Source organism: Schistocerca cancellata, chromosome 2 (assembly GCF_023864275.1).
Source record: "Schistocerca cancellata isolate TAMUIC-IGC-003103 chromosome 2, iqSchCanc2.1, whole genome shotgun sequence".
In the NCBI taxonomy this organism is placed as follows: Eukaryota; Metazoa; Arthropoda; class Insecta; order Orthoptera; family Acrididae; genus Schistocerca; species Schistocerca cancellata.
This window is the reverse complement of record NC_064627.1, coordinates 158,310,132-158,454,310: the sequence shown is the minus strand read 5'-3', so window position 1 is coordinate 158,454,310 and position 144,179 is coordinate 158,310,132. Positions and strand designations below refer to the sequence as shown.

Here is a 144,179-nt window from a genome sequence, read left to right as displayed (position 1 = left end):
AATTCTCCCAATAAATGGAAGTCGATCATTCGCCTTTCCTACTACAATCCCTGATGCTCGTTCCATTTCATATCGCATCGCAACGTTACGCCCAGATATTTAAACGACGTGACTGTGTCAAGCAGGACACTACTAACTCTGTATCCGAAGATGATGGGTTTGTTTTTCCTACTCATCAGCATTAACTTACATTTTTCCACATCAATAGCCAGCTGCCTAATGGCAACTGGAAATTTTGTCTAGGTCATATTGCACCAATTTGCAGTCGCTTATCTTCGACATCTTCTTGTACATCACAGCATCATCAGCGTGTAACCGCAGATTGTTGCCCTCCCCATCTGCCAGATCATTTATGTATACAAAAAATAGCAACGGTCCTATCACACTTCTCTGGGACACTCCTCACATTACCCCTGCCTCCAACAAACACCTGCCCTCGAAGACAACATACTGGGTTCTATTCCTTAAGAATTCTTTAAGCCAGTTACATATCTGAGAGCCTATTTCCGTATGCCGGTACCTTCATTAAGTCTTCAGTAGGGTAATGTGTCGAATGCTTTTCGGAAATCTAGAAATATATATCTTTGTATAACGTTAGCACACGTTCTGAGTGCAAATAAAATGAGGTATCTTGAACAAAACGAACTCTTCCATACCAACCTAAATGAATTCTGAAAACATCGATCATGTAAAAATCAAATCGCGCTTTTTACAAATAATATCTTGAAAGCAATTGATCAAGGTAATCAGGTAGATGCAATATTATCTGTCTTCTGAAAAGCATTTTACTACACTTCCACTTATTATCGGAAGCACGATTGTTTGGAATATCGTGCGAAATTTGTGGCTTTATTGAGACTTTCTTGGTTCAAAGAATCTGGTATCGGCCAACACGGAAGTTGTATGCCCGCCGGAAAAAGTCTCAATAACCGTTGCAGGTCAGTGTCGCTGCAGCACTGCACCCGCGTAGTGAGTGCGCCATCGTCTTGCCACTGAATGTACTGACCAATAATTTCCCTCGCGGTGGGCACAAATACCGCCACATCTCGACGGCTCAGTTGGCCCAGTGCTCTGTCCTCTCCCCTCTTCTCTACCTCCTGTACATGGCAGATATGACCCAACCCCCTCCCCCCAGTACACCTCATGCAGTACGCCGATGAAACCGCATTCCTTGCTCTCGCTCCTACCTTCGAACAGTCCAACGCCTTCTCCAGAATCACCTCACCTTTTTGCCGCATGGTGTAACCAGTGACTCCCGAAAATCAATCCTTCCAAGACCCCGGCAATCATCGTAGATCATACCACTCGCTCCTTCCAACTCCTTGATTTCTCCCTTACCATCTGTGCCCGTCCTGGCCGTCTCTCGCCCACTCTCACCTACCTTGGCCTCACCATTGATCGTCACCTCACCTGGATCCCTCATCTCTGCTCTATCCAATCCAAAGCCCACAACCTCCTCTGACTCCTCAAACTCCTCTCTGCCCGGACATGGGGGTTGAACCCCTCTACCATCCTCCACACCTACAAATCCTTAATCCATCCCATCCTCTGTTATGTCAGTCCCACCTGGATATCTACCCCCCCCCCCAAATTCTATAAGTCCCTCCAGATCCTCGCTTTCTGTATATGCCTCCCACCTCCCACATGGATCCTCTGCGACCTGATTCCTTTCCCCCATCTGCTCCTATTCCTCGAACATGTCTGCATACTATACCCCTCCCGCCGCCTTTATCCCCCTCATCCCCTCGTTGCTCCTCTCATCTCCAACCCCTGCCCTCTGCCGTGCCCTCACTGTTGTGTCCCCTCTACCCTCCATCTCTACACCCTTCACCTCCTTTCCCAAGGTGGCTTCCGTCAACTCCCCCTCCCGGATGTTGGCCTTTCTCCCACCACTTATCCCTCCTATCAACTCTGATCATCACCTCCTCCTCCCTTCCTCTGTCCTTTTCCTGGGCTCCCTCTCCCCCCTTCCATCCTGTTTCTTCCCCACCTACCCTCTCTCTGCATCCCTTCTCTCCCCTGATTCCTTTTGCGTTTCCCTTCTCTGCCTTTCCCCATTTCCTCTTGCATCTACCATGCCCACCTTATGAGTCCTCTCCCTCCATTGGTCCCCCCCCCTTTCGGTTTTCCTCTCCTCCCCCTTTCTTCCCCCTCATCTGTCCAGGTCCTCCCCCCTCCATCTGCCCTTGGCTGTGGTGTGTCATCTTTGTGCCGACTTTTTAGTGCAGTGTTTAGAGTGATTGTTAAGTGTTGTGCGTCTTTTCCAAAGTGTTGCGAACTGACATAATGCTGTCGCTGGGGGTGATTTTTATATCTCTTGCGAACAGAAACCAGACTGTCGCCATGTTTTTAATTGTCTGTCTACTATTTTACCTGTGTGCTTCCTGTGTATTTTATTAGCATCGCCCACCCTTTGTTTTATGTTTTAACTTCCACAATTTTCCGCAGTTTTACAATTTACGTCACCGTTTTATCGCCTGCTTTTATTGTTTCTGATCCTCTTATGTTTTAAAAATTCTGTGGGCTGAAGAGCAGCGTACTAAGCTGCTTCCAGCACGCCCCCTTCGGGGGGAATCGAAATTCAATAAAGGAAAAAAAAAAGAAAGGACGGCTCAGTCAGTCGTGTACTTCGTCTGATGGCGTTCGTTTCTCATCTCTACCATAGTACTAACTACTCGCGGACGACTTCGCTTTGATATTGGTTTTCCTCTCTAGTCTCGATTTGGATTGTGGTTGTACTTGTTCTGTTGACAGAGTCATTTCAATACTTCGTCACACTTTGTTGTAGCCTAGATTGCGTTGCTCTTGTTATGTCAGGTCCGCCGTTGGTCTGCCCTGCCACTCGACTCCGGCGTAGGTTTGAGTTCCGACAGCAGACGACGTTCCCACCTTGCGTCGTCAATGTTGTCGCCTGTTCGCTGACGTGTGCACTGGTATCTGGCGACTCTCGGATATAGCAAAGGACACAAAATGTTTTGCATTGAGAATGTAAAGTTGGGGACTGATGACCATAGATGTTAAGTCCTATAGTGCTCAGAGCCAATGTAAAGTTGAAAACTTTACAAGACGTAAATACATAGTATCATATGACTACAGTATCTATGAGTCAAAACTGGAAACATGAAATCGAAGGTACATAGTCTCAGTCACAGATAAAAGTAAGTGGAAGACTTCACATCATTAGCAGAATACTGGGAAAATGCAATCAATCTACAAAAAGGATTGCTTACAAATCACTGATGTGACTCATCCTAGAATGTTGCTCAAGTGTGTAGGACCGATAACAAAAAGGACCAATTGGAGATATTGAACACAATGAGGTGACAAAAAAGTCATGGGAGAGCGATATGCACATATACAGATGGTGGTGGTATCGCGTACACAAAGTATAAAAGGCCAATGCATTGGTGATTTTGTCATTTATAATCAGGTGATTCATGCGAAAAGGATTTCGATGTGATTATGGCTGCACAATGGGAACTACCAGACGTTGTACGCGGAATGGTAATTGGAGCTAGAGGCATGCGACATAGCATTTCGGAAATCGTTAGGGAATTCAATATTCTGAGATCTAAAGTGTCAAGAGTGTGCTAAGAATACCAAATTACAGGCATTACTACTCAACACGGACATTGCAATGGCCGACGGCCTTCGCTTAACGACCAAAAGCAGTGGCATATGCACAGAGTTGTCAGCGCTAACAGACAACCAACACTGCGTGAAATAACCGCTGAAATCAATGTGAAATGTATGACAGACTAATCCGTTAGGACAATGCGATGAAATTTTGCGTTAATGAGCTATGGCAGCAGACGAACAACGCAAGTGCCTCTGCTAACAGCATGACATCAACTGCAACACCTCTCCTGTGCTCATGAGCATATCAGTTGGTCTCTAGACGACTGGAAAACCGTTGGCTGGTCAAATGAGTCCCAGTTTCAGTTGGTAAGAGTTGATGGTTGGGTTCGAGTGTCGCGCAGACCCCACCAAGCCAAGGACCCAGGTTGTCAACTAGGCACTGTACGAGCGGTGTTTACATGGGATGGACTAGTCCTCTGGTTCAACTGAACTTATCAGTGACTGGAAATGGTCACGGTAGAGTACTTGAAGACCATTTGCAGCCATTCATGAATTTCATGTGCCCAAGCAACGATGGAACTTTCATGGATGACAATGAATCATGTCACCGGCCCACAGTTGATAACGATAGATTTGAAGAACATTCTTAACAATTCGAGCCAATGATTTAGACACACTGATCATCGAACATGAATCACATTGAATACTTATGGGACATAATCGAGATGACAGTTCATGTATAAAATCCTGCACTAGCAACACTTACTCAATAATGGAAGGCTATAGAAGCAGCATGGTTCAATATTTCTGCAGAGGACTTCCAACAAGTTGTTGAGTCCCTGCCAAGTCTAATTGATGCACTATGCTGGACAAAAGGAGACACAGTATTAGGAGGTATCCCATTACTTGTCACTTCTGTCGTTTGTTCAAAGAAGGGCAGGCACAACGATCACAGGTTTCTCAGGAAAGGACAGCATGGAGATGCCAAACTGATGGACACAAACTATCTGTTAAAGCCCACTTACAATACTTCAGAACCAGCTTTAAGCTATGAATCCAGGAAATACTACAGCCTCTAACGCATCACTCCCACAGAAGTTGCAAGACGACATTAGACAATTGCAACATGTACTGAGGCACTGAAGTAGTCATTCGTCCCACTCTCCATACTTGAACGGTAACCTTTCTTTTACTACTTGGTTCTGAGTTAACAAGTAAGTGGAGTGAAGTGAAGTCATTCTGTACAAAGTAATCAGGCTGTTAATTTATGGTAATGTCTCTTTCTATCATATTCCATTGTCATATAGTGTGAATTAGCCTTTATTGGTGTTTACTATCACTTTTTATGTGCTATCTAAAGTAATTTACTTATATAATAAATCACTCATTCTTTCAAGAACTATGGTAATTATCTACATTTAATTTTAGGAATCAGTTGTTGTATAGTTTAAGTAAACTTAATGAGAAATATAATTAATGAAGTCCTCATTAGCAGCTGCATATAGCTACTTTCATTTTATCATCATCTTACATTATTTCAACCAGTGCAGGGTAAAGGCCAATTCGCACTGGATGTATTCTGAATGGAAGGCGAGATCACGGACACCTGGTATTGTCTTTAGATCAGGCTTTTATAGCTTGAGCGCCTGTCTGCAAATAACTGGGCACCTATGGGCGCAAGTTGTCAGGGTTGAACAGACAACTGATGTGTGAACAGTCAAGCAGGTGGGCCATACCTTACACAATCATATTGAACTGGAAGGGCGTATGCCAGCATAGATGTCTACACAACTCTGGCAACAAAATGTCACTTCATTTAGCCTAGTGCTGGGCGATGAAATTGAGGTTATGGGATATTATCTGTGGTACAAAAAGTCAGAATATAGTCTGAGAATTAAGACACTAGCAATGATAGAATTTACTAGTGTAGTGAATACTGAGAAGTGAAACTACAGAAAGAGTCTTGTTCAAATATTTCAAAATACCGATACATATTTGCCATATAAATACAAATGCATCAAACAATATTTATAAGGCAATTTATAGTTTGTTCACCTTATCCTTCTTTTGTCTTTCTTTAACAACCAAATAACGCTAGAAGACCTATATTTTCTCTTTCAAAAGAGCGGACTTCTTCAATATTAAAAAAAAAGTTATTTAATGAAAATTGCTTTATAAATTGTCTTCTTATTCAAACACAGTGCAGGCTTTTTCCCTATCTGTTTATTGTAAAACGTAAAACATTTTTCGCTTTTAGATATTTGGCCTCTCTTGAGGACGACCACACAGTGGAAGTATCATATAAATCGTCATGGAATGTTTACATAGTATTACAAAAACAGCGAAGGATAATAAAATAAAGATTAACATCAAGAAAACACAGAAAATACACTACTATAACATGAGTGAGTACGAAACAAGTTGCTAACTATCTATGTTACCATGTGACAACAATTTTCCCACATTAATGTTAACGTCAAAACTTTCTTCCTTTTCAATCTTGAGCTGGACATCCCATTCTGTCCTGTCGTGCACCATTTCCTTCATGGACTATGTAATGCTGCAGTTTCAAATGCATTGTAGAGTGTTTCATGTTCTGTTCTGTCTCATTTCATTCTGTCAAATGTGGATTGACCATCAAGCATTTTCCTGCTGTATATCAGTATTCCATAATTAGTCAGGCACTGCAGAAGGTTATTATATCATAATTGCAGCTTGTGTATTGACACATCTCTGTTATCAGCTCAAATGAATTTTTTTAAATACTTTACTTAATGAGAAGTATCATCATCTGCTAAAATAGGAACCTATTTTCATTGCAGTCACTCTATTTTGGATAATAGTGAACAGATACTTTTGCATCTCCTTAGTCACAGGTTTGTTATTTTGCGTTGTAATGCAAATGTTCAATGATGATTTTGATATTTTTATCCATTCAGTGTTTTTCCACAAAAGAGGCTAGATATCTGAAAGTGAAAAATGGTTTATAATTTAGATTACCTCAGAAGAAAAAAGCGTACATTGCGCAAAAATAAGAAAATAAATTGATGAAACCACATTCATTAAATAATTTTCAGTTTGATAGTAAAAATTCAGCTCTATTAAAGCAGAAAAATACAGTCCTTTGGTAGTGAGCAAAAATTACTAAGGTAAGTAGGTTGTATGTATTGCCTTTTAAATTGTTTGAGCTCTTTGTATGTGCATAATCTCGCTAGCAAATAAATCTGTTTTATGAACTTACTTATTCATTCATTAATCCATCTGTAGGAAATTTCCATTGTATAGATATAGTCAAGATACACACAATTTCAGCTGAAGTGTCTGCACTACACTTCTCCTGCTGTTCCACTTCTCGCTCGTTGTCGAATGTCATCCAATTGAGACCGCGAACATAATATTTAATTGTAAGTATAGCAATCAAATATGTATGTGGCTGATTTCCTAGGACGATTCTGTCTAGGGTGCTTGGCATGCGGTGGTGGTGGCTTGTGGTGGGAATGATTCAGGTTTCCCAGTAACAGCAGGAACCGTCCGCATGGAAATGCCTGTAGCTGACTTAACCGTGTCGCCCTCTAGGAGGCTGAATAGCGAACTAATACTTTGTATGTGTTGGACAGTCTTCGTGATGGTGTGGAAATTTAAGATGATTCAATAGGGACGTGTTTTTGCACTAGACCATTATTCCCTCCCATGCAAATTGTCAGGTTGACTGCTTCTGCAAATTTCCTGCCTTTATTTGGTCAAGAGAACATCGACTATGGTGTGCGCATCTAGCAGGTGAAATGCAGGTGGAAGACATGTTTTCTTGTTCTCTAGACATGAGAAACACCTTAGTTGACTTTGTAAATTATAAGGATGATTTGGAATCCGTCATATCACCGACATCGGTATTTGCGAGTAGAAATATCAGTTTCCCCTATTTTTTTCGATGTTTCATGTAAAGGTCTTCACAGATGAGATCAGTCTCCAGTTACTCAGTTGTTTACAGCACGCTTGGAACCTTTGTAGGGAAGAGTTTTTTGTTATATTGCAGTCGAATGTCCGAAAGCGTTTTGTATGTGCAATGAGAGTTTCTGCAGTGCATTATTTTTGGTTATTTAAGCATTGTGAACGTGTTTGCAGAGCATTATACAGGCGTTATATTGACAATTTACGAGTTGTTTCCGTGTCTGCACATCAGTGTACTGCATTATTTCGGTTATTTGTAAGCAGTTTTCAGGTCTGTAGACTACTTACTGTGACCCCAAGCATGCCAGGGTGACTGTTTTGCATCAGTTTAATAAGTAAACTACAAAAAACCTATCCTAAAAATTTTTTTTCAAAATTAAAAAAGCACAGGTGGGAGTACTGTGTACTAGGTCAGTTGGGTTCTGGACCTCATGGTGAACACACTGTATAGAGCTACTGCCTTGACAACTCAGACTGTTTAAATAAACACTGCATGTAATATAAATACTTCTGTCCGTGCTGTCCTGCAGCCCAGCACGGTCCTTTTCCCACCAATTCCAAGGAAGAGATGGCGTTAGGATGACTTACGTTAGTGGAGGTAGCCCAAGTGTCCTTTCTCCCCGCCATTTTCTTAGGTTAGTGGAGATAGCCCAAGTGCCCTTCTCCCCCTGCCAAAATTTGAAGTTCCTGCCATTTTCTTGGGGAGGGGGGAAGGAGAGGGAGGAGAGGAGGGATTAGGTTAGTGGAGGTAGTCCAATTGACCTATTTTCCCACCAAAATATGAACTTCCCACCATGACGTCATTGCGACATTGCCATATCTATCGCCGCCATCTTGGATCCGCCATATTGAATAAATTTGGCAACAATGCAACATGGGGTGGTGCCCTCTTTTCCCTACTACTTTAAGTTCATGTTTAGCTCTGGCAATGGTTACTTGGAAGCAATTAATGTACTTCATTAATACCTGAGAATTGGCTATACTACCAGTGTGTGTAAAATGTGTAGCATTTATTATATGTAAATGGAGGGTGGAGGGGTAGGGAGAAAGGAAAGGAAAGGGAGTAGATTACTGATGTCAGCTGCATGGGACATCGTGCAAAATCTGTGGCGACTAGTGAAAATGTGTACTGGATCAGGATTCAACCCCATTATATCCTGCTTCCTGGGCAGGTGGGGTAATCACTGCATCATACAGGACACAGTGTTATCGCACCTGCACAGACCATCTTAGCACCCCTTACAGCCGACCCACACTCCCTCCGAGCGCCATCTATCTGCAGTCCCTGTCCATTTCCTCCTTGCTCACTGCTCTGAGATTCCTGCAGGAGCTTTGACGTACTTATGCATCCACAATGAAGAAGGTGGATCCATTTCCTATCTAGGTTAATCAGTTATATAAATGTTTGGTGTTCGAAAGTACAGACACCATGCAGAATCCACAGCTGTGATATATTATGATGCTAATCTGCAAAGTAAGGTTACAAGAAGTTTTGAAGTACAGAAAGTGAATTTAATTTAATAAAATTTATATGTGTTGTAGTATAGATCTTGCGTTATTCTTCCTCACAATCACCACTTAACTAAGTACATTTCGCCATCCATAGGACGAGGTTTTCGAGTCCTGTGTATAGACGTCTCCCGCCGCCTCTATCAGCCAGTTCTTCACTTCAGTTTTTTCCTCGTCGTCGCCGTCGGAAAGGTGTTTTCCATAAAGGTCTTCAATTTAGTGGACAGATGGTAGTCACTAGCTGTGACAAGGGGGCTGTGAAAGGGGGGAGGGCTTAAAACATCCCAACTAAACGAGGTCAACAACTCTTGTGTTCCATGAGAAGTGTGCAAATACGCTTTGTCATGTCGGAGAGAGACTCCTGTTGTCAGCATCCCCCGGCATTTGTTTTGTATGCCTCTGCGAAGTTTCTTCATGGTCTCATAATATCTTGCAGCATTTATTGTTTCCAAAAAATTAACGAGCAGAACCCCATTTCTGTCCCAAAACACTGACTATATGATTTTCCTCGCTGTTTGCTGGGTTTTGAATTTTTTGGCTGAAGGAGAGTATGACGCCACTGCATTGATTGTCGTTTGCTTTCTGGAGTGTGATGATAAGCGTAAGTTCCATCTCCTGTCACTATAGAGTTGATAAAAGCCTTGCCTTCAGTCTCAAAATGGTCAACATATTCGCGAGTGGGACTGACTGTTCATTTTGTGTGCTTCAGTAAGCATCTTGAGCACCCATCCTGCTTGCAATTTGCACTTATTTACTCGCTCAGTTACGAATTAATGAACAACAGTTTGTGAAATGTTTGAACAAACTGCTTTCACGTCGTCAATTGTCGAACGACGATCAGAGGACGATGTTCTTCAATTTTCTGCGCAACATCATCAGTCACAGCAGGCAACGTTTCGCTTCTGACTCCATCGTGAATTTCAGTCGTTCCAAAATCGAAATTCCGTACACATCTTGTCACGTGCTGCCTTGAAATCACATCCTCTCGATAAACTGAAACAATTTCGCAATGAATCGCAGCGGCGTTCCTATTTATGTAGCGAATTACAGCATACACTTCGCACTTGATGGGAGCCAGAATTAGAGCGCTCGTTTCTAACAGCCATCACAACACTAATCAACGAGCTGCTGATTGCTGGGAATGCTCGTTCCTTGCCCGGCTACCCACTACTTAGCAGTGGTACCAACTTCCCCCTGGACATTTCATGCCTTGTAACGTTAGTATCCGGATAACCCTCGTATATGTAAACTGAAAGTACATATATTGCATCACACCCCCTCCAACTCAATTTACGAAAAATGCATCACCTTTCTTTCCTTTCCTTTCTCCTCCCTCCACCTTTAGTTTATATATAGTGTATCACTGCTGCGGATTCCATGTGGCGCCTTTCTTTTGGATATGTCTGAAAGAACAGACACCACTGATTCGTATTATATAATATAGATTAAAAAATTGTACGAACGAATTTTGAAGATTTTTAATCCCTTCTGAAGAGTATTTTTCGGAATTATTGGCCTGAAGAAGAGATTCTTTCAGACCAAGTGAAGTTTTCTAAGTTGATGTGTCATTTAACACACTCTCACAAGAGCTGATAGCGAATATTAATATCTTTGAAATACTGAAGTTATGCTACTAAATTTGAGGTGATTTTATCCCACAACATTTGGGTGAAAGTGTTGTAGAAAGTATTTCTCCAGGACCAGACTAACTTTACTTTAATCTTGGAGTGAAGAAATGTGAATTTGACTGTGAGAAACAGTCGACTGACAGTTTTGAAGTAACAGTGCAGACATTAGCTTTGCAATGAAAGTGATGCTTAAGAAAGCTACAATAAACAACACTAATATTGTTGGACATTACAGATTATGACAGATGTGATATTAATGTGGAGTGTCATCATAGATAGTAGAAGATTATGATAAAATAATATCTCAAAACGAAAATCCTTTCTTATGATTGATTCTGCAGCTTTAACTGAGTTTGTATTTTGTGAGTTGGTTTGAGACAATTTTATCTGGAGATTGATGGGCCAGAGATGATGTGCAGCTTCAAGTTCACTCTAGATGAAAATCTGTTAGTTGATATATCAACGAATTAACAAGACTGAGATAAGATAATTTTCAAATGTTATTCATTACATGTACTGTTAATGATCAAAAGCTTAAGCCCTTGATGGTTGACAATCAAAATAGAACCTGCAACCTAACTGATTTTATCTTTGTAACTATAAAATGGTGTGTGATTGTTGTGCAAGTTAAGCATTATTGCAGTAACAACTCCAAAACGACAGGGAAGCATATCCTGATGCAGTGTATGAAAACTTACAGAACATCGCACGTGGCACAGACATGATGGTATGCAATCCACAGGCAGCAACAGTACAATGAGCTAAGAAAGAATAAAAAACCATTTGATTAAGGGACACAGGGTTGTAGTCTGTCCTGGTGCTGCTGTATTACATGCTGGGTGAGATGCATATGGACCTGGTCCAAATCCACTTTCGTGAGAGATGCAGTTGGCACTTGCAGTATGTCTGCTTTTCATCTCAAATGTGGTCATCATGCAGTGCGACAGCTTCGAATTTGCAAATGCAGTTGGCCCTTGCAGTACTATGGCTTCACATCAGTGGAACAGTCAGAATGGTTGGCGTCACATCACAGTACCAGCAGCAGAGGAGAGACTGAAAGCACAGCGATTGCAATTAATACTTGACAATTAAAGTAACAAATCTAATGAGTACAATCTGGTGACTATTGAATGCAAACAAGAATAAGGTTTTGGTTTATTGAAGCATTCATATAGTGAAGAGAGATTAGCAGTAAGGACAATAGTGGTGCGACCCATGTACTTTTGGCATCAACTGCTTAAGGAGAATAATGATTACAACAGTAACATGTTTGTGGTACAAGGATATCGTTAGTGTAGATAAAAATGGAAGCTTTGATCTTAAATTAGATAGGGTCTTACATCTAATGGAAACTATCAAAACCCAATTTTTTCATAAGATAGATGGTAACAAAACTCAATTTTATATCAAAATACACTCCTGGAAATTGAAATAAGAACACCGTGAATTCATTGTCCCAGGAAGGGGAAACTTTATTGACACATTCCTGGGGTCAGATACATCACATGATCACACTGACAGAACCACAGGCACATAGACACAGGCAACAGAGCATGCACAATGTCGGCACTAGTACAGTGTATATCCACCTTTCGCAGCAATGCAGGCTGCTATTCTCCAATGGAGACGATCGTAGAGATGCTGTATGTAGTCCTGTGGAACGGCTTGCCATGCCATTTCCACCTGGCGCCTCAGTTGGACCAGCGTTCGTGCTGGACATGCAGACCGCGTGAGACGACGCTTCATCCAGTCCCAAACATGCTCAATGGGGGACAGATCCGGAGATCTTGCTGGCCAGGGTAGTTGACTTACACCTTCTAGAGCACGTTGGGTGGCACGGGATACATGCGGACGTGCGTTGTCCTGTTGGAACAGCAAGTTCCCTTGCCGGTCTAGGAATGGTAGAACGATGGGTTCGATGACGGTTTGGATATACCGTGCACTATTCAGTGTCCCCTCGACGATCACCAGTGGTGTACGGCCAGTGTAGGAGATCGCTCCCCACACCATGATGCCGGGTGTTGGCCCTGTGTGCCTCGGTCGTATGCAGTCCTGATTGTGGCGCTCACCTGCACGGCGCCAAACACGCATACGACCATCATTGGCACCAAGGCAGAAGCGACTCTCATCGCCTGTCGCGACACCACTGGAGGCGGGCTGCACGATGTTGGGGCGTGAGCGGAAGACGGCCTAACGGTGTGCGGGACCGTAGCCCAGCTTCATGGAGATGGTTGCGAATGGTCCTCGCCGATACCCCAGGAGCAACAGTGTCCCTAATTTGCTGGGAAGTGGCGGTGCGGTCCCCTACGGCACTGCGTTGGATCCTACGGTCTTGGCGTGCATCCGTGCGTCGCTGCGGTCCGGTCCCAGGTCGACGGGCACGTGCACCTTCCGCCGACCACTGGCGACAACATCGATGTACTGTGGAGACCTCACGCCCCACGTGTTGAGCAATTCGGCGGTACGTCCACCCGGCCTCCCGCATGCCCACTATATGCCCTCGCTCAAAGTCCGTCAACTGCACATACGGTTCACGTCCACGCTGTCGCGGCATGCTACCAGTGTTAAAGACTGCGATGGAGCTCCGTATGCCACGGCAAACTGGCTGACACTGACGGCGGCGGTGCACAAATGCTGCGCAGCTAGCGCCATTCGACGGCCAACACCGCGGTTCCTGGTGTGTCCGCTGTGCCGTGCGTGTGATCATTGCTTGTACAGCCCTCTCGCAGTGTCCGGAGCAAGTATGGTGGGTCTGACACACCGGTGTCAATGTGTTCTTTTTTCCATTTCCAGGATTGTAGATACTAACATGACCAAATTGTCTAAAAAGATAGAGATTAATAAGGCAGAATTAAAAGTAGCAATAAAACAGATACGAGATGATCTCACTGAAAAACTGGCACAGAGTAGAGCAGGGTATGAAATAAGACAGAAAAGATAAACCAAAGGTTAAGTACTTGTACTGAAACATCAAGACAGAAAAATGTGTAAATCAAAATTCAGGTGGAAATGTTAACAAATGAACTTAGTAACTGACAGGTCAAGACAAACAACGAAATAGAAGAGAAAGTAGGGGTATTGCAAGAACAAGAAACTAATAAAATTAGTACATGCAGGGAAGAAGTCTCGGAAATTTTAAGTGAAATATAATCTAATAGTTCCAAAATGCTGGGAGGAGGGTATACAGTTTTAAAAATTATACAGTATTCTTACTGGATCAATTAGAGAATCTGAAGGAACAAAAGAATGATTACTTAAAAAACTTGGTAAATTCTTTTGATAACAATGTATAAAGTAACGAGAAATCAGATCACTGAAAAATTTAATGGGGCGATAGCACAAGGAAAAGAGATTGGAGAATTTGTGTACATAGATATATACTGTAGTAGAAAAATGTATAGCTTAAATCCATAATGGATATGGCTATTTTCGTATAAAAAGTGCTTGTTGCATTTGAAGAAGGGAGCAAGGGGCTATGTTGGTGAGGAACAAATGAGAAGTTGTTTAGTTTGATACAGAGTTAAGGACCTGAAAATTCCTTATAAATTCAAAATGTATCTGGTAACAACCAAGCGATTATGGGATTTGATCACAATGCATTTTTGGCCAATTGTTTTCAGGGAAACGTAGTTACAAGCAAGTATTGGTAGTAGTGGACAATAAGTCGAAGTATATTCACCTATATCTGCCAAAAGCTGCTACCTCGTGTGCTTAACCAGATTATTTTATAAAATGTCAAATACCATGAAGAATTTTATCTGATAAATGTAGTCAGTTTATAAGCACAGTATTTAAACAATTCCTAGAAAGCCATAACATAAAGCACATTAGAATATATCTACTTTTACATCTACATACATACTCCCCAAGCCACCTGAGCATGTGTGGCGGAGGTCACCCACAGAGGAACCCTTCAGCGAGTGTGATGAAAGAAACTGGAAGACATTGTAGAATTTACTGTGAAACAATACATCATAAATTACCATGTCTGAATACAGGACTAATACATATGGAAGTATTAGACAAGAAATTTGTAGGAGAGCTGCTGTCATCAGTATTGAAATGATTGACTACCTGTTCTGAAGGGTTGTTCCACAGATCAACTAGTTAGAGGAAAATTAACAGCTAGCCCTGAGAAAAGGTTGCATAGGAATAATACCCACACACAAGCACCACAACTGAAGGGAGGACTTTTAGTAATGGTGAGAGCACACCATGAGCACTCAAAATTAAATAAGATGATCATAATTTCAACTAAAAGAATGAGGGACTGTGGGATGTTCAGGAAATGCCTCAAAACAAGGGTGCAATATTAAGAGACCTGAATACAGAAAAAAATCAAATATTTGTAATGTGTAGACCACATGCAGCCTTATAGGACAATGCACACAAGAAAGCTAGATAAAAGTATGAAAATGTTTTGAGCATTTCACATGAAAAAGAAAAAGTGACTATAAGTATAATAGGGCAGCTTAACTTGTGTAGATATTATTAAATCAGTAAAATTTAATTCGAATCTCTAATTTAGACCTTAAATACTGATAACGCCAATGAATATACAAAGCGGAATATGAGGACAGACTTAGGTATACTCAAGCAATAGAAGGGGTGGATGCTATACATGGGGATAAAATAAATGTAGTATTTGACTGTAGTTGAATTTAAAGATGTAGTACAGGACAATTGAACTACTTACTGTAATTATAAGTTGATCTGGAGCAAAGCTATAGTGGAATGATTTGTAACAACGTAAATTGTATAGGATATGTGTGAGGTAGTGTTGTTAGCTCATGGTCAGAGATGTGATTATATGTTAAGAAGATATTAATTTAGAGAGAATAATGGGAGGGAGTCAAATATTTCATATGGTATACTCTATGATGGGGAAATAGGTCTGAATAGTGATAACATGGTTAAGAAATGGAATGTCAATTGCAAATGCAGAGTTTCATCCAATTTTGGCCAGAGAAGGCTAGGTTTTAAGGTATTGGTGAGGTTGACTCACTTCCACTAAGAATATAGCAGCAACCAATAGTCGATAATGATACTGCTGACAGTAAATACACCAATAATAAGGAAGTAAATACCACTATACAAAGTAAAGACAAGATAAATTATTAATTCAGAGTGACAGCTGATTACTCGAAGAAAGCTGTGGCTGTACAACTTTTATTTAACAGCAAGAGTTCATGTAGAGTAGATATGAAGTTCATACCTATTAATATTAGGTTAATAAGAGTAGAATTCACATCTTTGGAATTTTACAAAAGCAAGTAACTTACCAGTGTAAAATTTAAATTTAAAACTATAGCAACCCCTATTGAGCAAAATGTCTACAAAATGTAATGAACCAAGATTCCAGAATACTAGTTGGTATGGTATCTGGTTTATAATGACTTAATACATATAACACAAAACACACAGTTAAAAAATGGGAAAGATTATCTTCAGTTGTTAACATTTTAAATGACTATGTCTAGAAGATATTGGGTTGAAACATTATTTGTTCATAGGCTAAAAAAATAGTGAGGGTCTTAAGAATAAGCTGCACATTAGTATAGCCAATATTGCTAAAATAAGGGACACAAATGAATATAAGTTGGGTGTCTGCTATATTTGGTTATATCAAACAAGTGTAATGGGTGTAAAGAACCAAGGCCTAATTCTACAAAGTTCTGAAACCTCAAATGAAGGTTCAAATAAATATTTATTGTAGACTGATGAACAATTTTTGAATGAAGCAATGCATAAATGAAATGTACTGGGTAGTTGGTGGGGAAAGCAATGTATGTTGCTGTAAATGTCAATAAACTTTGATTCAAAATGTCAATTCTTGTAAGTTAGATTAATTATGTACTCACAGCTTAGACAATTTGTTCATCACATACACTAAAGTAATGAACCTTTGAAAGAGGTTACTTTGCTTTATAGTTTTAAACAGTTAACAAGAACTTCTCACAAATAAGGTATTTGCTAAAATAATGAAATATAATAGAAAATTCACAGAGCAGACTGTATGTTTAGGATTAAATAGATTAGTATGGATGCATGTCGCATGTGGCTAGTGCAAAGGGCTGAGGTGATAATGTGGTTTGCAGGATGCACGGTGAACATTTCCTCACTTTACGTTACATGAACAGAAAGTAGCTGTAAGTCTCATGATGTTAATAAAAAGGAAAGATTTCATGTACTGATAATGCTTTAAAAATGTGTATTACTTCTTATGACATTGCAGGTCTGCACTGGCTTCGAATTAACATCCATTTTCCAGAGAAGACATCTCGCCTTGTGTTAATGATGACGGCAAATGAAAAAAATTACTTTCAATTGTGAAACCTTAACTACGCATTCAGTTTATGTTCATCTTTGACCTTGATTAGTTGGAACAATTAAATAGTTCACTAATGCCTGATATGTAGCCGTAAAATCAGTGTGAGTAAAACTTTTGTAATAAAGAGCAAAAGTGAACAAATGTTGTTGAAGATTTTAAATCCTATCTGAAGAACATTTTCATGAATTAATGGTCTAGAGAAAAGCTTCTTTCAGATATAGTGCGGTTTTCTAAGTTGAAGTGTCATTTAACTTACATCTCAAAACAGCTGTTACTGGATGTTAATTACTTTGGAATACTGAAGTTATGCTACTGGATCTGTGGTGAGTTTATTTCACAACATTTGTGCAAAAGAGTTATTGGGGGTATTTTTCCAAAGTTAGAATGACTTTAGTTCAATTCTGGAAACAAATAAAGTGAATTTAACTGTGGAACAGCATTTCACTGACATTTCTGAAATAACAATACAAAGATTATCTTTGTGCCTAAAGTGAAGCTTAAGAAAGCAATAATACTAACGCTGATGGATGCTGTAGGTCATCACATATGCAATGTTAATACAGTGTATCGTCATATCTGGCAAAGAACTATGATAAAAAAAAATCTTCAAGCTAAAGGCATTTCCTATGATTGATTGTGCAGTTTCAGTTGGGTTTCAATTTCGTGACTTAGATTAAGACAATTTCAACCGAATATTGATGGGCCAGAGTTAGTTCGCTGTAAGTGAACATTTGTGAGCTGCTGTATCAGCGAATAAGGCAGCTTCAAATCGTAAACATCCAAATCTACAGTATTACAACTACTGTCAAGCTCTCAGGCTTCGATCACCAAAATAACACCTGCACTGTAATTGATTTTACCTTCAGGACTCCATACTGGTATCTGACTGTTGCCTAAGGTGAACATTATAGTAGTAACAACTTGTAAGTGACAGGGTAGCACAGCCTCATACAGTGTATGAAGATCTACAGGCAATTGTAATTAGAAAATTTGTAACAAAATTAATGAATTCAAAAAGATATTGCTGGTGGCAGCATATATTTCCAGAGAAACATGTCATAAAGGTGTTGATGCTTTGTGGGCTCCAGGCTGCGTACTGTGAAATTGTAAAAAAAAACTTTGAACTTCTTTGAATTATTCCTGTATTCTCTGCCTCAGCTGAGAAAATCTTTTCACCCGTACCTATATATGTAATTTACACAAAACAGATTGTAAACTTAGCTCAAGTAAACTGAAATTGATTTCGTACAGCAGATGGGTCTGAGTTTTACTACCTGCTGATCAATGAATTTGTCAGAAATATAATTTCGTATTTAAAAATATTTAATCACATTGCAACTGCTTACCTTAACGAAAAGTTCAGTATATTCGTCTGGATGGTAAAATGGTGAGTAAAATTGTATCATTGTCTGCTAACATCGAAGGTTAATCAATTTGTGCTGCGCCCAGTTAACGTTTAGTGGTGGAATTTGTGCTTTTGCACCAACTTAGTCTTTATTTTGTTATTCCACTTCCTTTTCGTGATACAATGCAAATGCTGCATGATGGTTTAGATTTATTCAGTCTAGTGCCCCTGCACAAGATAGCAAAAGAATCAGGAATGCTGAAGGATTAAAATACAATGTTTATTTACATTATTTGGTATTTAAAAGAGAAAATTCAGAAGATGAAGGAAAGAGGTCTATGTACAACGTCATGAATATCATTTGATGTTATTGTATGCATATATTTTCACTAGCAAATAGCTGCTGGCGTTTACAATGTTTGGACGATACTTGCCCTTTTGTTTCACTACTCAGCAGTTTCCACACAAACTTTATTGAGAACATCTGTTATGAATATGCTTTGCAATCTCCTTAATTCAGTTACTCTATTCTGACATTTTGTATCATGATGGATATTTTTTCACGTTCATTTTTTGCTTCTGGGCTGCCTGAAGAATGCTGTGGTGACATTACATGTAGCATTAACACACCACCTTCTGAAGATGATGTCACCTGCCATCCCACTCCAGTGGATTGACATTTAATCAGAATCGACATTGAGGACGAAACTGGAGAAGCACTGCTACAGGAAATGGAGTGTGAGACTCTACAAGTGTCAGTAGATATTTGTGTCTCCAAGACCTATTCACACTTAAGGTCAATGGACCTTACATCACATAACATCGCTGTCATGTCAGTGTGTATTCACACTAGACAGCATGTCAATTCGCTTATTCCACTACGGAATGGTGAAGTGACGTTATGAGATACCTACCATAACACAAAAAGTCGCATTGCAGGTTCAGAACTGAGATACTAACAGTGATAGAGTTTATCAGTGTCCAAGGAAACTTGATAACAGATCAGTTTTGTATGGTAAATAGCTAAGGAGCCAAACAACATTTCAAAACATCGATATACATACTAAAACATCAAACAATATGTATAACACATTAAATGAAGGGGTTATTTCAATAGTGGTACAAGTCCATTACCTCCACTTTTCTGCCTATAATGTTTCTGAAATTAATGATCCAAACAAAGAGAAAGAAAGGTTCATCTCTAGCAAGAAGCCATATGCTTGAATATTTCTGGTATCTCAACTGCAGATTTTTCAGTGCTCATTTAACTTTAGGACTCTGTATCTTAAAATCAACAAAAATGGACTTGTACCTCTACTGAAATAAGCCCTTCAAATAGAGTCTATTTATCTCATAGATTATTTTTCGTACTTAACAAATAACGTCATAAACAACTGTATTTTTCCTTTCAATACACCTGACTTTTTTGCTTCATTTAATGAACACTGCTCATTCAATTTCTGTTCTCATTAACACAAAGTTTAGGCGTCAGCTCTGTTCTGTTATTCTAAAACCCAAATTATTTTCCACTTTCAGATATCTGCTATTGCTTATGAAAGACCAAACAATGGAAAAAAATCCAAGTAATCAGGAAACATTTGCAATTTCTCTCGAAAACAAAATAATAAAATAAAGTTTAAGAACACACAAACGTACAAAATCCACTGCTATACGATTGAATGAGAGCAGCGATTTCAGCTTTAGACGCTACGTGACGCTGTGTTTCGTTCTGTGACGTTGACCTCCTGAGTTAAAGCCGCCATATGAAATGACACACAGTCAACGCGGTTTTAGAGACCATCGTTCTTGTGAAACACAACCAGCTCTTAACTCACATAAAGTGCTGAATTCTATTGACAAGGGATTTCAAATTGATTCCGTATTTCTAGATTTCCAGAAGGCTTTAGACACTGTACTGTACAAGCGGCTTGTAGTGAAATTGTGTGCTTGTGGAATATCGTCTGAGGTACGCGACTGGATTCGGGTATTCCTGTAGAGAGGTCACAATTTGTAGGGATTGATGGAATGTAGTTGAGTAAATCACAGAAGTGATTTCTGCCGTTCTCCAAGGTAGTGTTATAGGCGCTTTGCTGTTCCTCACCTATACAAACGATTTAGGAGACAATCTGAGCAGCCGTCTTAGCTTGTTTGCAGATGGCACTGTCGTTTATCGACTAGTAAAGTCATCAGAAGAACAAAACGAATTGCAAAACTATTTAGAAAAGATATCTGTATGTTGAGAAATTTGGCAACCGACCCTAAATAACGAAAAATGTGACTTCACCCACATGAGTTCTAAAAGAAATATGTTAAACTTCTGTTACACGATGAATCAGTCAAATCTAAGGGCCTTAAATTCAACTAAATACCCAGGAATGACAATTACGAACAACTTGAACTGCAAGGAACACAAATAAAATGTTATAGGGAAGACTAACCAAAGACGGCATTGCATTGGCAGGAGACTTAGCAAATGTAGCAGATCTGCTGAGGAGACTACCTACACTATGCTTGTCTGCGCTCTTCTAGAGTACTGCTGGGCAGTGTGGGATCCTTAGGAGTTCAGCGAGAAACTTCATAGAAGGGCAAGACATTTTGTATTATCGCGTTGTAGAGAAAGAGCGTCACTGAAACGATGCAGGATTTGGGTTGGACATAGTTAAAACAAAGGTGTTTTTCGTTGTGGCAGAATCTTCTCATGAAATTTCAATCAGCAACTTTCTCCTCCGAATGCGAAAATATTTTGTTAACGCCGATATATATAGCGAGAAACGATCACCATAAAAAAAAGGGAAATCACAACTCATACAGAAAAAATATAGGTGTTCATTTTTTCCTTGCGCTGAACAAGGCTGGAATAATAGAGAATTATTGTGAAGGTTGTTCGATGAATCCTCTGCTAGGCACTTCAATGTGATTTGCAGAGTATCCATGTAGATGTAGATGTAGTGAGTCCTGCAAAAATAGATTAACTTCCGATGTTAGCAGACGATGACAGCGTCAAAAACTTCTTCCCAATGAACCTGAACTTGATGTGTCATGACAAAACGGTCAGTAAATAAATATATAAATAAAATTTTACTATAGTTCAACTATTAGAGCGATAGGCAACATCAAGTCACAAAAATATATCTAAAGATACAGTATATACACAAAAACATTAGTTCACAAAAGCTAAAACTACAATAAATTTCCAATAAAGTACAGTATATATTCTAAAACAATTTGTACGAAGTGTGATGTATTAACAACGTTAGAAAAATTGTGGTACGCTCTCCAAAGAATTACCACTGCAACTGAGTAAAAAGGATTAATGGATAGCCAGCTGTACAATTTGTGCTTAAGTCAAATGGAGCTTCTTCCCACTCTGGAGGCAATTTTAGAACATTTATTGTAAACACCACTTCATAATGTTCAGTGATTTAGATAGCTAACAACCCCATTATTTCTAGTGACCCAACAGTATAAATGCTCTCTAAGATGGTATTCTGATGAGTTATTATTTTTGTACAAGGTAACAGTGTAAATGTACATGTTTATTACAGCTAACACTTTAGGTCAATTAAAATTGGTCTGCAGTGAGCAAATTTTTCTGAGTTTATGATAATCCTAATATCTGTCTTTTGAAGTACCAAAATATCCTGAACTTAGGTGCTTACCCAAAACTCAAAGCCCATAGGATAAACACTGTGAAAGAAAACAAAATAGGCTGATCTTAACATAAACCAAAGCTTTCTTAGCAACTACACTACTCTAGATAACATTGCACTAACATACTTAATGCATGGATCCCAAGGTCACTTACTATCAATGACAGTACCCAAAAATGTATCACTACATAAACATTCTGTACCCTTATGTCTATCCATGTGAGCTAATCAGTCTCATAGAACTGCTATGAGGTTGGGTGAATTTGATGCATGGCTGAACATGAAGAAGCCCACGACTCAGGAGCGATATGGTCAGACTGGATAGTTGAATATTTCCAGCCAGCTAGGTACAGAGACAAAGAACACATTGCTGGAAATGGGTACGTCCCAGATGGGAATTTGATCGGCTGATGTTCGCATTGCTTGTCTGTAGAATTTGCCCCAGGAAATGACATAGTGTCAGGTAATCTTATAGATGGCCAAGTTACAGCTCTTTGAGATTCGACAATAACTCACATCAAATATTAATGTAAATCTCAATACACTTGTGATCTCAGAAAACTTAGGTACATCCTGTGACACAATCATATCTCAATACTTATAAAACTACACAAGCTAATATGTGACAGCAAATGAACAGTTTGACAGTGATCTTCTAAATTAACAATGTTATATCAGATGACAGCAATGCACTACAGCTATCATCCCTAAAAGCTACATATCTGTTTCTATTTAATTTGTTGATTTACGATGTCTTTTACATCTTTTTCAGTATGAAAATGTTCGTCAGAACGTTGTATTCTCCACATCTACCCAGCAAATGAATGCAGCATGAATATCTCACATTTTGTCAGTCTTGTGTTTTTATTTCATGAATTGTTCACTATTGCACCACTAATTTTATTTAAATGTTGATTGCATGTGCTATTAAAGATTTGTACTAATTTAAATGTGGGCAGTCTCATGTATTAGCGGACACCACAACTGAAAAGAACACTAAAAGATATCTCTGACAAGGTGACATAAATAATTGTTTAATAATATTTAGCGATAATCTGTAGTCATTTAATGTGAGCACACTGTCTCAAGAATACTTGGTTGTTTATTTAAGAACCAACTATTACTTACAATTGTAAATGATCTAAGTGTAACCGAATGCACACATTTCTTTTATTTAAATATTGCTTTGGCAGAACTCTACTGGAGTTAAGTGAAGACTAGCATTTCGAGAGAAGATCTCAAGAGAGCGATTCTGGACTCTTTGTGGCGTGTTTAGGATGAAGGAAGACAAGTCTAGAGTAATGTGTGTGATTCAGTTATATAGCTAACGCTTTCTGGAAGTCAACAGCCGCTACCTTACTTCAAATTCTATAAGGACTTTATATTTCGAGAGGTTACTGTTCTTTGTACCGTATGAGTTAATTTGTGAATCTGCATGTTGAACTCTGAACTATTTTGAGCTGGTGAATCTTCCATGTATTGTGATCATGAAATGAACTTAGTTTTTACTGGTCTTTGATGACTGTTTAGTTTGGGGATTTTGCGGCCAATCTCGTACCGCTGTCAACGTAACTTTACTGCATTTGACAAGGGTATTTTCTGTCTAAATTTTAACTAATTATCGCATGACCACATCCAGTTTATTTGAGGCACCTTTTCTTGGATAAACATCATTCAGCATAATCCTTCGACATCTTCATCAATTACAGACATTAGAATAGAACCCTTTTGATTAAATTATTCGTTTATCTTTTATTTTATGTTCATGTGTATTTTATTAACTTACAGTTCTAGCCATTTCATAGACTATTTGTGCTCAGAATCACAGTTACAGTTTATTATTTGCAGGTAATTTGATGTGGGACATGTAAGCAGACATGTGTGGCTCAACCCCACGACTACATCAAGCTATTATTTTTAGACAGAGCCATGTTTAACCCCAGTACCTAAGGTGCAAGCAGTATCAGGCAAAGTCTCAGCTGGGTTACTCATATAGCATGCTGTTCAGAAGAGCAACTAGTCAACCAGTAACTGATACTTGACGTCGTAATTCGGTTTTTCTCGTCTGGGATATGTGTTTAATCTCTTTAAATTTCAACTGTAATTCTAACACCTTACAATATTCTGCGATCCACATCCCAGTTCTATTGTATGATAGTTTGCATGGGGGGGGGGGGGGGAGGTGTGGCATAAGGTTTTACAGCAGTATGCTTGTGAATCGGTAGAAAAATAGTTGTGGGTTAGTTCGTCATGAGACTTCAAGAAATATTAAAGCTATGCCAAGGCGTGCTGAGTTTGAGTCTGCAGCAGCCAGCAGCAGTGGAGACTTCAATGGCGGCATAGCGGCAGTGGCAGTTACAGCAATGCAGGTCACTAGTGGCAACTTAGACTTCATCAGCACCAGCAGTTAGAGCAGCAGCAGTACAGCAGAAGCAGTCAGCATGACCAATAAGTTATGTCGATGCACAGACAGTGTTAATATATGTGAACACGCACAGTCAAAAGCAGTGATGGTGCTTCCAATGATTAAGCAGTCACAAGCGCTTTTGATTCAGATAATGTGAGTGGACCAGTTAGTACTAAATTTGAATGTGGTAGTATTGGTAGAGAAAATATTAGTGGGGCAGATAATCCGAAATCAGAGAAGGGATAGGTAATTGTGAATGATTCAATGGCATGGTTAACGGAAATTCTGACTAATTTGAACTCTAAAATTATGCTGTTGGGTACAGAGAGAGGTTCAATAAAAATAGATATAGGTTCAGAACAGACAAATATAGCAAAAACAGTAAAAGCTCAGATGAATAAAATTAAATTAGATATAGAAGGGATGATTGATTCAATATTAGAAGCTCTAATGATATATGTAAACTAAACTTCTGAGGAGGTAGACGACACTGTAGAAAAGGTTATGGGGACAAGTTGAAAAAGATACAGGATGAATTGGCTGGTGCAGTGAAAATCTGTGTGCAGGGGCAAAATGTACTTGAGGAAGTGACCACGAAGTCTATCAACAGTTTGTCAGGTAGAGTAGCACAATATTAAAAGTAGGGACTTAAAAATAAAGAACATTCTGAATCAAGATTAAATAAAGAAGCTGTGCAGAATGAACAGCGCTTTAAAGATGTGAGAGCAGAATTAAATACTTTAGTGGTGAATCAAGCTTCTAATGTGATATGTGTTTCATGGATTAATTCAGGAACAACGAAGTGTTTTGCAAATGATGGAAAGTACCATCCAGTTGATATTCTTGCTACGCGTAAAGATTGTTTTGTGAGAGGAATGTCGAGGGAGACAAAGATGAAGTTCACTAAAAGACCTCTTAAGGGCAATACACAATATGGGCAATGGGCAAATGCAGTGAGTGCTTCATGTAATACCTATGAAGTATTTGAGAATTGTTTCCTGAGCGAATTCTGGAGTGAAGCGAAACAAAGGCGACTTCAGAATAAGTTTCTAAATGGACCAAGTTTCAAACACAATGTAGGGATTTTAAGCTCGTGAATTGGCTAAGTGGATGTACATACAAGGGTCATTCAACAAGTAATGCCCCACATTTTCGTAAGAAGCCATGTACATACTCAGACAGACGTCCTTGTTGGCGCTTCACGTTTGATGTTTGTTTTGTGCGCCGGTGAAGTTTCTAACCGTTCTGGCAGGTGGCAGATCCGTAATACTACGTCAAAATGTCGTCAACATACGACTCACATTACAAGCAGCATGCTGTTATTGAATTCTTGTGTGCAGAAAAAGAAACCCTAGTGAACGCCCATAAACGTTGGTGTGCAGTGTATGGCGTTGCTGCAGTTCATAGGAGTACAGTTGGGTGATAGGTAAAGAAAGTTACAGTTCAGGACATGCAGAAACAGATCTCCATGATCAGTCACGCTCGGGACGTCCTGTCACATCCACTGCTCCAGACATGCTGAATCTTGCCGACCGGCGCATCACAACTCGACAATTGGCTCGACAGTTGTCAGTCAGCAATGGAAGTGCGTCTGCATTGAATGAGACACTCGGATATTGAAATAGGTAGTCACGATCGGTTCCACGATGGCGGCGATAAATGGCGGCGATAGAAGTGGCAACATCGCAGTGATGTCATGTCAACTTCAAATTTTGGCCGGAAAATAGGTCAGTTGGGCTACCTCCACTAAACTAACGCAGCCATTCATGACACAAGCACATACACAGTATACAGAAAATAGAGTAAACGCACTGCAAATGTAGAATATGTGGGTGGAGGTGACTGGATGCAATCCAATACACTGCTATCCTATGCCGCTCGACCAGAAAAATAGTGCATTTGTGCTGGGTGTTGGCAGCTGCACTACATTTACAAGCAATTTTAGAACACGGAACGTGAAGTGATGTCATGATCACATAGGTAGAAGTCACATAATATCGAGAGAATAACGAAAAATGACAGAAAATACGTAAAATTGAGGGAAAATACACCAAAATGTGGGGAAATTGAGGAAGTACTTAAGTTTCTTCTGGCTGGTGCAGAACAGTTCTTGTGCATGGGAACGAGTACACGACAGCAAGAGGAATCCGGGAAAACGTTGATATGGAAGCGATGGGAAACATCGAAACAGTATTTTTTTCTTTCCATCGAGGCAACGTCCTACTGTATGTCTGTTGAGGTAACAGTGATATGCGCGAATTTACTACTGTATTTGACACTTTCCAGGAAAATAGAGAACCATCTGCCTCTAAACTTACCCGCACATGCATTACAGGATGACAGAGAGTGGATGGAGTGATCGGTTGAGCTAGAGTTGTAACAAGGTACGATTTAGTGGTAGACTGATGATGCATTCTAGAGAGAGAGGGGGGGAGAGAGATGTTGCTGCAGGTCATTTGACCATTTTTTGCCGATGTTCTGTCAGGATGCATCAGTTGTGTCACATAGCCTGCGTTCGACTCATAATCAACTGCATGTTCTGTGTGTGATTTAGAGCAGTGTCTCAGCCAACAGAGGACTTCCATCTCATGTATGAGGAAATGTGACCATCCTGTTTTGACACATTCCTCTAAACGAACGAAGATTTATGCGATGTACTCAATTCCCCTGTCGCTTCTTGGGTACAAAATCAAGACTACAGTTTCATAACTAAAGTGATTCTAAGTTAGCGACAGATGTTTGTGAGGCACTGCGATTCCCGTACATGCATCTGCTAGACAGATGTGCTGTTTACAGAGTTAGTGGCGGCATGACGTGTAATTTCACATGTCAAATGCCGCTGCTATGCGTTTGTATGCTTCCTTGTAAGAGGTATTGTCCATTACTAAGGACCATTTTATATAGGACTGATGCGGGCATAGTATAATTTCTGAACCGTGATCGGATGTGAACAGTGGACGCTAAACATCTCTGGAAAGTTATATTGTGCATATATCACACAGAATCGATATTTTAAGGAAATAGATTTTTCATTTTACAGTTTTTACCATAGTTTATTGTAGAGAAACGTGCAAGAAGGATATATGTCATTCGCTGGAAATATATTTCTTACACTGGAATATTATCAGCACTGCATTCCACATGAATGATAGGTCAGAAACTAAAGCGACCTAACATTATAGCCTATTTTGAGTGCAGAACTGTGTAGCCTTAGGAGTGCATGTGTTTATGTTCTCTCTTACCAATACTCTATTGGTACTAATCCCAGACACTAGAGTAATACTTTAAAATTGATAGCATAGTTGATTTACTTAAAAAGCTTCGAACAACATCCTTCTGGAGCTCTATCGTGCATAAAAACTACCTGCTTATCATAAGATCCACCCACTTCTTGTTCTTCTTAACCATCTGTTATTACATCTCAACACTTTCAAATCTGCTACTATACACAGACAGGGGGTGCTAACCTCCTCGACATGTGCACATCTGGAAAAATCTTGTTCACTTGGATGGGTGCAAACTCAGAAAGCTCCATTCATTCACAGGACGTGGATAGTAGCAGTCTACTTCTGGCCAGCTGGAGATTAAATTGGTACCAGTGCTGCAGGGTGGGTTGGTCAAAGACAGTGCGAGGGGATCTTTCAGTCTCCAACTTTATCCTAAGAATGCGAGAATGCCCTGTGTCATAAATTACACACTATGCTCAAGGTGCTAGAAATATGTAGATTGCTGTCTGGTACAATTTGATGATGTATATATTCGAGAATTAACAATGAATGGACATACTGCAGTCACCTATCTACATGCACAATGGTACTCGCAAAGTAGAGGAGGGTGGTTTAGAGATGATACTGAAATTGGGAAGCATGCTGTTGCATCATTGGTCAATGTTGAAATTACTGTAAAATTGCTAGAATTGTTCGCACTATCAACTGTGATGCTTATTATTACAGTACATCAATTGTATCTTTACCATCCCATCTGTCCACTGGTTCGCTGTTGATTACCATGTAATGACTGACTGACATCGCTTGTTTGATAAGGGGAAAGAGTCTTGGTGGAGGGGCAACACCTGCTGGAGATGGCTAGCACCGAAACAGTGAATGTGTACATGTCTGCAATATGAGGAATCAATCGAAATGGAACAGAGAGCTATTAGCAATTCCATCACTGTGACACATGAGTTTAAATGTAGAGGCTGTCAATCAACTTTAGACAGCAGTTTGTAAACGCTCCACAATGCCGCAAAACTCTTCCAGTTTCCTTATGTTGTGACTGTCTTTTATTTAAAACCATCCTGTGTATGTGTGTGTGTGTAAAAAAATGTACAGTAGTGTACAAAGCGTGTTACAGCAGAAAAAAAACAATGTTTCAAACAATGACACAGAGTCACAGGGACCGTCTCTTGTGACATACAGTATAGTCTGTGGGATACAGTCATCCTCCTACAGGCGATGCTACTTTACACAGGTCTGTGCAATGGGTCAATACCTGTATATTTACTAATGCTCAGTATATGTTGGACAGCCTTCGTGATCGAGTGTGTTACTTGTGGAAATTTGTTAAGATTCAATATGGACATGTGTTTGTGCTGGATTGTTATTCCCTCACATGTAAATTGTCCAGTTGACTGCAGCACATTTCCCGCCTTTATTTGTGGTGTGTGCATCTAGCAGTGAAAGACGCGTGGAAGACACGTTTGCTGGTTCTCTAGACATGAGAAGCACCTTAGTTGACTTTGTAAATTATAGGTATGTTATATCACCGATATTGGTATTCGCGAGTGGAAATACCAGTTTCCTCCATTTTTTTCGAGTTTTCACATACAGGTCTTTGCAGATGGGATAAGTTTCTAGTTAGTGGTTTACAGCATGCTCCATCCCGCTACTAGAGAAACAATTATACTGCGCAAGCGAGACTACTATGCAAGCGATATTGCGATGTGCTTGACATCGGGAAGAATCAGGAAAATGATATGACATTCTGGCAAACCATGTGAAAATACATATGTTCTTGTAATCCCAGAGTCTGTAGATGGGTGTAGTAAGCAAGCAAGCAGGTCGGGGCCAGAAACAGCAACGCCTTTGTACCAAGGGGAACCCACCCAGTCTTTGTACAACAGTCTTCGCGGTACTTGGACTAGTGTCTGATGGTCGATAGCTATATGCAGGATGCAGAAGTGGTGATTTTGTATGGTGCAGGATACGAATTGTGTGTTTACTAAGCAGAAACGGTATGTGGTGATATATAGCCGGATTGGAGATCGGTTTCACGCAGAAATATTCAAACTTCCGTCTTCAGTGGCAGAGCGGTGTAATTGAGGAAGTATCTTACCGTATTTGACGATCTGTAGACCACTTTTTCAGGATTTAACTATCAGTGCACTATGGAGATCTGTACAAAAGTAGTTTTGCCGCTGAAAGTCTCATCTGCAGAAAAACAAGACAGACAGTGCCCTCACACGTGCACCATCAGTAATTTGGCGGCTAAATTCAGTAAGAGCCAATCAGAATGATCCATTCAGTCACAAGACATCCTTTGTGCTGGGATAAAGGAGCCTATGGGGCTATATATTGTGGTTGGATGCTGTCCCCCATCCACCATTGTGACATTAGGACATCTCCAGCGGCTGTAGGACACAGAAAATTCCAACCATTTTTCTCTTCTGTAGGACAGTGCTTCGAATTCTATTTGCGTAATTTTTCTGATTTTCGTGTCTATGCTTAGACGGTGCTCTCTTTCCAAACAAGAATACTTTTATGATTAATGGTGTTTTCACAAATGTGCACATACATGATGAAGGCTTTTCGCACTGATAAAATTTACCGTTTCTGAGACGTATGTTGAAAGCAGGACATCACGATTTCCAGGAAACGTAGCACAGGATGTCTCACTAGGACCATCAGGGAGGATGCATTTGGTGTTATTCTGGACCATTTTTGTGAACAGGTCATTTTAGGGGAAGAATTTCCATGCAGACAAGCTGAGACATCACGAAAGTTCCTACAGCAACAACAAAAGCGACCGTTAACTATTTCTGTGACACTTCACGATTTCCTAGAGGAAGACTTGGCACTTATTTATGTAGACGTGAGACGTCAGTATAACACTGACAACCTTTTAGCTGTTCTCGCGCGGATGAGTCACTAGGGAAACATCTCGCTCAGCAATTAGGCCAGCGGTGGACTCGCAAATATGCACAGTGGCTAGGTAAACACGTGCATGGCCAGAGGCATCTCGTATGTGGGTAGGGCCGTCCTGTTAGGATTGCTGGGAAAAATGCATCCTGTGTTATTCTGGGAAGCGATCCAAAAGATTCCTATAACGCATCCAGATGGAGACTTGGCTGTTATTTACATTGGCAGGAGACATCAGTATAACACTGGCAACCTTTTAGCTGCGCCTACGAGGGTGAGTCGGTAGGTAACAATCTCGCGGCTATGTGTCATTGCGCCAGCAACGGTGCCTAAGCAAACACGTGGGCACTGCCAGAGGTGTCTTGCACGTGGGACGGGTTGGACTAGCATGAGTGCGCCACACCGGCGTGAGCGCCTGGGGTCGTCTGTAGGGATCATTCCGCTGATACATTGGGGTTGAATTTCTTAACGATATTTCGAAAGCGTTTTCACCTACAATGAGTGTTTGTGCACTGCATTATTTTCGGCTGTTTAAGCGTTGTCAGCGTGTTTGCAGAGTGTTATATAAGCATCATTTTTCCTATTCTATGTGTAGTGAAAGTGTCTGTTGCATTATTTTGTGAACATGTCTATGGGCTGACCAATGCATTATTTAGACAGTTTACAATTAGTGAAATTGTTTGCATTATTTTGACAATTTACGAGTTGTTTTCGTATCTGCACATCATTGTACTGCATTATTTCAGTGATTTTCTGGTAGTTTGCAGGTCTATGGGCTATTTACTGTGACCCCAAGAACGCCAAGGCGAGCATTTTGTATCAGTGTAATAAATAAACTACCTGAAATTCGTCCCTAAAGAAATTGTTCCAACTTCGCACTGAAAAATAAATAAAAGTACACTCCTTCCTCTCTCCAGCAGCTGGACACAGACAGAGTCGTTTCCCACCATTTTTTCCCAGACCGCCATTGGACGACAGCGCCCTCTGGTTGGAATACTGTATACTAGGTCAGTTGGATTACAGACCTCATGATGAACACACTGGATGGAGCTACTACCTATGAGAACTCCAACTGTTTAAATAAACACTCCATGCAAAATAAAGATTTATGTCCATCCTATCCAGCAGCCCAACTCAGGCTGAGTCCTTTTCCTGCCAATTCCAAAGACGAGGTGGTGGTCAGATGTCTTATGTTAGTCGAGGTAGCCCAATTGACCTATTTTCCCACCAAACTTTTCCCAACGCTTTCTTAGGTTAGTGCAGGTAGCCCAAGTGACCTTTTTACTTCCAAAATTTGAATGTCCCATCATTTCCGTGGAGAGGGGGAGGGAAGGGGGAGGGGAGGGGATTAGGTTAGAGGAGGTAGCCCAATTCACCTATTTTCCCAACAAAATTTGAACTTCCAACCATGAAGTCATTGCAATGTTGCTGCTATCCTGAATAAATTTGGGAATAATGTTGAGGGGGCCATTCTCCCAGTTGTCCCACTGCTACTGATGGAATGAGTGTATGTTTATTGACATATTCTGTAATAAAAAAAAGAGAGACAGGAGTGGATCTGAATTTAGTGAAGGTAGAATGTATGACAAATTCCAACAGGTACTAGTCAGTAGTAACAGAAACAACAATGTACATTAAGGTAATGAAAATAATTTTGTATTGGAGAAATTAGTTGCAGCTATCTGTGAAGGCAGTGAAGCAGTAGTCTCATCAGCTGAAGATGAATTTTGTGGTATATCAATGGAAGAATGTGAAGCTTTTTGTGAAGGAATCATAACAATAGTCTCGTCGGCTGGCGACGAATTTCATTATGAGTGCGTGGAAGTGGATGATTTATTGTTAAAGGGATGCAAAGGTGATATTTGAGAGGGTCAAGTTGCGCAAGTTGAGGCTACTGATTTAGATACCTCAGAGGAAGGAGTCTGTGCATGTATTACTGTTGGTGGAAGTGTACCAGTGACTCTTGATGAAAGTATAAGTTATGAGTGGATGTGAAAGGACGAATGGGAAAATAATGTGTTAGGTAGTTGATCAGAACGCAAAGTGTTAGAGAAATCTGAGAGGAGAGAAAATGTTATGGATACAGAGGGAGTTCCGAGTTTGGCGCAATTCGAGTGAAATGTGAATTAATATGTGGTTTGATGTGGTAATGGCAGTTTGAGTGGTGTATCGGGGGAGGTTGACGAATTTATTGGTGATGATTTCTATAATGTATCGACAGATATAATGGATGTTTTATACAATGAATCTTATGAGTTATTGGCAGATGTTAATGGACTTAAAGTGTGATAAAGTTTCTATTGATTCAGTGAAAATAAGTGTGGATTTGTTTAAGAGTAAAGAGACTTTAAGCTGTGTGGTTAATTGAGAGATTGTTGAAGCTACTGGTATCATTAGTTCAGAGGAAGGGAACAGTATATCTGACGCTTACAAGGATGATAAGCCAAAGAATTTTGAGGATTATTTAAAGCCAGAGATGATTTAGAGGTGGATTGGGAGAATATAGAAATGGATAATGGGGGACATGTTTGTTTAGGTGGTGATGTTAGGGCTGAATGGTACAGCAAGGAATAAAATGACTACTCTATAACTGATTGGAAATTATATAGGAAAATTTTGAAGTCATTACTACCTCACTGGTGGATACAGCAGAAATATAAAGTATTAGGTATTGATAGGAGGAAAGACAAAACCAGGCAAAGGAAGTGTTTAATGAATTGTTTGATGGCGATACTGAAATTGAGGGTTCGTCTAATGTTGCAATTTGTATAAAAGATATGGAGGAGAAAGGAAAGGATATGAAAATGATATTTTGAGAGAACAATGTTCAGAGAAGGGCAACATTAAAAATGAGCAGTCTGTAAGTGAAATGACCGATGTTGATGAAGAAAGAAAATGTGCCTTTCTTGAACCAAAAATTGATGTGCCAACAATAGTCACAAAGTTTATCGGTAAACGTTAGCGTCTGTTGGTGAATGAGGGAAGAGGCTTCGCGTTCCAGCGGTCGAAAAAACGCAAAAAAGTGAGATTCAAAGGATACACAGGCAGGATAAATATAAGCAGCACCTTGTAGAAGAAGAATGTGATGTGTAAATAAGTGTATTATCATGTTTAGTTTAAGCAATTTGGGGGGGGGGGGGGGGTAAATTCTGTTTTGTGTAAGGGGTAATTTAAGATGTAAGGTGTATGGAGGCACTATTCAGTGCAAGGAGATTGTCGACATTTGGCTACACGACTCTTGGTGCGTGGAGGTAGGGATAAAATAACTAATTCCGTTATATGCGAAAGAGAGGGATAAATTCTACTGTAGATAAGATTTAGTGGGACATTCCAAAGTGTTATTTAAACGTGCTACTTGTAGTATCTTTGATGGTGCTACGTGTAGTATTTTGGATGGGTTTCTCGTGTGATATACGAGATTTGTTCAAAAAATTCTGGACCATTCGTAATTTCGCGCCAGTGATTTGATGGGGCGGAATTCGGTTGGCATCCCAGCACACGCCTCTGTTAAATGTGTAACTGCCGGAAGTTTCATTGTTGTATCTCTATTAGTTATTGTTCATTGCTATATTCAGGAGAACATTGTATCGCACAGTTTGCGAATTTCAGATGGCAGAGCTAGAGGAACAACGCGTTTGCATTAAATCTTGCATGAATCTCAAGAAAGCCTTTACAGAGACGCATCAAACAATGCAAGAATACTACAGTGATTAGTTCTTAAGCCGCACTCAGTCTTACGAATGGTTCATACAGTTTAAAAATAACCAGACCCTCGTTCAGTACCCTCTACCACGTCTACCGACGACGCTCATGTTAGGAACGTCCGCGACATTGTGTGTGTCAGTCGAAGACTGCCTGTCCGAGAGATTGCAGAAGAATGTATCTATTCCTCGGTTAGCTACCACTGGATTTAACCCGAGATTGTACAGTTAGCCCATTGTTGAATGTTTTGACATGACTTAGCGTGACGTAATGGCAAGTATGAATTTGTCTTAGTTTCGCTAGTCGTCTTGGTCGCCCTGCGTCTCTCTCAGAGTAAATTAATGTGTGAAAACTGCCTGTCTCTTGGCCATTTATATAGTTTTTACGTCCTTTTTATTTTGTTGCCTTTTTGTTAGAAACAATTCAGTCAATAGAACTGCTCAGATGGTTTCTACGTGGTGCGTATTAATGTGCAGTTGGTTTCGTGTGGATATTTCTCTTCGATTGTAGTTTATCTTTGGCTCAAATTGATGAACGCTGTCTGTCGTCACTACGCCATTTTCTCCTCTGGTGTCTTGTACGTAGTGGAAGGAGGAAGCGCCATTGCGGCATCGTCTTGTTTGGGTCTGATACTCAAATATTGCCGAGTATTAGCGTCTCTTAAGCTGGTAACTGTTTCTGTATATGGAATTGTATATTTATGTTATTGAATTTGTTCATTACTTTTTGTTAGTGTGTTGTAATTGGTAATTCGTGTAGGCAGTGTTACTCGTGGTGGAGCGGTAGGCCGCATTTTGAAGTATGATCAATATTTATAAGATTAAAGTTTGCTGTTATGTGAGTGGAAGTGCTAGAGAGTTAACTGCAGTTACATTTATGTGTATAGGTAGTAATCTTCAATTTTAAAATTTCGTTACGAGGGCATTACCCCGCAGGCGCCATTTTAATTGTTCTGGATGCTACAGGAACGCCATTGGATATACGGTGTGTGTTTTTGGAAAATTGTAAGGCAGTTCTTATTCAAAATCGGTAGATGAGTGGGTAAGTTGTGTTAAGATGAGTTGCATTATGATTATTTAGTAGCTGGTGATGTTACGTTGGCAATTGTGGCAGTAACGTTACTTCACCGGGTGGGAATTTGAATGGCGTTTACGGCACCGTGCAAGGCAAACGCAGAAGGCATAGAATAGCATGTTACGATTTTGGTTATGTATTTGCTAGTATGTTTTACATACTTTGCTCCGAGCAAAATTGGTTCCACTATTAAAACATTCTTCGGTTTCGAATTACGGTAATACAACCGGCGCTTGTATTACATGTTTTGAAACTGTTGTTACAGGTCTGGTGCCACTCAAAATGCCAGGCTTCAGTAGTGTAGGCACATTCAAGATATTCGTCGGCAACTTGGCTGACAAAACTACTGTGGATGATATTAAGCCACTTTTTGAAAAATATGGAAAAGTTGTAGAATGTGACGTGGTGAAGAATTATGGATTCGTGGTAAGTATCAGATGTATGTGGCCGAGTTAAGCACTAATGTATAGTAAAATCAGTTCATAAATTTGAGGCATTCGAACCAAGTACTGTTATAATTCAGTAGTTGTAAATAGTACTATGAAAAGTGTTTGAATTGGATGTGTTTTCTACAATCTGCAAGTTTGAGGCTTTAACTGGAACGATTTAAGGTAAGTCTGAAGTGTATATAGTTTGTAGTCATGAGGAAGAACTGAAGGTACTTGAAGTATATGCATAATCAGTTGTGTGTGTGTGTGTGTGTGTGTGTGTGTGTGAGTGAGTGAGTGAGTGAGAGAGAGAGAGAGAGAGAGAGAGAGAGAGAAAAGCAGTACTTAAATTTGAAAGCAAACTTCTTGGCTTAAGTGCATTTCATGTTGTCCAGGGTTTGTAGCCTGCTAATGTTTCCAACTATTCGTTGGTATGGCTGTTGCAGGTACTGTTTTTCTGAGTTGTGATTTACAGTACCTCAGCTTAAAATACAAAATTATAGAAAAAAGTAATTTGTCATGTTCACTTGCCCTCATTCAACACACGAACTGTTACCAACGGTGCCATGCAACAGAAGTTGCGGACAATGTAACGGTGCCTCCATTGAATATTATCTAACTTACTGTATACTCACATTCTGTGGTGTCGCACACTATTTCTGTAGGCAGCTCTAGACAGGAAGTATGATACCAGCTGGAGTCCATCCTACAATTTCACGTATGCAACTTTTAGACTTTTCTGTTACTTGCAGCTGTTGGCAATTTATTAGTCACAGCCTTTCAGCTGGCAGTACATAATAGCTAGTGAGTTGCACAAGTATTCAGCTGTTCCTTTTTTCTGAGTGTTGTGAGTTTTGAGGTGCTAGGCAGGTATCTAAGAGCATACCGTAGATTGAAGGTATTTACAGTATCATCCAATTTCATTTACAAAGCCAAGGAAATTACGAATAAGAATCTCATTGGCTCTTTAAACTTAGCTCTTGATTTGTCACAAGGTTGCGCAATTGTTGACACACTGGACTGTCATTTGGATGGACAACAGAAGATTGCATTCGGCTATCCAGACTTAGGTTTTCTGTGATTCCCTTAAAATCACCCCAGACAGATGCTGGGATAGCACCTTCCCTTCACCGTACTTCAAAAAGTCGGATGTACTCCCTCTCTTAGCCATCATTCATGTTTACCTTAGCTTTGTCAAATTAGTTCAACCCAGTGCTACTTTTTTACTTTTGCTGCAAATTGGTTATCGAATGACATCGATGAGGAGATTTTGAAGGATGTGACATTGGCGTTGCAACAAATTTATGAAATGTTTGTTACCTTCAGGAGATGGTGGTCAAGATACTGTACTCTTTATTTTTCCTAAATGCTGACTAAACTTGTCATCCATCATGGCAAATCTACTCTAAAATAATCTGTACTAAAATGTGTCAGGGTGTATAGGTGGACAAGAAAAAAATCCTGAATTGCCCCTATTAAAATACGTTTTCTGCATTGACAGTATACCTTCACCTGGAGCTGTGAAACTTACCAGTCCTTTCGTGAAAGTTTAATACACTGGTGATGTAGAATTTCCTGGCACTTCATGAAACGAAACAGTGAAAACGTGTATTTTAATGGTCTTTGGTGCACAGCAGCATGTACACTTTGTGTTCTCGTATTATGAAATTATAAATAAAAATTCCGCCAAATACATGACATTAGGTTCCTAAGTGCCCAAATAGAGATTGCAATATACTTTTGTCAATCGTCTGCCAGTAACAGTAGATATTCAGCATAGGCCATGGGTTGTAGTCAGCCAACAGAAACATCACTGTTAAATAGTGTGAAAAATGTGTAAATTAATGTACATATACAATATTTACAAGCAAAGCCAAGCTTTCACATGTAATATTGGTCCTTTTTCTGCATGATGTCCTTTAGGATATATCAGACACAAATGTACCAGTAAAATTTTAAATGGCTGGTCTTCTGGGCTTGGAATTTCTCAGTATATGGTCCTCAATGTGTTAAGTTTTCAGTACGAGTCAAATGCTCTGTGGTTTAAGAAATTAAACACACATTCTCACACACCGTAATTGACCTTGTGTCAAAAGTTTGAAAGTAGCCCTCAAACTACTATTCACAATATTTTCCCATGAATTGTTTGAAATAGGTTCATTTGAACAGTTGCCAGAGAATGCCAGAAAACAGGTGTTACTGCACATGGTGCAGCTGTGCTATAGGAAGTCCAGGCTTGGTGTTTGGCCTACTTATACTCTTTGATGCATTTCTGTTTGGAATTTCCTGGGTACTGTGTGTAGAGAGGAATGGTTAAGTGTTTAGCTTTGACCAGCATAGGAAAAGTGACATGCTGTAAACAATATGGTGAGCCTCCATGATGTTACTGGGCTGTTTTTCAAATGAGCTAAGGTACAGATCAGTGTCACAAGATTTTTTTGGCTTGCTTCCATTGGCTTCGCCAATTCACATCCATCACCTTCCAACTTAACCTAGACATCGGGCAAAGTTGCAGATCTATCTATCACTACAACTAGGTTTCTTTTACAATCGCATTCGACGGCTTTACCAATTAATAACTAAACTGTGAATATATGCACCAAAAGACGTGGTAGCAGTCATTGACATTACGTCACTGGCCAAAGCCAACGGCACACGTCAAACATTCCACTTTACTCTATTGGAGCATTACGAGACCATGTGCAGCACTGCAGCATGTTGTTTGGTGAGGACATATGGAGTTATCGTACTTAGGGCAAATGTTTTATCATATTTTATCCAGATACGGAAGCAGGCTTTTTTCCCAGTACTGTTATCTAGCATTTCCAATCAGATTTACATCCACACAGCACTGCAAAAAGGTAGTAAGAATAATTAAAAATTTCTTGCAGAAATTAAACTGCAGTTTAAATGTGCTAGAACTGAGGACAGTATATTTTTCATGGCTTCTTCAAATGGTATAAAAAATTAATAAGGTTATCTGTGAAGACAAACTTTCTATATTGTACTGCCTGAGTAAATACAAAGCATTTGGGAAGTTACAATGATAAAACACAATGTGCTGCCAGTCAGTAATTTACCAAAGAATGGCATTCTGTAAATTTAAGACATAAACACTAATTAAGAATTAATGTCAAGCCTAGATGAGGTACCAGACAAGTGCTGAAACATAAATACATAAAACATTGTCACACAAGGCGGATTTGTAAAATTTTGTTAAAGCTTCTCGATACACCTCAAACCAAAGATTTTATTCAGTATTACTGACCATATTTGCCTGCTTAGTCATAAAGTGAACATTTACGTACGTTCGTAGGAATATACCATTAAGGGGTCTTAAGTCACGTCATAAAAGAAACAGAATACACAAAGAGCATCAACATTTTGTAAACAATTAAAATGCACAAGTTACAACATATTCAAAAGAGGTGCCATGTTTACGTGTTTGCAAAGCTGAAGTACTGCACCAAAGATCTCTTAAAAATATTGGTTTCCTGTGATTTGTTATACAATGGTGCCAGGAAAGTTGACTTGGACAGCTGAAGTTAACACATCTAAGCATCAGTTTGCACATGCCTCAGCCTTGAGAATAAAAGTAAAGATCCAATTTAAACCTACTGATACCAAAATCTGTAAGCTGGTGTCTTCAAATATATCAGATTTTTTCATGGAAGTGGGGAAAATTTTTTCATGGAAGTGGGGAAAATTCAGTTTCATAGTATTTTGTAAAAAAAAAAAAAAAAAAAAAAAAAAGAGGTAAAAAAAAAAAGCTGGAGGTTTCATGTTATCACATTCACATGAAATTTTCCCATCGCTATTTATTGTTGGTCGTAGCCAGATGGGTGATGTTGCAGGATTCACTTTGGTGGGATGAAAATATTGAGTTTCTTTTCTTAATGGGGAGTGAGAGATTAACCATCACTAATTTTGAAGAGTCAACTCATTTTTTGTTTCATTGTATGTTTAAGATGGTGGTTAGGGTGGTTGCAGTAGCTCAGCTTAAATTTCTGAGAGTGAAAATAATACCAGCTAATCTCATTTACAAAGCATAGGAAATAATGAATGAGGAGTGAGATTGGCTACCCATATCCAAATAAAGATGATCATGAGCACTTCCCATCATTAATCATGCAAACTGTTAGCAGCAGCAGCATGCATTGGATAAGTCATGGGCACTTGGTTAAGTGCATCTTTTCCAGTGTGTGCAGTTCTTAATAAGGGTACAACTCCCAGGCATGAGTCACATGACACTTATAACAGTTCAGCAAAAGGGAAATTACATAATGCACAGTAGAAATTTTGATGAAAACCAAAACTTTTGGAAATGTGTGAAATGCAGATTGTTAATAGTGGTCCTATTAATTTCCTGTGTAGAGAACAGTGAAGTTCATTTTGCTTTGACCAGTGATGTCCCCATTGATACTAGTAATCATTCCGAGAGCCTGGTGTGTTGTGTAGCCTGGAGTGTAGGTTAGGTTAGCTGCTTATTGGACAGTTTCAGGTCCTCAATTATAAAACTGAGTGTTCTTCAAACTAGTGTGAATTTGATAAATTCATTTGAGCAGGTTTGACTTGTAAAACTAAAATTTAGCACCAGAACATTTATTTTAAAGTTTGTGTAAAAAGTTTTAAATAGGACATGTTCCGAGGCATCAAGGGATCACCAGTTTAGTATTGGAGGGCAGTGTGGAGGGTAAAAATTGTGGAGGGAGACCAAGGGATGAATACCCTAAGCAGATTCAGAAGGATGTAGGTTGCAGTAGGTACTGGGAGATGAAGCTTGTACAGGATAGAGTAGCATGGAGAGCTGCATCAAACCAGTCTCAGGACTGAAGACAACAACAACATTGTAATCTAGTGCTCATTGCTTGTCATATCCCCTCAACTTTATCATAATAGTGACATAAGAGAGACTTGTGGATTGGATGAAATATCTGTGAAGAGGTGGCTGGAAAATCCTGCTGCTCCCACTCCATTTCATTAAATTGCCTGAAACTGAACAATAGTGTGATACTGGTTTTGCACAGCTCAGCCAGAGGTCTGTGTTTAGTTTATAGGTTATCTGGTTCTGAGTTGACAAGATATGGTAAGACTGATAAGTAGTGTTGCCTGTGGCCGAGTTTCATTTTTGACACAGCATCTATTCTTTATAATGGGTGTCCAGGAAGTAAGGACAAATTTGAATTTTGTGCCATTTTGTCATATGATGCTTGGCAGCTGTGGTTTTTTCATGTTTTATCAGCAATGCTCTCCATTAGTAGCCTAATGGCTTGTGTGTTTGGTGTGCATTGATGTTACTTTCATCATGGAGCAGATAACTAAGCAATGTATCAAAGTGATAACATTATTAGAAAAACTGCAGAAGTCCCATGGCATCTGTTCATGAATTGCGTGTGGCACTTGGACGCAATTCTGCTCCGCCCGAATCATGAGTTGGGCAGTTGGTCCAGAAGTCTCAGGCCACAGGTCCTGTTTCAAGCATTAAGAAAACAGGATTACTGTGTTCTGTTCGAACACAAGAAAACGTTGTTGGGCGTGACAGTGTAACTGTAGGCCCAGATCATCTGTTGGCCAACAAGACCAACAACTGAATTTATCACAAAGTTCACTGCATGAAATCCTTTCAAAAGATCTTATAATGCATGCGTACAGTAATCAACTTGCACAGGAGTTGAAGCTTGCAAATCATGGAAAGAGACTGCGGTATGCTCTATGGATATTGGCTCGACAAGCGGAGAATGAGAACTTCCCAAAAGAACTTTTTTTTCTTTACCTCAGTGGCTACATCATCAGAACTGTAGAATTAGGGGTAACTGAAATCCACGAGTGATGGCGATGTGGGTTCTGGGCAGGAGTAATCGGCCTGTGCTTCGAAAATGAGGCAGCTGCTGTCACCAAACGGTGACCTTTACCGAAACATAATGAAAGTGACAATTTTGGGTTTCAACAAGATTGTGCAACATGTTACATCCTGTTAACAGATTGCTTTGCTGAACGTAAAGTTTCCACAAAAATTCTCTTTCCATGGCAACAAGGAATGGCCTGCCAGATCATGTGATCTTACACCTTGTTACTTTTTTTTGTGGGGATTTGTTAAGTCAGAAGTGTAAGTGAACAAAACACAATTGAAGGATGAAATTAAAAGGGTTATTAACAGCATACCACCAGATGTTTGTGAACGTGTCATCGAGATCTTCAATAAAAACATTGCTTGTTGCTCTGCAGTCCTGGTTGGTAATAAGGAAATACAATTTTTCATGCTGAAGTGGGAGAAGCAGCTTCATGTCTAATAAAAAATTACATTTTGAATTAGTTTCATATGTTCTGTAGAACTTAGGTGTTCATCCCTACGTTCTGGACACCCTCTGTGTATTTTTGTCATTTAGAGCTCGTTGGCTGATAGGCAGTTGGGGAGTAATTGTAGATATGTTGATAGACGTTCATGTAGGGTAATTAGAAAAAATTTTGAGAAGTCTTTACTTCAACTTGAAGGAATTATTTTGCTTAATTTAAACAGGTTATTTTTGCAATTTAAGACAAAAGAATACAAACTCTGCTGTTGGGTTAATTACCTTTGATTCCAGCTGATGACATACATTTACAGTGTTGTAGGGGTAAATGGCACTGCAATAGATTAAGAGTTTACTGGGAGGGATGGTTGTAAACCAACAGTGGAATGATATATGAACATTTTCCTGAATGATTATGGTGGTGTCTATAATTGCTCCAACATAATTCCTAAACAATGTTTAAAACTGTTTTGAATAACATTGTAACTATGGTGGTAGCCCACATGAATTGGGATAAGATTAACTAAACAGTTCTGCTAGGTAATTAATCTCCAGCTAATGTGAAGATAGATATTGAATTAAAAGTTGATCAGCAACTTGAAAGTATGTCAAGGAAACCCCGTTAACAACTAGCACTGTTAGGTGTAGTGTAATATAAAATTTCATTAAAATGTCACCTCTTTCTGTGAGACTGTATACTCCTGAATAGAAGGTAAAACTGTACTATGTATTTATGATAAAAATACATGTGATCAGTCTAACCTAAAGACGTAAGAGATAATCAGTTTTCTGGTCCTCTGTTAAGGAGGAAAGGTAGAACACATTGTTTTCCAGTGCTTCACATCTATTAGCTATATGCTGAATTTCACTTAAAATAATAAAGCCTAACCAGATTGGAAGAAAAAATCTTTAAATCAATGATAAATGTCACTCCATCCCACAGTAACTCTCATTTAACATAACCTCAAAAGTACATAGCTAAGCCTTACACACATCAATGGAATATTGAAAAATTAATTTCATTTGGAGTCCTTAGATATGGAAAGCTGTTTCTGGAAAAGGTTAAGCACCTTGAAAGGGTGAAGGAAACTGTTACAGGTTGACAGGGTATGTGATTTTATTTAAATGCTTACAAAATTGTTAAATTTACAATAAACTTGGAAATAAGAGCTCACTTAACAACTGAGTTGCACACACTCTGGCCTAAATGCGTGCATTGATTGGATTTGGAAGAGTGTCTGAAACTGTTATATCCTCCCTTGCTACAAGCTAACCCACAACTGAGGTACTGGCATTGGGATCGATTTGTCAGCTAGTATCACACATTCACTTTTGGGAGTCTCATGACCGCAGGAGTAACCTATCATGCACACAGGTCATAAACACAGGTGCCACTTGTGAACTGCTGTTGCTTTGATGAATAATCGCTCTACACTGTCTCAGAGGGATTACACTGAAGGATGTGCTGTCAGTTCACCTGATCAATCAGCCACCAACATAATGATGGTGGTAATGCTGGGTAGTGCAGAACTGTGACCCATTGCTGAATGCACAGTAGCAACAATCATGTGCAGTCTTAAGTGTTGTGGATTCTCATGGTCAGTCAACCAAGGTAATCTGCTTTGTTGTTTTAATGTCTTCATCCCATTTCTGTGGTTTCCTTGTCCCCTTTTGTCCATTTACATGTTTGTTGCCCTGCATCGTTCTTGTAATTTTCCTTTCATTCTGTTTTGAGTTCTGTCTCATTTCTTTTATTCTCACACTTATGACATTGTTTTATTCGGAACAAGGGACTGATTACCTCATAGTTTGGTCCCTTTCCCCCTCTTTTAATCCAACCAACCAATCTATGCTTCGTGTCTTGGCACCACTTCAAAACAGCCATTTGTGTTGCTGTGTTAATGGCAGTTTGTGCATGGAATAATAATTCCAAAGTTCAGTTGCTGCTAATATTTGGCAAGTGGTGGGGATGACACAAAATGTGAGGGTTCATCAGTTGTTCTCTGATGGCAGACTGGTGTTTAGGGTTACAATGAGCTTTAGGATTTGGCAGACCTCTGTTGTGGTGGTAGTCTTGGAAACCTTTGACAAGTATGCCTGTTCTCAAGGCCCTGTGCAGTCCTTCCCAGTGTCACAGGCCAATGCACCACAAATCTCGATATTGCAATATTGATCAGCCAGTCATCTGGAGACCCACTATGAGATCTCTATCTGTCGGGTGCAGATAATGTTCCCTCTCATGGGTCAGACCTCTGTTGTGGTGGTAGTCTTGGAAACCTTTGACTAGTATGCCTGTTCTCAAGGCCCTGTGCAGTCCTTCCCAGTGTCACAGGCCAATGCCCCACAAATCTCGATATTGCAATATTGATCAGCCAGTCATCTGGAGACCCACTATGAGATCACTATCTAACTGTCGGGTGCAGATAATGTTCCCTCTCATGGGTCAGCAACATCTGTGTCCTTCAGTGATCGTTCGGTATCTTAATGCTGTTTGTGCCCCTCAGTACTTTGCCAGGCCTTGTAACACAACACATGAACAAAATTAATGCACTCTGGTGGCTGTTCTGTCCTGGAAATGGGAAATTCTAGTCATTTACCTACTTGATAAGTGTTCATGTATGAAGTTATGATATCTGATCATGAAGTTACGTTGACATCTTTGTCTTTTGGGTGCTTTACTTTGTCAGTGTAGGTAAAACATTTGCCAATGTCAAATGGTCTCGTGTTATGCTTGTAATACTTTTTAATTTTGTCCACAGATTTGAGACTCACAAAATCAGTTTCTTGGTCCCTTAACGTCTTGCACCACATCTACATAGGTGTATTTGATTTTATTTTGCCAGAAAGAATTCTGAAGTGTGTTTGTGCTCCAGCTTTAATCAAAGATTGCTTCATAAATTCTTAAAGTTTAGTAAGCTTTGGCAGTGCTACTCCTCTTTAGCCATATCTCAGTTGTATTTTTCTTTCCTTGTTGATCTTATCCATCTTTCCCAGTTCTTTCTCTTCAGCTGATGTGAAACTTTCTTTTGTTAACACTTTACGTGCTGAAGATGTCAGAAATGAGGATTGGCTTCTCTTGCATCGAAAGTGGGAGTTGATTTCATGCGACTTTGTGCAGATTTGCAGAACAAATCTAAAAGACTTCCAGGAGTGAAAATGGACTTGGATGTGAAAGGTTACTTGTGAGGTGAGGCATGCAATTTTATCTTTAGATCAACGACTTACTGTCTAAGGATGAAACAATTACCTAGGTTAATAATAAGTTTATGGCCTTATTGGCTGGGAGTCTTTATTTACCGCCCCCCCCCCCCCTCCCAATGGAAGCTTTTCTACATGATTCCATTTTAGTGACCTTCTGCATCGATGGAAATACAAAATGTCACACACTTTGTTCCTGGGTGATGGAAAATTGACTCGGCCAGAAATGGGGCATGGGACCATGCAATCTGGAGGCAGTGGCGCTTACTATTAGATAAGGGAGCCAAAAGGGATATTGGTACAAGATGTATTGTTAAGAAAAGGTCTGTATTGTTGCAAGTCTGTGTAGTTGTGCAAAGCTTCTGAAAAGTTAGTCTATTGAGAGCAAAGTTGACCAAAGAGTTTTAATTACTAAACTCCAGTGTTTTACCCATTTGCTCTATACTGGAATACACGGGCTTATTTTTGACATTTGGTATTAAGAAGGCAAACACACATTTGTTAGGAATTTTTTGTCAGGTGAATGACTTTGGAGGTGCACTAAATGAATGTTACATTGTATAGCCATTTCCACTAATTGTAGATTGCCCAGCAAATATCAAAATTGCACTTCGACTTGGTAATTGGAAATAAACACATTTTTATATGTGAGGGAAATGTAGTAAACCACTAATAAAATGAGCTCCATTTGTTGAAGCAGCACAAAATGCAGGCTAGAACAGTTGTTAGTTCGCTACTTCATCCATCCTCCCTCCCCACGCAAAAGCTCAAACCAAGATGGGTCACTACAAAAACCCACTTGTCACAATTGTGGACAAAGCCTTGTTATTCATTATCTTTTCACACATTTTTACAAATTATGCAGTTCATTGTAAAAAAGATTGTGAATAGATCTCCAGTAGGTGCTCAGGTTTCTTCAAAGAAGTACTGGAGTTGCAGTTCTGAACACCTGATAGAAAGCCTTACCAGCATGATCATCTTTAGGGTTTTTCATTAATACTTTTTAACATGTTGCTGTAAAACAGCTTCAGTTGTCAGGTCATGGTTATCACATTTCTGCCTTAGTTTTCTATGACCAGTGTAGCTTAAATATATGGAGGAAGAACTCAAGGATGCCCGGGTCATAATTTGTCCAGTGGTACATCAAAACCTAAAGAAAACAAAGTTGGAATAAAATTTTATGCTAATCCTGTTTAAAGGGGCAGATTTAATTTAGGAAGCTCTGGAAAGTGTAAGTTATTTGAGTGAGTGGTGTAGGGTTGCTTTCTGAACACAGTAAGCTTATTCACTCCCATAATGTTTTACTTTATTTGTATAATATAAAGCTGGTGACACATTTATGTGTAGCTCTGATCTGTAACAATAGTGGAAACTCCTTGATGGAACAATATTTAAAATGAGGAAAATCAATCACCACCCACCTAGAGTAGACTGATGGGTAAAGCTTAGAAACAACAGAAAACAGTATTCAGACTAGCTTTCAAGCTCCTATCGTCTGTACACAAGCCCACGAAGTTTACTGCAGTCTGGACATTCTTTAATGTAGATCCTCGGCTTTGTCCTCCAGAATGAACCAGTCGTGGTTTAGTATTGTATTGCTGTCCTTACTCATATCTATACCCAAGTACCCTGCTTTATATCAGTGACAATAATCAATGTTTTGAAATTCACAATCGCAGAGAAGTCTTCACACCAAGTGGTAGCAGGAGAAAAAGCAAAGGATATGGTAATGCACAAGCTTTTGGAGCCAGTGGCTTCTTATGGCAGAAGGGTTAAAGGGAAAGAGAAAGAAATGACGGAAGACTGGCAACTTTTAGGAAATTGGTAAAGTTACAGAAGAGTTACTCAGTACCTGGGTTATGGGAGACCCATCAGATGGGATAAAGAGACATCGGTGTCTACACTGGATGAGATTTGAAAATGTGAGGGTTTAAAGGTGGAAGAGGGGGTAATAAGCAAGACAGAAATTATTGATAAAACATTGTGAAATAATTAATAATAGTGGAAAGCATTGTGTGCATTATACATGGTAGACAGGTGGGGAGGGTGAATTGACAGATTGGAAAATAAGATACAGAAAAATATAGGCATGGAAAAAGGAATGGGTGAAAGAAATGCTCAGCCCGTAGAAATTGTGAATTTAGGCCAGGTGTAATGCTGGTTTCTAACAGCTATTCCAGATGTGGGAAAACAGAATTGACCTGATCTCAAGGCATGTGACTTACGTCATAGCCTTGTTGAGATAGCCCTGCAAGAAAACAGTTTTCAAAACCTTTTACTATCAAGGAGGTAAACAAAGGTATAAAAACCCTCAAACTATGGAAAGCAGCTGCAGCTGATAATATATTTCCTCAATTTATAAAAAATCTGGGACCAATAGCAAGAACCTGGCTTAAAGACTACTTACTTCAATGACATACTAAAAACTGGAGATATCCCAAAGGAATTTAGAATGTCTTACTCTGGTTATCCTTAAACCAGGGAAATCTGGTGGAAAACCCTGCAAACTACTGCCCAATAGCATTATTGAGCATTTGCTATAAGTTGCTGGAGAGACTGATCTACAATAGGATGTACCCAACGATAGACAAAACACTTGCCTCACGAACAAGCCGGATTCAGAACTAATTGGAGTTGCTACGAACAAGTATTAGCCCTCACATCATACATAGAATCGGGATTCCAGAAAGGATTGAAAACATCAGCAGTCTTTGTCGACCTCGGTGCAGCTTATGATACGGTATGGATAGATGGTCTTATCCTGAAATTTGCGAACATGATTCCATGCTAGAAATTGACAAAACTGTTGGAAAAAATGCTGAAAGTCTGATATCTGAAAGTAAACCTGGGGTCACAAAGCAGCAAGTCAAAAAGAATAAAAAGTGGACTCCCCAAGGATCTGTATTGGCTCCACTGCTTTTAAATGTTTACATCAGTGACATGGTAGACACTGAGTCAAGTAAGTTTTGCTACACTGATGACATGGCTATAGCTACTCAAAGCAAATGACTAGAAGATAGTGAAAGAACTCTTTAACTGCTGACCTAGAAGTACTAAACCAGTACTACAAAAAATGGAGACTGTGCCCAAACCCAAATAAAACGGAGACCTGTGCCGTCCATACAGACTAGCAGACAGAGAACTAAATATTACTTTCTGCAAAAAACGAATTGAACATAACAAATTTCCCAAATATTCAGGCATAACTTGACAGGTCACTTACTTCCAAGAAACACCTGGAACTAACTAGCCAGAAATTGAAAACCCGAAATATCATCCAGAGATTAGCAGGTACCACGTGGGGAGCGGATGCAAATACACTAAGTGTTGCAGCAATATCACACACCTATTCCGTGGCAGAGTACTGTGCCCCTGTGTGGAGTAGGAGTGCCCATTTAAGAAGATTGACACCCAGATCAATGAACCCATGAGGACAATAACAGGGACACTAAAGTCAACACCTCTAGAATGGCTTCATGTCCTCTCAAACATCACTCTGCCTGAAATCTGTAGACAGCAGGCAACAATTCAGGAATGGCAAAAAATTAATCGTGCAGATAAGGCAAGAGTACTACTGATACACCAAGTACTACATGACTGCTGTCTATATCGCCTTAAATCAAGAGCGCCAATATGGGAAGACAGAACACTTGCCCAAGGAAATACCTATGACTGCCACATATCCTGGAAAATCAAGTAGAACAATAGTGACATTAACTGACACAATATAGGGGACCCCAGCCAACAACTCCCAGGAATGCAGCTTCCTCATAAAATCTGGTGCCAGCTTAACCGTGTGAGAACTGGACACGCAAGAACTAAATCCATGCTGTACAAATGGGGTGCCAAAGTTAACACAATGTGTGACTGTGAAACTGATGAACTAACATTACATCTAGTGCAAGATTGCCCACTGCAAAGATTCTGTGGTGACTGGAGAGACTTCGTGGAGGCCAGCCCTGCTGCCGTTAAATGGCTGTCACATTTGGACATAACTTTTCGACAAATTGTAGCTGTGATTATATTTCAACTTTGCTCAGATTTAATGACTGGTGTTTGTTCTGTTTATATTATTATGTATGTGTGTATATGTATATTTATATTTTTATGTTATGTCAATTTACGATGTCAATACCGCACTTGCTCTGGTAAAGCCATATGATAAATAATGACTTGGGACTCCTAAGTTGTCTTTTTGGACAGATCAGATGTGATGGCTCAGGAAACCTTTTGAATTAGGCTGATGAAACAATTATGGCCAATGAAGGCTGAGGTAAGGAAAGTGATGTGTATGAAAAAATAAATTTGCCTTGAATGACAAGGCTACATGGGAGATAATTTTGACAATGTGTAATGTGGCAGTAAATAAAGGGGGAAAAATTGAACTCTGTACCACAATGTGGAACTAACGAACTACTGCATAAAACATTAAAAGGTCAACAATTTAGATTCAGCATCAGAAAGAGGGAAAGTGATGTCTAAATAAAAGTAGGGCTGAATACAAGCTACCAACTATTACAACTAGTTTCTCTCCACCAAAATTTTGTACTTATTACCAATTAGCCCTAGTTCTGATTATTCCACCTGACACTATATTTTTATAACTAATGGGAATTTGTATTGTAGCATATGGAACATGAAGAAGGTGGACGTGATGCAATTCAGAATCTAAATGGGTACCTGGTTCATGGACAAGCAATAAAAGTGGAAGCTGCAACAAGTCGCAAAGGACCTCAGACACCAACAACAAAGATATTTGTTGGAAACCTAACTGACAACACAAAAGCACCTCAGGTGCGAGCATTGTTTGCAAAGTATGGAACAGTTCTGGAATGTGACATCGTGAGAAATTACGGTTTTGTGGTGAGTATGACTCTTGCTATAGTAATTGGATGAATTAAAACTGTTGAGTGTTTAGAGACTAGATTTTTATTTACTTTTTTCAGCATATTGAATCAAATGATAATGTGAACTTGGCCATTAAAGAGTTGAATGGGTACATAGTCGATGGGCAGCCAATGAAGGTCCAGGTGTCCACAAGTAGGGTTCGTCAGCGACCGGGAATGGGAGATCCTGAGCAGTGTTACAGGTAAATCATTTTTGAATTTCTTAATAAAGCATTGTATGATTGTGGATATGCAAATATTACCTAGCATAATGTAACACAGACAAGGACAGCCATTTCAACTGTGGTTACTTTCACATCTTTGAGCTAATTTAAATGTACATCTCAGTTAAACCGTAATGTTAAATGTTGTGTAATGCTTCTGGCGATTAACTTGCTTTTAAAACATGCTAAAGGAATCCGGATATTCCATACTGAAAATTAATTTCATTAAGCCAGATGTGTTTCTAGCATATTTTTCATGTATAACCATAAACTTTCCTGAAACCGAATTCAATTTTGAATGGATTTATGTCCAGGTCCTCACCAGCATTAATATATTAATTCAGATGTGCTTAATTGGGTCTAACTTTATATGAGAATATAATTAAAATGTCATAACTTATTTTGTGCCAATCCCAATAAGAGTTTTAATGTAATATATAGTGTAATGGACAGCTGAGCTGTATGTTGATCAAATTGGATCTCAACTGGTTATTTTCTCCTGAAACAGTGAAAATTCTAAGCATGTTTGATATTTTTTATTGACTGTCGGAATGTAGGAAATACATATCCTTTAAAAGATGCATTTCATGTGCTTACTTTCCTTAATATGAATGTAGTATCAGACCCTTCCCAAGTTGTAATTACATGTTGCTTAACCCCTCAAGCCAAGAACCTGACCATGTACTTTTGTGCCATTGGTGTCTACAGTGATAACCTGATGATGCACACTCAGGTTGCAGTTTACATGTAGAACTGTATTGCTGGATCATCTGTTGACAGAAGACAGGCTATCTATACCATAAAGATCTTTGTCAGGGAGGCAGTGAAGCAGGAGATATCAAGAACTGGGAAGAAAAAAATAGGGTAAATGTCAGTGTGTTGTCATTGTTTACCATGAGGTATGATAGAAAGAAAAAGGATGTCAGGTGCTGCTTCTATGCAGCCAGTGATTTAGACATGAAAGAGAGGATGTTAGCTGCAGTTTCTACACAGCCAATGAGAGCAGCACACAAACATGTTTTGAAACAGAGATGGAAGAATGTAGTCACAATCTCAGATCCAATATACCACTTCCACAGAAATTGTAATTTAGGAAGAAAGTCACATTTTTGACAATGGTTTAAATTTTAGCACTAGAAATGCACCGCCTCTTTCCTTGCCCCTTTAGGTATGTGAAACTATTTTCACTGTTTCAGTGCACAATGTATTTTAGTCCATTAAAAAGATTAAGGAAGAGGCAGTTTGAGATGCCTCATGGTATACAATACTGAAAGTTCATTGTGTGTTGTGTTTTTAAATGTAGTAAAGATTTTGCATTAACAAATCCTGAAAATTTAATCAACTTTCAGTAAATAAGTGCTATGCTGAAACATCCTAAGTATTAAATTGCTTTCCTGTAGCAGCTGGATGTAAAAATAATGGAGTCACGTTTGCACGGTGTAAAATTACAAATAGTACTGTAATTTTGCAGGTGTGGAAGAGGTGGTCACTGGTCTAAGGAGTGTCCTAAAGCTGGGTAAGTAGTTTGTGTTCAACTACTATGTAATGAGGCTGTTTCTCTAAGTTGATTTATGGCTACTTCTAGTTTTGGCATAAGGTACCACCTCCTTAGTTCTGAAGTGAAAATGTTTCAGATGCAGTTAATTTGTGTTTTGAGATTGCATAATCCACAATTCTGGACATAGAAATTAGTTTAAATTATTTTGCATTAGTTTCTCCTCATTAAAACACAGTATAACCCCATTTCACATTTCCGCAATCAGCGTTTTTCCCCATTTGCGAAATTTTATATCTCTCCTGTCAAATTTACTGTGTCCACATATTTATAAATTTACACTTTATGAAAAATGTTTGCGGAGAAAAGGCTGATGTAAAATGACACTAACATGATGTTGGCTGTCAAGTAGTGTTTACAAGCATAATGTGATAAAGTTCCTTGACACCAGGGTGCTCTACTGGATGGATTAAAACCAGTAAATGTGTAAAAGTTGGGACAATTCATGCCATATCTCATGTTGCTGCCAAACTGTGTGGTGGCTGATGGGAGTAACTAGGTTCGTTTGAGTAAAGATATGACCAATCAAAACCATTTCCAAACTGCCCCTACAGCGTATGCAGTTTTGTGATTGTTCTAATCGTCACACCTCTGTTGAATCACATTCATCATGTATCTTCTTTTGGCCGCTTGTATTGCTTGGTGACACCTTCATTCAGTTTGTGTTGCTGAAATGTTTTTGTTTTGAAACAGTGTGAGTTACATATATTTTCATGCTGGGCAAAAGTGTTTAAAGAATTTATTCTTGTTAAGTGTAGTATGTACATATGCATTTTTGGTATTGTTACCCGAAAAATGAGTGATAGTTTGCATGTGTGGTTTCCTACATAACTGAGAAGCACAGTACCTGATAACCTCAAAAAGATGACTACAGTTAAAGTGGTGCTGAACAACACATATGCAAACACCACACAAAATGCTTATGTAAATATTTGCACTTGACATCAAGAAAAATTCTCGAAATGTACTATGCTGAGCATGAAAAAAATACTTAACTGATGCAGTGTTTCATTATTTATACAATGGATGACAACTGCAGGTGTTCCAAATACATAGATTGACATATGAAATTGAGTCAAACGTTTCTAGTTCCCAATTATCAGTTCCTGTTATATCAGTGGTTTTTATTAGATAATAAACAAGTCCCTGACTAAAGTACGTTGATACCTATTACATGTATATAAATTAAGTGTGAAAATGCAAGTGGTATCCTGTACGTAACTTTTACAGGTACATTTTACATTTTCCCACATTTTCACCATTTTTTTTCCAAGTCCCTTGAAAAGTATTAATGTGGGGTAGCTGGTAACTTAGCCACTTTTTGTTCAATCATCATGCAATAGTCATATTTTTAACCATTTTGGAATAGAATAAGAGCAGTGCAACTTACTAGAAATCTAATACTACTATTACTTTACTGGTTTCTGTTGTCTGCAATGTACTAGAATTTTAAGAAAGTCTTACGAATGGTAAAACCACTTTTAAGTGATTATTGCTAATGACTTAAAGGTGGCTCTGACCTTTGTAGGTCAGCTTTAAGGTGAAATTGTATTTCAGTATGCCATGCCTGCTCATTTTGGACATCAGGTGATTGTAGGTATGCAACAAAAAAAGTGGTAGCTTTTTTCTGGGAGGTGGTGTTGTAATGCAAGTTGTAGGATTTTATCTCAGTGGCTTAACAAGACTGGAAACTTCACATAGGAATATCACCAGTGTAGGAAAAAAGATTGCTGCTTACTGTAAAGAGTGCAGATAGGCACAGTTGAGATATTAATTTTAATCATGAACAGCCTCAGTTGAACAATTTACCTAGGTTTCAACTGGGATAACCCAACCTTCTTCAGAATAACAGTAACTACCATTTGTCCATAGTGGACATCGTCAAGCTAAAACTACAAATCCATAAATTTGTCAGACTGTAAAAACTTACCTGAAACTGCCTGGGCTCAACTTTTGTGGCTGCTGCATCACAGTTGCGAAGTGGAGCCGAGGCAGTTTCAGATAAGTTTTTACAGTCTGGCGATGATCTGTGGATTTATAAGTTTTAGCTTGACAATGTCCACTATGGATAAACTGTAGTTAACTGTTATTCTGAAGGAGATTGGGTTGTCCCGACTGAAACTTAGGTAAACGGTGCAACTAAGGCTGTTGATAATTAAAATTAATATTTATAGAGTTACTGATAGGGCTGCAAAATGTTGAAGATACAGTTGATACACAAAGCTTTTGGCTGCAGCAGCTTTCATCAGCAGAGGAAAACAGAGAAACACACACACCATTCATACAAATAAGACTGACAGCTCAGGCCAGAAATTGTGTGTATAAATGGTGTGTTTCTCATTTTCCTCTCTCCTGGTAAAGGCTGTGGCCGAAAACTTTAATTCTGTTAACTGTACCATGTGCAATTGTCTCCCTTACGGTAGATAGCAATCTTATATTTCCTACATTGTTGGCTTAACAAAAATACAGATTTCCTATGCATGTCTTACATGTTCATTTCATTCCCTCTTTTCTTTGTGCTATAGTAAAGCAGTTATGGGTGGTCAGTTTATCTGCACACCTCTGTGCCCACCAAATGTAAGTTGCTGCCAGTGCCACTTTTAACAAGCCGTAGACACTTGCAGTTATGTGCAGTGTTTTGATAATACGCTTTCATCAGTGATTTGGATTTAAAAATCCAGAAATTTTTAAATTTAAAGCAATCAGTTAGGAAATGTCAACAAAACTTACACGATGTAAAAGTGAAGTGTGTTTTCAGTGTTTCACTTATGCTAAGACATAGTCTCCTGACTGGCTTATTGGAGCATTTCTACCTATTCTGTCAGGGTTTCTATTTATTTTTCCCTTTTGTGAATTTTTCGTTCGCCTTCGTGAACTTGATTTCATGTGGTTTGCTGTCCCTACCTGTAGGCTCCTGAAGCAAGTTAGATTTTTGTTAGAAGCTGGTACAGATAGCCTGGGAGTTTGTAGTTTAACCTGGTTCGAATGTGCTCTGTGTGGGTGGTTAGATTGCAAGCCCATGCACACATACAAAAAATGGAAAATAGCCAGTGGAATCTGGTTATAGTAGTTTTAACTTGATATCTGTTCAGGTTTTGCTCACAATCACCCAGATGAAACTTTTAAACCACTGAGATTGATGCCTTACTTTTTATTTGCATCATACCACTTTTGTTTACCTTCCAAGTCTGAATTTATTATTAATGCTGTTGTTATATTTTATAAAATGTGTTGCTAAATTACTTCATGTAAGTTAAATTAACACTTTTGGATGTTCTGTTAGCTACAACATCTAGCTGTTAGCTACAACATCTAGCACTCGACCTCAACACATCTGATAGAAAAGTGGAGATGGTAGCACTGCTAGCTTAGGGAATCGTAGATTCTTTTCTTGAAGATGAAATATGATCCAGATGTATTGTTCTGTATTTTATATTAGGTTAAAATAGGTCATAATTGAGGGTTAACAGAAGTAAATTTTTCTTTGCTATTAACAAATATTTCATCAGCTTGTATATAGTCTTCGTCTTTTTTATTTTCCAGGTTAGGACCGGACAGGAATGGTTTCAGAGGCCCTATTTTTGGCAGAGAACCATATCCTCCTCCACCACCTCCACCATTCCTGCGTGACAGAATGATGGGCAGATTTGGAATGAGGGTAAATACCACTTAATTGCTTAAAACATTATTAGAGAACATTATGATCTTGTGCTATTTCACACTCTTTGTTGTTCACAGGACCCCTTATATGACGGTTTCTATGACAGAAACAGATTTGAAGATTCACCACGCGACATGTTTGAGCGCAGGTTCCCCCCTCTTCCTCCTCGTGACTTGGGACCATCACTTCGTGGCCGAGAATTTTTACCCCCACCACCACTTCCTCCCAGGCCAAGGGATGCTCTCCCTCCACCACCTCCCATTGGGCTGCGAGGACCTGTTGGATCTGTTAGAGATTCACCAGTTTATGATCGCCCAAGTTCAGAGTATAGTATTTTCAGTCGGCGATCACCATCATCATCTGCTGTTCCACCAAGCCGATTTAGGTAAGAGAATTCTCTATAGTATATTGTGTAACACCCACTGCAGAATGTATTCGTGCAGTGAAGGTTTGAGTGGAAACTGTTGTGAATGCATGAGCAGTTTTTAGGTTTTCTAAAAACTGTAACTGAAACTATTTTCTAATGTCAGTTGTGGACCATTCATGAAAGTCCAGTGTATAGTGCACCATGTGAGTTTTTAAAACCTGAACAGTTGCTCTATTACTGTCAAGAATATATGAAAAGAATAGAAAAGGTAATAGGCACTGGGAGGAAAAAAATTGCAACAGATCTTTTTATACAAAACACTCAATTACTTGTGCCTCAAGTAATTTGTATTACTCTAGTGTGTGTGTGAACACACAAGTCTTAATCAAACCCTTAGATTTTTTAGCTCTTGTACAGTAAAAACTTTGCCTCAGCTAGATGCAACCATTTGCTTGTGAAATTTTCAGTTTGATATTTTTGGAAAAATACTCCCTAGGTTTTTTAGGCTTGATGAGAGCCATGAAATCATCACGTGTGTTTATTTAATTTGATGTTCAATAAGCTTTGTATATTGTTTGAAAATTGTGTGAAGAGTATTGTACAGTGCATGGTGTAAAGACAGTGTTTGGATACCTAAATGATACACCCTCAGACTCATTACATGTGTGTACTTAATGCATTTAACAAGACCAGTGTTTCTGTATGGAGCCTTTACATGTTTTTATATTAGTTATTATACATAACAAAGTATTTTTGTGTTTGAAGGTAAAACATAATACACCTGCATTAGAAATATCTATTGTAATAATAATTCTGCACAGGTTGGTGTACAATTTTGCTGTTGTGTGAGTACAGTGTGCTTTGTATGTGGAGTAGTAGTTTGGCTCCTAAAGACTTTGCTCTTTGAGATTATTTACTCTTCAGTGAAAAATAATTGCCAAAAGAAAAATATTCATCTTGTATTTCTTAAAATAATTTCAAAATGGACATACCTGCATAAGGGTAAATACTCTCTTTTTGTTTTACATTTCTTTGTTTAAAATCTCAGATTGGTTGCAGTGTGAGCTGAAAGCATGGCAGCATTGTTTTTGGGTAATGAGTATTCCATTTGGTTTTGTCATTAAATTTTATATGCATATATAAAATTTGAAAAATTAATATGAACTTAATGCTTTACAGTATGTTGTCCACTGTATGTAATTAATGAATGTAATTTCCACAATTTCAGTGGTAAGTCATGTCTGAAAATACTGTAGGGCTCAAAAATGCACTAGAATTGTCCAGTAGAGGTTCTCGTGACATTTTGTTTTAGAGGACTGTAATGCACTAGATATAAATGCATAAAATATTTACTGAATTTTCAATTTGTGTGATAAGCTTACTGAACAGTAATTTCTGTGCAGTTATTAAAACTGTGACAGGTTTTCAGGTTAGCATGTCACTGATGGCTTGTCAGTGATTTAAAAATATATTGATGTGCTTGAAGATTGTGCTGAACAGATGCTTATAAAATTTAGGTACTTGATGCTTTGACAACCTTCATAGAGTAGTGGGTTGTTGAGGCACTCACCAGTTGTGACCTGCAAAAATCTGAGATGGTGTTATATTAGACACCAGTAATAAAACACACACTTGACGTTGGAACCCATATCCTTAGTTCGTTTCTCTTGGAATTTTCACAACAGTCTTGATGCATGTGATAAAAATATACTTAATGTCAGTTGTGGTGGTATCAGTATTTTTAAAAGTAAAGATTTTACATTTTGCTTTCTAAGTGTACTTGTACAAATACACATGTAAACAAATAAGAAATAAAGATACCTAAATTAAAATAACCGTGTTTGTGATGCTTAAATTTGACGTACTGTCTTGGCACACACTTAACCCTGGGCGAGGAAATTAGGCTCTTTTTGAATTGCAGTATTTTCATGAAGATATTCACATGCATTTTCAGGACACTGTTGTATGAATTTCCAAGAAATAGTTTTCATTTTTACAGTCATTGCTTACAGTATACCCAGAACCTTATTAGCATGCAGAACAATGCATGTTACTCAGTAATTAGTTTTGTGAAATTGATATGCATGCAAAGTAGTGAGCATTTTCATAGATGAAGTCTTTTTTGGAGCCTACTTTCCTTGCCTCCATAGTGATCCATTTTTGAGAACTGTAGTTCCTGGATCCATTGGGAGAGTAAAGTTTCTTGAAGTGACTGCAATCTTTGAAGTTAACACAGTTGACTACTTCACAATAAATCAGTTAAATATGTTAACATACTTCTATGAATCAAAACTACTCCGTTGCACATCTGTAAGTGTGCAGCTACTATTCAGTTTATACTCCTGAAGTCACTTCTTTGAAATTAATATAAAATTTGTGTAGTTTTAACTACACTGCCATTTACTTGCTAAAGTACACATTTTAATCAAAATTTGTGGGAATGTGCTATTCAGAAAACGTAAGTTTTGTCCTGTAATCAGGAAATTCACTGGCTGGTATAGATGAAAGTTGGGCTGAAATGTGATTGTGGAGTATGGAAATATTGCAACATTTGAGAAACTAGTCATTGGTTTTTATTCATAATTTATCAACTATTTTATCCAGCCCGTTTTTACTTTTCTGTAAAGTATATGGACAACATAATTGTATTCAAAGCAGGAAAAGATGTAGTGAGAGTTCATTCTGAAAAAAAGTTCTTTTTTCTGAATTTTGTTAGATATTTGTATAGCAACATTTTCCCACTGTGATTAAAGATTGAGTGGGTTTACAATAACAGTTGTTGTTTGTACCACCCATTTCATGTTCACTTTGGCTTATGCTGTAGTGTAGAACTGTCAGAATGGCTTTGTATATTTCAGAGGTGTGATTTTGTTTATTCAGTGGAAGATGCTATCACTTAAACGAAACAGTTATTATAGTGTCTCCAAACTGCATATTATGGCTAACTGCAATAATGAAAGTGCAGACAAAGCAGCGTGGCTCAATAGTTTGGTGTTACCTATACTCACCTTATATAACCAAACACAAAGGCAAGCTTAGACTTTTAGAATACCTACTAAGTTGCTATTAAAATATACATCTGACAAATGTTTGAAAGCTTGGCTCTTCTGTGAATTAGGTAATGTTATATTGCTAATTGAATTAATGGTAAGGTGCTCTTGTTTACTTAATTTCTGAATTTTTGTCCAGTATGTTCACTGTTCAGAAGGAAGTCCCATTGCCTTATAATATACAAAGATGGGAAAAAATTGCAACACCAAGAAGTTGTGACATAAATGAAACTTGGCATTTTTCTACATCTAAAAAATGTCTATTCATATTTGATGAGTGATGTAAGAAAGGTGGTGGTAGTGTCACTTTGAGGATGCATATAGTTTGCTTTAAATATATACTGTAATGGTCATGAGTGTCAGTTACCTTTGAGATTAGACATGGTGAGTTGGTTAGTCAAGAATGCCTTTGATGGCAGACTCCATAAACAGTCTGTCTGAACGAGGTCACATAAAGAGTGCTACGAGAAGCTGGATGATCCTGCGATATTGTAGAGAGAACTGGCAGCAGCGATCACGAGAATGTATGGTTGCAAGAAGACTGGGCTGCAGACAGCCATGTGGCACCATAGGCAAGACCATTGTGTTTCGCATATGGTTCTGGTGCATCATACTGCATCTGCAATGGCAATTTCAGCAGCAGTTGGCATCACAATGACACAACGAATTGTTACAAACCAGTTACTTCAAGGACAGCTCCGAGGTAGACATCCTGTAGTGTGCATTTGACTGGATCCAAACCACTACTATTTGCGACTTAGTGATGTAAAGTGAGAAGTCATTGGAGAACAGGGTGGAGGTCTATTGTATCTTCTGACGGCAGTTGGTTCAGAATCTGGTGATATCTCCTGTTGTGCTGTCACTCATGAACAGCATTCCAGGGGGTGTTTCTGAACAGGATAATGCTCACCCCCTATCACTGTTGTAACCAAACAAGCTCGAGAGTGAGTCGACATGTTACCTTGGTGTGTTTGATCCCCAAATCTGTCTCCAGTAAGACACCCCCAGTGTCATCCACAAGCAGCATTAACCATCCCTGCATTAGCCAACTTCTTAAGTGCAACAAATGTGGCACTCCGTCTCACAAACTGACATTAGACACCTGTACAACTCTATACATGCGCATTTGCATGCTTGCATTCAACATTGCAGCTCTATACCAGTTATTAATGTACCAGCATTTCACATTTGCAATGGCCTATCTCGTGCTTTCGTTAACCTTGTGGTCTTGCAATGTTAATCACTTAAAATGTGTTACCTAGACAGAATTCCTGAAAATTTCATTATGTTGTTTTTTGTGTCAATGATGATGATTGGTTTGTGGGGCACTCAACTGTGTGGTCATCAGTGCCTGTACAAAAGACCCAATTTTTTCACAGTCCAGTCTGACCACTGTCACAAATTATGATTACGATGATGAAGACAACACACCCAGTCCCCGGGCAGAGAAAATCCCCAACCTGGCCGGGAATTGAACCTGGGACCCATTTTTGGTTGAGATTTGTCACCCACACTCAAGTCTAGTATTAAAATACCAGTCTGTATCTAGAATGCTGACAGTACAGAGAGAATCTTTGTCACACCTTCAGTGTGAAAGAGATCGTCAAAACAGGTGGAATGAGAGTTGTCTTTTATTAAAACTTGTCAAAATCACACATTACCCAATAAACATGGCTGTGAAATGCTAGATTTTCATATGCTGTCTTTCAGCTGTATAATGTTCGTGAAATCTTGCAAGTGTAAGCAGTGTATCAGTTTTCAAAACTAAATTTCTTGCTTCACCATAATTTTTATTTAATGTTCATTGGTGCAGCACACTTCTGGATATAACCCTCAATTTAAAACTAGTTTGTATTATTAAATGCTATGATGTGAGCTGTTATATTGTTCTGGCAACTTAACTTTGATGCAAACCATAGAATTCATTTGTTTCCTTCCTGGATTAGAAATTCTGGATAGTGTGATTGTAATTTACTTCCTAGTATCATTAGTGTAAGAAGCAACAGTATCACTCATGTGACATGAACTTTAATTATTTTCCAAAACCCAAAGTGCTTAAGGTAAATAGTATAATTTTTGTCTCTTACTTTGGAAAATCTTGATAAGAAAAGCATTAATTGGTATACATGTGGTGGATTCAGTAATGTGTCAATAAGTGAGGAAAGTCAAAGTTCAGATGTTAAATGCAGTTGGAATGTTAATTTGAGATAGGAAAGAAATGAAGTGGTGCTTGAGCAGTATACTAAAAATACCTTTACTAAATGCCAAAAGCTATGCACATATCCACAAGCCAGTATTTTCTTAAAATGCTTTCAGGAAATGAACTGACCATTTGGAACGAATGGAAGGCACAAAAATCACACTGGGGATTGGAGTTAAAAACCCAGTCTATTGAGTGGCTGTTCATTGGTGCAGCACACTTCTGGATATAACCCTCAATTTAAAACTAGTTTGTATTATTAAATGCTATGATGTGAGCTGTTATATTGTTCTGGCAACTTAACTTTGATGCAAACCATAGAATTCATTTGTTTCCTTCCTGGATTAGAAATTCTGGATAGCGTGATTGTAATTTACTATGAACTGACCATTTGGAACGAATGGAAGGCACAAAAATCACACTGGGGATTGGAGTTAAAAACCCAGTCTATTGAGTGGCTGGATTAAAATTTCCGACTGACATGGAAAGTGTGGAACATTGGGTCCATATTTTTATAAGGTGTATGTAGGAATGTGTCCAAATGTATACCACATAAAATTGGATCTGCTTACTATTTACCTCCATAAGAATGTAGCAGTATGACGGAGGTGATATGGAGGATGAAACGCAAACAGCATACCAATTTTCTATGTTAACACTGATTAAAATGAAATGCAGGCATTAACAGTTTAAAACTAGGTATTTTAAGAACATATCACTACCTCACATTTAAGGCAGTATTAGTGTCATGATTGCAGATGTAAAGGTGGGTGCAGAGGTAGAGAAATTAACAGGTGGCCTCAATGTCAAAGGTGATGAAATTTCTCAAGCATTTTCATCATATGAATTGCAAAAGTCACCTTTTTTGGGACTTGGGTGCAAGTTACTGCAGCAGAGAAATACAGAATGGTTGCTGACTGGAAAATCTCACCGCATGGGAGAACGGAAGCAGTGGAGAAAAATCTTTTTGCATGTTACGCACCTTTGTTGCTGCCTTGAATCCAATAGTTAAACACAGTTGAACTATTGTCCAAATGCTCACTGGTACAGCATCACCAAAAACGCTATTAGCTGTTTCACTAAAACTATGGAAATAATTTATCCTCTTGACTTTGACGCCAGATGGACAAGTCATGCGATCACTTGCGAAGAAACTAAGTTAAACTTGGTAATGAGGATCAAGATGGTGGTGGTGGTGGTGGTGGTGGTTTGCTTGTAACTGTGGGAGATTTTTTCATGGTTGCTTCTAGCCAGAAATAGTAATAACTTGTCACCAAATTATTCTGGAAGAAAGAAGCAAACTACGTATAGTATTCTGATGATGGACAGTATTTAAGTTCTTTTCCATTCCACATCATTTTCATTCTGTTGTTAGTTGAAAATGACTAATTCTTCTTAAATGGACTCTAGTTGGTGATTCCAAGAGAGCATGAAGGTGAAAACCTTTTTGCTAAAATGTTTCCATTGCATGCTGAGTTTTTGATAATTTTGTGTGTGTGTGTGTGTGTGTGTGTGTGTGTGTGTGTGTGTGTGTGTCATGACGCTGTTTTCAATTAATTTCCTAGTACCATTGAATTAAACACTACATCAGAAGTCTGCAAATTTGTCAGTTTTACTTTCTATTACTTGTAAAAGTATTTCACTGAAGTAAACTGGAATTCCACAGATTGACTGTACAGCTTAAGTACATCATACACTCTACCAGTAGAACACACAGATTTTCCTGCCCTTTCTAATGCCTGGAGGGGTGATTTTGACCCCTTCTACATAACAATGTTCCGAATTGTTTAAAAATTATATGCAATTACCATATTTCAGTGCTTTTACTTTATATATATGCTACTTAATATACAGAATTGTGAATAAAATGCAAAAGAGTACAAATAACATCAGTTATTAAAAAATCAAGTTTAACTGAAACCTGTAAAACCCAAACAAGACTATGCAAGTGAAGGGGTTTACTTAATTGTAATTGCATAGAAAAATGGAACTATTCAGGTTTACAGCAATTTTAGCTAGGTTATACACAATTGACATTTGTATTCAGTTTTCTTGTGCATTTTCCACAAGCCTTCTTCACACATACATCACACTTATAAATGGTTTTATTACACTTGCACAGTTTAAGAACTTGAAATGTATGGCATTTCTGTGCTACCTCATTTTCATTCTTTTCGGGATATTCTGAGGTCCTACGAGGTGAGCAACTGTACATGTACAGTGCGTAGTTCCTAAGTAAGTTGCTGAATAAATTTTTTTGTCCATTCATACCATAGTAACATGAACAGAAGTTAATTATTCCATTACAAAGTAAAATAACTGAAGTTTGGGAGTGTGTGAAATTACAGTATTCCAATAAAGGGATGAGTGTAACAACCCTGGGTATTACAGCTGAAACCTACAGAAAAATTATAAGTTGTGTGAAATGCAGTGGTTTTCAGAACATTGAAAATATGTAATAAATGAATAAAACTCATGACAGGAAATGTTACTCCATTGTGTGAAATGTAGTTATTATGTAAAAACTAAAAAAGGTCATTATGAAACTGAGTGTTCTAGTGTTAAAACAATCACCTAAGATGAACAAATGTTAACAACATATCGGCTTCCATTGAATATTAGGGCTGGGTGAACAGTTGTATTCCGTGTGCATTACACTTTAAATTATTGAAAAGGGACCTCAAGAGGAAGGTTATAATCACAAGGAGTCTAAATGTAAGACCCCCTTGAAGAAGGTAGGACCTGAAAACCACTCTTCAGAGCATTCTGGATACATCAGGCCACATTGTGGCACTTAAAACTTCCAAAGTGTACAAATTTGAAAAAAAGTTTTGCAGTTACAAAGTATAAAAAATTTACATTTAAATTTATTGACACCATGTGTATGATTCTTTATTCTGTACTAAACAGCAAAAACTGTTTCAAATTGAATAGTTTTTAAAGTAAATTGTGCTTGAATTTGATTGGAAATGCAAATACAATAAACTCTAAATTGTCTGCAGTAATTAGGGATTTGAAAACTGTGGATAATGGAATTCTGCAAATAACCTGCAATTTAAGTACACAGATTAATTATATAATCATAATTAAAAAATCCTTTTTAATACGTTTTACTTGAGTCATCATAGTGTGAAAATTTTGTACTTTAAACGAAAACAGTACAATCCAATTTTGCAACCCAATTTCCCATTACCTTACACTAATGCAGTCCACCTCGGGCAGTGTTCGAGCAGCACATTGTTTGGTACACTCATATTGTAACAGAGATTATCGCTTGTGTGCGACTGGTCCCAGGTTAATGGGAAGTTTTCAGCCGCAGGAAAAGTACAAAAATTTCATCTGGCAAACATCTATAACTGAGGAACTGCTAACTGCTTGAAATCTTTTCCTTCAGAATAATACCCTTCAAAATTTACATTGCGTAGGTATTTTGTTGCCAAGTAATGTGCGCAGAGCTGCAATGGGTAAATTGCTATTCGATTATAAAGCTTTTTGCACGGAAGAGTAAAGGAAAAATGTTTTGAACACAACAGGCTGTTAAGATCAGTTTAAAAAATCATAAATTCCAGTAAACTAGCTGTTCAAGTACACTGCAGTATTAACATAGTCATGTGGAATACATTTTGTAATAAATATTTACTTGCCATCGTTCCTTTGCTTTTAAAACCAGACAATATCCATGATTTGCTGTGAACACACTTCAATTCCTCTTGACTCCAGCACGTGACTAATTTTATTATTATTCCAGCCGGATTGCGATTGTCGCATGGCGTTACATTGTTAGCAGTTTGCCTCTTGATCACCCATCCTACAGACTTACAGCAAAACCAAGCAGATTGTTCCTATCTACCCTGTTGCCTTATCACTCGTGGTCATACCAGCACAATTCATTAAAACTTGGAATATTGTCTTTTTTAATGAATAATGTAAGTGGTTTTGATATAATGGTGGTGGCATGTTAATAAATCTGCAAACCAATAATTCTTACTGCACAAGAGCTTTTCATAAGTAATTACTTAAGCTTGAGTATATTTGGTCAGTGGTATCACTTGGTGTTAACAAAGGGGGAAGAAACTGAAACTGCTTTTCAAAAGAATATTTGGGTGGATTGTCCCCCCCCCCCCCCCCACACACACACACACACACACACACACACACACACACACACACACACACACACACACACACACACACACACACCGCTCAGGTAGGTGGTGATGCCAGTGTTCTGAAGGGTAAAGTTTTTGTTGTTTTTAATGGACTGAGTCATTTGACACTTCGATATTTCAGAGATTCGCTCAGTGTATCAGTCATTCTTGAGTACACTGTCTCCACTTACTGAAGATTGTTTCTTCATATCTACTCACAGCCAGAAACCTTATTGTATTAAATTTGGTTTGGAATTACTGTACAAAAATTGGAGATTTGCTTAGATTTGTTTGTAATATATGACTGGTAAACTGGAATATTTGGCAATATACTTTACTAAAAAATTTTGGAATTAGTCCCGTTCCTTACTGTTCTTAAAATCACGGACAGATAAGCCCATACTGTGGAGCTGCTACCACCAGTACTGCCAACAGAAACCAGTAAAAGTGTGTGTGCACACTTGGTGGAAAATTCCTTACCTGCTCAATGTCCCTTGCTGCTTTACATGTAATCCAGCATTCGTGCCCTACAGTTAAATTAGTGTAGACCATTTGCTAACAACAAATGGCACATAAAGGAGCCATTGTTTTGGTCACAGTAAACAGCAAAAGTACCACATTTTGTAATTGAAATTGAAAATTAATTTTCCAAGAAATTTGTTCGCACTAAGCAGAATCCCTTTCTTTTAGTTTTGTCTTCGCCAACAGTTTTTGTGTGGTTCATGGTTGTGATGAAATTTCTGTACATGTAATTAGCAGTTCCAAAAATTGTGGAATTTCTTTCTGCTTCAGTCTTTTGTCATTGATGAAATTTTGGTCTGTCAGATGCCATAGAATCAAATTCTTACTATAAATGCTTATTGAAATAGTTCAAACTATTTTCTGTTTACTTCCAAAAATATGGCTGCCAATGTGCCAGTTCCTTGTGATAAAAAGTTTCTTCGACCTTTTCAAGTGTTTTGTTCTTAAGGTACATTATTGATCTCATTTTCCAGACAAAACATTGTAATCAGCTTTGTTCCTTATATGAAAAAAAATTGCAGCCTGAACTACATTAATCTTGTTTTGCCAACAAAATGTTCAGAGTAAGTGTCTATATCTTGTTCTTGGCTGCAAAGTATTTCATTATTGTCTGAGCAAGATATTTCCAAAATTATTTAACTGTGAAGCTTCCATTTTAAGTGAATTTCACACTGTTATTAGGAAACCAAGAAGTATATTCAAATGTTAAGGTTTCTTTAATCTGTACCCTTAAAATATGATTAAAGCACGTGTAACTGATATCATATTCATATTTTGATACTGTGATCTGTGGACACTAAAAGCTTGTTGATGTCTTGCCTAAGCGGTACAAGGTACTCGTATTCTCTCTAAGGTAGGAAGTAATAGTGTTGTGCAGGGTAACTGGAATGAAGGGATGGAGGGAAACATTGCAGACAGATGAGCAAAAGCACCAAACACCCTCCCTCCAACAAATCTCTGCTCAATCTGTCATGTCCTGTCAGATGTTATTCTGTCTGGGTAACAGCATGTCAAGTGGCACTACAGACAGGGAGTTATATTTAAGTGAAGCTAACACTCTGTGGTGCACTTCTTTTGATGCTCATAAAACATAGGTTATGTAATGGGCACTTAATGCAGTGGGGTCAGGGATTTTCACCTGCCTTGAGATGACTGGGTGTTTGTTTTGTCCTCATCATTCATGCAAGGGGCAAGATAGGACTGAGAATTTGTACGGGTGCTGATAATCGCGCAGCCGAGTACCTCACTATCCGATAATCATCTGAAACATGCTAATCTCCTCCAGTAAGCAGCCCCATCACAATGTGGATTTTAGTGGCTCTCATCAGAGCATCAGATTTTAACTTTTCATGATTTATTTGCCAATAAGAAGCATGTTTTTAGGCAATAGTAAGGCACTTGTTAAAAAAAAATATTGAACTTTGTTGTGTAGCGGTACTTAAAATACAGGGTGAATCAAAAAGAATTGGCTGTCTATATTCCTCAAACTAATAAACATATACAATGAATTTTGTTTCTTCATAAATTGGAACGATCTTCCCCGTCCCCTGCGCCCCTTTTGCTACCACCACCGGGTTTAATATGCCCCCCCTTGAGATGCATGGCATATGTCAATGTGATATTAAAATTGTTCCCATAGCTTATAGCTTCCGCAGCTGCTGTTATGCAATGTCTCAGTTCATTCGTTGCAGCGGTTTTTGTTCGTAATGGAAGCACGTAAACAGTCTTTTATAAACCCCAACAAGAAATAATCACATAGTCAGGTCTGGTGACCTTGGAGGTCAGTAATCTAAGGCTGAATCATTTCGTCCAGTGCAACCTATCCATCATTCAGTAATCCTTTGATTTAAAAATCCCTGCACTTCAAGGTGCCAGTGTGGTGGTGCCCTATCCTGTTAGTAAATGAAGCCATTCCAATGAGTCTCCAGTTGTGAGAAAACAGTTCTTAAGGACATGGAGATACGTGTTTCCTGTTAGTGTTCTTGGCAAAGAAAAATGGACCATACACATTTTCCTGTGAAGCTGCACAAAGAAATTTTGGAGAGTCCCTCATGTTGTACAACTTTTATGTGGTTATTCCATGCCCCATATTTTCACATTGGCAGTTCACCTTTCCATTTAAATGGAATGTTGCCGCATCACTAAAGCCTAAGTGTGTAAGAAATCTGTCATCTTCCATCTTGCCAAGAATGAAATTAGAATCCGCAGCTGCACGGCGAACGGATTTCTGCAGACTTCTCATGAAACTATAGCGGATGCTTTCGACATCTGTGAGGCACTTAGGGGACGGCGTGGCGATTTGCCTTTACACAAACAACCTGATTCTCGGAATTGTTCATGCCATTGTCTAATGCTCTGTGCTCTAAGAGGATCTACGCAATATCTAGTATGAAAGTTCTGTTGGACGGTTATTACTGACCCGCACTGCACAAAACTTAGAATACAAAACTCTTTGTTGTCCTGACACCAGTTTTGCTAGAACTGAAGTGGGCACACACTGCTGCTACCTAGCAGGAACAACACACAATTCGAGAGTTTGCTCTTTACAACTGTAGGTTGCTCATGCCCATATCTCAAATAACATAATAGTTATGATTTTTTAAAAATCACATGATTGTTTTTTATATACCCTGTATTTAGAAGACTGATAATATTTCAGTGCACATTGCTTTTGCTTATAAGGCCATCAAAAAGGCAAATGAAGATGAATGTATAAATTTCAGCTTATATAGCATAACTGTTGGGCTTTCAGAGGGAGAGTTGTGTGTGACTGTATGATCGCTTGACAGTATTCCACAGTATGTTTATTTTAAATGTAATTAAGATATGTTAACAATTCCTGAATTTTATATATTTTTGACAACTAATTTCTGCACTACGGAAATTTAAATTTGCTCCTGTACAAGTTGGCCTCATCAAATATGGGGAGTTTCCTTTGTAATCTGTTTCTGAAAATTTGTGTTCTGAAATGGTTGAAATTTGAGCCATATATAAATATTTTACATATACCTAAGAGCTTACAAGGAATTGGTGAGTTTTGACCTGTTGCAGATATAATTAAGAAGGAAATTCTTTGCTGACTGGGGCGGCCAGATGATGTGAAATTTGTGTTCAGATCAGTCAAGTTATATGTATGTGGGTTGGAATTCTGCTTCTTGCAAAAACTTTTGCGAGAATATTTTGTATTAAGCCAAACAACTTTTACTGTGGAGGAGGACACTGTCATACTTCATTTGTGTATGTGGACTACCTTATTTGTCTTATTTTTCTCCCTACGGAATATATTGTGCTTTAGAATGTTAAGAGGAGGAGAAAGATCAAAAAGTGTTATACAAATACTGCTGGAATCTCTCCTGGGCTAAAAGATTTTTATTGCAGATCATGTAGTACGACAGAATAATTTGATCTGTGTCAGATTTCATACCAGCCCATAGCAGATATGCCCCAAGTATTAATTTACTAAAGTAACCTCGTGTTTGCATATAATTATGTAAGAATTCTTGTAGAGAGGAATAACATGAGAAAGAAAGTCTTTGAGAAACAGAGATGAAAAATTTATTTAAAATGACAGTATAAATAATGCAAGAAGTAAAATTTCAAATCATGGGAATGCAAGTTGATTGTAAACTGGAGGCAGACACTGTGTACCATATTGTTGCCACACCAATTAGTAAGAACATTTACCACTGCAACTGATTGAATCTACAGTTGAAAAAGAGTTGTTGCCTGATGTTTAAATAAAATATCCTTATTTTCTAGTGTTTTAACAATTCCGTCTGATCTGAAAAAGATCCTGCATAAGATCTCCAAAAGAGTTGTATTTTCTTTCATGTACATGTGATTAACATGCTGAAGCTCATGAAAAATGGTGGGTCACAAGGTGTGTGCCTCTGATTGTTATTGTAACGTATTGTGTCCTGTAACTGGTAGTCTTCTCTTTGCAAGTCTGCAAATTTTTGTCAATCTCTTTCCATTCAAGTGCAATTTACATAATTTACGTATGTGCCTATGTTATTTTACATCTTTGTAATTTGATTAAAAGTGGCTATTTACTTAAAATGATTAAAGAATGTTTAAGGGTGTATTATTGTGTAATCGCCATATTGTTAATTCATTCCGATTTTTATTTTAACATTTTAATTTTCTTGTTTTCAGTCGTATGTTTGAAGACTTCAGTCGCGATAGCTTTGAGGAAAGAAGGTAAGTTTTTATGAATACACAAGTTTGTCTATTAATTTCTTTTACTCCTGCATTTATTTGCTGCCCCCATGTAAAAATAGCATGAATTCAAGCCCTGCTTCACTTTTTAGTTAATGCTTAACATTTTTTTTCTTCCAGTTCAGGCTGGCTGTGAAATAATTAGGTGTAACTGAACTCCTTGTCAGTAATGCATGCCCCATCTGGTCCCCTTTTTAGAAGAAAATTTGATGAAACAGCCTTACCTGCAGTGTCCATAACATAGAGTTGTCTTTTGTGGGTAAATTACTCAGTTCACTGTTTCTGTACTATTATTTTCTGTTGTAGTTCATGAGTCATCATCTAACTTTGATTGGACTTGTATAAGCTTCATATTCCTCTCCTATTTGTTTTGTTTTACTTTTTTTATACCTTGTGTAAGTACGTGTTCTGTTTCCTTTTTATCGGTAATTCTCACCTGTTCAAGATAAGTCTACAGCTAATTGTGTATTTATTTTGTATTAGACCGGGCGCGCGTGGAACGCTCTCTCCTCGCCGCTTTGCACCGTATTAAGACGCAATCATCCGCCTGTCCGTCGCCGTTATAAGCCGGTCCGTAGCGTCGAAGTCCGGTGAAATTTTTCACGCGGGAAGCCTCGGCCGGAATGAAACGGAAGACAATCGCCTGTTGTGTTGCGGCGCGGCGTGACGGTGTAACGGGCAACTCACCTTTGTTCTCTTGTTTCTTTTTGAACATGCTAGATAGATTTCAGATATTCTGTCTTGTTTGATAGATAATTATTGTTGTAGTCTGATACATCCACACCATTACTTTTAAGCATTCTTCTCTTCGTGATTTTTGAAGGAGAATTTTTGAAATAGAATTCTTCTGTTCATTTGTTCAACAAGTAGGGTGGGCACATTCTTTGCTTCACGATCATGTGCATTACGTGCTGTTGGTGTTCAGCAAAATATTATTAACCCTGTTATGAAGTCTCATTCCATAGAAAATTAAACACGGTCCATTTTTTCACTGAAAGAGAAAGTTGCACTTAGACCATTTATCCCCTTTTGACACAGTTGTGTACTTACAACATTGAAAAGAAGTGTATAAGGAAACAGTTAGTCTGTACTTACAAAAGACGTTGAACACATCCGACTTAGAAAGGCTTCCCGCACGGCATGTCGGTCGGAAGCGTTCCGTGGAATTAGCGCGACAGATGTGAACAGGTATGCTGCCGGTTGTGTTCTAGATTCTTTGTAGAATATTTTGATTGGAACAAAACAGGAATCATGACATTGTTTCAGATTTCTTTCATTTCCCAGTATCTTAGTGTTACTTGTGAAAAAAAAAAGATAATTGATAGATTTTATAGCTGTGTAGGCTGATAAATATATCCCAGCTTGGGCAAACTGAAGTCAGTCCAGAAGAGGACACACATTGTCATTGCTTACTAAGTGTATCTAGTGTTACAGATTAGCATTCATATAGATTATACATATTTATTAGTAAGTATCCATATTACTTTGATGTGGTTTTCTTTATCGAGGAAAAATAAAACACATGTCTCGGCATTATTTGGAAATCAGCACCTTTTTTCAGCAGCTTACAATATTTGGAATCTTTGTCGATTTAATTATGTAATCTAAGGTGTGTTAGAACCATTTGTAGCTGTTTTAATGTGTGTATGTATTGTTTTACATAAATACATTTTTTCTACAAAGTGATGTCTGATTCTTTAATATTACCCTTGTGCTCTGAAAATAATTTGAGGGACCTACTGTAATTTCAGTTTTTTTCTTCTGAAAATTATTCTTGATGCTGATTAGCAACTGATGTTTATTATGTGACAAATTCAGTGGATGTGTGGTTGGCTGCAGTATGTTGCTGTCCAGTTTACAAATTGATGTCCTGCCAAATCATGGGGAACATGCTGCTTGCATGCTCATAAACTAAAGGGTTTTGTTTACACTCTCCCACCTCCTTGACATTGTTGATTTGTGAGTGAATTTATGTTTCCCTCTCACTCTTACTACTCATTTCATAGTATGGAATACAGTATATAATTTTATGTATTGGAAACGAAAGAAACACCTCCGTACGACTGAAAATTTTCAAGAGATTTAAAAAAGAAAGCAAGAAAAAGAAACCCAAACTTAGATTTTTCCCAATTTTTCTCGTTTGTTCTATAGTTCACAGAGAGTTTTGGATGATATCGAGGCTAGCACCAGTTGCTGAAGAGGATGATTATAGGTTGTTTCCCAAGGACAAGTAATAGAATGTCCACATTATAAAGTTTACGAAGTTTTGGTTATTTCATAATGAATTCTGTCTACAGCGAAATCAGTTTTGAAGAATTTTTAAAAATGTTGTTGAAAGTCATCAGTGATTTGTCCAGTTTTGGAAAAGTGTTTTCTTAATGCAGTATGTCACTGTGATTGGTTATCAAAGTGTAAGAACTCTCTCCTCGTCAGTTCATGCTGCAGCTGATATCTACTGAAGTCTACAAAACTAGTTGTATTCAGAAACACGGAGAATGTTGAAGATAACTATTTGCACAACGTCTGTTGTTTACAAGTAAAATTATTTCTTAGATGTTAGTGTTCTAATAGCCCCTTTAGTTCCACTTTAATCAATAATAATTTTTGACGTCTTGTATGTATTGCTGACTAGGACATATCCTCATAAGTGAGGTTTTTTTCTTTGGCATATTGCCGTCCACATTAGTGTCATTTTTTAAGTAAGATGATAAAAAAAAGTTACCAGGTATATTCTGACCTCATAATTCATTGGTGAGGTGAAGTGCAACTGTCAACTCATTCATTTTTCTGTTGTTGCTCCTGTAGTTTTGACTGTATAAATTTGTACTTAAGAATTTTTTTTGCAAAATATCCATATTTTTGTGCCCAATTTCACTGGTTTACTTTGGAATATGCTTTCTGCAGGGACATAAACTTTCAAATGCTGTCAGTTGTTAAAGTCTTGTTTGCTCCGGGATAGACATTTTTCCCAAATACAGTGAACTGCAACAAATTTGTTGGTATGTTGCCTTTTTTCTGTAATTGATTTATCAAATTATACAATGTGTAACCCAAAATATATTCCAGCCTTTTTCATTTGGATGTTTTACATCAGCACAAAAGAACTACAAGTTATGTTTATCATTATTAATGCTTGAAATAAAACTTAGCAATATTTAATCATTTAAGACGATTGCTGGCAAATACTTACGGTCAGAAGGCATAATGTGTATTAATGCTGACAGACGAACAGAAGTGCCACTGTCCTAGCATTTGAAACCAGTTTCTGAAAATATAATGTAACTGGATGAATAAAAAAATCTACTCAAGTGGTGGCAGGAGGTATTACAGAGTGCAAGCTTTTGGAGCCAGTGGCTTCTTCTGGCAGAAAGGTTGAAGGAGGAAAAAAGGGGTAGAGTTCGGAAAAGTCTCTTGGAACCCTGGGTCAGTGCACATTTACCGAACGGGATGAGAAGGAAAGAGTGACTGTTGGGGACTGCCTTTTAATGCCAACTGTCAGGATGTAAGTACTGTTGTTTGTGAGTAGATTTAATGTGAGATGACCTATAGTGAGGATGAGATCAACATCAAGGAAAGTGACATGGGAATCAGAATTGGACCATGTGAAATTTAATTGGGAGACTGTATTTAGGGATTCCAAGAATTTTAACAGGTCATCCTCACTGAGAGTCCATATAACAAAGATGTCATCAGTGTATCTAATCCAAACCAAGGGCTTCAGGCTCATGGATCCCAGGAAAGCACTGCCCCCCCCCTGACACACACACACACACACACACACACACACACACACCTGATGACCCATGAAATGGGTGGCATGGGAAAGAGCCATCCTGATTCCTGATTTCCATGGCTGTACCCTCTGTTTTTATGTCTGTTTCTTAAAGATGAAGTAGTGGTTCATAAGTATAAAGTTGATTAAGATGAGCAGGAAGGATGTCATATTTGTAATCAGGTGGACACTGACTGAGGAAATGTTCATCACCAGACCTACCATGTACATCAGGGATGTTGGTGTTGAGGGAGGTGGCATCAGTGGTGACAAGCAAGGTGGGTGTGTGGAGCAGAATGGACACTGATTTCAGATGATCTAGGAAATGATTGGTGTTTTTAATATAGGAGGGAAGTCTTTGTACTTTGGGTTGCAGGTGTTGATCAAGTAAGGCAGATATACATTCAGTGGATGCTTTGAAGCCAGCAACTGTGGGATGGCCAGGGTGATTGGGAGTGTGGATCGTAAGGAGGAGGTAAAAAGTTGGGTGTCCATGGTTTCGTTTGGGTAAGAAATTCTATGGATTGAGACGTTAGACCTTGAGAGGGGCCTGAGGTTTGAATCACAGGTATGGGATCGTGATGGCAGTTGTATGTAAAGGTGTTGGACAGCTGGCGTACGCCTCCACATACATACTCCTGTTGGTCAAGTACCACATTGGTAGATACTTAGTCCACTGGGAGGATAATGATTGAGCCATCAGCTTTTAGGGAACGAAGGGCATGGAGTTCTGCAGAGGACAGGTTATGATCATGTTGTAGGCACTTTAGGAAGGCTTCTTAAGCAATACTGAATGTGAGGAATTTTTGGAAGGCTTGTAAGGTATGATTTTGAGGTAGTGCTGGTGGATCAAGTTGGGATTGTGATTGTAACTGTTCAAGGCAGGGTTCAATTTCAGTTTTGCTTTTGGAAAGGTTTTGGGATTTTGGTTGCAAACTGATACTTTCATTAGTGTTAGTCTTTCACCAAAGTAGCATGATTAAATACAGATTTAGGACTGAAAGTGAGACGGTTAGGTATTTCAGGAGGGGAGAGTGCAGTAGAGGAGCGGTTGTGAGAACTGTACTGTTATGACTGGTTGAGTTGTTACTTGTCTGAGGGTCAGTGGTAAAGGCTGGGGGTTTTTAAGGATATTGCCCAAGCTCAGTTTGTAGAAGAGGAGTCGTGGTTGATGATGTGGCTGTTTAAGGAGCTGCAGGAGGACAGGAACGGAAACACCACTGTTGAGGTAATTAGGAGAAGGTTGTGGATAGCTTTTTGGCTTTAAGTCTGTCATGTTGCAGCTTGGAGTTGGCCTGGCAGATTATACTATCCAAAGAAATGTGAGGGGCAAATAATTGTAGGATTTTGTAGGAGAGAAGTTTGGTGGAGCGGAAATTGAAGGATGAGGCATGTAGGTCACAGATTAGCTGGATAATTGCAAAAGATTGCTGTATTTGAAACTTTAAAAGGGGCTGGTGTAGAGCAGGGTTACATCCTAGAGACAGGGACTTTCACTGCTAGGCCTTTGGGAGTAACTGCAAGGGACAAGCAGGTTTCAAGAAAAAGAATATGGGACCTTTGTTTTTACAGTGCAAAAGAATGGTTCAGAAAAGAATGAATGTAATATGTGAAGATATTAAAGGCAAGAAAATAGGAAAAATTTGTACGAAAATCATGCAAGGGGTTAATGAGTATGAGAGGAGTTTTATCCAGACTGGAAAGTGGGAAATACCCCAAGAATCAGTCTTCGCTTCTCATCCTGTCCGATAAATGACCTTTGACCTGGGGTTCCGGGTGAGTTTTCCAATCTCCACACCTTTTCTGAAACCTTGACAGTCCTTTTCCTTCACCTCTCTCCCTTCCCCTTCTGCTAGAAGTAGTAGCTCCGAAAGCTTGCAACCTGGAATACCTTTTGTGTGTGTTTTCTCCTGCCGCTGCTTGGTGAGCAGATTTTTTCTCTGTCCAGTTAAATTATATTGTAGCATTTGAGATTATCAGTTTGTTCCACAGTGGAGGGATAGGTCGGGTAAGGTTAAAAGGATGATGGGGGCCCACTTTTAAGTCAGGACGAGGTATATTGTCCTTATTCCTCAGTGTTGACGATGTTGGCTGCAGAAAGACATCTGTTGCACAATTGATCACAGCTGCCATTTTATTTGGTTAATTCTTGAAGGAATAGTTTTGAATATTGCTCTGTTCACTGTATGTCGTGTCGTATAGAACCCACATTAAGTCTTCACTATCAGAGGCATATAGAGCAACTTACATCTCAGTATTGGTGATTTGTTTGCCACACGCAAGTCACTTGTTGACAGTACATGCTATATTATAAGAAATTAAGTTTTTGAAACATGCACGTGTAACATGCCAGCAAATCTCACAAAAAATTCTTACGTCAGCGGATCAGGTAAAAGATTTTTTTCATGTTTAATAACGCTACATAAGTAAAAATTAATGTTTGGCACGAACTTTGTTAAACATCTGAAAAAATTTTGGGTAAAAAAGAGCTCTAGCTATTATAAACATTCAGAGAGTTTTATGAACATGTTATTTAATAAAAAGAAAAGTATATTACTTCCAGGTCATATAGACTGGAGCAAAATAGCAAGAGAAGTGTATGTCACTGAAAGGCTTAAGCAGATGTTACTTGTTAAGTGCACATTGGGGAGTTGTTTCATAATGAGTATACTCAGTTTTGGTGTCCCCTTAAAGTTGGGAGCTTGATTCCTAAATGTGTGTTTAAAGAACGTATCATAATCCACTTGCTCTGTGTGAAGTGTCTTTGCAGGGAGGGGAGAGTCGGAGCGGGGGAGGGCCAGGTAGAGTGCAGGGCAGATAGTATATGAACGATTTGTAGGTATTGTGCTTTTGGTAGAACACAGTTAAAAAAGTTGTTTGATGTAAAGTGCAAATCAGCTCTAATAGGTTCATTGTGTATTTGGGATGAAATAAAATTAATGAAATATATCCTGTTTGTGTGGAGGCAACTGTTATGAGAGACCCTTTTTAATAAAATCTGCAAAAGAAAAATGTTTTTCCAGTTCAAATCAGTTGCTCCTCTTAAAGTATGTGGCTTTGAAAGTGATTAACTACTTTGGCATGTGTTCAAACCAGTTTTGGAAATATTTTTCCACTGTGATGTAGGTACCTCAAAGAGACAGTTTTTCATGGATTCAGCACCTTCTTGAGATGACTGAAGTCAACACATTTCGTTTAACAAAAGGGAACAAAAAGACTTTAATAGGTGGTGTACTGGATGAATACAGGTAATGAAACATTAACTTCATGTTTTTCTCTGTTAAATTGAAACTGGCACTGTCATAGTGAAGAATGTTGCATTGTTTTACCTTATTCAGCATTGACTGTTCTTTGGTCCTCTAAAGCAGTGCTTGTGTTGAAATATGCAAACAAACAAGTGATCATTTTCTTGAAAGTGTTTGATGATCGTATCATATTTGTTCATTTTGGATCGTCTTGAAACATCCAGTTCTGTGCTGCTTAGTTTCCAGCTCATATGAATGTTGAAAGTTCTGTCAACTTTTGTGATATAGTATACGATATAATTTCTTCGGTCAGAATGTATGGCATTCAGTCGGGAACAGATCTTTCTCACAGCTGAATGTTCTGGCAAAATTGAATGTACTATAGTCTTCATGGTAAGTCATATCGCAATTGTCTTTCTAAGTCTGTTGCACACAGTGTAAGTGCTTTTAGGGACAACATATTTTGGTTTATGTTCGCAAAATTCGATGGTGACTGAAGCACAGCCACATCAAAATTCTGCAAAAAGTCTTAATGTGAATGTGATGACTTATCTACTCCACCATTTTGTAAGCTGCCATTGTTTTAACAGCAATAGCTTAAAAAAAACTATCTTTATATTAAGGTACTGTATGTCTTCACATTTATGCTAATTTAACATCAAATAGATTAAAACATTTTTTTAATGTTAGAATTGCGTGAATCTCACAGTGGTTACGCGGTGATCTGCTTATAGGGACACTATGGAAAAGTAGCTTAAGTAACTTTGTGTCCGAGCTTATCTTATGTAGCTTGCTTACAAGATTAAAATCTGTTACATCTACATGGATACTGCACAAATCACAGTGCAGTGAAGCCTAGCAGAGGCTTCATCAAACCATGTTCACAATAACACTATTCCAAACTCAAACAGCGCACAGGAAAAACAAACATCTCTCTCTTTCTGTGTGTGCTCTGATTTCCCTTATTTTATTATTATGATAATTTCGCCCTATGTAATCAGTGTCGACAAAATATTTTCGCATTTGGAGGAGAAAGTTGATGATCGAAGTTTCGTGAGAAGATTCTGCTGCAACAAACACCATTGTTTTAATGATGTCTACCCCAAATCCTGTATCATATCTGGTGAGAATACTACACCGCGCAGCAGTACTCCAAAAAGGGGACGGATATGCATAGCGTAGGCAGTCTCTTTAGTAGATCTATTGCATCTTATAAGTGTTCTGTCAATAAAACAGTCTTTGGCTTGCGTTCCCCACAACATTCTCCATGTGTTCTTTACAATTTAAGTTGTTCACAATTGTAATTCCTAGGTATTTAGTTGAGAATATAATGTAATTGAATAGATAAACTCTACTCATCAATTGGTGGCAGGAGAACACACACACAAGGTTTAATTTACGCAAGCTTTCAGGGCCAATGGCTCTCCTCCTATCGGTAGAGTTGGAGGGGAAGGAAGAGGAGTCAAGGAAAAGGACTGGAGAGGTTTAGGAAAAGGGGTACAGTTTCTTCCAGCCTCTTCCTTCCCCTTCAAGTCTTCAGCCAGAGGAAGGGGCCACTGGATACGAAAGTTTGCATAAGTTAAACCTTTTTGTTAGTGTGTATTCTGCCGCTGCTGGGTGAGGGTTTTTTTAGGTATCTAGTTGAATTTAGGGCCTTTAAATTGATTGATTTATTGTGTAACTGAAGCTGAACCAGATGACTTCACACTTCTAGGGCTTATTGCCAGTTTAGTTTTCACACTATACAGATATCTTTCCTAAACCATTTACAGTTTGTTTTGATTTACTGACAAATTTTATAGATGTTAAATGACAGCATCATCTGTAAACCACCTAAGACGGCTGCTAATATTGTCTGCTAAGTTTTTATGTGGATAAGGAGCTGCGGCTGGTGTATAACACTACCTTGGGGAACACCAGAAATCACTTCTGTCTTATTTGATCACTTTCTATCAATTGTTACAAACTGTTATCTAAGAGGAAATCATGAATCCAGTCACATAACAGATAGTATTCCGTAAGCATGCAATTTGACTAAAAGCTGCTTGTGATGTACAGTGTCAAAAGCCTTCTGCAAATGTAGAAATACAGAATCAATCTGAAATCCCTTGTCAGTAGTACTGAACTCATTGTGTGAGTAAAGAGCTAGCTGTGTTTGACAGGAACATTGTTTCCTAACTCGGTGTTGACTGTGTGTCAATAGACCATTCTCTTCGAGGTAATTCATGATATTCGAACACTGTATATGTTCAAAAATCCTGCTGCATATTGACATTAATGATATGAGCTTGTAATTTAGCGGATTAGTCCCACTGTTTCTTGAATATTGGTATGACCTGTGCAACTTTCCAGTCGTTGGGTACGGTTCCTTCATCGAACGAGCAGTTGTATATGGCTGTTAAATATGGAACTTTTGCATCAGCATACTCTGAAAGGAATCTACTTGGGATACAGTCTGGACCAGAAGACTTACTTTTATTAAGTAATTTCAGTTGCTTCACTACTCTGAGGATATCTACATCTAAGTTACTCATGTTGGCAGCTGTTCTTGATTTGAAGTCTGCAATATTCACATCATCATCTTTGGTGAAGGAATTTTGGAACGCTGTGTTTAGTAACTTGTCTTTAGTATTTCCATTGCTACTTTTCCAGGGATTGTATGTAATCACATATATCTCTGAAGATTGTGAATACTATTAATTAGACACTTTCTTTACTGCACCAGCAGTTGAATTGTAAGCACCGAATAGTATTTGTACCTCAGAACAGTTACGCTCAAAATGTAATTGCATAATCTGATTCAGAAATTCTTTATCCGTTGGTTGCTTTGATAGGCCAATCAAGGATCTTTGTTAACCCAAATATCAGCGAGTGCAAATATTTCTGGCTGGCATTAATAATTCTCAAGTATAGTAAATTATTATCTGTGTAATTTGTGATCACTTTAGTCACTTCCTAAATAAGAAAACTAATTACTCTGCCACATCCCTATACTTCCAAAATATTTCGGTATTCCCAGTTAATATTGATCTTGTGTAATATTTATGATTCATAGATTAACAAGTTCCTTTCTTTTGGTTTAGTAATAGATTTTAAATTTTCACACAGTAAAAATGCTTTTGAGATTTTTTTAAAAACACATCCTTTGCAAATATTTTTGAAATAAATAATTACATAAACACTTTCAGCATCTTTCCTGAAGACACAACTTTTATTACAGAACACTATGTATGTACTACCGCCATGTAAACTTTACTGACTTCTCTGTCCATGTGTTGGCGAGCATGGCTCTTTCTGAACGGAACACGTTTTATTTTTCGCATATGTCATTGCTGCAATTATTAATAACAGAAAAAGCCTTGTATCATCACATATTTGAAGTGTATGCTTACAAATACTTTGCAAAAGAGCCTGTTATTTCCTTTGAAGTACCCTTGGTTTCATTCATTGTTCTCAGAAGTGCGAAAATTCAAGCATTTTAAATATGTTCAGTGAACTAAAAGAGGTGTTTTCTTAGAGCCATGTAAACAGTCTTGAATATATCATAGTATATTTCCGTGTGATGGATGCTTGGATTTGTTCTTCAGGTGTATAATCCATTTTCAGGTGAAGGCAAACTGCTAAATAGCTACAATTTCTGTCTGAACTTTTTTCCTCAGGCACAACCAGAAACTCTGTGTAGAATGGTAATTCCAGCCCACTTTTATGTTAGCATAATTACCAATGTCCTGTTATTTACTCTTAATGAAACATTGCTGGAGGACGGAACAAGAAAAGTAAAATGGAGATAAAATGACACTGGCCAGGTGTTGGCTTTCAAGTAATGTTTACAAATATTACACAATAAACTTTATTTAGATCTGGCCTTCCTAGTTCTGAATTAGTAGAAGATTCGTCCCACTTGTACTTTGCCTCTTAATGATGCCAGCCTAACAGTAAGTATACTGCATGTAGTGTTGTTCATAATTCTCTAACAAGGTGTTGGGTTTTGCAAAAAGTTTTAAGTATAAGGGATGGAAACAAGTGCCTCGTCCGGAAAATACCGGGTGTTTCATCTATCTGATGACTGCCTGCTCGGGGTATTGCAGGCTGGCTATGGAAGCCGCGCCTGCTGGTGGAATGGGTCCCGAGGGACCGCAATATGCCCCCCCCCCCCCTCTTTTATGGGTTTTACCTTCAAGGTTGTACAGACATATGGGCCTTGTCTTCCAGTGTCATTCGAGCAGTGAAACAGCCATCATGAGTGGGAACAGTGAAGTTTTCAAATGTAACAATGGCAAGAGTGAATTGTCCAATTCCACAACGAGTGTTTATTTACAATTCATATGTGCGTACAGTGTCTGCTCGTACTGTTCAGAGATTGTTTGAAAGTTTCCAGGTGTTAGAGTTGTGATGCAGTTCACAAATTAGTGAATAAATTTCATGAAAGGGGAAGTGTTCAAGACTAGAAGTGTAAATGACTCTGTACATTGCTCACAGAAGCTCATATTGCTGCATTGCACACCGCCTGGAAAATTCCTCTAAAAATTCTCTTGCACATCTTTCGCAGCAAACACAAATATTGTGCACCTCTGTACAACGAGGGGCTGAGCTGCTATACATTATCAGTAGTACAAGAACTTCGACCTGGTGATCCTGTGCACACTATTAAGTTTTGCGAAAGGATTTTAAAACTACAGGGTGTATACGATCCGGGAAAAACCCGGGAATTTTTTCATCCAGGAGGAAACCGGGAAAAACCCAGGATTTTTTAAAAATTCTGGGAATTTTTCATTGTTTTAGTTTTCAGTTAATTTTTTGTAATTTTGACTGTAAGAACCGATAGTCTAACAAAGGATATTACTGTACCCCACTATTGCATAATAATACTTCAACAATAAAACATAAACGAGATAAAAAAACGAAAATAACTTAAATTGCAAAGGAAGTGCGCCATATACAACGATGACACACTGTGCTCATGCAAGCGTCTGCCAACAGCAAAATGTGTCAAAGGCTTTAGGAAGACTATGCAATGCTTCATAACAACAAATTGCCTCCAATGAGCGTGAAGTCACAACTGTTTACATTAGATTCGTTTTAGCAGTTACGAGCTGGCTCATGCGCATGAGCAGTTGAGTTGCGTTTTGAGTAGTAGATTCTCTCGCTTCTGGCCACAGGAATGTGACTGTTGGCTGTGCAAGCAGTCGCAGCAAGCAGCTAGATGCAACCAGGAAAAGGGGGCGCCAAATTCATATTCTTGAGAAGAAAAAACTTGTTTTGCAAAGCGCCTAGCATCCAGCACATGTTTGTCTATCGATTATTCATATTATATTTAAAAAGAAAGATGATGAGACTTACCCAACAAAAGCGCTGGCAGGTCGATAGACACACAAATAAACACAAACATACACACAAAACTCTAGCTTTCGCAACCAACGGTTGCCTCGTCAGGAAAGAGGGAAGGAGAAGGAAAGACAAAAGGATTGGGTTTTAAGGGAGAGGGTAAGGAGTCATTCCAATCCCGGGAGCGGAAAGACTTACCTTAGGGGGAAAAAAGGACAGGTTTACACTCGCACACACACACATATCCATCCACACATACACAGACACAAGCAGACATTTGAAAATGTCTGCTTGTGTCTGTGTATGTGTGGATGGATATGTGTGTGTGTGCGAGTGTAAACCTGTCCTTTTTTCCCCCTAAGGTAAGTCTTTCCGCTCCCGGGATTGGAATGACTCCTTACCCTCTCCCTTAAAACCCAATCCTTTTGTCTTTCCTTCTCCTTCCCTCTTTCCTGACGAGGCAACCGTTGGTTGCGAAAGCTAGAGTTTTGTGTGTATGTTTGTGTTTATTTGTGTGTCTATCGACCTGCCAGCGCTTTTGTTGGGTAAGTCTCATCATCTTTCTTTTTAAATATATTTTTCCCACGTGGAATGTTTCCCTCTATTATATTCAGATTATTCATATTATTTTGAAACGCTTCCCTGTTGGTTTTTGATCCCATTTTAAGTTTATTTCTGAATGAATCATAAGTTGATTTTTGAATGCATGCATAGTGTACGTGATGTCTCTGTCAGGAGAATCCTCGTCGCATCTAGAAATAAACTTTCCGCAGACAAATGGGGACGGGGCTATACGAGTTGAGCGGAGTAAAGCCGAACGGATGAATGCCAATCGCCGTCTGAGTATATGGTTGGTTGGGTTTGCGAATGATCGGCGTTGTTATAATTAGTAGCGAAATCCATAGATTCAGACTACCAGAATGGAAATAAACGACTGACAGGAATAACAGGTGAGAAAGATTACATATTATCTTCTCGCTGTATCCAAGTAAATGACATTTTGACAGAAAATTTTTGGCCAGATCGCTACACTAGTATGGACCAGTTGTACAGTCCCCAGCTAGTAGTAACGTGGGAAACGTTATAGCGCTAACCGGAAAATAATCGCGGGATAACTAAACCTGTAGTTCTGGCATGGTTAGTGAAGTTAGCGGCGAACAAATTTTGACAATGGCAGGAATAGCTACAGAACTGGTGATGTCAAGATTGATTGTTAGCACGATGAAGGAGAAGAAGCGGGGACATCACACAAATTATGGAAGAATAACACGATTCCAAATTTATATAAAAATTTCGGAATACTACTCTTCGATCTCATGCTTGAGAAACTGGTGTGTATGAATGAAATGTGAAACTTATTTTCAACCATAAAGCTTTTTGCTTGTAGTAGACCTAATAGGATTTGATATTGTTAATTTGTGAATTATATTCTGTCGTGCTATAAAAATGGCCATTTGCGCCAAAACAGACTTGTTTATTAGATGTGTGTTACAAAATTGCTGCCATACTAGAAAGGCCTATTTTGTTTCATCTTGCAGACAGTGACAAAATAGACGTAATCAGATCGAGAAACCACACCAGTCTTGGGTACTATTTGTATTAACTGCTTTTTCGGTATTATATAACGACATTTCGATTTTTCATATAGCAACACGTTTGACGAACTTTGATTAGGTAATAGATTCTTTCGCAGAAAGAAAAGCACGCCATGTAAAGCTGTAGCAAGATTAGAGAGAAAAAATGCCAGGAGCTAAGGATTGAACAAATGTGTAATTTCTTGCTTATCTCTTATCTTTATTGGTTTTATGTATCCTATATTTCATTTTATGTCACACAAAACACAAGTTATTAGCTGATAGGCATTAAAGAGTCCAAATTTTCTGAGGAGTTCTTGTTCTCCCGATTACAAATAATCCCATCTACTATTAATCGCGAGTTTTTTTTTAAAGAGTGGCAGGCTGTCAAACCGGCCGACTGGGAGCAGGAGAGACACCACAGGACATTTGTTTCCTCTGTCCTGAATATAGTTTGTGGCATCCATTACAAAACATACATTTTTCAATTCCACAGAGCAAAATACAGTGACGTGCGGTAGAAGAATGCTTTATGAAGAAGGCTGGCACTGCCTTTAGGCATACTTAAGTCCAAATAATATGTCTTACTTTTCCCTTGAACACATATGTTTCAGACTTTTCAGAAAGATGTGCGCTAAAAGATGAACATATTTTTGAAAATTGACCCGGTTCGCAAGATCCGGGGCTGATGCACAGTGCAGTCTGAGTTATAGTGGGTAGCCTCCATGTGACCCCTGTTTACATTTAGTGATTTTGGTTTCCCTTCGTTTACTCTCACGTCAAATGAAAAAAACGGATATCTGTGGCCGGGAGCTATCAAGTGAATTAAAACACATTCACATAATTATGGAAGGCTAAAATATGTCATTAGTTTCAGATTTTATTTTATTTATACCTTTCTGACAGTCAAGCATTAATCGCCTTGCGGAACAATTAAGTTATTTTTGTCTGTTTGCTAAAGAAATTTGACTTTTATTAACATTTTCCGCAGAGGCAGTCAATGTATTTAAAACAAATGTTTAATTCCACAGTACTGGCTAGTTTCAACTGTTTGCAGCATTTCAAGTGCATGTTTTCATTTTCTAGCACGTATGGCATTATGCCACAATAAAGAACCAAACATGATATAATACAGTACTGGTGCTCCAAGAAAATTTACATCCAAAAAACCACACTGAAAAGCTTAACATCAGCTCGAGGTCTACTTCATTGGGAATCTGGACATACGAATGTGCACTATGCACTTTAAATGTGCACATTTTAATATGGTTCACGAAATTCCGATGCTCTTGGAGTATCCTCTGATGTCTTGTTCCTTTTATGACTTAATGTATGATCTTTCAATCATTTACATGTACGTACATACGGGTTTCCTTCATCATGAAAGCTGCGCATGTCGCCTGTTATCTGCGCTCTCTGGCAACTGCTGAAACGAACCTATTTCTAACAGGGCGCTGGAAAATATTGCGAATAGTGGTTTGAAAAGCGATACTTTCGAAGTAAACATCTTTTTACGTAAGTTGAACTACGTGCAAGAATGTACCAAGTATCTCAGAGCATTTGACTCTCATTTACAAATCAACTCGAAGATCAGATATTTATGTCATTAGTAAAAATTGTGTGGTATATCTTAAAGTGTAACACGCGCTAAAAAGATCAACATTACATGCGAAACCTTGGCGTCTCTTGCAGCTTGAGACCAATATTATATGTGAAAGCTTTGCTTTTCTTGTAGCAACACTATGTATATTAATTTAAACTATTAACTTTCCCTGTTTTTGTGTTCGTGCTACTTAACAGTGATGTTGCTGTTCGCTGACTACATCACGTGTCGTATGCTATGAATATCCGCTGTCATCTGCTGGCGAGATCACGTGACATTGAGCTATGACTGATTAACAAAAGCGCATCTCAATCTCGAGTTCAATGATTTGGAAAGTAACATGTGGTGTTTGATGGAATTCCAATGTATATTTTCGTAACACAAAAATACGCAGCGAACAGGTTGCTGCGCATCAAAGATATTTCCAAAACGCCTAGTTTTCCCTGAGTTTCGTTTTCTAAAGTGCCGGGAAATTGTACGCCCTTGTATAAAACCATAACCATTCAAAGGATTGATAAGGGAAAATATACTGTCACTTAACACGGAAAAAAAAGTGTGTTTTCACCCGGGAGAAAGTGTATTTTTAACTGGGAAAAATCTGGGAATATTTTTTCCTTGTCCACGTGTACACCCTGAACTAGTGCATGACTGTGAAATGCATCCTTCCCTCATTCTGTTTTCAGATGAGGCTTGGTTCCATTTACATGGTTATGTTAATTACCAAAATTGTCAACATTGGGGAACAGATAGACCTATTACGCTTCATGAGGAACCCCTAATCAGAAAACAGGGTTTTGTTGTGCAGTTAGTGGTGACAATAATAGGCCCAACCTTTTTTAATGACACAGTTACAAGTGAAAATATGTGCAAAACATTTTGTGGCCATTCTTTAGTGAACTGAGTGAAAGAGAATGAAGCGTCACATTTTTTCAACTGGATCTGGCAAGGGGTCATACGGTCAATGTTTCTTTGCGCGCAATTCATGATGTGTTAGATGAAAGAGTGATTAGTAATAATGTCTTGTCCACTAGAAATCCTGATTTAACTCTGAGCGATTTTTATTTGTGGGGTGTACTAAAGGACAATTTACTTAAAATTGAGAGCAGAACAATACGTCTTTCGTTTCTTGAATTACTGGGTTTTATATCCAACAGACAGTCTCACATGATGCGTCCATTGACATTCTTGTCCATCACGAATCATCGTTGGAACAATCATGGTATCTTATAAACGATTCAAGATATTGAAATGAGGTTCTTTGCAAATGATAACATGCAATGAGGCACAAATGTTGGATGTTAAATACTTCAAACTATTTTATTCGTCATGATAATGGAAGTAACTCGTTAGCATATACATGCCCACAGCAGTGAAAGGTTTAATTTCTGTTTCTTGATTGACTTTATGCTGATATAGAGGAATTGGGTACAATATCTTGTTCAGAGTTTGAACTTTGTTTTACAACTTTACACACCACCATAAGATATACTAATTAGGTGAGAGCCTCTGCTGTGTCTGTTGGCAGCATTGTGACAATTATAGTGGTAAAGAATGTAATTCTACCATTGATTCTGCTGTCTAAGTAATCTGTCAGTATAACCCAATTCTGTATTTCAATGCTGCATGATGCACTATTATGACTTCATACAATGAATGGGTGCCACTGCTTGCTGTGGTTTGTTCTCGTCTATGACAGGACTGTAATGCAGCATATCGTAAACTTAGATGAGCACAAGTATTGATAGTGGAAATGTAAGCTTCCGAATTCATTCTGCAAATCAGTGATGCTCAGATTACCAGGTAGAAGGACTGGTGGCGCACGTAAACACATTCAGAGCTCACAGGAACAGGCACAAAGGCGTAAACATGTTCAGAGTACACAGGGACAGGTACAAAGGCACATGCATTAACACGTCCAGAGCAGTTAAAGGTTTAAAATCTGATTCTGAGGGAAGGTAATTGAAAGTTTGTTAGGAGAAAAAGGACAGCAAATAATATTAATAGTAGGCTAACTTACCAAACGGAAGCATTGGTATGTTGATAGACACACAAATAAACACAAACACACACACAAAATTCAAGCTTTCGCAACCCACGGTTGCTTCATCAGGAAGGAGAGGGAAAGACGAAAGGGTGTGGGTTTTAAGGGAGAAGGTAAGCAGACGCTTGTGTCTGTATATGTGCGGATGGATATGTGTGTGTGCGCGCGAGTGTATACCTGTCCTTTTTTCCCCCTAAGGTAAGTCTTTCTGCTCCCGGGATTGGAATGACTCCTTACCCTCTCCTTCCCTCTGTCCTGATGAAGCAACCGTGGGTTGCGAAAGCTTGAATTGTGTGTGTGTGTGTGTGTGTGTGTGTGTGTGTGTGTGTGTGTGTGTGTCAACATACCAACGCTTTTGTTCGGTAAGTTACATCATCTTTGTTTTTAGAAATATTTTGCCCACGTGGAATGTTTCACTCTATAATATAAGATGATGAGACTTACCAAACAAAAGCGCTGGCAGGTCGATAGACACACAAACATACACACAAAATTCAAGCTTTCGCAACCAACGGTTGCCTCATCAGGAAAGAGGGAAGGAGGGGGAAAGACGAAAGGATTTGGGTTTTAAGGGAGAGGGTAAGGAGTCATTCCAATCCCGGGAGCAGAAAGACTTACCTTAGGGGGAAAAAAGGACAGGTAAACACTCGCGCGCGCGCGCACACACACACACACACACACACACACACACACACACACACACATGGATGTGTGTCACAATATTTGCCTAAAGCATTTTAAGGAAATCAAGGAAATTCATACACAGACATGTGCAGATGGATATGTGTGTGTGCGTGCGAGTGTATACCTGTCCTTTTTTCCCCCTAAGGTAAGTCTTTCCGCTCCCGGGATTGGAATGACTCCTTATCCTCTCCCTTAAAACCCACATCCTTTCGTCTTTCCCTCTCCTTCCCTCTTTCCTGACGAAGCAGCCGTTGGTTGCGAAAGCTAGAATTTTGTGTGTATGTTTGTGTTTGTTTGTGTGTCTATCGACCTGCCAGTGCTTTTGTTTGGTAAGTCTCATCATCTTTCCTTTTAGATATATTTTTCCCACATGGAATGTTTCCCTCTAAGATGATGAGACTTGCCAAACAAAAGCGCTGGCAGGTCGATACACACACAAACATACACACAAAATTCTAGCTTTCGCAACCACACCGGTTGTTCAGAGCATCCTCCTACAGGCCAACCGCAAATTAGAACAGCATGCCACCCTCCACCTTAAAAAACTATCCAATCTCCTGGTTTCCCACCTCCGGAAAGGCAACTCACTCACCCTTCACAACCTTTCCAGCAAACCTCAACCTCCTCTCATTGCACACAAACCCAGTCTCTCCCATCTACTCAATCTCCCACTTCCAGCTCCACTCCCTCCAAAACCTCAAAATTCCAATCAAAACAATCTGGAACCACAACACCCCAATTCAGTAGTTAACCTTTCCTCCAAACCTCTCTCCCAATCCGAAACCTCTGTCCTATCCAAAGGCCTCACCTTCAGCCCCACTCCCAGATTTAACCAAACAGCCCTCGTCAAAGATTTACTGTCCTACACCCGTACTCTCTGCTGGAAATATCACTTTGCCACGAAGAAAAATGATCCTAATCCTACTCCTAACGATCCAACTCCCCAAGACACTATCCAAATTGAACCATGCCTGGAACAGTTCCGTCCTCCGTCACAGCGGGACCCACCTCCTCTTCCTCAAAATCACCCTCTCCTAACCTTCCAGGAATTTCTGACTTCCAGCCTTGCCTCTCAATCCTTCTTAAAAAACCTTAATCCTACTCCCAACATCACCACTGCTGAAGCCCAGGCTATCCGTGATCTGAAGGCTGACCGATCCATCGTCGTTCTTCCGGCGGACAAAGGTTCCACGACTGTGGTACTTGATCGTCGGGAGTATGTGGCTGAGGGACTGCATCAGCTTTCAGAAAACACCACTTACAAAGTTTGCCAGGGTAATCCCATTCCTGATGTCCAGGCGGAGCTTCAAGGAATCCTCAGAACCTTAGGCCCGCTACAAAACCTTTCACCTGACTCCATCAACCTTCTGACCCCACCAACACCCCGCACACCTACCTTCTACCTTCTTCCCAAAATTCACAAACCCAATCATCCCGGCCGTCCCATTGTAGGTGGTTACCAAGCCCCCACAGAACGCATCTCTGCCTACGTAGATCAACACCTTCAACCCATTACATGCAGTCTCCCATCCTTCATCAAAGACACCAACCACTTTCTCGAACGCCTGGAATCCCTACCCAGTCTGTTACCCCCGGAAACCATCCTTGTAACCATTGATGCCACTTCCTTATACACAAATATTCCGCATGTCCAGGGCCTCGCTGCGATGGAGCACTTCCTTTCACGCCGATCACCTGCCGCCCTACCTAAAACCTCTTTCCTCATTACCTTAGCCAGCTTCATCCTGACCCACAACTTCTTCACTTTTGAAGGCCAGACATACCAACAATTAAAGGGAACAGCCATGGGTACCAGGATGGCCCCCTCGTACGCCAACCTATTCATGGGTCGCTTAGAGGAAGCCTTCTTGGTTACCCAGACCTGCCAACCCAAAGTTTGGTACAGATTTATTGATGACATTTTCATGATCTGGACTCACAGTGAAGAAGAACTCCAGAATTTCCTCTCCAACCTCAACTCCTTTGGTTCCATCAGATTCACCTGGTCCTACTCTAAATCCCATGCCACTTTCCTTAACGTTGACCTCCACCTGTCCAATGGCCAGCTTCACACGTCCGTCCACATCAAACCCACCAACAAGCAACAGTACCTCCATTACGACAGCTGCCTCCCATTCCACATCAAACGGTCCCTTCCCTACAGCCTAGGTCTTCGTGGCAAACGAATCTGCTCCAGTCCGGAATCCTTGAACCATTACACCAACAACCTGGAAACAGCTTTTGCATCCCGTAACTACCCTCCCGACCTGGTACAGAAGCAAATAACCAGAGCCACTTCCTCATCTCCTCAAACCCGGAACCTTCCACAGAAGAACCCCAAAAGTGCCCCACTTGTGACAGGATACTTTCCGGGACTGGGTCAGATTCTGAATGTGGCTCTCCAGCAGGGATACGACTTCCTCAAATCCTGCCCTGAAATGAGATCCATCCTTCATGAAATCCTCCCCACTCCACCAAGAGTGTCATTCCGCCGTCCACCAACCTTCGTAACCTCTTAGTTCATTCCTATGAAATCCCCAAACCACCTTCCCTACCCTCTGGCTCCTACCCCTGTAACCGCCCCCGGTGTAAAACCTGTCCCATGCACCCTCCCACCACCACTTATTCCAGTCCTGTAACCAGGAAGGTGTACACGATCAAAGGCAGAGCCACGTGTGAAAGCACCCACGTGATTTACCAACTGACCTGCCTACACTGTGAAGCGTTCGATATGGGAATGACCAGCAACAAACTGTCCATTCGCATGAATGGACACAGGCAGACAGTGTTTGTTGGTAATGAGGATCACCCTGTGGCTAAACATGCCTTGGTGCACGGCCAGCACATCTTGGCACAGTGTTACACCGTCCGGGTTATCTGGATACTTCCCACTAACACCAACCTGTCTGAACTCCGGAGATGGGAACTTGCCCTTCAGCATATCCTCTCTTCTCGCTATCCGCCAGGCCTCAATCTCCGCTAATTTCTAATTTCAATTTGCCGCCGCTCATACCTCACCTGTCTTTCATCTTTGCCTCTGTACTTCCGCCCCGACTGACTTGCCTTTACAAATGTCTGCTTGTGTCTGTGTATATGCGGATGGATATGTGTGTGTGTGCAAGTGTATACCTGTCCTTTTTTCCCCCTAAGGTAAGTCTTTCCGCTCCCGGGATTGGAATGACTCCTTACCCTCTCCCTTAAAACCCACATCCTTTCGTCTTTCCCTCTCCTTCCCTCTTTCCTGATGAGGCAACAGTTTGTTGCGAAAGCTTGAAATTTGTGTGTATGTTTGTGTTCGTTTGTGTGTCTGTCGACCTGCCAGCACTTTCATTTGGTAAGTCACATCATCTTTGTTTATTTATATATATATATATATACATATATATATGGTTATAATAGAAGGAAACATTCCACGAAGGAAAAATATACTTAAAAACAAAGGTGATGTGACTTACCAAATGAAAGTGCTGGCAGGTCGACAGACACACAAACGAACACAAACATACACACTAAATTCAAGCTTTCGCAACAAACTGTTGCCTCATCAGGAAAGAGGGAAGGAGAGGGAAAGACGAAAGGATGTGGGTTTTAAGGGAGAGGGTAAGGAGTCATTCCAGTCCCGGGAGCGGAAAGACTTACCTTAGGGGGAAAAAAGGACGGGTATACACTCGCACACACACACATATCCATCCACACATATACAGACACAAGCAGACATCTGCTTGTGTCTGTATATGTGTGGATGGATATGTGTGTGTGTGCGAGTGTATACCTGTCCTTTTTTCCCCCTAAGGTAAGTCTTTCCGCTCCCGGGACTGGAATGACTCCTTACCCTCTCCCTTAAAACCCACATCCTTTCGTCTTTCCCTCTCCTTCCCTCTTTCCTGATGAGGCAACAGTTTGTTGCGAAAGCTTGAATTTAGTGTGTATGTTTGTGTTCGTTTGTGTGTCTGTCGACCTGCCAGCACTTTCATTTGGTAAGTCACATCATCTTTGTTTTTAAGTATATATATATATATATATATATATATATATATATAATAATCTCTGCACAATTTCATTGCAGTAATGTGTTCATTGTAAGTGTGTGTGTGTGTGTGTGTGTGTGTGTGTGTGTGTGTGTGTGTGTTTTGGTTTTACTGAGGAATTCATCAATGGAGTAGAAGGAGTTGGCCACCAATAAATCCTTTAGGCTTCTCTTAAAGTGAATTTCATTGGTTGTTAAGCTTTTTATGGCTGCTGGCAAGTTATTGAAAATGTATGTTCCTGAATAATGGACACCTTTTTGTAGAAGACTAAGTGACTAAATCCTTGTGAAGATTATTCTTATTTCTAGTATTGATTCCATGAATTGAGCTGTTGGTTTGAAAAAGTGATATATTTTTAATAACAAATTTCATTAAGGAATAAATACATTGGGAAGCAGTAGTTAGTATCGCTAGTTCCCTAAACAGGCTTCTGCAGGATGTCCTCGAGTTCACACCACATATAACTCTTACTGCACGTTTTTGTGCCCGGGAAACTTTAGCTTGGCTTGATGAATTACCCCAGAAAATAATCCCATATGACATGGAATGAAAGTAGGCATAGTATGCCAGCTTTTTCATTTTTATATCCCTTACGTCTGACAAAATTCGCATTGCAAACAGAGATTTGTTAAGACGCTTCAGCAGTTCTGAGGTGTGCTCCTCCCAGTTGAATTTATTATCTAGCTGTAATCCTAAGAATTTAACACTGTCCACTTTTTCTATCTTCCTGTCACTGTATGTTAGATGTATACTCGTGGGACACTTCTTACAAGTTCTGAATTGCATGTAGTGTGTTTTTTCAAAGTTCAGTGACAAAGAATTGGCTAGGAACCAGTGATTAATGTCCACAAATATTTTATTAGCTGATCTTTCTAAGACTACACTTGTTTTGCTATTTATTGCAATGTTTGTATCATCGGCAAACAAAACGAACTTGGCATCTGGTAATGTTACTGATGAAAGGTCATTGATATACACAAGAAAAAGTAAGGGCCCCAAAATGGAACCTTATGGGACCCCACATGTAATTCGTTCCCAGTTGGACGATGCCTGATAGCTTGATACATGTCTCTTTCCTAATAACACCCTTTGTTTCCTGCCAGAGATATAAGATATGAACCATTTTGCAGCATTTCCTGTTACACTATAATATTCTAATTTACTTAAAAGGATATTGTGATTTACACAGTCAAATGCCTTTGACAGATAACAAAGTATACCAGTTGCCTGCAATTTTTTGTCTAATGAATTAAGCACATTTTCACTGTAAGTGTAGATAGCCTTCTCAATATCAGAACCTTTTAGAAATCCAAACTGTGACTTTAACAGTATGTTATTTGAGATAAGATGGTTATAAAGCCGACTGTACATTACTTTTTCTAAAATTTTTGAGAATGCTGGCAACAGTGAAATTGAACAGAAACTTATCTTCATTAACTTTTTTACATTTAGAGCAAGCTACTATCATTATAAGGAGAAAACTCAAATGAAACTTGATGCCCCCACCATCTAATATCCAAAGAGTGACACTTAGCAAGCAAGAATGTGCACACAGCTTTCTGTTACTGGAAGAAGTCGTGTACAGATATTACAGTTTTAATTTTTGTTATGCTTACTCCATCGGGTTTCAAAAGAGGCATAATTGTTAGGGCCTATCTTGCTGAAACTTTGGTAACAAAAATAACTATCCTTGGCAGTATCAGGAGAAGCATTGTCTCTTCTGTAATTACGGCTTAGAGCAGTAATACATTCTAAGCACGACAGTGGGTGAGAGTCAAAGCTGACGGATGGACAGGATGGTGTTTGTAGCCGTTTCTGGCCAGAAGTTATAAGACAGAGAATCCTAGATAACATGAAAAGCTAATGGATGTGAACTGAATGCAGCAAACAGTTGTGTTGAGCTGTTATTTTAAAAACATTAATCCCATTGTGTAATATCTTGAAGTGATGAAATATGTGTTGCATGTTGGACCCAACACCAATTAGGAAAATGGTATCTAGCTAGACAATACATAGTTAACATTATTTCTTATTAATGGACATGTTTATTTTTGTGTAATACGAGTGGAAGCTTATCGTATTTACCAGAGCTTCTCAAACTTTTTCATTGCTGACTCCTTTCATGACCTCCACTCACAGCGATAAATGTAATTAGTAATAACTGTGTATAAAAAGAACCGAAACGCTACTTTCTATGGTTATTTTTCTGCAGGAGTGCTTCCCCAGTGAAACTTATACTGAAATAATGATTGATTAAATTCTAAAGCACAAATAGTATTTGACAATAAATACTTGATATTAGATAAATATATGGTTAATGGATTAGTACATCAACAATGGAAATGAAAAGAAAGAAGTATGTAATAAAATTTAGGAAAAAACCATAACTTACCAGATGTTATTTAAATATAACAAAACAAAAGAATCAATTAAAAACTATCAAGATGAAAATAAAGTGGCTAAACATGGCAACTAGCAAGAAATATCCAAAGCAATTGATAATGGTGCACCGAAAATATTTGGGTCAAAAAAATAAAAGGAAAACATGGTGGAATGAAATACGCAAAGAAGCCATAGCAGAGAGGACTAAAAAGTAGGAAAAATGGAAATGCTCAAAGAAAATTGAAGACTTAATCAACAATGAAAGGAAATACCGAGGTTAATCAAATACCAAACGAGCCTTTCAAAGGAGAAACTTTTGGAAATAGACAAAAATTTTGTAAAAAACAATACTCGTTAATTTATCAAACTTTTAAGAGTAAATTAAAGGGTTACCAAACTCCAAATGTCTGTTTCAAAAATGAAAATTGTATAATTGGGTTAAATAATACTGAGATTGTGAAATACTAGCAAGATATTTCACCTCCTGAACTGAACTGTCCTGAACAAAATAATGGAATTCTCAGATATTAATGAAAATTTGGATGAAGATTTACCACCAGCTATAGAAGAAATTCAAGAAGTAATTAAGACCCTCAAAAACAATAAAGCTAGTGGAGAAGATTGTATTACAGCCAAACTTTTGGAGTGGTCCTTGCCAAATATAGCAAAGGACTTAAATTTACTTTGTGAAGAAAACAGAAAAGATCCCAGAAGAATGGAAAGTTGCCCTGACATGCCCACTCCACAAAAAAGATAATAAACAGGATGTAAACAACTACAGAGGAATCTCTGTACTTTCATTAGTGTATAAAGTATTTCCTGAGATTTTATTAAGCAGAATAGAAACAACAATACCTGTAGACAGTCATTTAGGTGAATATCAAGATGGTTTTAGGAAAGGAAGGTCATCCTCAGAACAAATATTTAATCTCAAGTCAGTAATTCACCACAGATTACTAAATTTGCACATTTGTGTGTGTGTGTGTGTGTGTGTGTGGGAGACCTATTTTTGACGAAGGCCTCGCTGGCCAAAAGCTTTATTTGTGACAGTCTTTTTTGTTGTGCCTATCTGCGACTCAGCATCTCCACTATATGGTGAGTAGCAACTTTCCTTTTCATAATATTGTCACAATTCAACGGATATTGTAGTTATGTGTGTTGATTTCAAAAAGGCTTTTGATTCTGTTGACAGAGAAACACTAGATAAAATAATTCGAGAATTTGGCGTAAAGTCTAAACTGCCAAACCTAATCCTTGAAACAACAATTAAAATAAAATTGTTGGAAGAAATTTTGCAGCCTTTCAAAATAAAAACAGGTGTATGACAAGGTGATGGCCTATCCCTAAAAAAATATGGAACTAAAAACGTATTGAACTCGACATCTCACATCTAAGGTTTGAAAGTTCAAGCAAAAACAATAAAATCAACTGTATTACATTTGCAGATGATATTGTTATATGTTCCGAAAATGTGACATATAACACAAATAAATCTGGAAGAAATATCCAACAGAACTGGCTGAAGAATTTCTGCTGAAAAAACAATATTTGTAACAGTCATTAAGGATGCTCCCAAATTTCAGGAATAATCCAAGAAAATGCTTTGGAAAAATATGCAATAGAGGAAAGGCTGCATAAAATGGGGAGAGCATATGGTATCACCAAAGACCTCTATAGTAAAAAGTGCCTATCAAAAAAATGCAAAAATAAGGCATTACAACACAGTAGTAAAGCCTGCATGCAAGTGAATGCTTGGCATTAAACTATGTTGTTGTTGTTGTGGTCTTCAGTCCAGAGACTGGTTTGATGCAGCTCTCCATGCTACTCTATCCTGCTTCACCTCCCAGTACCCACTGCAATCTACATCCTTCTGGATCTGTTTAGTGTATTCATATCATGGTCTTCCTCTACGATTTTTACCCTCCACGCTGCCCTCCAATACTAAATTGGTGATCCCTTGATGCCTCAGAATGTGCGCTACCAACCAATTCCTTCTTCTAGTCAAGTCGTGCCACAAATTTCTCTTCTCTCCAATTCTATTCAATACCTACTCATTAGTTATGTGATCTGCCCATCTAATCTTCAGCATTCTTCTGTAGCACCACATTTCAAAAGCTTCCATTCTCTTCTTGTCTAAACTATTTATCATCCACGTTTGACTTCCATACGTGGCTACACTCCATACAAATACTTTCAGAAACGACTTCCTGACACTTAAATCTATACTCGATCTTAACAAATTTCTCTTCTTCAGAAACGCTTTTGTGCCATTGCCAGTCTACATTTTATATACTCTCTACTTCGACCATTATTAGTTATTTTGCTCCGCAAATAGCAAAACTCATTTACTACTTTAAGCGTCTTATTTCCTAATCTAATCCCCGCAGCATCACCCGATTTAATTCGACTACATTTCACTATCCTCATTTTGCTTTTGTTGATGTTCATCTTATATCCTCCTTTCAAGACCTGTGTCCATTCCATTCAGCTACTCTTCCAGGTCCTTTTCTGTCTCTTGACACATGTCATTACAATGTCATCAGCGAATCTCAAAGTTTTTATTTCTTTTCCATGGATTTTAATTCCTACTCTGAATTTTTCTATACTTTAGATAATTTAGATAAATTACAAGTGCTAGAAAGGAGAAATATAAGGAAAATATTAGGACCACAAAACAGCAGAAGGTTGGAAATTACGAAGTAATGTTGAAATATACCAAAATATACAAAATATTTCAAACATAATGGTGAAAAGTAGACTCATGTATTTTGGACATATGTTTCGAATGCAAGACAGTAGTTTAACTAATAAGATCTTCAAATATTTGTGGGGTAAGAAGTGCATGACAAGCAGGGTCAACAAAGTAAAAAGATATTTAGAAAGAAACTGTATAAAAATAGAAGTTATAAACAACAGAGAAGCCTTCTGGGGAAAAGTATTGAAAACAAAAGGATTCCAAGGCAAGGTAGCTAAAGAAACTGGTTCAAAATGGTCTGGGAAGAAAGAAAGAAGAAACATAGTGAATAAATGAAGGCATACTGGAAGGAAACAAAGAATTTAAATTGGAATGTGGTCCTCAGATTGCTTATTCACAGTAAAAAAAAAGAAAAGGATGTGTTGCTGAAGACTGGAAAAAAGATAAATTTACCTGTGTTGTGATGGATTTGACTGCTTATTCTGATATATTGGCTTGAACCATGGCATAATGTCCGTCACTATTGGTTGACATTTACATGTGTACTCTGCAAACAACTGTGAAGTGCACAGCAGAGATTACATCCCTTTGTACCAGTTATTAGGGTTGCTTCCCATGCCATTCATGGGAAGAATGATTGTTTAAATGCCTAAGTGTGCACTGCAGTTAATCTAATCTTGTCCTCATTATCTATGTGAATGATAAATAAGGGGTTGTCTATTTCTAGAGTCATCATTTGAAGCTGGTTCTTTAAACTTTTGTACATGGGCTTTCTCGGGATAGTTTATACCTATCTTGGGTCCCAAACACTTCAGAAGTATTACAGAATGGATTACATGAGTGATTTGTAAGCAATCTGCTGCATTTTCCCAGTATCTTACTAATAAACTGAATTCTGTCTTCTGCTTTATCCACAACTGAGTCCATGTGATCATTCCATTTCATTTCCCTACAAAGTGTTACCCTGGTATTTATAGGAGTGTGACTCATTGGTCATAGGATACTAAGTTTTTTTCGTTTTGTGGCATGCACAGTTTTAAATTTTTGCACCATTGCGCTGCACTGAATATTTATGCAGCTTCTTTCAAATAATACTTCACTACAGATAACTGCACCATCTCAAATATATTTGGCTGATAGCATAATTCAAATCGCCTGTTTGCATTTTTGAAGAAATCGACTTACTCAGAATTATTTTGAGAGTGGCACCTATCAGGTGCACAAATTTTAATCAGTTTGATAACTTAAATTGTATTCCCTAATACAGCATTTAAATCAATGGAAATGTTCTTAGCCACTAAACCCACTCAATGAGTTCTGCGGCGAGTAAAAGTAGTAGAAGCATTGTTTCCAGATTTAACTTTCAACATAAAATCTGCTGTTCTTCCTGTCATTCCTTTGCACTGTTGATACATGCTACAACACATTTGCTTTTCTCCAAGCCCATGGCATTCAAAAATTTCATTCACTTTTAAAAATCTGCAACATGCCCCATTAATAGTGCTAACATAGTAAATGTCCATACAGGTTCTCCTTTGAAAAGGCCATGGCCAATTTCCTCCCTCATCCTTTTGTAATTCAAGCTTGCGCTTGGTCTTCAATGACCTTGCTGACGACTCTACATTAAACTCTACTTTCTTTGTGACTCAGCCTGCACGGTTCATCCCCCTAAATTGTAAATTTTTAACTTAATTTATTTCTTACAAAAACCTGCTCATAGCATTCATTACTAATGTCCAAAATAGGTTTACCTTTTGTATCATTTGACACTGGAATTCTTTGAAATTCCTTTGCAAATTATTGGCCCAAAAATAATATAATTCAGTCTTATTGCCATTTCTGACATAAGATTTATGCCTACAATTATAGTGTCTTAGCCTTTCTGATTAAGTAAGATATTTCATTCGATGCTTATCAGAAAACTTTGTAATTCAGTAAACTTTTTCTTTTATTTTCCAATGTTACTGTAGCTGTTCAAAAACTGGTTTTTTTTTTTTAAGAGGAAGCTCAGTTTGTGAGTAGGTAGGTGTCTGTATAAGTTTTCAGGTTTCCTACTCCTACTTGCTAAGCATTCATTCCAAATTAATCAGTAACTGTGGAAATAATTGTAAATCTATGTTGCAGGTACATTTCACTGTATTTCCTCTCTTTTTCCATGTGAAGGCACAATGTCTGTTATTTTGTCTGACTGCACATATCTGTTATAGCTGTATGGTTCCGGTGCTGCAGGATCTACAACGCACTTCACAACATATAAACAGTGTGACTGAAACTGAGCAAGTTGCTAGATCACAAAACATAACAGATCACAAACTGTTACTAACCGTTGCCATGTTGTTGCCGTAAACTACAACATTAACTAGTACACGACCAGTATTGTTCGAATATGATGGGAGTTCCTCACACACCAACAGTTAAACATTGGCCAAAGTAAAGGCAACAGAGTGACCAAATGTCACAACAAATGATTCTGAAAATTTATCTTTAGTGATGCTGTAACTGTATGCAATAAAATATGAAAAACTAACCTGTAAACAGTAACAGAGGCAAACCTATGTTTGTAGCATTTGTTGCCTTAGAGAAAGCTTTTGACAATGTTGACTGGAATACTCTCTTTCAAATTCTGAAGGTAGCAGGGGTATAATACAGGGAACGAAAGGCTATTTACAATTTGTACAGAAACCAAATGGCAGTTATAGGAGTCTAGGGACAGGAAAGGGAGGCAGTGATTGAGAAGGGAGTGAGACTGGTTTGTAGCCTATCCCTGGTGTTATTCAATCTGTATACTGAGCGAGCAGTAAAAGAAACAAAGGAAAATTTGGAGTAGGAATTAAAATCCATGGAGAAGAAATAAAAACTTTGAGGTTTTCCAACGACATTGTAATTCTTTCAGAGACAGCAAAGGACATAGAAGACCAGTTGAGCAGAATGGATAGTGTCTTGAAAGGAGGATATAAGATGAACATCAAAATGAGGATAATGGAATGTAGTCGAATTAAAAGCAGGTGAGGTTAGGAAATGAGAGACTTAAAATAGTAGGTGAGTTTTGCTGTTTTGGGGTGCAAAATAACATGATGGTCAAAGTAGAGAGGATATAAAATATAGACAGGCTATGGCAAGGAAGGCATTTCTGAAGAAGAGAAATTTGTTAACATCGAGTATAGATTTAAGTGTCAGGAAGTCCTTCCTGATAGTATTTGTATGGAGTTTAGCTATGTATAGAAGTGAAACGTGGACGATAAATAGTTTAAACAAGAAAAGAATAGAAGGTTTTGAAACCTTGTGCTACAGAAGAATGCTGAAGATTAGATGGGTAGATCACATAACTGATGAGAAGGTACTGAAAAGATTTGGAGAGAAGAGGAATTTGTAGCACAATTAAACTGAAAGGAGGGATCGGTTGGTATAACACATTGTAAGGAATCAAGGAACCACCAGTTTAGTATTGGAGGGAAATGTGGAGGCTGAAAATCATAGAGGGAGATCAAGATGTGAATACATGAAGCAGATTCAGAAGGATGTGGGTTGCAGTAGTTACCAAGAGATGAAGAGGCTTGCACAGGATAGAGTAGCATGGAGAGCTGCATCAAACCAGTCTCTGGGCTGAAGACCACAACAACAAGCAGCAATTCATCATCATTTACTGCGCAACATACAAAAATAAAATCTTCTCAATTTACAACCCACATCACTTCGAATAAAATACTTGAGCTTTTGATAACTTATCACTGCCGTCATCATCAGGAGTTAAAATCACTGACTGCTGGGGCAGGCATTGTGTTCTGCTTATATAGATGCAGTGGCAGAACACCATGCTTGCTCCAGTAGTCAGTGATTTTAATTCCTGATTGCAATGCTGGAGACAGCTATCGAAAGCTTGAGTATTTTATTCGAAGTGACACGTCTTGTAAACCGAGAAGGTTGTATTGAAGTATGCGACTGCTAAAGATTTCTAAGACACACAACATACAATATTAACATTATTGTTGAAACTAAAGACAGGATTAAAAAGCATGTAAAACAATTTTTGTGCAGATCATTACATGACCCCACTTAGAGAAGCTCTGAAGCAGACACTCCCCTAGAGTCGAGCATGATGGTGATTCAATAATGCCGTAGTGCTTGATGATATATGTTGGTCTTGGACCAGTTGACCATTATGAGCAAGTTAAGGCAGAATATTAATATGCTGGTCAACTATCTTCACACATTGCTGCAAAGTGTATCCCCTTGTTTACAACATGTGTGCCAAATGCCCTCATTCACAGTTCTGAAATTGAGACTATTTTAATGAACATGGTGATCAAGACACTACCTCATTTTCTTATCTGAATGCAATCAACCTTTGTGAATATCTACAGAACAGACTGCACAGTTGATTTCCTCCACCAAGGAGTGACCTTCTTTTTCACAGGCGTGGGTGCATATCCCTCTGACTGGCATCACTAGTATTTGTTACATTGGGACCAAGCTGTTCATAAAAAAGTTTTTGTCTCTTTTTCTCAGGTGGTTAGGTTTTTTTGTTCATTGTGGCTGTGACATTTGTTACATGCTGACCAAAAGCAAATGAGAAAACAAATACCCAATTGAGAAATGATCTTAACTGTTATGGAATGGAACATTAACCAACGTAGATTGACCTAAAGAGTGCAGTCATTCACTGCAGAGAGGTTTTCAACCAGATGTCAAATCGCAGCTGTATGTTGTGGAAGCAGGTTGTCTGCACCTCCTCCAGTTCTTAACTGCTAGGTTTGTTAATAAGCCAGGAGATGATATCAAAAAATAACAAATACAGCTCATCCATAAGGAACTACATCAGCTTCAGGGACATTTAATAAGACCAGCATGGAAACTGAACATTTTTATTGCCTTCAGGCTTAGTGCATCATAAACACTGCTGTTCAAATCACTCTCAGTTATTAGTTGTCATTATCATGCACACATATTTCTGTTTATTAGATACTTATTACTTGGCATTGCAAAGTGAATACCCAGCCATTGTGAGAACCAACTTGATCACATGATAAGGTACAGCCACATTACAGTTCAAAGTAGTGTGCATCATTTCCACAAGAGTGAGCATGAAAAGTGATAGTGGAAAATGTCCTCACATGAAACTGCAACAACTTGCTGTTAACATCTTTAATTTTACTGACAGTGAGAATGGGGAAGGTGTCATAGTGCTGACAGAGAAGGATACAACCAAAGTTGACAATCAAAAGTTAAAGAATGAGATTTTCACTCTGCAGCGGAGTGTGCGCTGATATGAAACTTCCTGGCAGATTAAAACTGTGTGCCGGACTGAGACTCGAACTTGGGACCTTTGCCTTTCGCGGGCAAGTGCTCTACCAACTGAGCTACCCAAACACGACTCATGCCCCGTCCTCACAGCTTTACTTCTGCGAGTACCTCGTCTCCTACCTTCCAAACTTTACAGAAGCTCTCCTGCGAACCTTGCAGAACTGGCACTCCTGGGTCTCGGTCCGGCACACAGTTTTAATCTGCCAGGAAGTTTCATATCAGTGCACACTCTGCTGCAGAGCGAAAATCTCATTCTGGAAACATCCCCAAGGATGTGGCCAAGCCATGTCTCCGCAATATCCACTCTTTCAGGAGTGCTAGTTCTGCAAGGTTCGCAGGAGAGCTTCTGTAAAGTTTGGAAGGTAGGAGATGAGGTACTGGCAGAAGTAAAGCTGTGAGGACGGGGCGTGAGTCGTGCTTGGGTAGCTCAGTTGGTAGAGCACTTGCCCGCGAAAGGCAAAGGTCCCGAGTTCGAGTCTCGGTCCGGCACACAGTTTTAATTTGCCAGGAAGTTTCATATCAGCGCATACTCTGCTGCAGAGTGAAAATCTCACTCTGGAAACATCCCCAAGGCTGTGGCCAAGCCATATCTCCGCATATCCATTCTTTCAGGAGTGCTAGTTATGCAAGGTTCGCGGGAGAGCTGTAAAGTTTGGAAGGTAGGAGATGAGATACTGGCAGAAGTAAAGCTGTGAGGACGGGGAGTGATTCGTGCTTGGGTAGCTCAGTGGTAGAGCACTTGCCCGCGAAAGACAAAGGTCCCGAGTTCGAGTCTCGGTCCGGCACACAGTTTTAATCTGCCAGGAAGTTTCAAAAGTTAAAGAAGTCAGTGGTGTGCAAATTACAGGAGGGACATGATTCCAAGTGTAGCAGGATTAAAATATTCGCCCCAATGCAGATAAGTAATTCAGTTGAAAGCTATATTGACTTTTCAGAATAAATTAAATGGACACAATAAGGATTTCACAGATGAAGTGGATAAATGTGTTGTTAGGCAGATACTTCTGTGACGTTATGAGCAACACAAGAAAATGCCTTCTTCCAGGCTATCAAAGTAATCTTTGGGAAAAGCTGTTACGTGTATGGGATTTGATGTAAAAGGTGCTAGAATGAATAAGTCATTATGCGAGTTGAAAAAAAAAAAAAAAAAAAAAAATCATCCTATGGTAGCCTTTTTACAAAAACTGAAGCATCAGAACTGAAGTGGCCAGTAGCTTATTTGATGGAGAGTGGTTGTATACACACTGTATTGTGAATAAGAATTGCAATGCTACTCAGCAGCGAGTATTGTCAAACAACAGTGCCAGTCAACATTTCATTGTTGCGGATGCTAAGTTTCATTTCATCGGTACTCCTCTGTGCCTTTAATAGGCAAATTTCAGACTATCATGTAGGAATGGAGAGTTAAAAAAATAAAAATATGCAGAGGCAAAAAGGGCAGAACTTCTGGCTCTGCTGTGACTAGTGGTGGCCTTATTGTTGTCATTGTGTTCAGGTGCATCAACCATCTCCTGTGTATCCACTGATGAAATGTTGCTAGAAAATGGTTACTTTCTATTTCTGTATTATGAGAAGGACAGTTGTTGCTCATCATATAGTGGAGATGATGAGTCAGATAGGCACAACAAAAAGACTTTCACAGTTAAAGGTTTTGGCCATTGGTTTGTCAACAGTAGACGCACGCACGCAAACACAACTCACACATATTGTGTGTGTGTGTGTGTGTGTGTGTGTGTGTGTGTGTGGTGTTGGCGAAGGCCAATGGCCAAAAGCTTTAATTGTGAAAGTCTTTTTGTTGTGCCTATCTGTGACTCAGCATCTCCTCTATATAGCGAGTACTAGCTTTCCTTCTCATAATATTGTTACATTGCAACCTGGATTTTCCATTGTTTCTGGACGTAAATCCTATCACACTTGACTGGTACAAGTCAACCATATTCTTCACAAGGGCTTTGATTCTCTCTCATCCTGCACTGAAATGAGGGGCATCCTACCCAAGATCCTTCCCACCCCTCCTAAAATGGTATTCTGTCAGCCACCTGACCTATATGATTCCTGTGCAGGCCTGGGTGAAAGACCTGCCCAATTCACCCACCAACACCCCCTCCTCCAGTCCTTTCACAGGCTTATCCTGCCCCATCAGAGACTGTCCCACCTGCTGCAAACACTGCACATCCTTTTATGTTGGTATGACTACCAACCAGTTGTCCACCAGGATGGATGGCCACCACTATACTATTATCAAGAACAAAGTTGAATATCTGGTAGCACAACATGCTCAATTTCAATGGCTGCTTCACAACCCGGAGCCATCTGGATCCTTCTATCTGCCACCCCTCCCTCCTGCATTCCTAGCTAGCAAACCAGCTTCCCTCGAAGCCACTAGCTACCCACCCCCAGTCTTTTTTCTTTCCTCCCACCACCCTCTCCCTCAGCTGTGGAAAATGTAATGTCACAGAAAAAGATAATTTTATGAATACTGCAAGTGAAACATCATGAGCAGCCAAGGTGAGATATACTGTACATCCTGTTTCTGTTCTTGATCTAAATGGGCACTTCATTCAGTGGCACATACAGACATGTAGCGTGTGCCAGCACCCCACGTATGAGAATACTGGAGTGTACACTGTCACTGCTTCCCGTTCCTGCTTCTCAGTCATAAACACAACTGTGGTGCTACCCAGCTAGGTAAACAGTTCGCCTTGCCAGGTAATACCAGCATCTCTCAATATCTAGGGAAGTAAAACTAAGTCACCAAGCATTGAGGCCATGTGAGATGTGCAGTGACACATCTACAAACCAAATTACATACTTAATGAAGGTAGAACCATTCACCACCCTGGTTAGCAAAGAATCCAAAACCAGGTTACTCTTTTAAATATATCCACACTGTGTGTGTGTGTGTGTGTGTGTGTGTGTGTGTGTGTGTGTGTGTTCCTCACCTCCTCCTAAACCACTGGACCGATTTCAGCCCTCCCTTGCTGTCGGGCAACAATCACTGTCAGGCTTAGAATCACTTGCCTATCATACCCAGGAGATATGATGTCCTAAATCCTGAGATGCATGAAAAACTGTCACATTGTGCATTACATTTAAATTTATTACTCCTTTGGTACTAACTCTACTTGCAACACATGTTGCAGACAGTAGCCACAAACGCCACTGAATGTACCTAGAAAATTATATCATTGTATGGAACATAGTTCCAGAGACATGACACGAAAGAATGCCGCAGCATGCACGAGGCTGTAATACATTTATTCTTTACTACTAAGACACATACAGTCAAGTCAATTTAGGGAAGTCCTTGATTTGTGGCAGCACATTTGACATCTTTGAACTCTGAAGCACCAACAGCTGTAGGTAAAAACAGTAGCCATCTAAAGAGCTATGAAGAGGTGGTGACTTAGAGATGTTACAAAATTGCGTTGTGGGCATACAAAGCAGCTCTACCCAGCATACAGAAACTATCTGGGGAAATGAAATATTTTCAATGTTAGAATACAAACACAGTTCATTTTTTGTTTTTGTTCAAACAGGAGTGACTGCAGTAATGGATAGGAACTGTGATTGTTGTGTACAGATGCGAGCTGAGTTGGCAACCCTTCACTCAAATATCCAGGCTGCTTTGGCTTCCGTCACACAGCTTGAGGCTGCTGCCAAGGGGCGTCCACTGTGGGGGATCGAATGCGGGTATGCGAGGAATGTCGAGCACGTCCCACATGTCCTCCGATCAGTCCACTGCCGTGGCCACCCCAGGTACTGCCTGCACTGAGGTTGACCCCTCACCTGTAGTCGAGTGGGAGATCATTCCAAAGTCTGGCAAGCAGCGAAAAACTTTCCGAGGGGCCGATCATAGGGCCTCCCCGGTTCGTTTGACGAACAGGTTTCGAGCATTATCTGTGGCTGAAGATGTCTGTGAGCTGGATGCAGTCGTCCACCTTGTTCCAGATGAAGCTTCTCAGCCCGCAAAGTCTGGGCATTCACAGAGGATGGGTTTGCTGGTAGTTGGAGCTCCAACGTTAGGCACATAATGAGGGCCTTTAAGAACATGGCTGCCAAGGAGGGGAAGGAAGCCAGTGTGCATTCTGGGGGGAGTCATTCCAGATGTGGAAAGGGTGCTTCTGGAAGCCATGAAGAGTACAGGGTGCAGCCAACTTCAGGTGGTGACTCGTGTCTGTACCAATGACGTGTGTCACTTTGTATCGGAGCAGAGTCTGGTTTCGGGCAGCTAGCGGAAATGGTAAAGACTGCCATTCTTGCTTCCGAGATTAAGGTGGAGCTCACCATCTGCAACATTGGCTCTAACAGTGTTCAGAAAAGATAGATTAAATACAATTGGTGGTGGAGTATTTATTGCTGTCAGAGGTAGTTTACCTTGTAGTGATATTGAAGTAAATAGTTCGTGTAAAATAGTATGGGTAGAGGTTAGTTCATGAGCCCACTTGAAGCATAAATGGTTGCGAGAGCATACTTGACCTTTTAGCAACTAATAATCCTGCACAAATAGTGAGTATTGTGGTGAATACAGGGATTAGCGACCACAAGGCAGTTACTGCTAGGCTGAATACCGTGACACCTACAACCATCAGAAAGAAATGCAAAGTATATCTATTTAAAAAAATGCTCTTAATGCCTTTTTAAGAAATAGTCTTCACTCCTGATTTGATCATGAGATAGTATCAACAGCTATTGAGAGATATATACCACATAAATTAATAAGTGATTATACTCATTGCCCATGGTACACAAAACGGGTCTGATTGTAGTTGCAGAAGCAATGAAATAAGAATGCCAAATTTAAAAGAACGCAAAAATCCCCAAGTTTTACAGAAGTTCGAAATATGGTGCGTACCTCAATGCAAAGTGCTTTTAATAATTTCCACAACGAAATGCTGTCTCGAAATCTGGCAGAAAACCCAAAGAGATTCTGGTCATACATAAAGCACACCAGTGGCAAGATGCAATTAATACCTTCACTGCGTGATAACAATGGTGAAGTCACTGATGACAGTGTTACTAAAACAGAGTTATTAAACACGGTTTTCCGAAACTCGTTCACCAAAGAAGACGAAGTGAATATTCCTGAATTCCAATCAAGAACAACTGCCAAGATGAGAAACATAGAAGTAGGTATCCTCAGAGTAACAAAGCAGCTTAAATCACTTAATAAAGGCAATGCCTCCGGTCCAGAGTGTATACCAGTCAGAATCCTCTGAGTATGCTAATAAAATAGCTCCATATACAATTATATACAACCACTCACTCACAGAAAGATCCATACCTAAAGACTGGAAAATTGCTCAAGTCACACCAATACCCAAAAAGGAAAGTAGGAGTAATCTGCTGCTTGAAGAAAACGATTGACACATAGTCAGCATGGTTTCAGAAAAATACCGTTCTTGTGAAACTTAGATTTCCAGAAGGTTTTCGACACCGTTCCTCACAAACGTCTTCTAACCAAACTGCGTGGCTACGGAGTATCGCCTCAGTTGTGCGACTGGTTTCGTGATTTCCTATCAGAAAGGTCACAGTTCGTAGTAATAGATGGAAAGTCATTGAGTAAAACAGGAGTAGTATCCAGCATTCCCCAAGGAGGTGTTATGGCCCTCTATTGTTCCTGATCTATATTAATGACATAGGAGACAATCTGAGTAGCCGTCTTAGATTGTTTGCAGATGATGCTGTCATTTACCATCTTGTAAAGTCATCAGATGATCAAAATGACTTGCAAAATGATTTAGATAAGATATCTGTATGGTGCAAAAAGTGGCAGTTGACCCTGAATAAGGAAAAGTGTGAAGTTATTCACATGAGTACGAAAAGAAATCAGCTAAATTTCGATTACGCGATAAGTCGCACAAATCTGAAGGCTGTAAATTCAACTAAATACTTAGGGATTACAAATACAAATAACCTAAATTGGAATGATCACATAGATAATATTGTGGGTAGAGCAAATCAGAGACTGTGATTCATTGGCAGAACACTTGGAAGGTGCAACAGGTGTACTAAAGAGACTGATTACACCACACTTGTCCTCTTTATTGTGGAGTATTGGTGGGCGGTGTGGTATCCGCATCAGGTGTGACTGACGGATGACATCGAAAAAGTGCAAAGAAGGGCAGCTCGTTTTGTATTATCGCGAAATAGGGGAGATAGTGTCACGCGACGGGATCATATGAAATTTCGATCACCAGTTTTCCCCTCTGACTGCGAAAACATTCGGTTGGCACCCACCTACATAGGGAGAAATGATCATCACGATAAAATAAGAGAAATCAGGGCTCACACAGAAAAATTTAAGTGCTCATTTTTGCCGCGTGCCGTTCGAGAGTGGAACGGTAGAGAGACAGCTTGAAGGTGGTTCACTGAACCCTCTGCCAAGCACTTTATTGTGAATAGCAGAGTAATCACGTATACATAGACGTTTCTAATAGATAACTTGCAAAATGATAAACAGGCAATGCTGGGTTTTTGGCAAGTGTTTTATAAAAAGACCCCAGTTACATTGTAGAGTGATACATTTGAGGAGGATTCCCTTGTTTGCTCTATGTGATATTCTGGACATACTAATATACCAGTAACAGATACAAAATTGCACTTTATTTTCTGGAACATACGTGAAATATTCTCAGGCACACAATATTCTCATTGTTGTCAATATGCACTAAAAGAATTGCATTTAATATCTCAGAGTTCCCTATAATTGTGACAATAGAAATGTGCTTAAGAAAATAATTCACTGTTCTTGAAGTAAAGTTTGAAATGCAGCGGTCATTATAGCTGCTAAGAGGTAATCATGTCATTAAATTCCCTGTCTCCTCTCCTAGAAAAGAAGCAAATCTGCAGCTCACAATGGCCCCACCTCTGCCTACAAAGGCAGAGGTCATATTATGGATGACCAGGTGTGGTAGTCATTTATGGAAATTATGTCATAAATATATATCAGTTTGTTATGACTTCATGAGGAACACAGTAGCGCAATATGTAATATCCCTGCATCATCTCAACTCAAAGGATAACAATAACATCACATTCTGAATTATCAATGGCACAAACGTGATACATGTTTTAAAATTCTGTTTGGTGTCCGTCTTCTTACCCAGAAAAACAACACATAAGTAAAAGAAAACCACTAACCTGCAATTGACCAGTTTGTGGCATATCCACACTGAAGAGACAAAGAAACTGGTACACCTGCATAATATCATGTAAGGCCTCCCAAGCACACAGAAGTGCTGCAACACGACATGGCGTGGACTCAACTATTGTCTGATGTAGTTCTGGAGGGCATTGACACTATGAATCCTGCAGGACTCCCTTAAATCCTAAGAGTATGAGGGGGTGGAGATCTCTTCTGAACAGACCTGATGTTTGCAAGACATCCCAGATGTGCTCAATAATTTTCATGTCTGGGGAGTTTGACGGCCTGCAGAAGTGTTTAAACTCAGAAGAATGTTCCTCAAGCCACCCTGTAGCAATTCTAGACATGTGGGGTGTCACATTCTCCTGCTGGAACTGCCCAAGTCTGTCTGAATGCACAATGGATACGAATGGGTGCATGTGATCAGACAGGATGCTTACGTACGTGTCACCTGTCAGACTCATATCTAGATGTCTTAGGGGTCACGTATCACCCCAACTGCACATGCCTCACGCCTCTACAGAGCCTCCACCAGCTTGAACAGTCCCCTGCTGACTTGTAGGGTCGATGGATTCATGGGATTGTCTCCATACTCATACAAGTCTGTCCGCTCAATAGAATCTGAAACGAGACTCATCCGACCAGGCAATATGTTTCCAGTCCTCAACAGTCCAATGTCACTGAAGCCCATATCAATGATGTTTTGTTGAATGGTTTGCACGCTGACACTTGTTAATGGCCCAGTGTTGAAATGTGCAGCAATTTGTGGAAGGGTTGCATTTCTGTCATGTTGAACGATTCTTTTCAGTCATCGTTGGTCCTGTTCTTGCAGGATCTTTTTCCAGCCGCAGCAGTTTCTGAGATTTGATGCTTACCTGATTCCTGATATTCATGGTGCACTTGTGAAATGGTCATACAGGAAAATAGCCACTTCATCGCTACCTCAGAGATGCTGTGTTCCACCGCTTGTGTGCCGAATATAACACAACATCCAAACTCACTTAAATCTTGATAACCTGCCATTGTAGCAGCAGTATCCCACCTAACAACTGTGCCAGACACTTGTCTGACAGAGGCATTGCCAATCAAAGTGCCGTATTCTACCTGTTTACATATCTCTGCGTTTGAATATGCATGCCTATACTAGTTTCTTTGGCGCTTCAGTGTAGTAAGTGTAGAGCACATAAAATTCATTAGCTTATTCAGTACAACCAAAGACCTCATCGGTGGAGAGGCATCTGTGAATAGACAGGAAAGAGTAGTATGATTTTTTATGGGGGGGGGGAGGGGGGTGGGGGGGGACATACCATAGAACAGAAATTATTGGCAATTTCATAAATTTATTAAGATGTTGATTAGTTTGTTCGCCGAATCAGCAATTGTACGAAGAGCAAAAGATGCTTTGAAATTGTGGAGGAAGTCTGTTACTGATAGGTGTGTGGATTGTGTTTGCTTTTACAACCTGGTGCCCAATAAGAAGCCAGTAATAAATGTATTTTCAACCACATGTGCAGTTGAAATCAGTGAGGATAACACAACATGAATACATACAAGTGAAACTTATAAGTGCAGAAAGAAACACTGGGCCAATTGATACACAAGCTGCTGATGAACCAAATTATGACCACCTGCTTAATAGGTACACATGTGATAGTGTGCACTACCTATACAGAGTCCTAAAGTTAAATAAGAGCTGAAAAATCTGCAGTTGAGATAACAGAAATATTCAAGCATATGGCTTCTTGCTAGAGATGAACCTTTCTTTCTGTTTGTTTGGCTCATTAATTTCAGAAGCATTATAGACAGAAAGTGGAGGTAATGGACTTCTACCACTATTGGAATAAGCCCTTCATATGTTTCAAAATACCATGCATAAAAACAAGATTCTTCCAGGGCTCATACCTTGGGTTCTGTTGGCAATAGAAAGGCAGGGTCAGGTGTTCTGGATAACCCTAGGGCTACAGAACATTTGTCTACACAGCGGAAGGAGAGTCTTAGGGACAAAGTATGAATATTACACACTTCCTCCTGCTTAGGCAAGTGGTGTAAATCAGTTGGTTCTTTTTGCACATAATGTGGTCTACAGTGGGTCTTAAGAGGCTTATGGAAGCACCATCAGCTCATGGGCGGTTCCTTAAAATACTCCCAAAAAAGCTTGCTTTTTTTTTTTTTTTTTTTTAACCAAAACTGAGTAACAGATTCCAAGATTCCAAGACTGCTTTGTGCAGGAAATGGGTGGAATTTTTACAGTATATTCCTAAGATTCAGATCTCGAAGAGTCTTGAAATTTTTCTTACTTTTATCCATTTCTGAGATACAGAAGTTGAAAGTTACCCTACTTGTATGCACAAAATCTGTTGTGAGGAATGAAAGGTATTTTGTAAAGTGATGTGGCACAGAGAAATATGCTATAAAATGTCTCTGTCACCATCAGAAGGGTTCTAGGAGTCCCATTTTGTAGTACTGAAGCACATGAAAATTTTTGTTCCTGTAAAATCTGGTCTAAGGTGTAAAATTAGTTTTGCCTTATTTCAATTTTGCATAAGTAAACTACCCATATTTTACTGACCCATAAAGTTCTTTTCATATGCTTGATGTGCCCTGCAGTGGTAGTGAAAAGAAAGGAAAATGCTCCTGTTGGAGCACAAAAAAGGCAAATATGCTCCAGTTTTAAAGACTGACTGAAAAGTAGGGCAACAGCAAAAGTAGCGTACCAGCTGGTTCATTCTACCTTCCGCAGCACCTTAAAAATTTTTGCATGGGAACATAGTCACACTTTTTTATGATGTGTGAGAAGGAGACAGTGGAAGTGGGAATGAGACGGAAAAGTAATAAAGACTAGACAACAGTGTGAGAGAAAGAGGGGGACAGAGTGTCAGTGGAACATAGTTGACAGTGACAGTACAGTGCTAGGAAAAGAATGGTGCCAGTGGGAGAGGCATAAAGAGAAGGAGAATGTGGACGTGGGTGAGAGCCAGTGATGATGGGAGACAAAAAGTCTTTGACAACGACAGTGAGGAGGGGAGATGTAGTGGCAGTGAGAAGAAACATCAGCAGTACGAAGGAATGAACGAGATAGTAGCAGTAAATGTGAATTTACACCTGTGCACCTAGCAGCTAGTAGCCGTGCAACTTCTTTCCCCATGCACAACTACAGGCACACGTTTAGGTGTGTGCCTCTTCCTCGACATGTTCGTGCAGGTGACTCCATTCACAGTGGACACATCTCCTGTTAGTGGGGCAAGCTGCAGCCACATGACAACTAGGTGCAAGGTGCACGGGTCTAAATGCACCTGTAGGGAGAGCATGAGGAAGACAGTGATGGTGAGTGGAGACATTAGTAGTAGGACAGAATGAAGCAGACTGTGGCTGTAAGACAGAGACAACTAGAGTAAGACAGAGACAACTAGAGAGACACAAAGAGATCATGACAATGAGTTGGAATGAGTAAATGAGTGAGAACAGACAAGTGGAAGTGAATGGGTATGAGCGACTTAGAGTGATGGACTACTGGGTGTGAGTTACCATTAGGGGAGCTTGTGGGAGTGAGAGATGATTTGCACGTTAAAAGAGAGCGCAAGTATGTTAGCATCCAAAACTTTTGGGAAAATTTTTAAATGTGCTGAGGAAGGCAGAAGGTTTTTCAATCAGACTCTTTTGAAACAGGACCATATTTGCCTTTCCTTGTTCTCTGATAGGAGCATTATTCTTCAGCTTATGTTGGTCCACTTTTGGAACACAATACAGTAGTGATAGTGCATGACATGCATTCTACAAGTTCCTGGTAAGTTTTCAGAGGTACCTAATGTTTATGCATAGATCCTTCAATTGCCAAAAAATATGAGCTACTGAATGCGGAGCTCACATCAGATTGTGTTCCATCGGTTTCAGAATAGGCGAATTTTGTGGCCAAGAAATAAATGTGAGTTCACTACCACACTCCTCAAACGACTGTAGCACAATTCTGGCCTTATGACATGGACAGTTATCCCACTGGAAAATGCTATCAGTGTCAGGGAAGAGAACTTACAATCCACTGGTTATTTCTTTCCAAATTTGTTAATTCACTATGCGCTGCTATGTATAACATTATTTTGTGTCTTATTCCAGAGTTTATAGCACTCAGTATAACGTGCTTACAGCCAGCCTCCTCATTTTGCTAACTATCCCAGCAGTAATTTTTCTGAACTTATTAAAGAAAAGCAGCTCTCATTTACAATGTGGAAGTTAAAATTGGTATTTTGTGTACTACTTGTATTGTCTGCCTCCATAGCTGAGTGGTCAGCATGGCTGACTGCCATGAGGGGGACCTGGGTTTGATTACCAGTACTGCCAGGTTTTTTTCCTCGGTGGGACTGGTATGGGGTGCACTCCACCTCATGATGCCAACTGGGCAGCTACTTGATTGACTAGTAGCTCTTCCAAGGTCAAGAAACCTGACAACAACGTTGAGATTGTGTTCTAACCACATGCCTCTCCATATTTCATCCAATGACCCCTTTGGTAGAGTGTGATATGGCCTTCAGTTGGGTGTGTTGACCATCTGAGCTCAGAATGCTCAACTTTTTTTTATTTTTTACTAATTTCATCTGTGTTAGTGAAGCCATTGGGAAAATTGGCAATTGAAGATGTAAAATAAAGTCAGTATGAAATATTATTTTACAGACAGCCATGTTGTGGCAGTTCGGTTCGAGGAATCCTCCATAGACACAAGGCTATTTATGTGTTTGCCAGATTTCCTAGCATGAATTCTGTAGAGCACATCTAAGAATTCTGGGTAGCAAGTAAAAAATTGGGACTTGGATAGCAATAGTGAGATGGAAAGGAGAGTAAGAGCAGAGATATTACGATGAATGTAAGAATTGCATATGGATGTCTTGTACTGTATCATCATGGAAATAACTGTAGTTAGAATGTTCAATATGTTGCAGAGTGCTTCCACTAAACAATCACTATACTTCACAGCCACAGTGGTGAAACCTTGGCCAATGGGGAAATAGTTGTTCTTTTTATAAACATATTGTGTCACCAAGTTGGGATTGAGACAGGAAATTGCTGCAAGAATGTAACTGAGTAACTTCAGAATGATTTTTCAGAATGATTGCCAAAGTGCAGGGCTGTCTCTGTCCTACAGTTATTGCCAGTCAGCAAAACAGATATCTGACTGCTGCAAATGTGGAATAGCCGACAATATTATTTAGTGCATCTACTTCCATGAGAGCATACATGATTTGTTGACTTAACAATCACTGAAATGTTATGTGTAATTGATTTTGAAATAATCTTATTTACTGACATGTAAGGCCCATTAAAGACAGTGTTGTCATCTGTTTATAGTTGGTAGCCATTGGAAAGAAGTCTATACCAATTATTGGCATTCACTTTCAGTCAACAGAGCTACTGCCACTGTAACCTCATTAAGAGTCTTCTTGTAAGGTGAATTCAAAAGAATACGAGTTGGAGGCTGTAAAATGAAAACTGTTGGAAGAATCATAATGTCACTGCCTGCAGAAGACAGTGTAGCCTGTATAAAGGTGCTGAGGCCTCAAACCCACTAGAGGGATATGGGGACACACTCACATGGCAACAAAGGGAACATCCACTGTCCATTGTATTGAGTCATGCTGGAAACAGTGAAATGAAGGCTTCAAAAGAAGAGCAAAGGTTTGTAGGGCTCTGTCTGGTAGCATAAGGAGTGGTGGGAATGGGAATTTATCAAAGAATGGCACAAGTGTATGGAGAGCACTGCATGTCCTCTGTAAGAGTAAAGGTATGGTACAAGTGATTCAGGGAAGGACAGAGTCGTAGGTTGATACTGCATGGTCTGGAGTGCCACACTGCATTACCAATGCCATTGTCCAGCCCATGGATGCCCTCATTATTCAAGGCACACAGGTTATGGTAGCAGCCATAGAAGTTGGATTGTGCATCAGAGGTTTTCACACCATTATTAAGGACAGGTAGAAATTTTGCAAAGTGTGCACCCAGTAGGTGCCTCACTGTCTTCAACCAGCACAGGAAACATGTTGAATGGGACTCTCTCTTGAACATTTGCAGTCCTAAGTCAACGAAGTGAATGAGTTGTGACTCTTCAAGCTTTGATTTATTGTAAATAGTCTTCAAGGCTTTCATAGGTCACCTGAAAACTCTTAGATTGCAATCATCGAATTTCTTAGTAAGTTTAGATGTTGTGTATTTATTTACAAAGATGCCCTAGCAGGACTCTTTGGAGCTCATTAACAACAAGTTGGAGGAGGACATAGTAGCATTATTTAAACACGTGCTTACTTCAACATACTTCTTAGTTCATGACCAATATTTTGAACAAGTGGACGGTGTCGCCATGGGAAGCTCTCTGTCTCCTGTGGTGGCCAATTATTTTATGGAGGACTTTGAAGAAAAAGCACTGCAGTCAGCCACTCTCAAACCCTCTTGTTTTCTGCGGTATGTGGATGATACATTTGTGGTGTGGCCACATGGACTTGATACTCTACCTATGTTTCTTCAGCATCTGAATTCGCTCCATCCGAATATAAACTTCACAATGGAAGTGGAAAAAGATGATACTTTATCTTTTCTTGATGTTTTGGTATGAAGGAAAGCAGATGGAACCTTGGGACACAGCGTCTACTGCAAGCCAATGCATACAGATCTATATCTGCAGGCCACAAGCTGCCATCATCCTGTACAATGCGGTAGTGCATTATGTACATTAGTTCATAGAGCACATGTTGTATCTGATCCTGAAAGCCTGTCAAGTGAAATACAACATTTGAAGACAGTGTTCCGACAAAACAGTTATTCTGAGAGACAGATACGTAATGCATTCAAGCCCAGGCAAGTTCAGTCTGAGGAACAGAATGAAGGTAGGAAGATACCCACCACTTTGGCCTTTTTGCCGTCTCTTGGTGCCATGTCGTCAAGAATCGTATGAGCCCTCGGAAGATATGGAATTAAGTGTGTTTTTCAACCATCTGCAAAACTGAGAAACCTGTTGGGTTGGTTAAGGATGACCTTGGCCTGAAGATATGTAGTGTGTACAGGATTTCTTGTCAATGTGGGGCAGGGTATATAGGCCAGACATGCCACGCAGTACAAGAACGCTGCGATGAACATCAGCGTCATACATGCCTTCGTCAACCGGAAAAGTCGATTGGATGATTTATGAAAAGATGGAAGTTTTATCCCTGGCATCATGTATCTGGGATTGCGTCATTAAGGAAGCAGTACATATTCATAAGGCCGATAATCTCGTCAACAAGTATGCGTGTTCCAATTGAGCACATCCTGGAACCCTGCATTGGCTGCTATTAAATCACGGTGCTAAAATCAAGATTCTTCGATAACAGGCCTATCATAACATAGGTCTAATGCGGCCGTTGGTGAGTAACATCTGGTCGCACTGTTTGCAAATGCAGCATACAGCGCACATGCAGAAGAGCCGCTCTGTGATTTTCAGCAGAGGGAGTTTGATTATGTCACCATCTATCTGCAAATCATTGTGTATGCGCGATTTCCGTGCCTGCACATTCTTTGCATGTGTGTTGGAGAAACAGGGTGTCAACATGTAGATACTGTCAATCATACCTAGCCACCAGCAAGGTTGAAGCACCTGAAGATGTCGGACAGTTGCTCCAAGAAAATTTTGTGGAATTTGCACAATGTGATCCAGCGGCAAACCTGTGAAGACTATTTACAAGTGAATGTGTTCTTGTCACAAATGGTCAGTGGAGATGAGACACAGTGTCATTACTTCAAACCTCAGTCAAAATGACAAAATTTCCAATGCAAGCATGCAGGGTTGCTGCCACCCAAAAAATCCAAGGCCATCCCTACAAGTGTGGGAAAGGCAATGCACACTTACTTCTTTGAGCAGAAAGGCCCCTGCAGCATGGGAGAAACTTGGGCTGCAGTGTTCTTCTTCGGCATGCCGTCAGCAATTTTCCTTTGTGTGAGACGATTTGTACAAGATCATGTGTTGATTTAATGTTCTGTATTCACTTATTTTATTGTTAATGTCACATCTTCTGCATAATCTTTGAGCAATTTGTAACAAATCTGCATTTGTGGTTTAGTTACTGTAGCAGATTTTCTAACTAACATATTGTGTTACATCTAGTTTCCCCTTAAAGAGGAGTAGCCTTGTATATTATCATAAATTAACTCTGTTTTTGTGTTTGCTAACAACTATAATTAACATTAAAAGTTTTAGGAAACTAGTTATTTTTACCACAGGTTTCTGTGTTGCCTTATTAGAAATTTCGTTTTCTGTATCTGCTTCTATTCCTATAGTGAATTAGCAACTTTTTAGCTCAACGGATTAAAAGATAATCAGCAGTTGTAATTTGAAGATATTTGTTCACTGCCTTGTAATATATTGCACTAGCCAAAATGCAGCCCCACTGTGAATGCTGTTCTCAAACATGGGATGAGTTGGTTGATATTGGTAATCAGATGGAAATTGCCCAGACTACTGTCAAACGATTGGCAGCTGCTGCGAATTGGTGTGTTGGAAGAGGTCCTTAGAGCACCTGTGATACCTGTCCCATAAGCACCTGAAGTACTAGCCTCTCCTGTGGATCCTGACTCCTCTGCAGAAAGTGCAGTGGTGTGTCAGTGATAATCTAGGTGTCCTCTACAGGATGGATAGAGACCAGGGAGGACTCAGGTTGTTGTAAAAATCCCTATACCCAACAAGTTTAAGGTGTTGTCTTTCATTGAGATTGAAACTGAGGCAGTGGGACTCATTTCACCTATTTGGGGAAACTTTTTTTTTGGCCATTATCAACGGTAGGCAAACGCAAAAGGGTAGAGGTCCATTAATCATCATTCAGTATGTTGAAGAGGCTGTTCTAGCAGCCACTGAGGGAACAGGGTGCAACCAACTGCGGCTTGTGGTGCACGTTGAAACAAATTATGCATGTCGTCTGGGCTCCTAGGTCATTCTTGGGTCATTACAGCGACTGGCAGAGGAGGTTGAGAAGATCAGCCTTGTGCATGGATTTTCAACAAAGCTCACAGTTTCCAGCAGTGTCCCAAGAACTGATTATGACCTTTTGGTTCTGAGTCGAGTGGAAAGGCTGAACCAGAGACTTTGAAAGTTCGGTGACAAGCTAGGCTGCAACTTACTGGACTTGTACCTTAGGGTTGAGAACTGTAGGGTCCTCCTAAATAGGTAAGGTGTCCACTACACATTAGATGCTGCTACTAAGTAGCTGACTATGTGTAGGGTGCACATAAAGGTTTTTCCAGATACCAATAGCTGTATGAAACCCAGAAGTATCAATGTAAGATTGAAAGAAATGCGCCCCACAGATAAAGAGTATTAAACTGCTCATGGTAAACTGCTGAAACATTCACAACAAAGTGCCAGAGTTTGCAGCACTCATGAAAAGCAGTGAAACTCACATAATGCTTAGGAACAGGAAGTTGGTTAAAATCTGAAATTGACAGCAGTGAGATTTTTGGGGAAATGGTTATTCATAAAATTCTTATGCATTGATTGACACTAAGCTGTGACTTACCAACTAGAATAAATGGAGAAGATCTGAGAGTATGCTCTACATGTTGAGTAAGCTCAAGAGTTTTGAAGAGATGCTTGCAGATACTGCAAGATTGGCATCATGGATCACATTCATGTTTACTGTTAAAATTCTGAGAATGCACATTTCCCCAAGGAGAGTCAAGCATAATACTTTATCTTAAACAAAGATGAAATTAAGATTGTAAAATCAGAGAAATTAGTGCTCAAATAGATGCTTACTGACAGCCATTTTTTCTGTTCACTATTCGTGAATGGAACAGGGAATGGGATACAATATTAGCACCAGAAATACCCCCAGTCACAGTTTCCTTGCACCACATTTTATGTACATACTGCATCACATGCTTTCTGTTTTATATGACAATGAGGCAAGTGTAGTGTATACAGAGTGAAGAAAAAAAGATGCACTTGGAGGTCAGCATGTGGTTCCTCATCCAGATTCAAGAAAAAATTTATTTAACAACATTGAATGTGTATCATCCCACACTACTGTACCAGCCATCATAGGTCATTGAGTAGACTGCTGGGACATCAAACCCACATCCACCATGGAGCTGTGGTTTGAATCCTCATCAGGTTCCTTTTTTATTTTTTAGATGTCCGTTTCCTAGTTATTATCATTTATAAGCAGGACATCATTTTGGCACATGACAATAGCCTCTCACATGACAGTTAGACCATTAAACTGCATGCATGTGTCTACTAACTGTGCAGTGGTTGCCATGCAGTACACAACCATAACTGACCCTGTCGAGTTCACATAGGGTGGCTTCCCAATGGAGTGCACAAATGATGAAAATGTCAATGTGCTCTTGGTGCTGGGTGCATCCAATAAACAAGCTGCTGCTGCTGCTCGTTCGTATGCTGCACGGGACCCTCAAAAGCACCATCTCGATAAGAACATTCATTGTCACCTGGAGCAATGCCTTCAGGAAACTGGTAATATTCCTCATAGGTAATGGACAGAGTTCATCCAAGGACTAGACCTACTCCATGGACAGAGGATGCGATTCTTCAACTGTTCACCAGTCACCTCAGCAAAGTACCCGCGATATTGCAAGCCAGTCTCAGAGACCTCAAAGACTGACTGTTGAAGTGTTGCATGATGAAGAACTGCATCCAAATCTTATGAATTAAGCATACTATTCTGTGAATGGCTTTTGCACCAAGTGGAAGATAACATTTTATAAATAACGTTATATAGACTGATGGACTCATGGAGGTATTTTCAAGCTCCATAACAGCCATTATTGGTCGGAGTACAACCCATGTCACCCATGAACGTGGCTTTCAGGCATAGTTTAGCAGAAACCTGTGGGCTGGAATCGTGGGAGGAGTGCTTTTGGGCCCTTATCTGTTGCAGGACAAGTTGAATGCACACCTGTATGGGATGTTTCTTTTGCAATACTTTGCCTTATGCATTAGAAAACATTCCACTTGGTTTTCAGTGACAGCTATGGTTTCAGCATGATGGTGCACTTCCACACTTCAGAATGAATGTGCATAAGTATTTAAATGAAGTGTTTCCAGGGAAATGGCTTGGTCATGGAGATTCAATGTTATGGCCTCCATGTTCCCCAGACCTTTCCTCTAGAGTTCTATTTGCAGGGATACTTGAAGGAACATGTTTATAGTAACCCACACATGGATGTGCACAAGCAAATAGCTCACATGCATGCCACTTTGGCAGTGTTGTATGCAGGAGTGTTGTGTAGGGTCCAGCAAAGTGTGACCCAGCAAGTAGCGAAGTGTTTGCAAATGCAAGGTGGTCCCTTTGAACGTCTCCTGTAAAGTGAATGTTGTTCATGTGTATGTACCAGCTTTGTGAAGATAAGTCTGGAGATCAAACATACAGATTGGAATTATTTTGTGCATAACATAATGTGCAGTCTACTGTAGCCTACCTATTGTATTTTTTGTATCTCATTGGATACAGACAATGTTACTGTATCCACTGTTATTTTCTATTGGCTTTATTTGTGCAATGGACAAAACCAAGTGGACTTTTACATGTGTAAGAAGCTCATTTATCTCTTAATGTTTAAATAACAGTAATAGTGACAGAAAAAAATACACAAGATACCGCAATGTGGAGGTGTAAATTGGATACAATTTTATAATTTAGCTGAAAAAGAATATTGGGTGCAAACATAACTTGAACCTCAGTTCTGTCTGTTCCCCACAGCATTACCTCATCTCATTGTGCTAATGGGACAGCTCTGGCACAGCACAGAGTTCATGCTCCTGCCCTTGGCCAGGCTTCAGGCAGTTACAGCATTACTAGAACCTTGCTTTTTAAATCACATTTCTGTTAAGCCTATTGGTAGGACCAGGTTTTATTAGATACACTTTTTTCTTGAATTGGGATGAGGAATCACATGCTGACCGCCAAGTGCAGTATTTTTTCTTCGCCCTGTATATTCTGTGTAGGTTCAGAAGCCCTTTGTTTTTTAAACTCTTTCATGTATCTTTTTTATGCTTTTTTGCATAGTCCACATGTATATCTTTGATAGAGAACTTTGTCTCATTTGTGTTTCATCCTTATATGCAAGGGCAATGAAGTTATTATGCAGCCAGAAGCACAGGCCACAGGCATTTCCTTTCCCCTGTCCTTTTTCCAACTTAGATGATACTCCATCCCTATTGACTGTCACATCAACCAAACATTAAACTCAAATCTTCTGTGTTTTCTGGTGTCATGAGTTCATTACCTACTTAAAATAAAAATAGTTGAACCTTGTGGTGCTCATCTTCATCAGCCATTATCATGTGCACTTTTGTGTTGGCTGTGCTGCCAACATTCCTGCTGGTTCCTTGATGGTTTCTGGTACATCACAGAAGCTCTTACCTGGCATGCTCATACCAAACATTCTGGTTTATAACTGAAGCATTTCTACACCAGCATTCATATCTCATGTTGCTGTTTTTGCAATTCTCTGTTGTCCTTGAAATTACATGAAACATTAATTGAAAACAGAATTTTGTGTAGCAGTTCTGTGTCTGATGACTTCAATCTCGATGGGAAGTTAAATCCTTATCTTCCTTCCTTCTTTTTATAAGAGAGAAGGAATGAGGTTGTATAAATGGACAAAGACAAAAATATTTGCAAGCCCTGAATTACTGTATTCTCTATTGCAAAAATGCTGCAACAAATAAAGCTGTACTATTGCACCACTTTGGCTATCAGCCCTTCACTGCACCTTTAACATATATTAAAAATCTGGCATCAATGCTTTTTTCTAGTACACCTTAAATTGCAGTTTACAAGACTTGCTTTCAAGATTCTGTGGATATTATTAAAAATCATGGGAAATGTTACTAAAAAATAATACATTTATCATACATAATCAGACATTATCAGTAGTGCTTTTTTGTAACATGAATATTTATGTAAACTATTTAATTCTTATTGTAGGGAGACCCACAGTCTAAGACTGGAAGCCACTTGATGGGGAAAACCAAAGATCTATGTCCTGTAACAAATAGTCACACAAAGAAACACAAGAAATGATTTGTTTATTGTTTGCCACTGCCTATAAACCGGCTGTTATTTATGATGACAAAAGTTTGGCTAAATACTAGGTACACAAATAAGCTATCTAAGGCAGTGCCAAATGTGGAAGGTAAGCACTGATTTAATGCTTTAGTAAATATTGCAACCATCACTTAATTGTACACTAAATACCAAAAGATAAAGAGATTAGAAGGAGAGTCACTTCATGATAATTATCTTAACACTTGACTTTAGAATTTAAAAACGAACCTTGAGATCCTTGCTTACGTTCTGTGGAATACTCCAATGTTGAGAGATGTATTATGTGCTGATCTGATCTATATGCACTAAAATCATGTGTGCAAAAGTCACTTTGAGTGATTTGTAGAACACAAGTTTCTTGAAGACTGTTTAACAAAAAACATGATTACTCTGTAAGCAGTTTTTCCTTTGCTGCTGGAAATTTTGAAGCCAACAAGAAGTCTTGCTATAAAGAAGAACTGAGGGCCCTTTACCATAAAATAAAATCAAAACATGCCGAAAAAAAAATTTAACATGAGAGCAAATGTGAAAATGTTGTTGTCTGTCTGTCTGTCTCTTTTTAACCTGAAAGGGTCAGTTCGCATGAATTTGTCCCTTAAGTTACCCAGCATTATTACATTCAAATGCTGAACAATGCACTACAGAAACAATTGAGCCTGTATTATTGCTAGTAAATGAAAGTGTATTTTTTTCTTCTTTTTTTACGTAGTTTTTGTTTTGCTATTCTTGTATGAATTTTTCATATTTACTCAACAGATACATCTTCATTTTTAGCTTCTGTTACTATTACAATTTTGCAAAAGATACTTTCAGTTCACTCTTCTTTATTTCATACCTAGCAACCTGGCCCACCTGCACACGAGTAGCATTAAGTATCTACAGCAAGATGGCTTGACTTGGCATAGTGTATATTGTTTGGGGCCACAAATAAAATTCAGAGAATAACATTAAGTAAGTGAATGTTATCACTTACACATAACTTATGTGATTTAAGCAGTGTACGCCATGAAAGTTGTCTGGAGGCATGAGTATTATGGTTTCCATAATGATCCGGGGTTTGGAGTGGCAATGATGGGGAGCAACCTGGCCCACTTGCACACGAGTAGCATTAAGTATCTACAGCAAGATGGCTTGACTTGGCATAGTGTATATTGTTTGGGGCCACAAATAAAATTCAGAGAATAACATTAAGTAAGTGAATATTATCACTTACACATAACTTATGTGATTTAAGCAGTTTACTCCATGAAAGTTGTCTGGAGGCATGAGTGTTATGGTTTCCATAATGATCCGGGGTTTGGAGTGGCAATGATGGGGAGCACACTGTGAGGTAAGTATTAGGTTTACAACTAGTGTAAATATTGTATGTGAATCATAGGTGTATGTATGTGCGAGTGGTTCCGTATGTATCAAGGGTTGACTGAGACAGCACAAATAAAAAAAATAAACTCTACTCTGTAGGAATCAGCATGGGTTTCAAAAAAGACGGTCATGTGACACCCAGCTCGCGCTATTCGTCCACGAGACTCAGAGGGCCATAGACACGGGTTCACAAGTAGATGCCGTGTTTCTTGACTTCCGCAAGGCGTTTGATACAGTTCCCCACAGTCGTTTAATGAACAAAGTAAGAGCATACGGACTATCAGACCAATTGTGTGATTGGATTGAGGAGTTCCTAGATAACAGGACGCAGCATGTCATTCTCAATGGAGAGAAGTCTTCCGAAGTAAGAGTGATTTCAGGTGTGCCGCAGGGGAGTGTCATAGGACCGTTGCTATTCACAATATACATAAATGACCTGGTGGATGACATCGGAAGTTCACTGAGGCTTTTTGCAGATGATGCTGTGGTGTATCGAGAGGTTGTAACAATGGAAAATTGTACTGAAATGCAGGAGGATCTGCAGCGAATTGACGCATGATGCAGGGAATGGCAATTGAATCTCAATGTAGAAAAGTGTAATGTGCTGCGAATACACAGAAAGATAGATCCTTTATCATTTAGCTACAAAATAGCAGGTCAGCAACTGGAAGCAGTTAATACCATAAATTATCTGGGAGTACGCATTAGGAGTGATTTAAAATCGAATGATCATATAATGTTGATCGTCGGTAAAAGCAGATGCCAGACTGAGATTCATTGGAAGAATCCTAAGGAAATGCAATCCGAAAACAAAGGAAGTAGGTTACAGTACGCTTGTTCGCCCACTGCTTGAATACTGCTCAGCAGTGTGGGATCCGTACCAGATAGGGTTGATACAAGACATAGAGAAGATCCAACGGAGAGCAGCGCGCTTCGTTACAGGATCACTTAGTAATCGCGAAAGCGTTACGGAGATGATAGATAAACTCCAGTGGAAGACTCTGCAGGAGAGACGCTCAGTAGCTCGGTACGGGCTTTTGTCAAAGTTTCGAGAACATACCTTCACCGAAGAGTCAAGCAGTATATTGCTCCCTCCTACGTATATCTCGCGAAGAGACCATGAGGATAAAATCAGAGAGATTAGAGCCCACACAGAGGCATACCGACAATCCTTCTTTCCACGAACAATACGAGACTGGAATAGAAGGGAGAACCGATAGAGGTACTCAAGGTACCCTCCGCCACACACCGTCAGGTGGCTTGCGGAGTATGGATGTAGATGTAGAATAAAAGAAAAACAAGCATGATGTACATGATTAGCTCATATTTCAGCACTACTTTTGTGAAGCTTAGTACACACTGTGATGCATTGTTGAGACTCATTGCCAAAATTGTTCATTGTGGAGTCTTCCTGGTAGACTTCACTGCGCGATGCAAAGAATCGTGTCCACATGCAGATTTCATTCGAGAAAAGCTGAAAGCTGAGTAATGTGCTGCTCTGCTGAAAGAACATATTGCATGTAAATAAAGCAAAGTTGATGAATTGCTGAAGTACTTTTTCGGAAACATTTTACTTGAAGCATAAAAAATAAAACAAGATTATTTAGATTAGCAAGGTTTTTTCGCTATACAATTGTTCTCAAACAATTGCAGGGAAACTGTTGGTTAAAATATTTGATTATTTCGAATTGTAAGTCTCACATCACAGCCCAATGACAAGGTGGTTATCTTTTCATTATTGGTCATATTTATTATGATACTTCAAAGTTGAGTAACTCACTGCGCATTGTCCAAAGAATTGGCAGTGAATTATGAATGTGAATTGCAACAGTCTGAGGGAAGCAAAAATTGTGCTCATATTTCAAAATGTGTTTGTGAACAATCTGTAGAAGTATTTCAAAATATTTTGTATTTATCCACAAGAAATTTCTGAATTCCAATCAAGAAGATCGTGACCAGGTCTTACATGACTTTTAAAAGACTTGAAACTATTCCTTGCCAGTGGCAATTGATATACCAGTTTTCATGACACCCGTTCATGTTCATCATTGATCCATTCAATTAGTTTTTTATTTTTTTATTATTATTATTATTATTATTACAGAGGGCAGATAGCCCTCTGATTGAACACGCTGAGTTACCGTGCCGACTGACCATTATACCATAAAACCAGATGCAAATTTGATCACCATTTCTGCTAATTCAGGCATTGTTGCTCTATTGAGTTATCACCATTGTTTGGGAGGTGACAATGGCATCGTTTTCACAACTTAACTTTAATCCATCAGAATTCAGACAATTTATGTGAAATGTTTGTAAATCATGTACAGATACCTTCCTCATGGATCAGTGTATCTGTTGAAAACCAATTAGTGATAGACAGATGGAAGCCAGGAAGCAACCTCAATCTATATGTAGATAGGTAAGCAGCTTTTATTTGTCTTCACTTTTGTGATTCTAGCATTGTTGTTTACTGTTGTGGTGTTCATATCTTGTAGAGTGATAGAGAAAGTATGCAGAAGTTGGTGTTGGAGTAGATAAAAGACTATCTATCAGGAGGTTTATAGGGCATCTGTATGGTACCCAGGGAATAGATGTGGAAAAAATAAAGGAGACAAAGCTCAGAATATACACTGAAAAGCTAAAACATAATGATTACCTGCTCAGTAGCATGTTTGTCCAGATTTGGAATGCAATACAAAAGCAGTTCTGTATTGCATATATTTGATACATACTTGTTAGGCTTGCAGATGTATGTGGCACTAGATGTCTATGCACAGTTCACACAAGTCCCAGCTGTGTTCTGTGGGGTTCAGATAAAGCAGATTTGGTGGCCAAGACACCTGCATGATTTCATTATCTTGCTCCCCAAAGCGTCGTAGCATGATTCTGATCTCGTGAGATGCACAGTTATTCTGCTGGAAGATTCCATCATCATCAGGGTAGGTTGATTGATTTGGGGGACGGGACCAAACAGCGAAGTCATTGGTCCCATCAGATTAGGAAAGGATGAGGAAGGAAGTCAGCCATGCCCTTACAAAGGAACCATCCTTGCATTTGTCTGAAGCAATTTAGGAAAATCACAGAAAATTTAAATCAGGATGACTGGATGCAGCTTTGGACTATCATCCTCCCAAATACTAATTATTGCAGCACATTGCTCAGTCATCATCAAGGAAGACATCGAGTATGAAGGGATGCAGGTGGTCCACAATAATGTTCACACAGTCCACAGCTGTCATGATGCCTTCAATACCACCACAGGTCCTGTGGAAGCCTAGGTAAAAATCTCCCATTACGTAATACTGCGCCCACTAGGCTACATGTGCACTGCTGTGCATGTTACAAAGAGCGATTTGCCTGGATGATGGTTTATGTGGGCACAGCCATTGACGTACATCAACATCTGCATCTGCATCTGCATCTACATGGCTACTCTGCAAACCACCCTTGAGTGCCTGGCAGAGGGTTCATCAAATCACCTTCACAATAATTCTCTATTATTCCATTCTCGAACAGCATGCCGAGAAAATGAACACCTACATCTTTCTGAGCGAGCTCGGATTTCCCTTATTTTCTTCTTCTTCTTCTTCTTCTTCTGCTTTTACGGCCTCATTGGACCACTTCAGTCAATCATTTCTGGTCCTCTTCTTTGGTATTTTCCCCTTCCGAGTGGCCCAGTATCTCTTCATTCGTTCCAATGCTTTTCGTTGTTCCTCATCTGTAAATACCCTTTTCATTGTATGTCGTTTGTCAATTTTTTGTTTAACTCTTATTTCTGTGTCCCTCAACTTCTTTAAATTTGGCGTTTTGTTCTGCAAATCATCTAGAGTTATTTCCAGTTCTTCCATATCCTCTCTTATTTCCTTAAGCCATCCTCCTTGTTGTTTCAAATTCCAGAGTTTCTCAATAATTTTCCTTGATAATCTGGTTTCTGGTGTCCTCAGAATGTGACCACAAAAAGAGATCCTTTTCTTTCGTATAGTATCGGTGATGGGCTCCAGTTCTCTGTATACCACTTCATTTGGAACTATCCGCCATTGCCCAGCTTTTTGATATTTCTTATTTATGCATGTTCTAGCAATTCTTCTCTCTACTTTTAAAATTTTGTCAATTCTGTTTTTCTGGGTGACTTTAAAAAGAGTTTCACTTCCGTATGTAACCTCTGGTTGAACCACCGTCTTGTAATGTTTTAATTTTGTTTTAATTGATAGACATTTTTTATTGTACGTAGACCATGTTAGTTTTTGAGCTTTTATCATTTTATTAGTTCTTGCTCGCCATGCAGGTTTCTCGTCCAATTTATGTGTTATAATTTCACCCAGGTATTTAAATTGTTTCACTATTTTAATTTCCCTATTGTTCACTGTGATGTGATCTATTACAAGTGGATCCGTTACCATTATTTCAGTCTTTTCAAATGATATCTGGAGTCCTAATTTTTGTGCTATATTTTGTAAGCTTGTTATTTGTTTCGTGGCTTCCTGAATATTATTAGCTAGTAATGCTAGGTCATCAGCAAATCCCAAGCAATTTAGGTTTATTTTATCTTTCTTAGTTCCAATTTTAATATTCATAGGATTTTCCTTGTACCATTCTCTCATTACATATTCAAGAGCACAATTGAATAGCAATGGTGATAAACAATCTCCCTGTCTCAACCCTGTTTTAATCGTAAATGGTTCAGATATTTCTCCTCTAAATTTTACTTTGGATTTGGTGTTTGTTAAGGTTAACTGTATCATTTTTATTAATTTAGGATGAAGTCCAAAATTCCTTAATATTTTCATCATTGAAGATCTATGGATGCAATCATACGCCTTTTTGAAATCTACAAAGGTTATGACTAGTTGTTTTTGCCTTCTTTTGTAGATATCCATAACTAACTTCAAGGTGATTATCTGTTCTGGGCAGCTTCTCCAGGATCTAAATCCTCCTTGATATTCTCCCAGTTCCAGTTCTAGTTGATCTTTACAGCGGTTATATAGTATTCTTGCCATGATCTTATACGTGCAGTCCAAAAGGGAAATTCCTCTATAGTTGTCTGGATTTGATTTTTCTCCTTTCTTATGTAATGGATATATTATAGCAGTAGTCCAATTTTCTGGTAATTTCTCTTCATTCCAGATTTTTACTATGCATTGGTGTAATGCTATCTTTACTGGTTCTGCTGCATATTTCCAAAGTTCAGCAAACGTTTGATCTTCTCCACTTGCTTTGTAATTTTTGAGTTCTTTCAAAGCTCTGTAGACCTCATTAATTGTAGGTGGATTTATATTTTCTGCTGGTGTTTTAATTGGGGTTTCTGTGTTTATCTGAAGAAGTTCTGGGGGATCTTCACAATTTAGTAACTTGTTAAATGTTTCTGCTAGAATTTCTGTATTTTTACTATTGCTATGGGCTAGGTTATTATCTTTATCTTTTAACATTAATGTTGGAGGATCATATCTTTGTAATTGTCTGCCAAATATTTTGTAATAGTCTCTTGAGTTTGTTTTTTCACTATTTGTTTCTATCATTAGAAGTATATCTTTTTGGTACTGACGTTTAACTCTCCTTATTATTTTTTCTGTTGTCTTCCTTTGTTTTGTGAGTTCCAAATATGATTTTTCTGTTTTTTCATTTTGATGCCTTAACCAGGCTTGGTGTCGATCCAACACTGCTTCATCACATTCATGGTTCCACCACTGGTGTTTTTTCCTTGGATTTATAGGGGCAACTTGTTCAGCTATTTGTTTCAATTTGGGAATTATTTCTTCCAGATCATCTGTTATTTTTATATCCCTGGTTTGTGCTTCATAATCCTCATTTTGTATCAGTTTATGAGGGTCATAGGTTCTCTTTTTCTTCTGGTGGGATTTTTTCTTTGCTAATGGGGTTAATTTAATTTTAATTTTTATCATGTAATGATCTGATCCGGTATCTGTCCCTCTCAGTACTTTCACATTGTAAATTTCCTTGTGGTAATTCTTGTCCATGCAGACATGGTCCAGTTGCCCCTTATTTTATTATGATGATCATTTCTGACTGTGTAGGTTGATGTCAACAAGATATTTTCGCATTCGGAGGAGAAAGTTGGTGGTTGAAATTTTGTGAGATGATTCTGCCACAGTGAAAAATGAATTTATCTTAATGGTGTCCATACCAAATCCTGTATCATGTCCATGACATTCTCTCCTCTATTTCACAATAATACAAAACATGCTGCTTTTCATTGAACTTTCCAATGTACTCTGTTAATCCTATCTGGTGAGGATCCCAGACCACAAAGCAGTACTCCAGAAGAGGCCAGGCAAGTTTAGTGTAGATGGTCTCTTTAGTAGATCTGTTACATTTTCTAAGTGTCCTGCCAATAAAACGCAGTCTTTGGTTTGCCTTTCCCACAACATTTTCTATGCGTTTCTTCCAATTTAAATTGTTTGTAATAGTAATTCCTAGGTATTTAGTTGATTTTACAGCCTTTAGATTTGACTGATTTATTGTGTAACCAAATTTTAATGCATGTCTTTTAGCACTCATATGGATATCCTCACACTTTTCATTATTTAGGATCAGTTGCAAATTTTTGCACCATGCAGATCTCTCTTCTAAATTGTTTTGCAATTTGTTTTGATCTTCTAATGATTTAACTAGACAATCATCAACTGCAAACAACCTAAGACAGCTGCTGAGATTGTCTCCTAAATCTTTGATATATAAGGAAGAGCAGAGGGCCTATAACACTACCTTGGGGAATGCCAGAAGCCACTTCTGTTTTATTCAGTGCTTTTCCATCTGTTACCATGAATTGTGACCTCTCTGACAGGAAATCATAAATCCAGTCATATAACTGAGACAATATTCCATAAACATGCAATTTCACTACAAGCCGCTTTGTGGTACTGTGTCAAAAACCTTTTGCAAATCCAGAAATACGGAATCAATTTGGAATCTCTTTCAATAGCACTCAACACTTCATGTCTGTAAAGAGCTAGTTTTGTTTCACATGAATGATGTTTTCTAAACACGTGTTGCTCTGTGTGTCAATAGACCATTCTCTTCGAGGTAATTCATAATGTTCGAACACAATATATGTTCCAAGATCCTGCTGTATATTGACATTAATGACATGGACCTTAATTTAGTGGGTTACTCCTACTACTTTTCTTGAGTATTGGTGTGACCTGTGCAACTTTCCATTCATTGGGTACAGATCTTTTGTTGAGCAAGCAGTTGTATATGATTGATAAGAATGGAACTATTGCATCAGCATACTCTGAAAGGAACCTAATTGGTATATAGTCTGGACTGGAAGACCTGCTTTTACTAAGTGATTTAAGTTGCTTCACTACTCCGAGGATATCTTCTTTTAAGTTACTCAAGTTGGCAGCTGTTCTTGACTCGAATTCTGGAAAATTTATTTCATCGTCATTTATGAAAGAATTTTGAAAGGTTATGTTTAGTAACTGTGCTTTTGCAGCACTGGCATCGATAGTATTTCCATTGCTGTAGCACAGAGAAGTCATTGACTGTGTCTTGCCACTAGCATACTTTACATACAACCAGAATCTCTTTGTATTTTCTGCCAGGTTTGAAGATAAAATTTCACTGTGGAAACTATTATAAGCATCTCACATTGATGTCCTTACTAAATTACAAGCTTCTGTAAAATATCACCAATCTTGGAGATTTTGCATTCATTTAAATTTGGCATGCTTTTTTCATTCTGTCTGCAACAGTGTTCTGACCCATTTTGTGTACCAAGGGGGATCATCTCTGTCTGTCAAGTTATTTGGTATGAATCATTCAATTGCTGTTGATACTATTTCTTTGAGTTCAAGCCACATCTGGTCTACACTTAACATTGGTAATTTGGAAGGAGTGGAGACTGTCTCTTGGGAAGTGAATTTTTATCTGATTTTTTTATAGGTATATTTTACATTTATTTTTGGAGAATTTGAGGGTTACAATATTCAGTCTCATCGGGACTATCCTGTGCTCACTAATCCCTGTATCCATTCTGATACTCATTATTAGCTCACACTTATTTCTCGCTAAGAGGTCAAGTATATTTTCACAACCTTTTACTATTTGCATGGACTCATGAACTAACTGCTCGAAATAATTTTCAGAGCATGTGTTTAGCACAATTTCAGATGATGATTATACATACCTCCAGATTTAAACATGTATTATTGCCACCAACTATAATTGTATGAGTAGGGTATGTCTTTGAAATTAAACTCAAGTTCTCTTTGAATCTTTCAGCAATTGTGTCATCTGAGTTGGGAGATCAGTAAAAGGATCCAATTATTATTTTATTCCGGTTGCCAAGAATGACTTCTGCCCATACTAACTCACAGGAACTATCTGCTTCAATTTCGCTACAAGATAAACTACTTCTAACAGCAACAAACACGCCATTGCCAACTGTGTTTAGCCTGTCCTTTTTGAACACCATTAGGTTCTTCGCAAAAGTTTTGGCTGAACTTATCTCTGGCTTTAGCCAGGTTTCAGTCCCTAAAATGATATCTGTGCTTTCTATTAGCGCTTGAAACTCTGGTACTTTCCCAACACAGCTACAACAATTTACAACTGTTATACTGATAGTTCCTGTAACTACGTTCGTCCTATGTTTAACCTGCACCCTTTAAGACTGAAGCCCCTTTTTTTTATTTCCCATGTAATTGCCTCCTGCATGTAGTGGACTCCTGACCTATTCAGCGGAACCTGAAACTCAACCACCCTGTGGTGCAAGTTGAGGAATCTGCAGCCTACTTGGTCACAGAACTATCCGAGCATCTGATTCAGTTCTTCCACTTGGCTCTGTACCAAAGATCCACAACTGGTCCTGTCGACTATGCTACAAGTGGTGAGCTGTCCTTTCATCTCACAGGGAAGACTTGGCCGCCTTTACCACTTCTGTTAGCCACTTGAAACCAGAGTAAATCTCTTCTGGTCCAGAGTGACAAACATCATTGGTATCGACATGAGCCACCACCAGCAGTTTGCTGCACCCTGCATTCTTCATGGCATCCAGACAGATCCTTTCTACATCTGGAATTTACCCCATCCCGTGTACACATAGAATGCGCATTGGCTTTGTTCCCCTCCTTGGCAGCCTCCCTAATGGGCCCTAGGGATGGGCTATGATCACGCTCGAGAAACGCGCGACGCGCGAAGGCAATTTCTCGAGAATGTCTCGGGTATGCTCGAGAAGTTGACAGTGCTGCGCTCTCTAAGAAATTGTGCAACCCTTCAGTACACGAAGCACTGAGCCGCAGCGGTCGTACTCGTACGTGCGTGCATAAGGCCCTCCGTGCCTTCGAGAGTCGTCGGTGCTCTATTAAAAGACTTCTTGTCTTAATTTTCGCCACAGATAAATGTGTAGAATTGTTGTGTTTGGTGAGCGGGCAGATCATTCTTCGTTTTCTGAACGACCGTTCTAATGCTCTCCAGATGCTCTCTTATGAGGGTCTATTATTACTCGTACATAAGTGAAATGGGAGGTACATTCGTCTTGTTGGTACCACACCGATTGGTATGATTGATATCAACTGTACTACCGTTATTAATGTGTACTGAAGTGTTAGTATATGTCTCATAAGACAAAAACCATAGAATTGTTGTTTGAAACAAAGCACAGAATTCGCATGAAACAGAAGCTTTATTCTTACAAAATAAATTACCTTGTACATTCTGCATCTATGCATGCATGCTTAACACTTTCGCTGCGGCATCAGTGCAGGCGCACAACTCTCCAGTGCGGCCCGGCAATGTGCGAGTGCGGGCCAGTAACACACTGAAAGGGCAGGTACCGCTCGGAGCCGACGCTCCTAAGACACCTGAGTTACAGGCCGACGTCGAGATCTTGTAAGATTTGTAGGATCATGTTCTATACTGACTTAATGATGGCACCTACACTTACGAGGTTTCCATTTACAGATCCTAGATCCCTCACTTGTATTTTCGCTCAGCAATATGTTGACTGCGTTATCGTTCGTTTCGTCACCTATAAGTTGCAACAATTCGTCTGTTACCAATAATCTGAAGAAATCCATAGGAGAATTGCCAGCAGGATGAATTTGCAGAACTTCTTCCTTCATAAATGGGTGATACTGCATATTATGTGGTTCTTTATGCCAGGACTCACCTGGATTATCTCCGTGTGACAGGTCGGGCTCTTTTTCGTCGTCAATTTCCACACAATCGTCATGATTCGTATCGTCAGATTCGGAACTGTCACGAAACAGATTCGAAAGCTGTGCTTCCATGCTATCATCACTCTGCAATTCTTTTGCAGCCTCTAAATGACAATCTCCGTGGTATGCCTCATCCTCACTACACAGAAAATCACTGTCGTCTAGTACACTAAGTAACTGTTCCTCTGTCAATTTAACACTTTTTCTGCTCCTTTTCACATTGGAAGGGCCAGATGTCAGTTCATTAGCTGCCATTACCAACAATATACGTTTGATAACTGACCACACAAAACAAAATTTTACATGCTTTGATGCTAGCTTAGACGCTGCAACTAAACTGAGTAATCCGACAGTGAGCGCGGACGCTTATAAGCATCAGCCGCACTGGCTCGTGACGCTTATAAGCGTCAGTCGCAGCGAAAGTGTTAAACGTAAAAGAAAAGTGCTATAGCCTTTTATATACAGAAACTGCGTACATGCGTTTACTTACTGAAGAAGAAAGGAAACAAAAGTTGTCCAGCAGAAAGCATTTTTACATCCCATTGCTGCACTGTCGTCGATTTTTGTTTAGAAATATGATTTTATTAACCAATTGGTCTTTAAGTCTGCTTCTTTGTTTGTTTATAAGTAGTCCTGTTATCGAAAGTATTCTATCACTGGGAACAGAAGTTGCAGGTATTGCAAGATATTTTTCTGCCACGGCTGTCATTTTTTTTTTTTTTTCCCAGTAGTGAAAAGGATTATTCGTGCGTTGTAGGCACGGTTCTTCCAAATATCGTTGTACCTCCACGTCTATGCTTTCACAACCGCTTTTCATTAGATTTTTATTGGAAACCTCTTCATCGAAAGAAGCCCATAAGGAACTACTGGCATTTTGTATGAAATGGTACTTGTGGCTAGTGTCATTAGCAGCCGAATGAGTAGATCGTACGGTCTCTACTACGTTTGTGCACTCTGCAATTTGGCTTGCAACAACGTGTTTTGAATGAATGGGATTCATAAATGGTAACGTTTTGAATGTTGGGTCGAAAACTGTGGCAACGGCATGTACTTTGTTTGTTTCTATTAATCCTAGCCGGGCTATTAGTGAGTTGTGCAGATGATGCTGCAGTTCTTGCACTGTCGTGGTAGCCCACTTCCCATTGCATACGGTTAGGATTAGCTGTCTGATTATTGGAATAGTTTACAAAAGAGAGGTATAGTTTTCAATTGAGATTTCACTTGTTACCACTTCAGATGGCTCCAGTACACATAAACATTCGCTCAAAATTCGCCACTCGTCAGCTGTGAGGTTCTCTACACCTGAATACAAAGATGATAAACAGGCTGCAATGCATTCCTTTTGCTCCACTAGACGTTGTAGCATATAAAACGTACTGTTCCATCGGGTTTCGGTTTCCTGAATCAATTTATGGACAGGTTTTTTCATTAGATCCTGGACCTCATGGAGTTTTTCATTAGCATTGCAACTTGTTTTAAAATAGCTAACAATTTCTCTGGCCTTTTCCCGCATTATGCAGAGCTCACTGTTGCTGTTCAAATAACTTTTCACAACTAAATTGATGGTGTGCGCTAAACAAGGCACATGTTGCGTATCTATGTTGACACTGTGAATAAGTCGCATGGCTGCCGTCATGTTACTGGCATTGTCAGTTGTGATGCTTACAACTTTGTTTTCAATGTTCCATTTTGAAATCACGTTATCTAACGCCTCACTAATATTTAGCGCTGTATGCTTTTCCGGGAAACTGAATGTCTCCAGAGCTAAGGCTTAAAGGCACCAATTAGTGTTAATGAAATGACGAGTTACAGCGATATATGCCTCACTATTGAGTGAGATCCAAATATCAGTCGTTAAAGAAACACAAGTAGAGTCTTACACAGCCAAGTTTACAGCCTCTTTCTGTTTATGGTAATCGTCCTCAATCATGAGGCGCAACTTTTTTCTATTTGGTATCGAGTATTGTGGGTCCAACAGTGAAACAAAACGTCCAAAACCAGTGTCTCGACAATTGAAAGCGGTTGAAAATCGTCTGTTATCATGGCCACTAGTGCTTCATCTAGCTGTTGTTGCCGTTTACTTCCCTCTATGAAGAGAAACGTAAGATTTAGATCAGTGCTCCTGCAAGGGGGTGCGTTATGCTCGACAACTAGTCCAATAAAATTACATATTGTATCGTGCAAAAGCTAGGATATTGTAGGTTTGATTTTGGGAGTATATTATCGGAGTACGATTAAAAAATCAATGTTTTATAAGCGCGGCAGACTGCTTCGGACACTATCCGAACTTTTGCACGGAATTCACCTTTTGTACCATACGTACCTGGATATTTTGTCTGTCTCGCACTATTGGAAGAATGAGTCTCTGTATCCACGGACGTCGCTGTTTTATTGCTTGATAAATTGTGCAGTTTAAGATGTCTAATCATGCCCATTGTATTTTTTCATACATTACGGAGATTTTTACGACAAATGTTGCAAGTAACATTATCTCCATCCTCCATAAAGTATTGCCAGCACCAAGATGTTCGTTTTCGAGTGTCCATATTGATTTGAATAACAACTTTACTCGAATGAAACCTGAGACATAATAGTTACGATCACAGTGAACAGCGAGCGTGTTTGTCTAGCGGCAGCATTCAATTCATAAAACAACAATGGCGCAGAGTATGTTGTTGCAGCTAACTGGCGCGCAGCGGCACACGCCGCCGAGCCATTTCTCGTGAGTTTCTCGAGAATTGCTCAAGAACTAGAGGCTCAAGGAATTCTCGGTGCGCTCGAGTCGCCGCACCTCGTCATCCCATCACTGATGGGCCCTATAATGCGCCTAACGTTAGAGCTCCCAACTACCAATAATCCCACCCTCTGTGATTGCCTGAATCTTGCGGACTGAGAAGTCCTCTCTGAAACAGGACAGGTGACTGCATTTGGCTGAGGGGCAGTGCCAGCGACAGACAGCAAATGGAACCTGTTTGTCAGACTGACCAGGGAGACCTTACTTGTGGCCCCTGGGAAGTCTTTTGTCGCCTGCCATGGCCCAAGGCAACCTCCCACTCAACTACGGGTGAGTGGGTCAACCTCTGTGCGAGCAGTAACTGGGCAGGTCACCAATGTGGGCCAATCGGCGGACTCGGACATGCTGGACATCCGTTGGATCCACACGGCCGGCCTACAGGAGCGATGCCCATCCCCTGCAGCTTCAGCTGTGTAACAGAAGCCATCACAGCCTGGAGCTGAGAGCAAAGTGTCACCAACTCTGCTTGCATCAAAACACGGCTATTGCACTCCCTATACCTACTAAAAACTGTGGAAAATCACACTACACAGACAAACAAGAACCATTTGACACCTGCTGCAGAATCCTACTGTAGACACTGATGAAAACATAAGAACTGTATCTAATAAATTTGTTTAATATGCAGAGATTCAAAAACTGAGCTACCAAAGTACACAAGTGAGACTAAATAGTTCACTTGTGATTAGGAACTTGCAATACATCTCAAAATCGGTTTACTTTCCAGCATAAAAGAAAGCACGAGAACTGTTGCCTATTAAATATTAAAGTAACACACAGAAACTTAAGAAACTAAACTACCAAAGCACACAAATGAAACTACACAATTCGCTCGTGGTTAGGAACTTGTAAAATGTCACAAAATCAGTTACTTCCCTGTGGCTGCTAGAGTCTCAGCTGGCTGTTGCTGACTCACTGACGAGCTGACTAATGCCAACAAGGGTTCACTAGCTTTCAAAACAATTGACTATTGACACGCGTTAGGGAACTCTACTGGAGACGTGAAGAAAAATGGAAGAACCATGTCCATTAAATTAGATTAACGCCGGGATTAGCCGAGCAGTCTAAGGCGCTGCAGTCATGGACTCTGCGGCTGCTCCCAGCAGAGTTTCGAGTCCTCCCTCGGGCATGGGTGTGTGTGTTTGTCCTTAGGATAATTTAGGTTATGTAGTGTGTAAGCTTAGGGACTGATGACCTTAGTAGTTAAGTCCCATCAGATATCACATACATTTGAACAATTAGATTAACATGCAGAGATTTGAAAACTGAACTACCAGGCCACACAGGTGAGATTAAATAATTCGCTCCTGATTAGGAACTTGTAATATGTCACAAAATCAGTTTACTTTTCAATGTAAATGAAAATGCAAGAATTGTGTCTCTTAAATATTAATTTAACATGCAGAAACTCAAGAAACTAAACTACCAAAGCACACAGATGAAACTATACAATTCATTCCCAGTTAGGAACTTGTAAAAGTCACAAAATTGGATACTCCCCTGTGGCTGCTTGAGTCTCAGCCGGCTGCTGCTGCTGCTAATAAGTCATTCAACCAAGAGACATGTTTCCATTGATCCATGGTCCAATCTTGGTAATTCCATCCCCAGTTAAATGTTAACTGGTGGTGTCCTTGAATCAACATGGGAGCACACAAGTGTCTGCTGCAAAGTCTCCTGTTCAACAATGCACTCTGAAAAGTGTGCTCCAAAACACTTGTGGCTGCACAAGCATTATTTCTGTCACAGTTCTCTGCCTATCCTGCTTTACAGAGCAGGCAAGCATCTGATCTCCACGTTCTGTGATGAAGCATGAATGTCCAACACCTTGTCACCCACTCATGGTTTCACCACCTTCAACCACTTTCAGTAGATACCCATGACAGAAGCATGCTAATAGTTGACAAACTTGGCTGTTTTATAGAAGCTGCTGCCGGGTGCCAGGCCATAATAATCTGCCCTTTATCAAAGTCATGTCCAAGGTTTTCCCCACTTATGGCCTGCATCATTGCTAAAATTGTTCTCCTTTCATCTCTGCTCCTCTCATATACTTTCATCACCACATCATGTGCCTGCAGCACCGATTGGCATTCAATCTCACAGTCATCAGTGGTCATAATGTTTCGGCTCATGAATGTATATGCAGTAGCTTATTCACAGAATAACGAGTCGGTCACACACACAGAAAAAGAAAAGATATAAAAGTTGGTATTAAAACATATACATTTATTAAATCTGTAAATGCTAAAATTTCCTCTCCTAATTGCATTAGGTAGGTGGCTGGTTATTACAATAGATTAATTTACATGTCAACTATACTTTTGTTCACCAAGCAGATAAGTGAGTGGGTTTGGCCCTTTATTGCATGTGGACCCTGGTATCTCAAAAAGCCAGTCAACAAAGTTGAAAATACTGAAGGATCCGGATGTCACATTTCGATACCAACTAATGAATAAGATCCATACATGTTCACCATATTACTGTTGCTTAGTTCCACTTGTTCAAAATTTAGTCATATAATTAATGAACTATTTTGTCTTGATGGTGAATTATTTTATAAATTCTCTGTGCTTCTCATTTTCTTTTTGTTTTCATTTTTATACTTTTGTTTTTTAGTGTTGGGCGACTCACACTTGACTGATGGGGAGGACTCTTGTGTAAGCATGCTATCCATGCTAAAGGGCTTGAAGCAGCTTAGAGAACATACAAATATGTGCACTTCAAGGTAACGTGTTATAAGAACTGTGTTGTAAAACTATTGTGAAGCAAGATATTTTCAGTTTATGACACACAATCTTTATTACTTCTAGCTCCAGAATTTGTTGAGGACAGCTGTGGCTCCTTCCCTTAGTAAAAATTGGCTTGTTCACATTTCTTATAAAGGGTAAATTATAGTTTGCAGTCAAAGTATTTATTGGAAAGCTTGACTTTGTATGAAATTGATACACACTTGGAGGCCAAAAATGCCATATTTTTATAACCAGATTTTTTTTTTTTAATTATGTTATATTGCCGCATCTGCTCTTTTCTGTTTCTACTAGCCTATTCTATTCAGTATCCCTCAGTTTTATGAGTCCACATAATTTTTAATGTATGTCCACTGCACCACTTTTCAGATGCCTTGTTTTTGAAAAGTGGATACAATGGAAATATTTTATAAATTATCTGGATTCACAAAATTGAGGGGTACTGAATAGAATTGGCAAGTAGGAACAGAAAAGAGCAGATGCAATATGTGTCATATTTTTAAAAACATGTTATTCAGTTTACCAGTGATAAAATATAGCTCATTTTATTCTTAAAGTGCACATCAGTTTCACAAAGTTTCAATTGTTTCATTAAATATTGTGACTCCAACTATAATTCACCACACACACACACACACACACACACACACACACACACACACACACACAGGTGCATTGTCTGGAAAGCCGCCACTGGGAAAAGTGATGGGTTTATATCCATGGGGTCAGATAAGAAGGCTGAGGCAGGACAAGGTTCAGTGGAAGACGTCTAAGTCACCCTGAGACCAGAGTGTTCACTGGGGTTGTGGAGAAGCATATGGCTGCTGAATAGGATGGTGGAGGTGGAAGTTGATTTTGATGGCTCTTTAGAATTCCATGAGTGGAGGTCACAGTGTGCATCACAGACCCATGGCAGACAGAGACTGTCCCATAGATCCACACCATGGTTCCCACTTGGAAGGTAGAGACCTTGGCAGCAGCATGCACTGGTGGTAGGCACAGTGTATATGAGAGGATGTAGTGAGGACAGGCATGCAAATGCTTCATTGGGCTGTGGCCCTTGATTGAGGTGGTCCTCTAAGTAGGTAGGAAATGACAGAGTTCATTAGGTGGGGTGTTAGACATCACTTCCTTGCAGACCTGTGCGGAATGTGCAGATAATGTGTTCTGCGTGACTTGGAGATTGCGTGAAAAGGTGCAGTGCGAAGATGTTGAAAGGGATGCGAAACTGTTCAGAGTCAAAGGAGGTAAATGTCATCATGTTACCAAAAATCGAAGTGCTTGGTGTACCTTCAAGGGCAAAGATTTTTCCCAATGTCACAATAGTAGTGCCACTAGTGACCTGAAGCATACGGAACACAAAATGGAAGTAAGAAAACAATTACAACTGAACATGTGGAGCCCAAAAACAGTCCAGCAAGATGGCCAGAATAGATGGTTTCATTTGAGACATGTCCCAGTCAGCAGCGTGGAGAAAGTGCAACACTCACAGCCAACAAGAGAGAACAATCAGTAGGAGGCAGTGGTTCTCATGAAAGACCCACAACAGGCCCCTTGATTTAGGTGTAGTTGGTGCCACCTGGTCAGCAGAACAAAATTAGGCCTGGGAGGTGTGTCCAGCCACCTGTGCTGTGCAAGGTGACCATTTGAAAGATGCATCTTGGTGTTGTAATGGGTAAGAGAGTTCTGGTAAGTTTGCAGTGAATTAAGTGCAATTAGTTGTTCTTACTCAGAAACACTTGTAAGTCTTTTATATTTATGGGACAACTACATTTAATCAATCATCACAACATAATCCCATGTTGGTGCCACTCAATTTGCCAAGGGTTTAAACTCTAACGGAAGATTGTATAAAGTATTTAACACTAGTGTATAAGACTCGGGACAACCTGGTGATCCAGGAAAAAGCAGCGATTTTTCGTTGTTTTAGTTTTCAGTTAAATTTTTGTAATTTTTACTGGTAATGAACAAATTACCTCTGATGAGTGTGACATCACAACTGTTTACATTAGATTCATTTAAGCAGTTAAAAGTGGGCTCATGCACACGCGCAGTTGAGTCACGTATGAACTGCCAGATTCACGCATGCACAGCAGGCCCTGACCTGGGGAGGGGGGGGGGGGGGGTATCTGAACCGGACTGCAATTTCGGGGGGAGGGGGGCAAATTCATATTCTTGAGATAAAAACCTTGTTTCACAGCGCATGTCAGGCTATCGATTATTCATATGATTTTGAAATGCACGCCTGCTGGTTCTTGGAGATTTTTGAACACAGTCTTTAAGTTGATTTCTGAATGAATTATAAGTTGATTTTTGAGTGCGTGCATAGTGTACGTGAAGTCTCTGCCAGGGGAACCCTCGTCACATCTAGAAATGAACTTTGCCACAGATAAAACGGGACGCGGTGTAGGGAAGCAGCCTACTCATGCCTTATAAAATTCACATCAGTCTTTCCATTGTGTGCCAGCCTAGCCCGCTGTAACTAGCTCTGACGTCATAAATATTGCGCAATACTTTAAAATGAAGTAAATAACCTGAAATGATTCTAGCATGTCAGAAGTAATACAAAATCAATATGTGTTGAATATCAGTTCAATAACTTTAACCATTTTCGAAATTTGGATGTTTTTCTGTAAAAATCATTGGCGCAACAGAAAAGAGCTAGAAACTTACAAATTTATATTTAGATTCCTTTTGCATAATAATTTAGTAGAAACAGTATTCTGGATCTCACAAATTAAAACTTTAGTTGAAATTCTTGATTTTCTGGTTTTTGTCTTAGACATTAAGGAAGCAAGATAGATTAAGTAGGCGAATAAATAAAGCTAGGATGTTTAAATTTAAGTAGAAGGGAGGTCCGCTATAATCATAAAAATGTGAGAAGTTTCAACAGAATAACTATAAAACTATAGCTATAGCGTATCTCCAAAGAGCAAGTTCAGAGCTCGTCTACTGCGTGTAGTGTAATTAAATTAATTCTCTTGCCCAAAATATTTGACTTTGCCACGTCAGACTTTTATTATGATTACTTACGTGTGTGCTGATTGCACAATTAAATTGAAAGCTTCATCGGCCACCAGCAAAGGAAGCAATTATTTATTCAATAACTTAAAGTGGTGCATTACTAGCCCAGTGGCTAGTTGGGAGAGCAGATTTGATCAGGCGTTCCCTTAGCCGTCCGCACCGCGGCTTTATATGTAAGAACGCTGCGCGAGAAAAGAAGGCCCCAGTTCTCTCCAAACACTGATTAGCACACCATCTGTGCCGGGAGTCGCGTCACGTCGGTATCGTTGATATAAACAGCCTCGAATGCAGTAATAAGTTACTCAGGATACGTGTAACCATGAAATCATTTTTGAGTGAAGTGTTAATTTTGGGATGACGTTAATGATCTATCTTTAAAAATATCAGCGCACACTCCGCTGCAGAGTGAAAATCTCATTCTGGATCTATCTTTAGTTTGCGTATGTCGTATTTTCACGTGCCGCCGCAGGACAGACATTCTACCATTATTAGCTTGGCATTTGATGAACATTATCATCAAATTATGGCGAGCATTCACTTAAACATTTAATTTGAACAGTTATAGTTGCATCAGCGCATTAGACTCTGAACTGCTCTGGTAGTTGGATTGTGTGGATTCTTTTTAGTCTGTGACTTTCGGAATATAGTGAACATTTTAGAGAGAATGGTTTTTGATTATGTATCCCAGACAATCTCCTAATTCCTCAGAGCTATAAGCTGTAGCTATAAATGTATTTCTCATATGAAGTGGGCGCTAGGAATTCTAATTACAGGCTTCACGTTCTGCTAATCACTTTCTGGTTGCCAATATTGTAGTTAGAGAGCCAGTGTTGAGAACGGCAAACAACAGCATTAAATAAATAATAGGAAAATTAACAATCATTCCACCCGCCGTCCCACAGGGGCTATACAAGCTGAGCCGAATAAAACTGAACCAGTGCATGCCACCTGCTGCTTGTTTATGTGGTTGATTTGGATTGCAAATGTTCAGCACTGTTATAATTACCAACAAAATCCATAGATTCAGACTACCAGAGCGGAAATAAATGACTAACAGGTAAGAAAGATTATGTATTATCTTTGCGGTGTAGCCAAGAAAATGAAATTCTGACAGAAAATTTTTGGCCAGATTGCTACACTA

At 39.2% G+C, this 144,179-nt stretch overlaps 1 protein-coding gene across 3 annotated transcripts; it reads left to right on the top strand.

Moving 5' to 3' along the window:
* Positions 1–34,763: 34,763 nt before the first annotated feature.
* Positions 34,764–139,952, top strand: LOC126161447 (RNA-binding protein lark). Of its 3 annotated transcripts, none has more exons than XM_049917263.1 (9): positions 34,764–34,904; positions 35,576–35,736; positions 49,853–50,089; positions 50,173–50,315; positions 51,808–51,852; positions 55,435–55,549; positions 55,630–55,937; positions 69,995–70,039; positions 139,884–139,952. In XM_049917263.1, exons 2-9 carry the CDS (start codon positions 35,593–35,595, stop codon positions 139,906–139,908), a joined length of 1,062 nt encoding a protein of 353 aa, XP_049773220.1. In that variant the 5' UTR covers positions 34,764–34,904; positions 35,576–35,592; the 3' UTR covers positions 139,909–139,952. The 3 variants fall into 3 exon arrangements, with proteins under 3 accessions (XP_049773220.1, XP_049773219.1, XP_049773221.1); XM_049917262.1 differs by lacking the exon at positions 139,884–139,952 and adding an exon at positions 70,541–71,743; XM_049917264.1 differs by lacking the exon at positions 139,884–139,952 and adding an exon at positions 70,178–70,509.
* Positions 139,953–144,179: the final 4,227 nt, after the last annotated feature.

Bases quoted from the DNA above. Each gene is read 5' to 3' on its own strand.
- LOC126161447 (XM_049917262.1), top strand. From the start codon at position 35,593: ATGCCAGGCTTCAGTAGTGTAGGCACATTCAAGATATTCGTCGGCAAC. The intron at 35,737-49,852 runs GTAAGTATCAGA...TTTGTATTGTAG, and splicing joins TGAAGAATTATGGATTCGTG to CATATGGAACATGAAGAAGG. The intron at 70,040-70,540 runs GTAAGTTTTTAT...ATTTTGTATTAG, and splicing joins GATAGCTTTGAGGAAAGAAG to ACCGGGCGCGCGTGGAACGC.